We start from the raw sequence: 144,179 nt of genomic DNA on the forward strand, positions 1-144,179 counted from the left end.
ATGTGTGTGTATGTAATTAGTTATAGTGCATTTTAATCTTTTATAATGGGTTTCCTTTAGTTGAGCTTAATCCCAGCCACATGTTCAGATGTTTAAACATCAGATCAGTTACGCAGGCACATTCATTAAAGTGGATTTCTTTGAAGTGAGACACAAAAAATTAAAATTAAAGCATATTCAGAAAATGAATGGACAAAGTTGTGAATATATACAGATAGAGTAGTAAAGTGCAAGACTAAAAAAAAAAAAATCCCATTTACTGACTTACTGGCAATTCCAATTTTACCTTTTTGGTTCAAGATTTTCCACCCAACACAGTTCAAAATATCCTAACATTATTACTTTTTTTAGCTGAAGCCAGCACGATGCATCTCATTAGCACTTAAAGACATTATTTTTTCTGATAGAATGTTTAAAATCTTTGAAAAGAAATGCTTTAAGCCTTCACCTTTCCAAATGTAAAAGGCAAGCGCATTTGTGTGTTTCTAAAAGGTAGCAGTTTTAAGGTCTGGGACTGTGACAGGGAGTGAACTAAAGTACGAGTGCATTTGTGTGTAATTAAAACAAGTGATTATTTTATGCTGGGATTATCCTGGAGGTCCAGCTGGTCCGTGGAGGATTTGAACACCCTCGCCCTGGGCTGGAGAAAGGGCAAACTCCCAGGGGACGCAGCCAAATTGGCTCCATAACCAAGAGCCGAAAGCACGAATGCAGACTGTTAAAAAACCAACAAAAACTGCCTTGTTGTTGAATATGAAGCACTTGTTTTGATGTTTGAGAAGAGATAAAAACTTAGACAAGGCCAAGAAAATCTTGTCTTTGCTGCTAAACTTCTAACTGTACAGCTATATAGTTCTGCTTCTACTTCAACTTTAAGATTTTGATATTTAACACAGAGGAACCACAAAATAAATGTAATAAACCATGAAGTCCTTACCTCAATAACCCCAAGAAATCAAAATAAGAGTTTTAGTCTATTGTTTGCTTAGCCATATTACCAACCAACTTCTAAAAGCTGACAAAATAAACTTTTTGCAGATTTCAATTTCAACCCTTCTTATCGGTCAAAATGCACAAAAAATGTAGGATTTTTCTTGTTTTCTGGACTGTATAAAAATGTAAATAATTTAAATGCTCTCTAAAATTGGAATTCCTGGTATGAACTATAAATCATAGTTGTAAACTTTTGACATTTTAAAACACAGGATATGCCCTTCAATATGTCATGCCACAACCCGTTTCAATATAGGAAGTGTCACAGGCAGGAAAAATGCATTCGTCAAACAATTATATGCTAATTATGTAATTCATAGCATTCAATTGATTTCCAATTTGTATGATCCACAGCAGAAGAGCAAGAGTATCTTTGTAACATGACAAAATTAGATCACAACTGTGTTATTGTCATCTATCCATCAGTCCATCTCTTAAAGGCTTAATATTTTTTTGTAAAATGTGCCCATGAGAATTTTTTATTGTTTTTTTTTTTTTTTATGTTTCATCAATGCCCATAAAATTAAATACAACATTTTGTGAAAAGGAGAACTTTGTTTCATAAAAAAGGACTAGAATATCTTGTTAAACACAGTAATTGATATACCTGTACCTGTGTGTTGATGATACATCTGCACTTTTCTTCCCATTCACTTATATACATTATATTGGTAAACATTATTAGTTTAAAATGTCATAAATTAATTTCAATCTGAAATCATATATTGTTATATTATTATTATTATATAATTAGCGTATACACTCTAAAAAAAAAATGCTTGGTTGTTTCAAGCCATGTTTGACTCAAATATTGACAAACTGTTGGGTTTGTCCATATTTGACCCAGAGATGGGTTTAAACAACCCAGCATTTTTTTTTTGTGTGTGTAAAATTAAAATATGTATTCTATCAGCAAATCAGTCATACTATTCTGACATGCATAGCATGCATGTTTTAGGACACTCTAGTATTTCCATGTGCCAAATATTGACAATTCTGCAGTAAAAATGCCCTTGAATAAAACATAAGAGCTGAAGGTAATTTTAGCTAATTCAGATTTTGCAGTATAAATAGTTATATATCCATTTTAATTCAGTTTAAGTCAACATGAAATTCATATTACTGTTGTGAGCTGAGTGACACATGATATTTAACCCAAAACAATTTTGGGTGATACTACTATAGGTGTTTTATCCATTGGGAATTGATTGAATCATTAAAAGTGGGCGTGGCATATCAAGATGGAGCAAAGCAGTTGAAGAGAAGGGATTGAAAAATACATAACATCATCCTGAAAAGGAAAGTTGATACATTTTGAAGAAAGATTACATAGACAGGTTCATTCTTTGGAATAACGTGCGCCAAATGTGCACAATAAACAATGACTTAAATAGTCAATTTTGATTTCATATTGATTTTAAACCCTTTTTAAACAGTTTCCTGCCTGTGTTTAACAAGAAAAACAAATTCCTCAAGCACTGATAAAACTGTAGTCATTCAAACTGCTTTTAGGGGCCTTTTCCTTGAACCAGTTACTCTAAATCAGTCACTCTCCTCAAGTGTAAAAAAAAAAAGTGATAACATTACTCACTTAATCCTGAGCAACGGTAAACTCTGCTTAGATTCTGTAATCCTGGGAAAAACTATATGTGGCCTGTTAAGCTTTATAGGAAACAATCAAAATAACATCTGTGCAGTATATTACAGTTGCGATATGTGCAACACATCTGAGCTGAAGTACAGTACATTCTCTACCTGAAAGGTTAGCGTGTACATCCTCACTTTGATATATCCATATATGTTTGTCTGTTTACCATGATGCCATGTCATAATTTGACAAAACAACATAGGTTATCCAGGTTGTTGAAATTCTTACAGATTAAAAAAGTGAAATCTTATCTCTCATTAGACACATCCAAACAAAGTAAAAAAGCAAGCAAAGATGGTCTACTAAAGAAAGGTCTCTTCATACGTCTCTGATTTATGAGGCTCACTGGATCTGGAGTCCGATATTAACATCTTGAAATGGTCACTAGGATCCCTTGTTGCAGCCTCATAGGATGGCGGAGAGGAAGCCAAGTACTGCGTCCCCACCGGTGGCCCCCCCTCGGGACCGTAGTGCTCTTTAATCATAGATGCTATGAGTCCTTCACGCTCTGGAGCGCCGTCCTCTTCTGGCCATGGTGTGTCTTGGTTTATGTGCCTGTACAAGTAAGAAGCCTGCTTCATTTGCCGTCTAATTAGGTGCCCTCTATAGGCACGCTGGATCAGGGTCGCCGAAATCTCCTCCTGTTTGCGCCGGAGCGTGGTGGTGATGGGCTCATGGGATAACTTGGATGGGTTCGCCATCATGAACTTCTCCTCCATTTGTTGCTTCAAAGCATCCATTTCCCCAGTCTCCCCGAGGACCCGCTTGGTAAAGGCGAACAGGATGTCCAGGCAGTGGATCCTGTCGCCGCTGACCATTGGAAGATCCATATGGACAAGCTTGATTTTGTTGGGTTTGGCGATTCTCAGAGGTTCCGAAAGGCTGTCGGCGAAACTGGAGAGTTTGGAGTATTCGATGAAGTGCGTGGCCTCGACGTCAAACTTCTCCCAAACCTCGTAGAACATCTCAAAGTCGTCCTCGCTCAGAGGTTCTGTGCTCTCCTCAGTGGCCACGCTGAAGTTTTCCAGAATGATGGCGATGTACATGTTGACCACGATTAAGAAGGAGATGATGATGTAGCTGACAAAGAAAGTAATCCCAACTGGGGGGTTGCCGCAGTTGCCCTTAGTATTGGTTCCGGTGTTGACGAAATTCGAGCTGCACTCTTCCGGAGAGTTGTTCAGAATGGGATCCAGTAGGTTATCCCAACCAGCCGATGTGGTGATCTGGAAAAGGCAGATTATGCTGTTCCCGAAGGTTTCAAAGTTGAACATGTCGTCAATCCCACCCTGCTTCTTTATGTAGGCGAAGTTCGCCATGCCAAAAATGGCATAGATGAACATGACCAGGAAGAGCAGGAGGCCGATGTTGAACAACGCTGGCAGCGACATCATTAAGGCAAAAAGTAACGTCCTTATTCCTTTAGCTGCTCGAATTAGTCGGAGAACTCGTCCTATTCTTGCCAACCGGATCACTCGAAACAAAGTTGGGGACACAAAGTATTTTTCTATTATGTCAGCAAGGACAATTCCTGTTTGGAAAGACAAATGAAGAACAGAAATTAAATTATGCAATAGAATCTTTTGAAGAATAGAGAAATGGCACTATGAACATCTCAGATGACATCAACCCCATTGAAAAGACCAGCTGGTGTCTCTGCCAAGTTTCTTAACTAAATTAAACCAGCAAAACCTCCTTGGCTTCACCATAATGGTGACCAGATAGACCAGTACCAAAGCAATAACTAGTAAAAACCAAGTTGGTCTTTTCAGAAGGGAACGTATCTTACATTAGCCACACGCACCACTTACCAGACTGGAAAGTCGTGCACTTACCAACGATGGACAGAATGACAACAACAAAGTCAAAAATGTTCCAACTAATGGTGAAGAAATAACAGCGGAGGGCAAATATCTTGATGAGGCATTCGGTAGTGAAGATGACGATGAAGACCAGGTTGATGTTATTGAGGATCGACTCCATGCGAGCAGATTGTTCATCAGTCTCGACCATCATGGTTATCATGTTGAGGATAATGAGCATCATGATGGTGATGTCAAAGGCTTGCTTGGACACCAGGTCAAAGAAGAATCCTTGTAGAATGTTCTAGATGAAAATGTGTTTATGGTGAGAATTTAGAAAGGGCATTTGTTATTAGATCGATTATCGATAAAAATCATCATCGTACCATTGGTCTTGGAATTGGCTTCTGTGGCTTTTTGGATCCAAGTTTCTTCATCGCGTTGTAGTACTTTTTCTGCTCTTCTGTCATGAATATATCCTGGCCACCTTTAGTACAGAGAACAGGCAGATGATATTATTTTCATGGAACACATGAAATGTAACGAAATGCTTTTGGAAAAGAAGTAAATCTCAAACACCTATCATTCGTTTCTGTTGATTGAAGTTATCAATGATGACGCCGATGAACAAATTCAAGGTAAAGAATGATCCAAAGATGATGAAGATGACAAAGTAGAGGTACATGTAGAGGTTTATCTCTTTGACGGGCTGCTCCTCAACCTGACAAACAAGAAAAACACATATAGTTTTTTAGACAGTCTAATCTCTTAAAATGGTTCTTAAAATGGTGAACCCTCTTTTTTATCAACAAAGCTTTTTCTTGCATTGTGTAATTGAGTTACTATTTGTTTCTCTGGAGGTTAAAAAAATTCTAGGTTAAATTCTAGGTTCTTTAGATGGGCTTCTTGATGCACCTTTTTTCGTAACTAGATTGTAGTTTAAGACTATATATATTAAAGGATTAAGTAAATAGGGTTGTTAACATTTGTTAACATTAGTTGGGACCTTACTGTAAAGTGTAAAGTGTAGCTAAGTTCTTCTTTTGTGTTTTTGCATGCAAGTCATTAATTTTAGTAATGAAAAAACATGCTTACTCCACGGGAATCTACGGCGGCATACATGATTTCCATCCAGCCTTTGAATGTTGCCTGAAAAACAAAATATTAACGTATTTAATCATTCAAATTATTGATTCATTTCAATCAGTTTATTCTAATATATATGTTCTGCTTCTAGGTGAGCACATTTCTTTCAATGTCTGACTGTAGCAAAACTTGACTTTTTAGTCTGAGGTAACTATGCATTTACGTGTTATTTTTCTGTAAAGACAAAGAGTGACTCACCAAGAGTCAGCATGAACGCTATTAAGCTAGGCCGTTTTGGGATGTTGTTGCCATGGTTACAGAAATTATAACCTGTGGTGATTTGAGAGAGTGTTCCTTGAGGTAAATGATAGGTTAAGGCTCAGCGAGGAGTTGCAGGGCCCTGAAGAACTCTGGTTGCTTGGCTACCTTAACAAATATGAGGGATGATTCTACAGCACAATCACCAAAAGTGTTTCTTGGACTTAATTGTTCAGGAAGGTCAGAAATTAGAATTTAAGAATTTGCTGAAATAATGAATGAGAATTTGAATTGGCCACAACAATGGAATGGAATGACAAAAGAGGAATTTATTGAAGTTAAAAGACATTTTGCAGTCAAATTTATAGGTTTAACACAAGTTTTGCGACAAACATAAATAGTCGCATCATTCATTTGGACTAATTATGCCCATTTTGTCTCTGATGTGTAAAATACATTTTTCCTAGACTGAAATATTCTCATGCACTTCAATACCAAAACTATAAATTCTAATTCAATGGTACTATTGACACAAAGCCATCAAAGCTATTTTTAATGGCTTAAAATGAAATTAAAAATAATTTATAATTTAAAACTTTGTTGGATATAATATTTGTTTTGATATTTTATTTTTAAAAATAAATATTGACTTTAAACATAATATTAAATATTATATTATATAAAACTAAACTTACAGCAGCATTCCATTTTTATTCCACTGCCTTAAATTTAATTTTTTGAATTAGAATTTTGCATTCTGTTTGCCAGTTCTATATGATGCTCAAGACACTCACCACCTGCAGAAGCGAGAGGTAGCCAAGTCCCACGTTGTCGAAGTTAACTTTCACTTTGGTCCAGTAGAACTGGGTGTCATTCATGGACTGGCAATCAGTCTTGTTGTTGACCAGGCTTACATTGTGGATGTATCCTGTCCTGTTGACACATTTCCCGAATTTCCCAGCAAAAAGATTGACGCCCATGATGCTAAATATGAGCCAGAAGATCAGGCACACCAGTAGTACGTTCATGATGGATGGGATGGCCCCAATCAGTGCATTCACCACCACCTGAACAACAGGAATCAGGATATAATACCATACAGAAATCAATCATAATGTGACTGCATGTGAGAGACAGCAGTAATAGATCACACAACAAATTTGAACAGAAACTAATCAGAACTTTCTGCTAAATAACAAATTCAGGCATGTTTTGCAGTTCTCAAATGTAATTTAATCATAGTCTTTTAACTACTGAGCCCTGATTCTTGAAAAAAAAAGGCCTAATATTACCAAAGACTTTAGATGTACAAAAACAGTGCACTCGTGTTACTATAGAATGATGCAGGGATGACGTCAAAACCTGAGTTTTTTCTCCAATTTCTGAGATAAGGCCTGTGGTAAACATAACTTGCGGGTCCGAGTTTTCCGCTGCTTATTGCGCTTAAACAGTCAAATACACACAAAATGATGTCAAAATGCTGGTCTTGGTGAATATTCATGTAAACACAATCAGTTATGTTTTAAGTAAACAGCTGAGAAAGAAAACGCATGTGTAACAGTATAATGGATCTGCACGTCAGGTCATAAAGTGACAGTAGCCTAATATTCCTGCTGCCAAATTATGAAAGAATATTAAAAATATCTATATGGCAGTTTTTCCCCATGGTATCAATGTCAAAATTGAGGCCAGTGAAAATGCTAAGTGGCTAGTGAGCAAAAAGTTAATGTCAAGCCTTGCACACACCCATATCAAAAACGTGAATTTCAAAGCTGTTATTTTTATTTTAAAACACGTATGTTTCTAATAAGTAACTGGATGAGAATGTTTAGGGTGTGAGTGTGTGCAGTTTACACTGTAAAACAAAACATTCAAGTATTGTCAAGTTATGTTTACCACAGACTTTATTTTACTCACTTCACATCGTGGCCACATTACCACCTCGGGTGTGCATTATTTTGGAATAATTCAATGGCTCGTTCTCAATTATTCTGATTTTTGATTTTTTTTTTCTTTTCAAAATGTATTTTTCTGTTGCTGTTTGGATGTAGTAAAACACCCACAGATGTAGCAGAAAACATCTGGATCATGTTTGCATTTCCTTGTGTCACTGCCAAAATTCTAAACTTGAAATCAGGATTGGGCATAAAATAATGTCAAATATGTGAAAATCGGCTGAGAATTGAACAAATAATTCTAACCTGGCTCGGAGCAAGATAGGAATCATGTGTTTGTGGCAGTTTTTAGAGATAATACAAGGCTTCTTCACCTCACAAATGGTTGTCGAAAGCAAAGATGCTATGAAATGCACATTTCATGAGAAAGTGTGATGAGGCACTATTTTTTGGAATCAGCACCCTTATAGTTAGTAAGAAACAAATATCGGATTTCATTCAGCAAACATGATGCAGGGCGGTGTAATCTGACTGAATTCCTTGAAAGCTTGACATGCTTTATCAGTTTTATAACATATAGAGTTGAAGCAAAGAAAGCATCTTACCCGCATTCCTTCGAATCTAGACAGGGCCCTCAGGGGCCTCAGAGCTCTGAGAGTCCTTAAAGATTTAATGGCCCCAAAGTCCGAGTAGCCAAGAGAGTTAGCAACCAAGCTAATCAAAGACACCTGCAATAGGAGAAATCATACAGAATTTTTTTAATAATGGACTTAATATTAATACGAATTTTAAAAATTAATATTAGTAAAAAAAACCTCTCTGAATGGCTTTTTATATTAAATAGACAATCTAAAATATGGAATAAAAGATGGAAATTTGACTATGTATTATATCAATAAAAAAAATAAATAAATAGCAGCTGGTAATGCTGTTTCAAAACAGCATAAAATAACCAGCATGAAATAAGAAAGAAAAAAAAGGTTGATACATGTTTTGACCTAAGAAATATTTATACATTTTTGGGACATTCTATAGGAACACATTTGTTGGGGCATATAAATCAGATCGGTTTTACAAATCAATTTAAAATCGCAATAGGTTCCACTCTATTCTACAGTCAAAGTCGACAGACAGTGTAGAACAGAATGGTCTTCTGCTGTAATGGCAGGTAATGGTAGGATTTTGTTTGATGGGCTGATGAGGTGAAATGAAGACAAAACAAGTATGCACATATGTACATCAATGTATATACCCACATACTCAATTATATATGCATAATCAATATGCATATATATAAAATAGAGTGAGGTTTTATAAAGAATTTGGGTTTTTCTTTTGAATCATTTCTTTTGATCAAAATTTTCTTTTGCTTTCTTAATAATGTGATTTTCATCAGGCCAAACAATATTCTGAATTCCCAATTAGGATATTGTTTCATAGTAATGGCTTATTCAATTTAAAAGTCCCAAGAATCATCAGTTCTTTATAAAAAACTATTTCTATAGTTTTCCTTATCACTGCAATATATCTAAAGAAGATATTTCTGTGCAATTCAGCTCTAAAACAAAACTTCAGAAGACAAAGAATGAATACAAGTACAAAATTACAGAAATAAAACTAAAAAAAAAAAAAAAAGTCATAACTTTACGATACAGATTTTAGATCAAATTTACACGTCTCACTGTAATGTACATGTACGTTTACAATCGTTGATTTTATCGACAGTCCTAAATGTAACCGATCTTCTCCAGATAATTCTTTGATATAATGTTATGATATAAATACCAAGGTCCTGTAAAGATACTTATCAAACATCTCAAACTGGACAACATGTTAAATTATAGGTCAAAATTAATCCATTCAAATTGCTGAAAGAGAGACAGTGGCATTTATATCTGGATGAGAAGAAAACTGCTGCTGAGATACAGATGTGAGCCTCTGCTCACCTCTGACCTTTGAACTATGAACTTACCCTATCATTAAAGGTGTGTGTAGAGATCTGTGTGGGTCAGATGAGCATCAGGTGAGACACACTCACACAATCTGCTTATGTTTAGTTGAGCTAATCCAGATGCTTTCAGTCAGTGCATTCATGTATTTTGTGCGAGAAATGTATTTCCATAACATCTTAATTTTGACATACAATCAGCCATAAGATGTTTGAAAATGCCAGTAACACAAAACCATAAAAAACACAAAACCAAAACTTACAAAGAAAAGTTCAAAACTTTCAAAAAACTACGTCTCTGTCATTTTATGTAATTTTTTACATCTATTTTAATGCAACAAGTTATTGCATTTCTTGCCAAATGTAAACTGCCTACAGTAAGAATAATGAACTATATTATTTGTGGAAGAATTCTTTATTCCAGATGTTAATAATCAAACTATTTATTGAACATATGTGTTTTTATCAGATTGCTGTTGTAGACATTTTATAAAAGCAATAAACCACGGGAGGTTGTGCATTTTTCCATGATTAAAGGTTTTTTTCGCCCAAAAATGACAATTATCCCATGATTTACTCAACCATCTTAGATGTATATGACTTTCTTCTTCCAGCCAAACACAATCAGAGTTAGATTACAAATATCCTGGCTCTTCCATGCTTTATAAAGGGAGTGTTTGGAGGAGTTTCTGAAGTCCAAAAAAGTTTATCCATCGATCATAAAACGTCTCCACATGGCTCCAGAGGGTTATTAAAGGCCTTCTGAAGCAAATCAATGCGTTTGTGTAAGACAGATATTCTTATTTAAAACTTTATAAAGTAAAATAACAAGCTTCCGGCGCAAAAGCAACGATAAACTTTTTTGGACTTCAAAAACGAATCCTCCAATCACTCCCCTTATAAAGCTTAGACGAGCCAGGATATTTGTAATATAACTCTGATTGTGTTTGGCTGAAAGAAGAAAGTCATATACACCTAGGATGGCTTGAGTAAATCATGGGATAATTTTCATTTTTGAGTGAACTAACCCTTTAAGGACAATACACTTAGCATTATTTGTGGTAAAATCACTTTAAAAAAAAAAAAAAAAAAAAAAAACAGCCTTCACTGTAACAAATTCTTTATTTTACAGTTTTCTAGTTTTACATTCATGGCCCTTTATATTAACAAAATATATTGTTACAGTCAATATTATACTAAAAAATAAAGGTTCCAAAAGGGGGTTTTCACAGTTCTGCCATAGAAGAACCATTTTTGGTTCCCCAAAGAACCTTTCAGTGAACAGTTCTTGAAAAAGAACCATTTTTTTTCTTAGTTTGTAGAACATTGTAACAATCTAAAGAACCTTTTTTCACCATAATGAAACGTTTGTGGAATGGAAAGGTTCCATGGATGTTAAAGGTTATTGGTACCGTCACTGCCAATAAAGAACCTTTATTTTTAAGAATGTGTTATACTAAATATACATCTCAGTGACATCTTGGCCTAAATTACATGAATTTAATTAAGTCTACCAGATTGAAATGCACCCTGTTTCAGTATTAGAGAAGATTCTTCTACTCACATCCACAATCAGGAAGTCCAGCCAGCACCAGTAATTGGTGAAGTATTTCTTAAAGCCGTACGCAATCCACTTCAGAAACATCTCCAGCACGAAGATGTAGCTGAAGATCTTGTCAGCATATTCCAACACCACCTTCACCACCTTCCGCTGTTCTATGTAAATGTCTTCAAATGCCTGTCGGAAGAAGAATATCATAACACGATAAGAACAGGAAAGTTGATTCTGATGAATTTAGCTACACATTTAATCATAATATGGACATTTTTAAAGGTACACTATGTAACTTTTGGATCTCTAGCAGTTAATAAACAAAACCGCATGCGTCTTGTATAAGAACATTGTAGCCAGAGCTACTTCTCTCTGTTTATGTACGTACATACTCCGCAGCAGTTGTCATCCCGCCCTGTCAAAATAGTCATTATAAACACTTATTATAGCCTGTTGTGTTTCAGGATAAGACAAAAACATGGTTTGGAAGATGGATTCATGATGTACTCACTCATTATATACATTTTGAACAAAAAAAGTTACATAGTGTGCCTTTAACGCAGAAATGACTTCTTTTGCTATGATGTAAACAAATGGTTAAAGTTCACCGATCAGCTTGGTTCCTCACCAGAGCTCCACTACTGAGGAGGATCATGAAGATGATGAAGGTCTCGAACCAGCTATGCTCTACAATCTGATAGCATGTCTTCCTCAACCTCCACCACATCTGTCCCAAACCTCTCGTTGTGTTTATATTACAACACTTAGAGCGCTGCATACAGACTGGAGAGACACAGAGAGATAACTTTGATCAGGTCCATGGTCACAGAAGAACCAATATTATCAGTCTTGTTTCATGTTTCATTTGCTTACACTCAGGGAAACAATCTTCTGGATCCATGACATCATCTGCCATCTCAGAATATTCCTCCTCGTCTTCCCCAGGCTTCCTCAGGTCCACGGTACTTCCTTCAGAGAGGCTGATGACTTCCTGTTGAATAAGGTAGAATTTTTTTCAGCCATTACATTACAGTCTCTTCTGCTCACCAAGGCTGCATTTATTCGATCAAAATACAGTAAAAACAGTCATTCTGTGAAATATATTGTAAAATGTAATTTATTCCTGTGATCAAAGCTGAATTTTCTGCATCATTACTCCAGTCTTCAGTGTCACATGATCCCATTTGTTTTTTGTTTAGTTTTTTTCTCCTACTTCTACAAATTTTGTCCAAATGCTTTGTTTCGACTAAGTGCTCGGTTTGAAGTCAACACTAACTAGTGGTCAAAAGAAGTCATGCAACTTGCAACAGTACCCATGATACCATCCCGGTCAGCCATTCTGAATTGAACAGGAAATGGTCTTAGCCAAAATTATCTCCAGATGATCTTCTTTACAAGATACACAAAACTGGCAGAATACATTTTTGATATTTAGACACAGTTTCTGAAGTAATGCATTAACAAAACCGACAATGAAATCAAAACAGGAAGTTAGGCTGTACCTTTATTTTTTTATTTTTAAATATTTCAGTGTTTATTTTAAATTATTTATCCGTGTGCATAATTATAAAAATTCACGTGCCCTTGTAATCTTAAGTCAAAATACCTTCCCCTCCCTTTTCTAGCAACATCTCTTCTCTGATGATGTGTTTACTACCGCGAGGGCGGGGCAACATGTCACTCACATCAGATCGACCAATAGCAAACCTCAACCATCCAATCAATTCCGCATGGACAAAATCAAGTCCCCGTTTTACTCCACAACAATGAAGAAAAGACTACCACAATTTTTAATGCTGACTTTAAAACACAATTTGGTCATTAGCATTATGGTCTGAGTTTTCCTGAGAAGATCAGATGATCTTAAAACCATGGTGGACCTACTAATTGGATTTATTACTGTATGTCTGTGTGCTTGAACGGGCAGAGTAACTTATGACCCATCTCAGTTTTGCAATGCTACATCATATTCCCTCTGTAGTCTGTTCATTCTTCGTCTAATGCTTAATCCAATGCAGATTCTACAATTTAGTTGCATCTCCTCACATATACTGGTATTATATCTGTTAATTAAGTGTATCTTTGCACATATAATCCAGATAATCAACACTGATTGAAAAAAACCTCTGGGTTTGGCATGGAAAACAAAGACAGCTAATAGAACGCATGCATCCCAAGATACATATGGCGCGATACTAGCATATGCATCTAATCCACGAGTGCACAAGTCAAGGTCAGTGACCTCCAGTATAATCTGAGATGGCGAGAGAGAGCTGTTTTAAATCTGCCTGAATACATATTCTTTCTCCTTGTTTCTTTCTCTATGTAGGAAGTGGGCCTTCTTGATACAATTTTGATGAGATTTTCCGTGCATGTAATGGCAACATATTTAAAATGATTTACGGAGATTACTGGTCCAAAGGTGCCAGCGCAATCCAATAGTGCTGCTTATGTAATCCCACATTACGAGGCAAGCAGTATGTGTATGTGTGTGTGAGAGAGGCTGGATTACTCTTAATTTTGTGCCCCTAAAATGTCAAAAAAATTTGGTAGAAGTTTGCAACTGAACTGAACTAACCCTAACCCATGTCAGAAAGTTCATCCTGGGATGCTTTTTAAATTGTATTGAAAAGGTTTCCATGTTACGATGCACACTTTTTGGCTGCTCCAACTGAAAAACATGGGGAACAAACGAGAGGTTCTGACAAAATGTTAATTGCTGCAGTCTATTTAAAACTTGAATGAATGATTCAATGACTTATAAATAATTTACTTGTTTCTTTACTGGATGAATCAGCATTTTTTTTGAACAAATCTCTTGAATGAATGATTCAATGACAAAAACATTTTTTAACAGTTAATAACGATGTAATCGCTACATTTGTTATCGCTACATGTTACTTTCTAAAGGTATCGAGATTTATACATTTAAAAAGAAATTATGAACTTTTTGTTTTGTGAAGAAATTCATATAAGCAAAATGTATGCTAAAGCACAGAACAAAATTAATTTCAAGCTATTCAAACATTATACATTCAGTCAAGAGAGTCTAAAATTGTCTGGTAGTATCCATAAAGGATTTCCTAGATCTCTACGTTTTGATAAAAATTAAATTTAGAATAATTCTGGCTCTATCTGACTGGATGAGCCACATTTAAGCTTGTTGAGGAGCTAAGCAAACGTATGATTTTATCCATGGAACAATTTACTTATTGCATAGACTTAGAGAAATGCAGACAAAGAGAAATGCATAGCTATATGTGTGTTTAGCCACTCAGAACAGTATTGCAAACAAAAAGCACCCACAACATGGTTTCCTTCAGAAAAATATGCTGTATTTTATCACATGGCTTATTGCCATTTTTAAAATTCATAATGTACTTACAGTGCCTCTATTATGCTTTTTTTTTATGGGTCTTGATTTTGTTTTGGAGTCTCCTACAATAGGTTTACATGCATTTAAGGTCAAAAACACGTGATTTTCTCATAATATACAGTACATTGCAGCATCACCTCTTTTCTCAAAGTGTCTAAAATGGCTCGATCAAGGATCCGGTATTTGTAAACCCCTCCTTTCTGAGAGCCTACTCTGCTCTGATTGGCCAGATGGCCCAGTCTGTTGTGATTGGTCTACCGCTTGCAGCGCAGCGTCTTCTCAAACATGTTGACAACACAAACCAAACTCTTCCAGTCTCGGCTACAACTACGGTGTTTGAGGGTCAAAGTAGACTTTGTTTGAACTCTGTTCATTCTTTTGTGAGACAATAACTCCATTTATCATGCACTTTGACTTTTGAAACTTTGCAGATCAATACAGCAAATAGCTACATTAAATAACAACATAATTCTCTGCCAGTTCCTAACATGAAGCTGTCATCTGGAATATAACACTGTTGTATGGACTACTTTTTTCCACCATTTCCTATCCACATTCCCTGTGCTCCTCTTAGCAGCCTGTTTCTCTTATATAACAAATACTGTATGGCGTGTCTGGTGGGTTCACCTTGTCTGCTTTGCAGCTTATCAGCTTATAAATCTGGATGGCCACCACACGTATATGTCCACTGACTCTCTTCCTCATACATGTCACATCATATCATCTCTCTGACCTCTGACACCACTCGCTCGTTTGAGCTCTCTCACAATAGGGATAAACAAATGAACTATTACATGCAGTGTATGAAGGATTTAAGGTTATATATCTAACTGGTCTGGGTGCCTTTTTATGCATTAGAAATTTAACAATGGTTAGATGGCATTATATGAATGTATGAAATAACTTGCTTTTCCATTGTTAGATACAAATTTGTGATACCAGTTCAAATATTTTGGTTTAATTTCTCGAACGTTTAGAAGTATATAAGCTACTAATTAGGCATCATAATCAAAAGAAAGAATATTATTCTGGTTTTAAATTTCAGTTCTATTTCACAGAACTAAAACATAAATTATTCTGGTTTCTTAAAGACATTTTATATTTTGATGAAGATATTTTGAAGAATAGTTTCTGGTCCCTATTGACACCATGTTATTTCTTTTCCATACTATGGAAGTCAGCCCATCAACTTTTTAGTTACCCACATTCTTCAAAATATCTTCTTTTGTGTTCAACAGAAGAAATTCATACAGGTTTTGAAGAACTTGAGGGTAAATTATGACAGAATTTTTATCTTTGGGTGAACTATGTCTTTAATAATTTAATACTAGGAAGCACAAATTAGTTTATCCTAACTATAATAAACAACAAAGACTTTTGTCAAGTTTCTTTTATTTAATTATTATACTAATTTATTATGAAGAAAATGTATATGGTCTTTAAGTTGGATCCAGGGTTATTATAGATAACTAAAACTAAATAATCATGATAATAATTTTGTTACTTGAAATAAAATCAACATTAATTAAATAAAGGCAACATGTTTAATTGTTTAATTTAGTTTAGTTTCATGTATGAAAATAACTAAAACTTAAATAGATAATAATAAAAACTATATGAATATTTAAAAATGTACAAAATCAAACAAAATTAATAAAACTTAAATTAAAACAAAAACAGAAATGAGAAAATAAAAAATTCAAAATAATAATTAAAATGGTATCTCAATGATAGAAAAATATAGCAGATCAGAGAGTGAATTAGCCAACTGATTCAGATCAATAACTCATGAGTTTGAGACTAATTTGTGAGTGTTTTGACCAATGCATTAAAAAGAACCGTCTCATAAGAGTCACTTGCTCGTGAATCGAACTACACAACCTCAAGAACCTAATGAACCAAATTCCCAACACTAATACTAATAAATCACCTCTCATAACCTCTCACCGGTTTCTGCTCTTCATCCACTGATGACACCGTGTCTTCTTCATCCTCCTCCTCAGGAAATTCCACATCCGATTCTCCTGGTGCGATGGGCACACAGATGGTGAGGTTGGGATTGGTCATGTAACTTTCCTGTCCTTCTGGAATAATGTACTTCTCTTCATACCGCCCTAAACTTCCCAAACCGCCATTGCAGTCAGCATGGTTCTCTTTCAGGGGCGCCTGCACCTCCTTGGCCTTCCGTCTGTGCCATGCCAGGTTCCCGTTGAAGAGGTCTTTGATGGTGTTCAGCAGCCAAGTGAAACCGAAATGGATTCGAGCGATGGCTATCTGAAGGTTGTTCATTTCTCCGTCGTCATCTGGCGCTGCCAGATTGTCAGAGCTGAAGGAGCTCAACAACAGGGCTAGAAACAGATTCAACACCTAGAGAGAAACCAAGAATAAAAAATTATATAAATTCTGAAACGTGAACTACATTCAGGAATGTTTTGGGATGGACATTAGCTCATTGCATATCATAAAGCCAAATGAGATTTTGAACCCAACACTATTTCAGAGTGGGATAAGTATATTTTCTGATGTTACGGCTGTTCACAGTGGTAGTCCTTGTGTGCCAAGCCCTTGTTCTATTGCAGAAATGTCAACCACTTACAAAAATGTCCCATGTTCATAACAGGCTTCTTTTTTTTCCCTGCAGCCTGGTCTGTAAGAGCCACTTTGTGGGTTGTCATGGAAACCTGAATAGTTGCACTCTGACCTTTAATCACACAGCAAAGATAATCCCAAACTGACTTTTGTCAAGTGAGAAGGAGATGAACAGATCTCCCTGGATTGTGTTACAGAGGGTTTGAGCCGGTTTGAACCTCCAAAAGGAAGTCAAGTGATAACAGATTCAAGCTTTATAGAAGTGGTCAATGTGAACTATTGTTATTTAGAAAATAGGAGCATGGAATTCTTATTTTATGTTTCACAGAAAAATTAACAGTTTAAGGTTTTGGATATGCATGTCAAAACTACAAATTTTCATAACTGACTAGTCTGGTGTAGTCTGCAAAGATTTGTAAAAGTGCTTTTAAACATTCTAAGCTTCGATTCTTCAACATTTTATCAACAAAGAAATATTTAAGTCCTCCGAAAAACACGCCGCAATGTATTCATAGTTTGTTACTGATAAAATCCTTGTAAGTGCACACTAATAAGGACGATAAAGACCACCATCTTTAGTGACCGTCTTTAAAAAAAAAAAAAAAAAAAAAAAACTCACTCCCATCCGGGTCATGGCACCAAATGTCACAATTTTGGACCTATAATGTTATCTTAGTGACTTCTACTTAAAAGTAGACCTTCACTGAGAGGTCAGCCACACCACTTGAGATGTGAGGCACTTTTTTGTCCTTTTCTGTCCAGTATTTCAGAAAGGGCAAAGTGCCCCACAACTTTACATGTCCATGCTGTCTACCTTTTTACCCAGAAAAGCATTGTGAATGAATTACCAGTGACAAACAGCTGCTTCTCTAGCTGTTTATTACAACAGTACACAAGTTGCCAATTTTGAGCTGGAAAATCCAGAAGAGGAAAACAGTGCATACTTAAGTATGCTTAAGCACAAGTCTGTGGACCTTTTGAATGCGTTTCCAAGCAACACACAACAGGGGACTTCTGGGTAAAATATTAAAAGCTAAAATTTGCTGAATTTCTTTTTCAGTCAAGGTACACTGGGTTATTTCAGGAAAACATGACTTTGAGGTACAGAAGTACAGTACGTTCAATTGGTCGTATTGTTGTATACCTTGGTGTCAATCATATAGCTGACAAAATTATTGAAAACATCTTTCCAAAAAGTATTTTATAATGCACAGACAACTGTACAAAATATGTACTGCCAATTAAACCAACTGTATCTATACGTCAATGACTTGTTTCCATTTGCATCACCTTAGCACCTACCCTGAGGTTTCCTTTATGTTTAAACACAGTTGGAGAACTGTAAATATGATGGTGACATGTAAACCAGGATTCCCACACATTTTCACCAATGAAGTTTCATGTTTATGATTACTGGCTAACTATTTTAAAAGTGATTTTATAGAGATTGAAAGTAATTGAATTTGTCACATTAGTAATTTCATTCTTTGAAACATCATCAGTGTATCATGTCTTCTTTTAGGCCAGTCATCATGTTAAAACAGGAAAACTTAGGAAGGAAAGCTTAGTGGCGTCTTATTTTCTGGGAAATAAACTCATTTCTTGGAGGTATTTTCTGGTCACGACTGGATCAAGAACATCTGGGAGAATTAAGTAATATTTCTCTAATGCCATCTTATATATCCCCACAATCAAATTGTTAGAGTTTTATCTTCAAAATATAGATTTCAATGCAAAGAATAATGAACCAGACCTCCCAGAAAATCAAGTTGAAAATTCAATACTCAAAAAGAATGCAAACTGAGCTCTGGAAATTTACAGCAATTTAGTGTTTTAAGATGCAAAACTTTGTATGTGATCTGTGTTTCTTATAGTTTTTTTTTTTTTTTTTTAGAAAGTCTAACATTAGTGTCAATAAACGATTGTGACGTCTACACGTTTGAGTCAGTAGTTCAGTAGACATCATGACCCCATCATAGAGTCATTTTAAATAATAATAATCTGACCTCGATAGAGGAAATCCTGTGTTCAAACATCAGCGCTTCTGTCTCCTATTACTGACCAGCTACATGTCTGAATTAGCCAATGCATACATCCATTTTCTTAAGTTTGTCTTTTAAAGGAATAATTTACCCAAACATTTTGCATGCTTTTTTTTTTTCAACAAATGTGGGTGGTAATTCTGCCAACCTTCAAAAAATACCATAAAATATCCTAAACATTGTCCTTGTAGCTTGCCAGCATAAAATATGCATTCACTTTCTTATTAGCTTGGACATTCTGCCTAACATCTCCTTTTCTGTTTTAGAGAAGACAAGTGGGCGTGTAAATGATTTTATTTTTGGGGGGAATTACCCCTTTATTTTCCTTGTTATTCAATGACTATTTAAACAAGCAGTATTTAGATGCCTCTATTATGCTATTTTAAAGGTTCCGAATTTTGTCTTGGTGTCTCCTACAATAGATTTACATGCATCCAAGGTCAAAACACACTTTAATTTTCTCATAATATACACTGCAGCATCACTTCTTTTCTCACAGTGTCTGAAACGATTCAATCAAGGATTCGGTCTCTCTAAACCCCTCCTTTTTGAGAGTCTACTCTGCTTGTGATTGGTCTACTGCTTACAGCACATGTCAGAATAGAAGCAGCCATTACCATATCTGAATTTCAGCTCAGGAGCTTCTTCAGCACTAGGTTGTATCGGTTTTACTGTATCAATTCGAGATACAGATCCTTTTGAAGTGCAGCAGTGGATTTGCTTTGCAGCCCAGAAAACAGCATCTTCTCGACATGTCGACAACACGAGCCAAACTCTTCCAGGCCTCAGCTACAGCTACGGTTCAGAGTAGACTTTGTTCAAGGGAAGCCAATGAAGATCACAGGCTGGTATTATGCAAATTTGTTACAAACCTATATAAGTTTGTTGAGGAAGTAAGGCTGGAATTCCCCATGACTCGTTTCAGGCAGTTCAGAAACAGTTCTTTCTTTTGGGAGAAAATAACTCTTTGAATTCTTTCAATCTTTGAAACTTTGCAGACCTTTTACGTTCACAAACAGCTATACAACACACTACATGAAAGATAATATCCAAAAAAAGCATAATAGGGGCACTTTTAAAGTCTTTAAAGATCTTCCATTTATTAGGAACATGGATAATCCCATTCTGATCAATCACATCTTCGTACAGTAATCCAGACTAATAAATTATTCTTATTACGTGCAAAAAAAAAGACTGCTGAAGGATGTTGTACTGCAGAATGTTGTGATTGACCAATCAGAATTAAGTATTCCACAGCATCTCATTATCATAACCTGAGCAGAACACAGTTCTCGTACTCACCACCAGGTTTCCAATGACCATGACCAGCATGAAGACCAGAATGCAAAGAGGCTGTCCGGCCACCTCCATACAGTCCCACATGGTCTCGATCCATTCCCCACACAAGACCCGGAACACGATGAGGAACGAGTGGAAGAAGTCCTTCATGTGCCAGCGAGGAAGAGTGCAGTCGTAGCTGATCTTACACACGCAGTCCTGATAGTTCTTTCCAAACAGCTGCATGCCCACCACAGCGAAGATGAAGACGATGATGGCCAAGACCAGCGTCAGGTTCCCCAAAGCGCCCACGGAGTTACCGATGATCTTTATCAGCGTGTTGAGGGTGGGCCACGATTTTGCTAGTTTAAAAACTCTCAGCTGAGGACAAAATACAGAACATATATCAATATTGTTAACTTGATTTTGTAAATTCTTTCTGGTCTTATTGTGATCGGTCATGTTATTCCAGACCAAAAAAACACCTTTTATTATTGGCTGTCATCGCTAAACTCTTGTATTTTTCATAACATTGAGCCACACAGAAACTTTAGACCATCAAGTTCTGATGGATTCAGATTACAGTTGTGAATGGCATTCATGTTGAATTAAATTGCACAATGTCTCTCAAATTAATAAATTAATAATCATGATGCAAACAATCAGATTTTATAAGCCAGTCAAAGACATTTTCTCATGTAAATTCACCAACCCGAATATTTTATTTGAGCTAAAGCATTACCTATATTCAGTTTGCAATTTGACTGATGTTGACCTAAAAGAAAGTATAGCCCACTTTTTGAGATGTCAACTCTAACATATTTAATCTCACTAATGGATAAAGGATTACGGCTCTGCCAAATATGCACATGTGGGTGAAGCCATGCAGAAAGATAGTCGAATTTTTAACCTACACACACAGCGCTGCTTAACAACAGTTTTATTATCACAATATAAAGGGATGTTAAAAGCTCTGTGCAGCTTTAATCTGATAATGAATTGCAAGACGCTTGAGTTGAAGGGGGTCATTCAAGTACAGATGGAGTCTGCGTGCCACCTTTGTCACGCGTACTGTGTTTTTCATCACATAAATACAGATGTGTTGACATTTAAAACTTTAAAGGCTATCTGTGCTAATGGATTCAGTCAAATACACTAATGTCTACTAATTACAGACTACAGATACAAAAACTGATGGCAGTTTTAAGAGCAAAGTATCAAGATCATTGACTGTGACATTATGCCCATTTTTGGATTTGGGATAATACAAATATGAATTAAATCTATGTTTTTTTTTTGTTTTGTTTTTGTTTGTTTTTTCAAAGCTTTCACATCTAAATGATACTAATATTTAAAGCAATGTATTGAATATTCATGATATTCACACTAATTTTGCTGGCAATATAAAATTAAGTAACACTGAATATTTTGATGATTTTAATGCGCTTTTTAGATGGCCATTACGTTGGGGTTTTTTTATGACATTAAAGTAGTTTCATGATCCTTCCATGTCTTGAGACCCATAAGTATGAGAGAAATGTTCAGAAATGTTTAACAGTGTTTCTGATTTAAACTTTAGCAAAACTTTTATTTGTGTGAATCAATTGAAAAAGTCTGCTTGTAACATGTATGTTCTGTTTTGGTTTAGTTTCATTGTGTTTTAGTTCTAGTTTAGTTCTGTTCCTGTTTGTCTTTGTTCCCTTTGCTTGTTTGTCTTCATGGTTTCGGATTGAGTCACGCACGTTTCTGGTTACGTTAATTATCCCTGTGTGTATCTAAGCCTCCAGTTCTTTCTGTTCATTGTTCGGTGTCTTCTGAGTTTTACGGTTTTGCTAATTTCTCCAGAGAATTCTTGTTTTGGATTATTGGATTAAAGACTGTTTTTGTCATATTCTCCTGTCGTGCACTTCACTGCAGCAACATCTGACACTGCTTGAGTTAATGCATAAGTTTTTTGATTTTCAACCAGCTTTGTATCATTACAATATCTGTAGCAGATATCAGATGAACAGATATCCTTGATTATTTGTCAGCTGGATTACACAAAACACATCAGTTTGCATCATCTGGTGGACTTTTGACAGCTCCAAGGCTTTACAGATTGAACGCAATTTTTGTATTGCCACGCACGGGCAGTCAAATTGATAGAAGGGTGGCAACAAAATAAAACGTGCATTAAAGGTATTTAATTTTTTGGCAAAAGGGAATGCCACAGCCATTTTCTCTAGTCATGTAGCACCATTTGTTTTTTCTAACAGTTCTACTGCATAGATAGCCAAGTTTTATTAAAAGCCCATCTTGCCAGCGGTGAATTCCTCTTTTAACTGATTCAAACTTCTGATTCAATGATTCACTCAAAAATATTCACATACAGTGGGTACGGAAAGTATTCAGACCCCCTTAAATTTTTCACTCTTTGTTATATTGCAGCCATTTGCTAAAATCATTTAAGTTCATTTTTTTCCCTCATTAATGTACACACAGCATCCCATATTGACATAAAAACACAGAATTGTTGACATTTTTGCAGATTTATTAAAAAAGAAAAACTGAAATATCACATGGTCCTAAGTATTCAGACCCTTTGCTGTGACACTCATATATTTAACTCAGGTGCTGTCCATTTCTTCTGATCATCCTTGAGATGGTTCAACACCTTCATTTGAGTCTAGCTGTGTTTGATTATACTGATTGGACTTGATTAGGAAAGCCACACACCTGTCTATACAAGACCTTACAGCTCACAGTGCATGTCAGAGCAAATGAGAATCATGAGGTCAAAGGAACTGCCTGAAGAGCTCAGAGACAGAATTGTGGCAAGGCACAGATCTGGCCATGGTTACAAAAAAAATTCTGCTGCACTTAAGGTTCCTAAGAGCACAGTGGCCTCCATAATCCTTAAATGGAAGACATTTGGGATGACCAGAACCCTTCCTAGAGCTGGCCGTCTGGCCAAACTGAGCTATCGGGGGAGAAGAGCCTTGGTGAGAGAGGTAAAGAAGAACCCAAAGATCACTGTGGCTGAGCTCCAGAGATGCAGTCGAGAGATGGGAGAAAGTTGTAGAAAGTCACCCATCACTGCAGCCCTCCACCAGTCGGGGCTTTATGGCAGAGTGGCCCGACGGAAGCCTCTCCTCAGTGTAAGACACATGAAAGCCCACATGGAGTTTGTTAAAAAACACCTGAAGGACTCCAAGATGGTGAGAAATAAGATTCTCTGGTCTGATGAGACCAAGATTTAACTTTTTGGACTTTATTCTAAGCGGTATGTGTGGAGAAAACCAGGCACTGCTCATCACTTGTCCAATACAGTCCCAACAGTGAAGCGTGGTGGTGGCAGCATCATGCTGTGGGGGTGTTTTTCAGCTGCAGGGACAGGACGACTGGTTACAATGGAGGGAAAGATGAATGCGGCCAAGTACAGGGATATCCTGGACGAAAACCTTCTCCAGAGTGCTCAGGACCTCAGACTGGGCTGAAGGTTTACCTTCCAACAAGACAATGACCCTAAGAACACAGCTAAAATAATGAAGGATTGGCTTCACAACAACTCCGTGACTGTTCTTGAATGGCCCAGCCAGAGCCCTGACTTAAACCCAACTGAGCATCTCTGGAGAGACCTAAAAATGGCTGTCCACCAACGTTTACCATCCAACCTGACAGAACTGGAGAGGATCTGCAAGGAGGAATGGCAGAGGATCCCCAAATCCAGGTGTGAAAAACTTGTTGCATCTTTCCCAAAAAGACTGTATTAGATCAAAAGGGTGCTTCTACTAAATACAGAGAAAAGGGTCTGAATACTTAGGACCATGTGATATTTCAGTTTCCCTTTCGTGGGAACTATCGACGCTACGTCGGATGACGTGATGGGAACCCTCTGTATTTTTGTGTTCGTGAAGCACCTCTGTATCCAACCAATGAAAAGACGCGACGTCAGAGGCGGGTGACGTCACGGATCAGGAAGCTATAAAGCACACCTGAACACAAAGCACGCCAGCTTCTGTTGTCTTCAGCAAGCGTTCTCTGTATCTTGTCTGTCTTATTTATTGTTGTCTGTCTGATATATATATATACATATTCACACAGTGATCTCTTCGTCCGAGGACAAGAGTTTCAAAGCACAAAAATAAGACAAAAAGCATTATGGCGGAAAAGCAGCAACAGTTTAAAAAGTGTACTCCTCCTTGTCCACGCTACATAGTGACAGGAGATTCACACGACATGTGTGTGAAATGCCTGGGGGTTGAGCATGCACAGGCGGCTCTCGAGGGAGCCGTCTGTGTACACTGCGATCAGCTCACCCTCAGAGTGCTGCGATCTCGCCGGGCGCTCTTTGAGGAGGGCGCCGAGGCGAGTGTTCCCCGCGGGTCTGGTCCCGCTGTTGCCGAGGCACAGCGAAGGCTGCACTCGTGGGGTTCACAGATGGATCTAGCAGAGGGGGAAGAGACGGGCACTGCCCTATCGCTTCCCTTACCTGCTAGACCCAGTGTCTCTTCTTTGGTGGCGGAAGCACGCGTAGCGGTTTCTTCCCCCCGAAGAGAGGCACCGATGCTTAACATATCTTCCTCCGAGGAGGTTGATGTGGAGAGCGTCGATGAGGAACCGCCATCCTCATCCCCTGCTTATGAGGAGCTATTAGAGGTAGTGACCAGGGCAGTAGAAAAGTTAAAAATCGACTGGCCCGCGGAAAAAGCTGAAAATAAACCAAAAAGTAAGCTTGATGAAAGGTTTCTTCCCGCGCGGTCACTACCTCAGCGCCGGGGTCTGCCGTTTTTCCCGACCTCCACACCGAGGTGTCGAGGTCGTGGAAGAGGCCAGTACAATACAGACTGTACAGCCCGCAGACGTCACTATATAGCAATATAGTTGGGCTGAAACGTCACGGCTATGGGGCGATGCCTCGGGTCGAGGAGACGCTCGCGAGCCATCTCTCACCCGAGCCCACATCGTCCCTTAAGACCCCGACGCTGCCCACCAAGCCCCTAAAGACAACTTCCAGCTTGGTGGGCAAGGCTTATTCGGCGGCAGGTCAGGCGGCGGCATGCCTTCATACCATGTCTATCTTACAGGCATACCAAGCCGACCTGCTGGGGGAAATTGATGACACTGGGGAAGCGTCCTTTGAGGCTATTCACGAGCTCAGAAAGGCAACAGATTTAGCTCTCCGGGCCACCAAGGAGACGGCCAAATCCATCGGCCGCTCTATGGCAGCCCTGGTGGCCACGGAGAGGCATCTCTGGCTCAACCTCTCAGACATCAAGGAGAGAGATAAAAATGTTCTCATGGACGCGCCGCTGTCTCCTGATGGCCTGTTCGGCGACGCAGTGTCAACTGTCGTCGACAGGTTTCAGGAGACACGAAAGCAGACAGCGGCATTTTCTAAAATTATTCCCCGCCGCTCTCATCCCCCCGAGGCTGCTGGGCGGGAGCAGCCTCGGCCGACAGCCAGCTCCTCAGCACACAGGGTGCAACAAAGAGCCAGTGTCGCCTCCCGCGCTCCCCCACAAAGATTTGGGGGGCCGGGGCGGGTGGCACAGGCGAAGCCTTCCGGAGGTAGGACGGATCTGAGGACCGTCATTATCTCCCGGAAGGCTTCAAAGAAGAGGTCCTGACCTTTATAGTGCAGGATCTCTCGAGGGCAGCCCCTCCGGGGGGATTCGGATATCGGGTCCCTCCCGGTGCCCTCAGGGGACCGTCCTGTCAACCCTGCCACCCAGCGTGCGTCAGGGCACAGCGGTCTCCGCCGATCCTCCGAGGAGGGTTGGCCAGCACGTGATTCGCCTGTCTGCCGGTGCGCCGCGTCAGATGGACGAGCCAAGTGCTCAAAAACACCAGAGACCAGTCTCGAGAGACTGGTTCCCTTAGTAGAATATTTGGAAGAGTGGAAAAATCTCCCGAATGTTTCGAAGTGGGTGCTGCTCATGGTAGAACAGGGCTACAGAATTCAGTTCGGTTCACGACCGCCCAAGTTCAATGGGGTGCTTCCTACGGTGGTAACCCCAGAGCAGTCTCTGGTGATGGAGCAAGAAGTAACGACGCTTTTGCAAAAAGGGGCTATAGAAAGGGTTTCCCCTCCCAGCAAAATGTCGGGCTTTTACAGCCGCTACTTCATTGTTCCGAAGAAGGATGGAGGGTTGCGTCCGATCATAGATTTACGTGTGTTAAATCGATCAGTAAGGAAGTTGAAGTTCAAAATGCTTACACTCAGACAGATCATCCCTCAGATCAGGTCCGAGGACTGGTTTGTAGCGATAGATCTGAAAGACGCATACTTTCATGTATCCATCCATCCTTCACACAGGAAGTTCCTCAGGTTTGCTTTCGGGGGCGAAGCTTACCAATACAGGGTTCTTCCGTTCGGCCTATCCCTCTCACCCCGCACGTTCACGAAGTGCGTGGATGCAGCGCTGGCTCCGCTGAGACTCCAGGGCATCCGCGTGCTGAACTATATCGACGATTGGTTGATACTAGCTCAAACAGAACAATTGGCAGTTCAACATCGAGATGTTGTTCTGTCGCACATGAAAAGGCTTGGGCTGAGGCTCAACGCCAAAAAGAGTGTGCTGGTCCCAAGTCAGGTTGCAAACTATTTAGGTGTAATCTGGGATTCCACCACGATGCAGGCGCAGTTGTCCCCTGCTCGTGTGAGTTCCATTCTCGGGGCCGTGAAAGGGGTGAAATTAGGCCAGTCACTCACTGTAAAACAGTGTCAGAGACTGTTGGGTCTGATGGCAGCTGCGTCCAACGTCATTACTTTTGGCCTCCTGCACATGAGACCCTTACAGTGGTGGCTCAGGACCAAGGGGTTTTCCCCGAGGGGAAATCCTTTTCGCATGATCAAAGTCACGCGGCGATGCCTTCGTGCTCTGGTCATGTGGAAGAAGCCTTGGTTCCTAACCCAGGGACCCGTGCTGGGGACTTCTGGTCGTCGTGTAATGCTTACGACAGATGCTTCCCTCACGGGCTGGGGGGCGATCATGAGTGGTCGCTCGGCTCAGGGTCTTTGGGAGGACCATCAGCTCTCCTGGCACATAAATCGGCTGGAGATGATGGCGGTGCTTCTTGCACTGAAACACTTCCTCCCCGACCTGAGAGACCATCATGTGCTGGTCCGAACGGACAACACTACGGTGGTCTCGTATATCAACCATCAGGGGGGTTTGCGGTCTCGCCCATTATCAAAGTTGGCCAGTCGCATCCTCCTCTGGTCCCAGGGAAAGCTCCTCTCGCTGAGAGCAGCCTACATCCCCGGGCGGTTGAATGTGGGAGCGGACGCCCTGTCGAGGCAGGGCGCGAGATCGGGGGAATGGAAACTCCACACCAAGGTGGTGGAGTTAATATGGAAAACTTTCGGTCGAGCTCAAGTCGATCTTTTTGCCACAGAGGAGTCAGCTCAGTGTCCTCTGTGGTACTCACTTCAACACCCAGCACCTCTAGGGCTGGATGCCATGCTACAGACGTGGCCGAGGCTACGTCTGTATGCATTTCCCCCAGTCTCAATGCTCCCGGGAGTTCTGGAAAAGGTTCGCCAGGAGAAGGTCGACCTAATATTGGTGGCCCCTTACTGGCCGACCAGAATATGGTTTTCGGACATAATGTCTCTTCTGCACGGCTCTCCCTTAGAGCTTCCCCTCAGGCAGGATCTCCTGTCTCAAGTGGGCGGCACGATTCTCCATCCCCGCCCAGAAATGTGGAAACTGTGGGCCTGGCCCCTGAGGGGGCAAGGCTCATAGGATCTGGTCTCCCAACTGAGGTTGTGGAGACCATCCTTCATTCCAGAGCTCCCTCCACGAGGAAGTTGTACTTATACAAATGGAAATTGTTCTCTGTGTGGTGTGAACAACATAATTTGGACCCGGTCCATTCTTCAGTCTCAGACGTGCTTCGGTTCCTTCAGGAAAAGTTCTCGGAAGGTTTAACCCCTTCCACGCTGAAAGTATATGTGGCCGCTATTTCGGCTCATCATATTCCTGTAGGGGGCTCCTCGCTGGGTCGAGACCCTCTAGTAGTACGCTTCCTCCGTGGTGCACTCAGGTTGAGGCCTGTGGTGCGCACAAAGACCCCGACCTGGGACCTCACTATTGTGCTCCAAGGGCTGGCTGAGGCTCCCTTCGAGCCAATAGAGGAGGTGTCAGACAAATTCCTGACACTTAAAACTATCTTTCTCTTGGCCGTCTCTTCTTTGAAGAGAATTGGTGATTTACAAGCGCTGTCAATAGCTCCATCTTGTCTTGAGTTTGCGCCTGGTATGGTGAAAGCCTTTTTGCATACCAGGCCGGGCTATGTTCCAAAGGTTCCGACGAGGGTCCCAGGCCCCATTGTACTTGAGGCTTTCTGCCCGCCTCCTTTTGCAAACTTGGATCAGGAAAGGAAGAATCTGCTTTGCCCTGTAAGAGCATTAGATGCGTATGTCCACAGAGCTGCCCTGTGGAGAAAAACAGAACAATTGTTTGTGTGTTATGGGTCCCCTAAGAAGGGGGGCCCAGCATCTAAACAGCGGATGAGCAAGTGGGTGGTCGAGGCCATCTCACTTGCATATGAGACGGTGGGGCGCCCGTGTCCTTTGATGGTGCGGGCTCACTCCACGAGAGGTATGGCCGCGTCCAGAGCTCTTCTATCTGGTGTCTCTATGGACGACATTTGTGGTGCGGCTGGATGGTCATCCCAGCACACCTTTATCAGATTTTACAATCTTCACCTTAATATCACTCCGGGGGCCAGGGTGCTACAAGATAGCAGCCAGACACTTGGAGAGACGGCGTAGTTGGGATTGCGTTCCCATCACGTCATCCGACGTAGCGTCGATAGTTCCCACGAAAGGGAACGTCTCGGGTTACGAGTGTAACCCTTGTTCCCTGAGTAAGGGAACGAGACGCTACGTCACGTGGCCGTATCTCCTGCATACCTGGTGCGCTTGCTTCAGACAACCTACAGAAGCTGGCGTGCTTTGTGTTCAGGTGTGCTTTATAGCTTCCTGATCCGTGACGTCACCCGCCTCTGACGTCGCGTCTTTTCATTGGTTGGATACAGAGGTGCTTCACGAACACAAAAATACAGAGGGTTCCCATCACGTCATCCGACGTAGCGTCTCGTTCCCTTACTCAGGGAACAAGGGTTACACTCGTAACCCGAGACGTTTCGTTTTTTAATAAATCTGCAAAAATGTCAACAATTCTGTTTTTCTGTCAATATGGGGTGCTGTGTGAACATTAATGAGGAAAAAAAATGAACTTAAATGATTTTAGCAAATGGCTGCAATATAACAAAGAGTGAAACATTTAAGGGGGTCTGAATACTCTCCGTACCCACTGTAAGTCACCTTATGGCATTCTCATATATTGACCATGTGTGACAATCTTCACTGTTGTCCAGTCTAGAGAATTTACTATTTCTATTTCCAAGCAGAGTCGAAACTTACCAGTCTGAACGAACGGAGGACAGACAGACCCTCCACGTTGGAAAGGCCCAACTCCATCAGACTCAAACAAACGATAATTCCATCAAAGATGTTCCAGCCTTGCTGAAAGTAATAGTATGGATCCAGAGCAAAGATCTTCAGCATCATCTCTGCTGTGAAGATTCCAGTGAACACCTGGTAAGCAAGAATAAAACTTTACATTGAAATATAAGTAGATATATGCACATAACTACAATGGAAACACGTTTATCAAATAAATCCCTCGATGTGCAACAAAAAACTCACATGACTTTGCCTCAACAGTGGATGTGATTGGATAATTGGACTAACCAGTGGGCCAGTTTCATTGCACAGCATCTCAAAAGTTTGTTTGGTCACTCTGAAATAACTGAGCCAAAGTCTGTCATCAAAATGATTTGGTTTAATTTCCTCCCAGAAGCATCTCACATGATTGAGTTAGCAAACATCAGGCATCTGAACGCAAGACAACATGACAGCGTTTATTGCGTTTCGTCTGCACGCTCTGAGACACAAGTCATTTACGATGTAGGAAAAAAGAGCCAGAGTGGCTCTCTATTGTGGCAACTTCCATTTTTATTACAGATACTTTGCACCAATTTCCTAGGAAGTGACAATTTTGTTCGCCACATGGGATGGAAATGCTGCTTTATTCACAAATGTTTTATTCTGATATTTTAAATTTGCAGCTTTTGAATGAAACATAGCAAATGATAATAATCATAAATGTTTCTTGAGCAGCAAATCAGCATATTAGAATTATTTCTGAAGGATCATGTGACACTGAAGACGGCTGAAAATACAGCTTTGCCACCAGGAATAAATTACATTTTAAAATATATTAAAATAGAAGACAGTTATTTTGAATTGTAATATTATTTCACAGTATTACAGCTTTAACTGTATTTTTGACCAAATAAACGCAGCCTCGGTGAGAATAAGAGACATCATAAAAAAATCATAATTATTCCAAAAAATTCCAAAGAAGCAAAGAAACAGGGCTGGCTAAGATGCTCAAAAAAAAAACACGTTTTTGAGAGCGCCACTGTTACTGTAATTGTCCTCACCAGGTTTCCAACACTCAGCATGCTGTTGAATTCATCCGTCATGGGATAGTGCTCTAGTGCCATGAACAATGTGTTGAGAACAATGCAAATGGTAATTGCAAGGTCCAGAAAGGGGTCCATCACCATGACTTTAAGTCCTTCCTTCACTCTCATCCAGGCTGGAGAACATGTCCATATCAGGTACTTCTTTGCAAATTCATACCAGCATGGAGGACATTTCTGACGGGCCTCTTCAAGTTCTAAGAGAGGAGATGGAAAACAGTAAAGTTTTAATAAAAAGAATTTTAAGGATCTGCTTTTAATAGATAAATTGTTTTTCCTTGACAGCAGTGAGATTAAACGGAAAGCAATCCGAAAGATATTTGCTTCTTCCTATTTGTCTCATAAGAAAAAGAGTTTCAGAAGAGAGTCTCAGACTGTGCTCATATTTGTCATGGTACCAAAGTCTGCAATCAAAGTTAGAGATCTCAATGTGAACTCAAATATTTCTCATCAAATTCTTCTGAGATCCAGTGATCTACTGATCTCCGCTGATATCCACATTAATACTCTTACATCTACTTCTATTCTTCTACAGCATGTCTACAATTCTCTCATTTGTGTCTGTTTTTATTGTTATTTTTTTAATAATTTTAGTCCGTCACACCCTCCATGGCGTCACTGAAGAAGCTGACAGAGCTCAGTCCTCTCTTCCTGTGAGGAGGCGGGACTTCCTCCTGCATGTCGACAGTCAGCTTGGCAGCTGCAAAGGTCTGTTCATTCTGACACTCTGGCTCCTGTCAATCAAAATGAACATAAAAAAAATAAGCAGCATAAACGGTATGTACTAATACTAGCCTATATAACAAATCTCTATTTTTTTTGAAAAATGTAAACAATATCATCACCCAGCAATATATTAAAAGTTGGATATATTGTACATAGTACTTTACCTGGATACATACAATACACTCATATAAAACAGATAATACTATAAAGTAAATCTCGTCTGCGTGATTGTTTATATCGTTGCAAAATGTAAGCTGTATTATTGCACAGCTCTATATTTCCATTGATGTATGGGTTGTTAGGATTTGGCCGAGATACAACTATTTGAAAATCTGGAAAATCAAAAAACAAATTGAATTTACCTCGGCATAGTTGAATAACAAGAGTTCAGTACATGGAAAAGACATACAGTGAGTTTCAAACTCCATTGCTTCCTCCTTCTTATATAAATCTCAGTTGTTTAAAAGACCTCCGAAGAACAGACGAATCTCAACATAACACCGACTGTTACGTAACAGTCGGGATCATTAATATGTACGCCCCCAATATTTGCATATGCCAGCCCATGTTCAAGGCATTAGACAAGGGCAGCCAGTATTAATGTCTGGATCTGTGCACAGCTGAATCATCAGACTAGATAAGCAAGCAAGAACAATTGCGAAAAATGGCAGATGGAGCAATAATAACTGACATGATCCATGATATCATGATATTTTTAGTGATATTTGTAAACTGTCTTTCTAAATGTTTCGTTAACATGTTGCTAATGTACTGTTAAATGTGTTTCAAGTGACCATAGTTTCTTACTGTATTCACGGAGACAAGACTGTCGTTATTTTCATTTTTTAAACACTTGCAGTCTGTATAATTCATAAACACAACTTCATTCTTTATAAATCTCTCCAACAGTGTGTAATGTTAGCTTTAGCCACGGAGCACTATCAAACTCATACAGAATCAAATGTAAACATCCAAATAAATACCATACTTACGCGATTAGACATGTTGCATGACGAACACTTTGTAAAGAACAGTTTTGAGGGTTATATTCGCTGTGTGAACTTTGTTTATGCTGTTAAAGGCAAGCGCGAGCTCCGTGGGAGGGGAGCACGAGAATTTAAAGGGGCTGCAGCCTGAATCAGCGCATATTTAATGATGCCCCAAAATAGGCAGTTACAAAAATAATTAAAAAAAAATCTATGCTGCACAGACACATTCAGGGGACGCCTTAGACTTATATTACATCTTTTGAAAACACGTTCTACGGCACCTTTAAAGAAAAATCAATAATTTTGACCCATACAATGTATTGTTGGCTATTGCTACACATATACCCGTGCAACTTATGACTGCTTTTGTGATCCAGGGTCACATATTATATATAGCCTGCCCTGATTTTTTTATTTTTTGTTGCAAAATGTAACTATATTATCAGCAGTTATTGCCCAATTTTATCCATATACATACAGTACACTGACATAAAAAGAAGCAAATCTGAGCAGCTTGATTGCTTTTTCTAGTTGAAAATAATCTCTTTGATCCATTTCAATCGAGTTTTCTCCCGCTTTATAGTACTGAAACTGCACTTGTAAAGGTAGTGAATGATCTACTACTTCCTGGTGTTCTCTGTCTATACTTCAGCTACTTGACCTCAGCTCTACCTTTGATACTGTCTCCAATGATTTCCTTACTTCTTGCCTCTTGGATGTGGGTATTTCTAGTGCTGCTCTTTCTTGGTTTTCTTCCTATCTCTCTGACAGACAGTTCTACATATCAGTACAGGATTTTCGATCACCTACTGTCCCCCTGAAGCAAGGTGTCCCCCAGGGATCCATTCTCGGCCCATTATTATTCATAATTTACATACTACCTCTGGGTCGTCATGGTTTTAATTATCACTTCTACACTGATTACATCCAAATATACACTATCTAAATAATTTTTTTTATGTAAAACTGGTGTACTGTAGATAAGTCCATACCGTGCCCTCCTTGACCCTCTCCATACTGAACGCTGGAAAAGAGGTCGGGGTGTGCAGGCCAATGCTGGTGATGCCGTTATGTTCCAAAGAAAGGTTTAGTCTGCCGTTACGTGTGAGGGTGGGCGTGAACACCTGCGATGAGTGACTCCTGATGCTGCCCGTACGACGCTTGTTCCACGGTGTTGCCATGGAGCCCGCTCGGCTCCGCCCATCATCATGAATGCTGTGTTCATCGTCTGCAAATTCAGCCTCTGAATTGTTGCGCGGCCGGAAGGTAAAGATACTGACTTGGCTTCCACGGCGAGTGCTCAGAGGATGGGAGGAGAGAGTGGCTAGGAGAGGGTGAGCTGGCTGGAGGACAGGAGATTGAAAAAGAGAGGGCAGATGATAAGAAAGACAAGACATTCATATGACAAAAGTGATTTTTTACATTTTATGTGGAAAATGTGGTATTTTTATATTTAAATTTTAGTTAGGTTAATTAAAAGTGCTATTTCTTTTTGTCTAAATTTTTTTTAAATGAACTGGCAGTCAAAAGTTTGGAATAATTAAGTTTGTTAATGTTATTGAAAGAAGTCTCTTCTGCATTTATTTGCTCAAAAATACAGTAAAAAGTGTAATATAGTGAAATATTATTACAATTTAAAATAACTGTTTTCTATTTGAATATATATTCAAATGTAATTTATTTCAATGATCAAAGCTGAATTTTCAGCATCGTTACTCCAGTCTTCACTGTTTTATTTAATTTTGGCTTTAATGGTGTCATTTTTTTAAAAAGTAACACTTTACAATACAGTGTCATTTCTTAATATTAGCTAATGCATTAGTTAACATGAACTAAGATTAATAAATGCTGTTTTTTAATCAGGAAAAATGGCTTTCCTGAAAGCCAAATATAAATAAAACAGTTCTGAAATAGTTTGGAAATACTTACTTTCTCATCAAACGGGTCACATTTTGGCGAAATGTTGTCCTCTGTCTCCTCTGACAGCATTCTGTGAGATCTCAGTCTACTTCGACATTTCACAGAGTCTTTTCGAGAGAAGGTTGATGGAGATAAATCCACTGCCAGGGCCATCTCAGCCTCTTTTCTACGCTGTTTTGCTAATGCCTAACACCAAGGACAACAGAAAAATCAGATGTGCTTGAACTGAATTTGCAAATGAAATGAAATGTATTGAGTATAACAACTGTTTATACTCCTAATATACAGGGTTCTTGCAGTGCAAAGCAACACATTTTAGGTAGGTGCTGGGAAAGGTACATCATTTGACTAATTTTAAACTGTATTCAAAATCAACATAAAATGATGTTCACAATCCATTTAACTTGATTTTATCCACTGATAAATGGCAGCCAAACAGGAAAGGCAAATATTTGTTATTATTATTTTTATTATTATCTGAAAATGATCTGAAGGATTATATGGAAGCTTGTTTCCGCCACTGAATAAAAAATAAAAAGGTCATTGCGACTTTGTATCTTACAATTCTGACTTTTTTCTAACAATTGTGAGTTTACATCTTGCAAATCTGACTTTTTCACTTTTTCCTATAAACTTGCAATTGCGAGTTATGAAGTCAGAATCGCATTATATAGTCACAATTGCGAGTTATAAAGTCAGAATTACATTATATAGTCACAATTACATTATATAGTCACAATTGCGAGATATGAAGTCACAATTGCATTATAGTCACAATTGCGAGTTATAAAGTCAGAATTGCATTATATAGTCACAATTGCGAGTTATAAAGTCAGAATTGCATTATATAGTCACAATTGCGAGTTATAAAGTCAGAATTGCATTACAGTCACAATTGCTAGCTATAAAGTCAGAATTGCATTATATAGTCACAATTGCGAGTTATAAAGTCAGAATTGCATTATATAGTCACAATTGCGAGTTATAAAGTCAGAATTGCATTATATAGTCACAATTGCGAGTTATAAAGTCAGAATCGCATTATATAGTCACAATTGCGAGTTATAAAGTCAGAATTGCATTATATAGTCACAATTGCGAGTTATAAAGTCAGAATTGCATTATATAGTCACAATTGCGAGTTATAGACAGAATTGCATTATAGTCACAATTGCGAGCTATAAAGTCAGAATCGCATTATATAGTCACAATTGCGAGTTATAAAGTCAGAATCGCATTATATAGTCACAATTGCGAGTTATAAAGTCAGAATTGCATTATATAGTCACAATTGCGAGTTATAGTCAGAATTGCATTATAGTCACAATTGCGAGCTATAAAGTCAGAATCGCATTATATAGTCACAATTGCGAGTTATAAAGTCAGAATTGCATTATATAGTCACAATTGCGAGTTATAGACAGAATTGCATTATAGTCACAATTGCGAGTTATAAAGTCAGAATCGCATTATATAGTCACAATTGCGAGTTATAAAGTCAGAATTGCATTATATAGTCACAATTGCGAGTTATGAAGTCAGAATTGCATTATAGTCACAATTGCGAGTTATAAAGTCAGAATTGCATTATAGTCACAATTGCGAGTTAGAAAGTCAGAATTGCATTATATAGTCACAACTGCGAGTTATAAAGTCAGAATTGCATTATATAGTCACAATTGCGAGTAATAAAGTCAGAATTGCATTATAGTCACAATTGCGCGTTATAAAGTCAGAATTGCATTATATAGTAACAATTGCGAGTTATAAAGTCAGAATCGCATTATATAGTCACAATTGCAAGTTATAAAGTCAGAATTGCATTATATAGTCACAATTGCGAGTTATAAAGTCAGAATTGCATTATATAGTCACAATTGCGAGTTATAAAGTCAGAATTGCATTACAGTCACAATTGCTAGCTATAAAGTCAGAATTGCATTATATAGTCACAATTGCGAGTTATAAAGTCAGAATTGCATTATAGTCACAATTGCGAGCTATAAAGTCAGAATTGCATTATATAGTCACAATTGTGAGTTATAAAGTCAGAATTGCATTATATAGTCACAGTTGCGAGTTATGAAGTCAGAATTGCATTATAGTCACAATTGTGAGTTATAAAGTCAGAATTGCATTATAGTCACAATTGCGAGTTATAAAGTCAGAATCGCATTATTTAGTCACAATTGCGAGTTATAAAGTCAGAATCGCATTATATAGTCACAATTGCGAGTTATAAAGTCAGAATTGCATTATATAGTCACAATTGCGAGTTATAAAGTCAGAATTGCATTATAGTCACAATTGCGAGCTATAAAGTCAGAATCGCATTATATAGTCACAATTGCGAGTTATAAAGTCAGAATCGCATTATATAGTCACAATTGCGAGTTATAAAGTCAGAATTGCATTATATAGTCACAATTGCGAGTTATAAAGTCAGAATTGCATTATATAGTTACAATTGCGAGTTATAGACAGAATTGCATTATAGTCACAATTGCGAGCTATAAAGTCAGAATCGCATTATATAGTCACAATTGCGAGTTATAAAGTCAGAATCGCATTATATCGTCACAATTGCGAGTTATAAAGTCAGAATTGCATTATATAGTCACAATTGCGAGTTATAGTCAGAATTGCATTATAGTCACAATTGCGAGCTATAAAGTCAGAATCGCATTATATGTCACAATTGCGAGTTATAAAGTCAGAATTGCATTATATAGTCACAATTGCGAGTTATAGACAGAATTGCATTATAGTCACAATTGCGAGTTATAAAGTCAGAATCGCATTATAGTCACAATTGCGAGTTATAAAGTCAGAATTGCATTATATAGTCACAATTGCGAGTTATGAAGTCAGAATTGCATTATAGTCACAATTGCGAGTTATAAAGTCAGAATTGCATTATAGTCACAATTGCGAGTTAGAAAGTCAGAATTGCATTATATAGTCACAACTGCGAGTTATAAAGTCAGAATTGCATTATATAGTCACAATTGCGAGTAATAAAGTCAGAATTGCATTATAGTCACAATTGCGCGTTATAAAGTCAGAATTGCATTATATAGTAACAATTGCGAGTTATAAAGTCAGAATCGCATTATATAGTCACAATTGCGAGTTATAAAGTCAGAATTGCATTATATAGTCACAATTGCGAGTTATAAAGTCAGAATTGCATTATATAGTCACAATTGCGAGTTATAGACAGAATTGCATTATAGTCACAATTGCGAGCTATAAAGTCAGAATCGCATTACATAGTCACAATTGCGAGTTATAAAGTCAGAATCGCATTATATCGTCACAATTGCGAGTTATAAAGTCAGAATTGCATTATATAGTCACAATTGCGAGTTATAGACAGAATTGCATTATAGTCACAATTGCGAGCTATAAAGTCAGAATCGCATTATATAGTCACAATTGCGAGTTATAAAGTCAGAATCGCATTATATAGTCACAATTGCGAGTTATAGACAGAATTGCATTATAGTCACAATTGCGAGTTATAAAGTCAGAATCGCATTATATAGTCACAATTGCGAGTTATAAAGTCAGAATTGCATTATATAGTCACAATTGCGAGTTATAAAGTCAGAATTGCATTATAGTCACAATTGCGAGTTATAAAGTTAGAATTGCATTATAGTCACAATTGCGAGTTAGAAAGTCAGAATTGCATTATATAGTCACAACTGCGAGTTATAAAGTCAGAATTGCATTATATAGTCACAATTGCGAGTAATAAAGTCAGAATTGCATTATAGTCACAATTGCGAGTTATAGTCAGAATCGCATTATATAGTCACAATTGCGAGTTATAAAGTCAGAATCGCATTATATCGTCACAATTGCGAGTAATAAAGTCAGAATTGCATTATATAGTCACAATTGCGAGTTATAGACAGAATTGCATTATAGTCACAATTGCGAGTTATAAAGTCAGAATCGCATTATATAGTCACAATTGCGAGTTATAAAGTCAGAATTGCATTATATAGTCACAATTGCGAGTTATGAAGTCAGAATTGCATTATAGTCACAATTGCGAGTTATAAAGTCAGAATTGCATTATAGTCACAATTGCGAGTTAGAAAGTCAGAATTGCATTATATAGTCACAACTGCGAGTTATAAAGTCAGAATTGCATTAGTCACAATTGCGAGTAATAAAGTCAGAATTGCATTATAGTCACAATTGCGCGTTATAAAGTCAGAATTGCATTATATAGTCACAATTGCGAGTTATAAAGTCAGAATTGCATTATAGTCACAATTGCGAGTTATAAAGTCAGAATTGAATTATATAGTCACAGTTGTGAGATATGAAGTCAGAATTGCACTATATAGTCACAATTGCGAGTTATGAAGTCAGAATTGCATTATAGTCACAATTGCGAGTTATAAAGTCAGAATCGCGTGATATAGGTCACAATTGCGAGTTATAAAGTCAGAATCGCATTATATAGTCACAATTGCGAGTTATAAAGTCAGAATCGCATTATATAGTCACAATTGCGAGTTATAAAGTCAGAATCGCATTATATAGTCACAACTGCGAGTTATGAAGTCAGAATCGCATTATATAGTCACAACTGCGAGTTATGAAGTCAGAATCGCATTATATAGTCACAATTGCGAGTTATGAAGTCAGAATCGCATTATATAGTCACAATTGCGAGTTATAAAGTCAGAATTGCATTATATAGTCACAATTGCGAGTTATAGACAGAATTGCATTATAGTCACAATTGCGAGTTATAGACAGAATTGCGAGATATAAACTCACAATTGTAAGTTATAAAGTCAGAATTTCTCAGATAATTAAGTTTATATCTTACCATTCTGACTTTATATCATGCAATTGTGAGTTATAGTCAGAATTCATTGTGAGTTATAAAGTCAGAATTGTGAGATACAATATAGATATTATACATTATGTAGATATTTACCTCAGAATTGGACTTTGTAACTCACAATTGCGAGTTTATATCTCACAATTTTGAGAAATAAATGTCAGAATTGGGAGTTTATATAACACGCAATTGCGACTTTATATCACGTAATTCTGACTTTATAACTGGCAATTGTGAATTATATCTCGCAATTCTGAGAAAAAAAGTCAGAACTGTGAGACAAAAACAGCAATTCTTTTTTTTTTTTTTTTTTTTTTTTAATTCCATGGCGTAAACAAGCTTCCATAGGATTATATTGAACTTATAGCTTTACATGAGAGTGGCAATTGTCTGGTACTTGTCTGGTCCTTATTTTAACCAAAAAAACTTACCAACATTTAAGATGCCCAACCCCAGTTTAAATGAAATTGATCTAACCTGTTTGGCTTCACAAAAAGTTAAGAAGTTCAGGTAATGATTCTTGTTTATTTCAGTCTGTTAATGTATAAGAATAGTTGTCGAATTACACTCTGTTCCTTGCGTAGCTGTTCCATCGCCAGCTGAAACTCTCTTTCTTTTGCCCAGGCTTCTGCGATGGTCGCCTGGTTTTGCTCCTCGTATGCCATGGCCACAACAGCCAGGATCAAGTTCACCAGGTAAAATGAACCCAGAAATATCACCAGCACGAAGAAAATCATGTAGGTCTTCCCTGCTGACCGCAGAGTCTGCCACAGAGACGGAGAAGAGAGGTTTGCAAAAATAATTAGTCTCTGTGACAAAAGGTTATTATTTCTTCAATGTCAGGGCTTGTACCTGATGGTAGAGGTTTTCCCAGTAGTCTTGTGTCATTAGTCTGAAGAGAGCCAGGAATGCCCAGCCAAAGGTGTCAAAGCTCGTATAGCCGTAGTTTGGGTTCCGACCTGTTTTTAAACAGTCAAACCCATCAGGGCACTTCCTGTGTATGGAAGAAACATGAAGATATTTAACAGCAGGAATGATAGTGTGAGACATAGGGGAGCGTATATCAGAAGAAGAAAGGTTCTATATAGAACCTTAAAGGGTTCTGAAACCTTTTGGCATAAAGGTTCTTTACAATTGAAACAAGAACCCTAGAGTTCCATTTAGAACCCCACTGAACAGTTTTTCTAAGAATGTAGAATAGGAACTTGGAGGAATGTGATGAAAGCATGTTTAGGTCTCACTTCAACCCCAAAATTTAATGGAAATATATTATATATATATTGCTTCCAAAAAATGAATCCTATATTTATTAAATATGAAAATAAGTGCAATGATTTTTTTTTACTTGAAATTACATAGTTTAAAGGCAGTACAACAAATACTACCATGATGTATAAATATAAGTATAATTTAATTAATATGCACTACCATTCAAAAGTTTGGGATCAGTAAGATTTTATGCTTTTGAAAGAAGTCTCTTTTTCTGACCAAGGCTGCATTTATTTGATCAAAAATACAGTAAAAACAGAAATATTGTGAAATATTATTATAGTTTTCCATATAAATATGTTTTAAATTCAAAGCTGAATTTTCAGCATCATTACTCCAGTCTTCAGTGTCACATGATCCTTCAAAAATCATTCTTATATGATGATTTACTGATTATTATTAATGTTGAAACCATTTTTTTTTCAGGATTCTTATGAATAGAAATTAATTTATTAGAAATAGAAATAACATTACTGTTATTTGTCGTCAATTTAATGTGTCCTTGATGCAAAAAAGTATCAGTTTCTTTAATCCCAAACTTTTGAATTGTTAGTACTTGTCAAATATAAAGGAACTCATCTCAGTTCCTGTAAGGCAGCACAGCAGTCACATATGTTGAGGCCCAAAAAAAGATTATAAGTAAACAGATGGGTATCGAGTTGCAGTTAATTTTTTTCCCCCGACCTCGGTCCTTCCTCTCTTTCTCTCCGTTACCATGGTGACATTAAGTTTGAGTGACAGGCCAAGCAGAGGACAGACGCCTGTCAATCTGACAGAGGGATCATTTAGTAATGGAACTGCCAACAGCTGGACAGCAGAGCCGCAAAACGAGGCCATCTGTAAATCTCTCGCCCAAAGGCAGAAAGAGAGAGGGAGATTGTGCAAACATGATCTCTCTGACAATGTGTTCAAACACACACAGGTTTATATAATACAGTGCAGTACAAAACCACGCTCAGAGACTGTAACGATACAACCTGTGTCATAGACAAGAGGAGAGATCTCACAATACAGGGTTATCTCATGATAGGGTGACCAGATTTCTCATGGTGGAATACGGGACGAGTAACTTGACATTATCCAGCAATAATAATTTTCATGTGTTCATTTCATTTCATTACATAATAATGGCAGTATATACATGTCAAAGTCAGACATGCCCCTTTGCCAGCTGTGATGCCTGGTTACTGGTTTAAACTTGGCCCAGGTTTGTAAAAGATTTTTGGGTCAGCACACCTTAATAGCTTCAACAATTGATTGCCAATTAAGTTTAGAATACAATGAAATAATTAGAACCCAGTTTAGGTCAGATAGCTGCTAATGCTGGATATTTTGATGAATCAAAAATTTAAGTTTTTTTCTATGTATAAACTGTTTATGTAATAAAATCTGTTTTTATAATTTGTGTTGTCCCTTACCAGTGCAAAATTATCACAAATTAAAAAGGATTCATGCAAATATTGTCCAAAACCCCACTTTTCTAGGGCGTTTCCAAACTTTTGGAAGGCAGTGTAGATATAAATATTTGTTATATATTGTTATATAAAAAGAAATTTACAAACAAGTTACAAACAATACAACAAATACGACAGAGATTAAACTTGTTTTTTTACATTTGAATATACTGACAAATATTTAATTAGGCTACTGTCCCTTTAAGACCGAATCCATGGATGTAATATAGGCTACTGACACATTTCCTGTTTTTACCCACCTGTTTACGTCCACTTAACCGACTGTATTTACGTGAGATACTCCACACGATGGACATTTTGAAAAACTTTGTGTGCATTTGACCATTCAGGCGCGAGGAGAACTGATCGCGCGAAAGAGAGAGAGAGTGCGTGAGAGAGAGGCTTCTGGTCTGTGTTATTCAGCGTGATTCCGCCTATCCCGCCTTCACTAATCGATAACGAATTGTGATTGAATGGTAACTTTGTTCTATGACGAATTGATTAGGCTGTTCTTGTGTGACAGAACTCCATCACACAGTTGAAAGATGAAATACGGGACAAAACATTATTTTTTTCTTAATAAGTCGGGACACTAAAAATAGAGCTGAAATACGGGACTGTCCCGGGAAAAACGGGACGTCTGGTCACCCTATCTCATGATTATCCTAAAATATTCGAAAAGGAGAATAAAAATTAAAGAATTGTTGATCATTTTATATGTATGCGTCTTTATGCACTACCGCTCAAAAGTTTGTGGTCAGTAAGATTTTTAATGTTTTAAAAAGAATACTCACCAAGACTGCATTTATTTAATCAAAAATACAGTAAAAACGCCTACGCGTGACCTTTCCAGCGTGATTACGTAATGCGTGGCACATCGCAGAGTAGTGCAAGATGAGCATTTGTGGTTAAAAATTATATACATTTTTTTTATTTATTTTTTTTTAGAAAATGACCAATCGTGGTACTCTTTCCCCTTCTCTTGATATGCCCAAATATAAGTCTGACTTCGTAGCCTTTGTCACACTGCTGGCAAGGCGTTTAATTTTATTAAACTGGAAATCGCCTAAACCTCCTACTCATTCTTTATGGATTAAATATATTTTCTATTTTATTAAACTAGAAAAAATCAGACACACAATGAAGGGATCCTCTGATAATTTCTATTGAATTTGGGGACCTTTCCTAGGATATTTAGGAAAATGAAAGGCCCTCATTCACCTGACTATACATCTCCTCTGCTAGTAATTATTTTCCTCCCCCAGTATATAGACTGGTACCCTACTTCATGGATATGTCGGCTGTGCTTAGTATGTTTAGCACCTTTTTGGACCTGTGATTTTATTTTGTAAAGAATTATTTTTATTATTATTATTTTATTCATTTATTTATATTTTTGGATGACCAAGCTTTTTTGGTTTTTTTTTTTTTTTTTTTTTTTTTTTTTTTTCCCACTATTTGCTGGTCTTACTATCATGTTGTTATTATTATTATTACTATTGTTGACTTTTTTTTCTAATATTAATTTTATTATTTTGTAATTTTTTGTGTGGATCCTTTTATTAACGAAAGATATATATGGAGTTTATATAACTATATGTATATGTTTTGTGATTGTATGTTATATTTTGTTAATATGGCAAATTTTAATAAAGTGAGGGAAAAAAAGAAAAGAAAAGAATAAAAAAGAAAATGACCAATCGTTTAATACCCTTATTCCTCATCTGGGATTGTGTAGAGCCCTTTGAAGCTGCACTGAAACTGACATTTGGACCTAAAACTGCACCTAAAAGTCCAATATATTGAGAAAAATCCTACTACTTTTTGGGGCTTGAACGTTTCAGTTGCAGCTGTCAATGGAGGGACAGAAAGCTCTCAGATTTCATCAAAAAGATTTGCTTTCCAAAGATGGATGAAGATCTTACGGGTTTGGGGTGACATGAGGGTAAGTAATTAATGACAGAATTTTGGGTGCACTAACCCTTTAAAAGTGTTGTTATGGAGTGAGGGAAACTAAAATACATGTTTATAGTGTTTATAATGTTTGTTTGCATTTTGTTGTATTACTGTTATTTTACATTATTTCAGAATATAATAATAAACAATGCAATTTTGACCTTGTTAGATTCACAGTCAGGTGTGACTTATTTTCTGTAAAATACGGTATATAGTGTCATTTTGATTAGATTCTTATTTTGCAAATGAAGTTAGGGGCCTTGACAGTTAAAGCCTATCTTATCAAGAAGCTTGCTATTCCCAGCTGACTGCTTTGGTATTTGCAAGAAGTGTTCATCACTGTATGTATAAGCAGTGCATGTTACTTTAAAAAAGTAATTAGTTATAGTTACTAGTTACTTCTCACAAATAGTAACGGAGTTAGTAACTGAGTTACATCATTATAAAAGTAACTAATTACCAGGGAAAGTAACTATTGCATTACTTTAAAAAAAAAATTAAATATGAAAATATAACTTGAATGCCCCCATTATTAAGTCTATTAAGTCTATTATTATTAAGTCTAAGAATAAATAATTCTTGATCCAACTCGTGACTCATGATCCGCTCTTGCTTATGAAATTTCTCTGTACTGTCATTAAAGAAAATGTAGTTTCATATATATGTTTAAATAGTCCTATGTTATGTTTTAAATTCATTTACTTGATTATGAAAAGTGAACAGCAGTCAGACATGATTTTGACCACTTCATTAAGTTTTGTTTTATAGAACGCCTCTCTTTAAAGTGAATTTCGTTTTGTAAAAATTGTATATTAATTTTAATCAATGTTTCATCAACCAATTGCCTGGATTTAATAAAAAAGAAGCAAATATAGCAGGCAATACAATCATGGACACGCGGCCGCGATCACTGGTGCGTGAAGTAGAGCGCGACTTATAGGCTAAATGAACCGAAACTCAGCGACTGCTTGCCTCGCAGACATGAGAAATATATATATATATATATATATATATATATATATATATATATATATATATATATATATATAGAAAGCTTGAAATATCTACTTTAGAACTAAATAATTAAAAACGAAAAGAGTCTACTCTGATTAATCATTTTCTCTCTAGGCGCGTCTAGTATATGCGGAGGTGATGAAAGTCAGCAATGTCAACTTCATCTTTGCAGCCGACACTGATTCAGAAAACATTACATTTTTAACAATTAAAATGTCTCCTTGCTGTTTTTGTCATATTCATAATCATTACTTTTGCCGGCAAGCTTTATGCGTGTGCTTGAGTGCATAGCCTATATTACATAAACGCTCATTATTGGTTTTATTCCATTTCTCTCCAGTATTTAAGAAATTAAATGAATATAAATGTGATTAGTCAACTAATGGCTTAAATTAACAACTACTAGTCGACTAGAAAAACTTATTTCACATATTTTCAATCCAGCATGTCACGTTTATTACAGTAGAGGACCTTCGAACCAGAAAGACACAGCTTACATTTGACTAAAAGGTTTTTGTCTTTATGCTCAACTAAAGTGAAATATAGAGCATATTTCCACTCTGAGAAACTCGTCTTGCTCTCGCCTTGACTCGCCATGACTGCCGCACATGCTTGAATAAACGGAAACACGCCCACAGTGCGTCTTTGTGTTTACAGTGGTTGGCATCCACCAATCCTAAAATGCGTCGCTGCTGTAAACAGTTTAGGCTGTAGGCTACACTTCAGCCAAAATGAATTAATTTAAAAAAGTAATGTACAACGCACCATATGTTAATGGTAACAGAGTTAATTTATTTAAAAATGCGTTACAGTATTAGTTACTGTCAAAAGTAACTGCGTTACAGTAATGCGTTACTGCCCAACAGTGTTTATAAGTCGCTTTGGGTAGAAAGCATGTGCAGAGAACTAACTTTAAATTTATCAGTGGCATTGTGAAGGATTTTCTTAACAAGACTTGTAAATAGCAGCAGGGCCATTTTATGCATGCTATCACTCTACTACAGAAAAAAACAGAATGACAACAAACACTATTTAACATTATATAAATAAGCTGCCTTAATATCGCTGTAAGTAAGTAATTAATTAATTGATCTGATCTAATGTGAACATCATTTAGGGTTTTTTCTATCAGTATCTTATTACATGTCATTCTCTCTCCCCTGTTACAGTACTTTCTATACAGAGAGAGAGAGAGAGACAGAGAGAGAGAAGAGCAGTGTAATCCCCAATGTTCTGTTGTCATAAAAACAGCCATTAACAAACCTACAAAAGGGCTTAGGATGGATCAGATGTGAATGTAGATGGGAAATCCTCTCTGAGATGTGTGCTGTGAGTCCAGCAGAGCGGTTATGTGTGTTAAAGTGTTAAATCTCAATTAATTACAAAACCCTATGCTACACTCATAAAAATAAAGTTTTTTATTTGCATTGATGGTTCCATGAAGAACCTTTAACATCCACGGAACCTTTCCATTCCACAAAAGGTTCTTTATTGTGGAAAAACGTTCACACTAAGACTGAAAGGTTCTTTGTGGAAACAAAAATGTTTCTTCTACATGTTACTGCTGCGAAAACTCCCTTTTGTAATCTTTTTTATTTTAATACTAAAGAAAGAAAGCTTGAATTTTTTTGCATGTTCTCTGCAAGTTATTCAATAGGTTAATAATTCAAAACCATTTAATTTGGCCAGTAAATTAGTTAATTGTTGCTCAAGTTAAAATGCAAATAAACTGCATCTCCACTGTGGAACTGAAAGGTTTTTTCTCTTGAATATCTGTATTTTATGACTGGTCATTGTGGACATGTTGTCACTTGCACAAATTAATGTATTAAATTATTTTTTTTACAAATGTATATCTAGATAAACAGAGTTGTTTATTTCTATGTGTAGTTATATTGGGTAGCATTTCTCAAAAGCTTCCAGAAATTAGAGCCAGAACTACAGTATCCATTTATATACTGTAAAAAAAAAAAAAAAAAAAAAAAAAAATATATATATATATATATATATATATATATATATATATATATATATATATATATATATATATATATATATATATATATATCAAATGAAACAAAGATTGTTGGAGTACAAGTTTGTTTGTTTTTTTACAAGAAAATACTATTGCAGTCTTTCTACTTCAAAATTTTGTTTAATTGAATATGATACTTGCCATTTCTTTGTAATTAATGGTGAAATTTATTAGCAATTTCTGAGTGAAAAAATGTTTCTATGCTCATTTTTTTGTGTGTGGTGGGCATTTTTGTTTCTATACCTCTCAATCTTTAATAATCTTTGCCCTAACAGTGCAGAATTGCACATTAACACAGTTGGGTATTTAGCACAATGAAATCCTTGAACGAGCCCCGGCACCACAAACATCATCCCATGGCTCCGGTCTAAACAGTGTTACTGGGATTTGCAGGATTATGTCCCTGCACACTGCAGAGACAGGGATGGTTAGTGAGACCCACAATGAAGGACTTTCACTCTTAATTCAGCGGATTATTGCCGTGAGATTGTTTATGCACAATCAAAAATCCCCACTGAGTGTTCGTGGATTGTATATGATAAAGTGTTTCCGTTAAAGTGGAATTCTTTTAATGAAGTAATTATAATTATTTGGCTTACGTAAATGAATAAATTAATTTGCTCTCTTAAAGCCTTTGCTGTAATTAAACACTAAAGTGTTTAAAGACTTTAAATAGGCCATTTTATGCCCTTTTAAAGTCTTGATTTTTTTTTTTTTTTTGGGCTCTACTAGAATATGTTTTCATGATGAACATGTAAAAAAGCATAATAGGACTTTTTAAAGAGAATAACCAATGAAATTAGGTCAATGCAAGGCATCAATGCTGATGATCTGAGATGTTTAGGAAAGTGCATCATAATCTCTTGCCTCTTTCCCATAGAAGATTCACTGCAGATATATTAGCTCAGAGGTTAGTTAAGATAAGTGGTGGACTGGTTACCTTTTAGGTCTCACATGAGGATTGGTTTGAGCACTATATGAGAGGGCTAAACCAGTGGGGTTAGATAGAGATAGAGATAGATAGAGGTTAGAGAGTTAGACTTGTGGGTTCGAGTCTAAGTACCAGCAGGAAATGTATGTGGGGGAGTGAATGAACAGCGCTCTCTTCCACTATCATTACCCACAACTGAGGTGCCCTTGAGCGAGGCACCTAACCCCCAATCGCTTTAATATGGCATTATAGCTGTATAGCAACATTTTCTATTTTATTTACCCAAAAATGAAAATTCTGTCATCATTTACTCACCCTTATGTTGTTCCAAACCTGTATGAATTTCTTTCTTCTGCTGAACACAAAAGAAGATATACTGAAGTATGTTGGTAACCAGACAGTTGATGGTAGCCATTGACTTCCATAGTAATTTTTTTTTTTCCTACTATGGAAGTCATTGGGTGCCGTCAACTGTTTGGTTACCAACATACTTCAAAATATCTAGAAAGTGACTCATACAGGTTTGGAACAACATGACAGAATTTAAATTTTTAGGTGAATTATCCCTTTAAGAGCAATGATTTTTGTATGTTCATATACTTTCTCTTTTATTAGAGACAATTAGTAATCACCCTGGTTTGGGAAACCTGAAAACCATTATGATTTTGCAGTTCTATTTTTTGCAAATTTTACTTAACATTACAGTATATAGGGCTTTAAAGCATACCTTCCTATTGATTGCTCATTTAGTCATATCATGAGAGATTGAGGTTAATACAGACCTCCGATTATATGCCACATGGCACTATGCTGACCGCTGTCTCCTCACACGCAGAGACGGCGCTGTGTATTCTCAGATAAACCATCATCCCTTTTTAGGATTTATGAAAATTATTGCTGCACTACGAGTGTTTCATTTTACAGTAATGATAATAGGCTGGATGAGTTCATCTGATACTGAATGATTATCTACATAAGGCCGAGCTGAAGCATGCCACATCTGAAGATAGATCTCGTAGTCGTAACCCTGTACAGAAATTCTTGAAGGGGTCCTTGATTATGATTTTTACTTTTTTAACTTTAGTTAGTGTGTAATGTTGCTGTTTGAGCATAAACAACATCTGCAAAGTTATGACGCTCAAAGTTCAATGCAAAGGGAGATATTTTCTTTTACAGAAATCGCTTTTTAAGGACTACAACAAACGGCTGGTAGGGACTACAATGAGCTTCCTCCGAGGTTGACATCACTGACCCTAACATTTACATAAACCCTGTCCCCAAGAACACGCAACAAAGGGAGTGAGGCCATGTTGGGCTGCTTTAGAGAAGAGGAAGAGTTGTTGTAGTCGAGTGTTGTTGTCATGCCGTCATTTTACGCCGGACTGATTCACAAACGAGGGTCAATTCAACACTGGATTTGAACAAAGGATCTGTGGGGTATTTTGAGCTGAAACTTCACAGACACATTCTCCAGAGACTTATATTACATCTTGTAGAAGGGACATTATTAGATTATTAATTCTAAATTAGAAGGTCTCAGGTATCTAATGTAAGAAGTGTCAGATAACTTACCCAGCATCACTTGTGTATCCACATATTAAGGCATCCTTGGATCCTTCAATTTTGTAGAAATTGTCTGAGGGAACAAGAGTGAGAAAAATTCAGTGACTTTTGCAAGACGTGTCAGACTGAGAATCACTGTGAATGGCTATTCAGTTTGATTACAGAGTTCATCAGTATGTTAAACATCTCTAGTGAATCCAGTAAGCTTAACAGAATCTAATACTGACTGACAAAAGTTATCATGGTGAGTTTCATTGATTTGTTTTCAGCACTGATCACTGAACCTTGTTCAACATTTAAATATTAACATGTAGGGGTTTGAATCTTTGGGCTGACAGCAAATCGATTTGATTCACGATTCATTGGTTTTCAGTTCAATTCAAGAGTACAGTACAGTTTACATTTTGCAATGATATAAAAAATAATGCAGTAAACTTGAGCTCAACTTTATGCAAATAAGTAGTGATGCGCTGAATACAAATGGTAGCACAGAAAGCACAGCTTTAGGTAAGAAATAATTTTTAATCAATGCACTAAAAAAACAAATGAATCATGACACCCCTAACATTTACAATATGAAGCACTATAACCGTTATATAAATAAGTTGAACCTTCATTAGTTAAGAAGTCCTTGACGGAGAGCCATGTCTTATTGTTACAAACGAAGCTCCCATTGCCGGGGTAGGTGGAGTTAATGCAGTGGGCGGGGCTACGGACACACTTCTGTCGTAGGATGCCCATAAAGAGCTGTAGACCAATCAGAGCGAAGACACTGAGACAGAAAACAGTGAGGATCATCACATCCGCTAGCTTTTTAACCGACTGGATGAGAGCACCGACAATGGTCTTTAAACCTACAGAAGAAAGAAAAAAACAATATTAGGTTAATATTAAATTCAAATATATGCAATATATTACACATTTTTACTTATTACTGAAGCTAGTGTCTGTATAAAAGCAAAGCAGATACTGAACATGTCCCTCACCTGGGATCACTGATATTGTTTTTAGAGCACGCAGAACTCTGAACGTCCGTAATGCTGATACGTTGCCGAGGTCCACAAACTCTGTCACATACCTGGAAAGAAAAAGACTGCAGTCATTCTCTGATTGAGCCCCTCTTCAAAAGCGTGCATTGATTTATATTCCGTCAAAGATAATCATTTTGACTCGTGCCTCAAAAAACAAAATTCAGGTTTACAGTAATGCACTTGCAATGGATGCCATTCAGGAGGGTGTAAATATAATATGTGCAGATTTTATTTTTATTCAAGTGCTTATATCAACTCTTCTTTATAAAAATGGGTCTTAATTGAGTTAAAGTCACCCTGTATTCAGAAATTTTATCCCTTAAAGCTCATCTTTGATCACCAAAATGACATATTTAAAAAAAAAATTCCTGTGAATTTATTTATCATGCCTTAAAATAGCTTTAATGTAACTTGCTTCATTTAATACGCGTATCTATGAATATGCTAATTAGCCCCGCCTCCACTCACTCGCACGAGCTCAGAGATCCACTCGGTCAACTACTGAGGTAAATGCTGCACAATGGTATTGCTTTTTTACAACGTCCCTCACATAACGGTAATTAATATAATTAGCCTTTTGCTTGACTATGTTATCAAACAGCTAATAATGTGTTGCTAATGTTACACAAACCATGTTCCCGTTCACCATGTCAGAGTCAGACAGCTGTCTTCTAACAATCAGTATCCAAACACTTTGATCAGTGGAGAAAGGCATATAGTTCATCATAACATCGTAATATACATCATACACCCGCTATATTGCTAAATCTACCTGATTTTTCATATCAACCGAAAAAATATACCGGGATAACCTGGCTTTTCTTGAGACTCCCCTGCTTCAAGTGGTCATGGTTAATGATATGCTAATACACTCTAAAAAATGCTGGGTTAAAAACAACCCAAGTTGGGTTGAAAATGGACAAACCCAGCGATTGGGTTGTTTTAACCCAGCAGTTGGGTTAAATGTTTGCCCAACCTGCTGGGTAGTTTTACTTAACTTAACTATTGTTTAAAAATTACAGTATTGCTTACTTAAAATGAACCCAAAATATCTTGAAAATTAACATTTATTAATATGTTTAATAAATGAACATTTTAATTTCATTTTAGATTCATTTAGTCATTTTCAAACAATAGTTGGGTTAAATAAAACTACCCAGCAGGTTGGGCAAACATTTAACCCAACTGCTGGGTTTGTCCATTTTCAACCCAACTTGGGTTGTTTTTAACCCAGCATTTTTTAGTGTACCCGCCAGCACGTTGACATGATTGGTTACTAGTTAGTTTGTGATGTCACAGACACCAGTGATTTCAAACCGTGGGTCTTTAGATCACTGCAGTTTTAAAGAGAAAATACTCAGCAATGGTGTTAATTATGAATTTGCACATGGTTTGTCTTAAAGCATATTAAAAACACCACATAGACATAAACAACATTAAAAACTTGATTTTTACCACAGAGGGACTTTAATAAAGTTTCTCATTTGCCTTTTTACCTATAGGACTACTTGTCTAGGTCAGGTTTTGTAACAACCTTGGAAAAACAGTCCCTTCCTGATATCCTTATGCATATCATGTGTAAGTTACAGTAAACTTGTATTATAAGTGCTTTATTGTACATGTGATTTTTGTTTGAATGATTTAATGTGGTGTCACAGATGCTGTACATACAGTTTAACATTAAAATCTTATATGCTGACTCCATTTCACCACGGTATTTCTCTAGTTAAGAGTTTTGCCACCAGTGGACATGACATCTGAAATCAGCTCTGTCCCCTCGTGACTTAACACAGAGACACCGCAATAATCTAATCAGCTGGGCTTTATGGGCTTTGACCATTTTGCTAAATTAATAACAAGCAGAGCGGATATTTTGGTGTCACACACTAGCAGCAGATTGTTCCCACTGTGTGCGCTTTCAGACGAATAATTAGTCATTTAACATCATCAGAAGACAACATAATGCACAAGGATGGCAATATCAGAAATATTTGACCTTGTGGATTCATTGTTTGGTCCCCGTGAGAAAAAGAGCTCATAAATCCTAATAAATTATGTTTTTTGAAAATGTAAGTATGTAGAAAGTTTTCTGTGATGGCTAAGTTTAGGGTTAGCTCATTAAAAAAAAACATTATGCCTATGGAATGTCCTCATAATGATAGGAATATGATAATAATAATAATAAATATTTATTATTCATTAATAGGTTAACACTTTACAATAAGGTTCATTAGTTAGCATTAGTTAACATGAACTAATAATGAACTGCACTTATACAGCATTTATTAATCTTTGTTAATGTTAATTTCAACATTTACTAATACATTATTAAAATCTTGTTAACATTAGTTAATGCACTGTGAACTAACATGAACAAACAATGAACAACTGTATTTTCATTAACTAACATTAAGATTAGTATAGATACAGTAACAAATGTATTGCTCATGTTAGTTAATACATTAACTAATGTTTAACTAATGAACCTTATTGTAAAGTGTTACCATTCATTTTGTCATACATGTTTTTTGTTTAGTTATTTATTTTTGTAGTAAGTCATAAGGGCACGAGTGGGTCACAAATGTCCAGGTGTCTTGAGAAAGAGTGCATCTGACATTTATCTGACGCTACAAAAGTATGCAAAGCATGAGTAGAAAACAGCTTGGAAGGACAAACTAGAGCGGTCTGTTAATGAGGGGAAATGTTCATCCTGCAGTAGTCTGTCTCTCTCTTTCAGTTAATCCACTCCTCTGATTTGGTTGAGCTGTAATGCTGAATATTTAGGTCACCTGACAAATCTCTTTCTGGATACCTGCGTCCCTTAATTTACATCTTTCTTGATTCCTCCCTCTTTCTGTTCCGTCCAACTCCAGTCTCTTGTCTCCTTGGTTTTGGTGTTCAGCACCAAGGACAGCTCCACAAATTGTTATATTTCCTGGGAATATGATATGCTTATCTACTTTAAGAACAGACAGTTATTTTGTTTGTAAACCCTTGTTCACATTTTCATTCAAATATGTTTAAAAGGCATACATACAAAAAGGGTTACAATTTATTTTAAGGTACTCAAGTAACGAGTAACTTTAATAAACATGTACTTACTATAGAGTGACTGTTAGGGTTTGGTTTAGGGTTAGTTACTTGTAATTATGCATCATTTACTGTTACTACTATATTAACGTGTAACTACGTCACCATAAAAAAGTTCCACTGAGATTTCAGAGGTCTGTCAGAGGGCAAACATTTCAGTTTGTCTGTTTCTCTCTTTTTACATTTGTTATATTAACCACTTAACCACCCCACACCCTTAAACATACCTGGCATTGTAAATTATGAATATTATTGGCCCTTTGGTGCTTTTTTTTTGCCTCTTGTAAGGCACTTTGGATGCATAAATGTACATGCAAAGGAGCAGCATGAACATTAAGCTAAACTTCTCCATTTCTATTCCAGAGAAGAAAGAAAGTCATACAAGTTTGGAATGACACAAGGGTGAGTAAATTATGATTTCTGAACCACAGCTTTCAGAATAGACATTTCTTTTAGTCTTTATCCATTAATAAAAATGAAATGTCACACTCACGCCATGACGATGACACTGAAATCCAGCCAGTTCCATGGGTCTCGGAGGAAGGTGAAGGGCTCTATGCAGAACCCTCTGGCTAAGATCTTAATCAGAGACTCGAATGTGTAAATGCCAGTGAATGTATACCTGAAAGAATACAAGAGAAGCATGAACTATTTACAGTGAGCTGTGTTACCAGTCACTACTAACTTTTAAAGGGGACCTATTAAGTCTTGATTATGTTTTTGAGCTCTACTAGAACAGGTTTTCATGCTTGAATGTTCAAAAAACGTCTCGGGTTACAGATGTAACCCTGGTTCCCTGAGTAGGGAACGAGACGCTGCGTGACAACGCATTGGGAACCTTCTGCGTGATGTCGTCACTGAAGCACTCATGTATCTAACCAATCGCGTAGCGAGACGTCAGAGACGGGTGACGTCACGGACCAGGAAACTATAAAGCACACCCGGATGCAGAGCACGGTAGCTTCTGGATAAGTCTGAAGCAAGCACTCACAAGTGTGCAGGGGTACGGCAAGAGACGCAGCGTCTCGTTCCCTACTCAGGGAACCAGGGTTACATCTGTAACCCGAGACGTTCCCTTTCGTGGGAACTATCGACGCTGCGTGACAACGCATTGGGAACGCAATCCCAACTGAGCCGTAGCTCAAACACTTGTCAAAGTTATCTTGACAACCCGGAGGACCCCAGAGTGGAGCCGATATTAAAGTTATAATACTTAATAAATGTGTGCTGGTATGACCATCCAGCTGCATCACATATATCACCCATGGAAACTCCTGACATCAAAGCTTTTGATGCCGCCATACCCCTAGTTGAATGGGCGCGAACATTCAAAGGAGAAGGCTGTCCGGCCGCTTCATAGGCAAGTGAGATGGCCTCGACCACCCACTTGCTCATTCTCTGCTTCGATGCTGGGCCGCCTTTTTTAGGGGACCCATAACAGACAAACAATTGATCTGACTTACGCCACAGGGCAGCTCTGTGGACATAAGCATCCAAAGCCCTTACTGGGCACAGCAGATTAAATTTTTCCTGATCCGCAGATACAAATGGAGGAGGATAGAAGGCCTGAAGCACAATGGGGCCTGGGACATTGGTAGGGACCTTTGGGACATAACCCGGTCTAGGATACAGGAATGCTTTCACCATTCCTGGAGCAAATTCAAGAAAAGAAGGAGCAACAGAAAGTGCTTGTAAGTCCCCTATCCGCTTCAGAGAAGTGATAGCCAATAAAAGAATCATTTAAGAGTGAGGAACCTCTCAGGAACCTCCTCTAGTGGTTCAAAGGGAGCCTCAGCTAACCCCTGTAAGACCACGGCCAAGTCCCAGGCCGGAACCCTTGTGCGCACTGGAGGCCTCAACCTCAATGTGCCACGGAGGAAGCATGTGACAAGGGGGTCTCGCCCTACCGAGATATTCCCCTCAAGAGGAGCATTTTATGCTGAAATTGCTGCAATGTAAACCTTCAAGGTTGAGTGAGATAGGCCCTCAGAGAATTTTTCCTGGAGGAATTTTAGCCCACAGCTAATAGAAGAAAGGACAGGGTCCGTATTATTGTTTCTACACCAGGTAGAAAACAAATTCCATTTGTAGGCATGCAACTTCCTCGTGGCGGCAGCATGGGTCCCTGGGACAGGAATCAAGGCTTTTTCCACATGACCCGAGCACGAAGGCATCGCTGCGTGACTTCGATCATGCGAAAAGGGTTTCCCCTCAGGGAAAACCCCTTGGTCCTGTGCCACCACTGTAAGGGTCTCATGTGCAGAAGGCCAATAGTAATCACGTTGGACGCAGCTGCCATCAGACCCAACAGTCTCTGAAACTGTTTTACAATGAGAGTGGTTCGAAGGGAGCCTCAGCTAACCCTTGTAATACCACAGACAGGTCCCAGGCTGGCCTCAACCTCAGTGTGCCACAGAAGGAAGCGAGTAACGAGGGGGTCTCGACCCACCGAGAAGCCACCCTCAAGAGAAGCATGAAAGGCTGAGATAGCCGCAACGTAAACCTTCAAGGTTGAAGGCGATAGGCCCTCCGATAATTTTTCTTGGAGAAATCTTAGCACAAAGCTGATAGGAGGGTGGACAGAGTCCATATTATTCTGTCTGCACCAAGCAGAAAATAAATTCCGTTTATAGGAATAAAGCTTCCTCGTGGCGGGAGCTCTGGAGTTAAGGATGGTCTCCACAACCTCAGTTGGAAGACCAGCATCTATGAGCCTGGCCCCCTCAGAGGCTAGGCCCATAGCTTCCACAGTTCTGGGCGGGGATGTATTATCGAGCCGCCCGCTTGCGACAGGAGGTCCTGTCTAAGGGAAAGCTCCATTGGGGAGCCGTCTAGTAAGGACACTAGGTCCGAGAACCATATTCTGGTTGGCCAGAAGGGGGCTACCAGTATTAGGCTGACCCCTTCCCGGCGTACTTTCTCCAGAACTCCCGGGAGCAAGGTGATCGGGGGAAATGCATACAGACGTAGCCTCGGCCACGTCTGTACCATGGTATCCAGACCCAGAGGTGCTGGATGTGTTCGGGAGTACCAGAGTGGTCACTGGGTTGACTCTCCCAAAGCAAATAGGTCGACTTCCGCTCGACCGAAATTTTTCCATAGGAGATCCACCACTTCTGGGTGGAGTCTCCACTCCCCGGGCCTCGGCCCCTGCCTCGACAGGGCGTCTGCTCCCTTTATACCCCAGGATGAAAGCTGGCTTCAGAGAGAGCAGCTTCCCTAGGGACCATAGGAGGATCCGACGAGCCAAGTAGTAAAGTTGGCAAGACCGCAGACCCCCCTGATGGTTTATATATAAGACCACTGCCGTGTTGTCCGTGCGGACCAACACGTGATGGCCTCTCTGGTCTGGGAGAAAGTGTTTTAATGCTAGAAACACCACCATCATCTCCAACCGATTTATGTGCTGGCCTGGTATGCAGAAAGGCTTTCACCATACCAGGTGCAAACTGCTGACAGCGCTTGTAAATCACCAATTCTCTTCAAAGAAGAGACGGCCAGGAGAAAGATAGTTTTAAGTGTCAAGAACTTGTCTGACACCTTCCAGGACCTCCCATAGACCCTGAGCTGAGCGACCACTCATGATCGCCCCCCAGCCCGTGAGGGAGGCATCTGTCGTAAGCATTACACGACGACCAGAAGTCCCCAGCACGGGTACCTGGGACAGGAACCAGGGATCTTTCCACATGGCCAGAGCACGAAGGCATTGCCGCGCGACTTTTGATCATGCGAAAGGGATTTCCCCTCGGAGAAAATCCCCTGGTCCTGAGCCACCACTGTAAGAGTCATATGTGCAGAAGGCCAAAAAGGTATGACGTTGGACGCAGCTGCCATAAGACCCAACAGTTTCTGGAACTGTTTTACAGTGAGTGACTGGCCTAACTTCACCCCTTTCACGGCTGCGAGAATGGAACTCACACGAGCAGGAAACAAATGTGCCTGCATCATGGAGTCCCAAACTACACCTAGATAAGTGGTAGTCTGAGCCGGAACTAGCACACTCTTTTTTTTTTTTTTTTTTGGCATTGAGCCTCAGCCCGAGCCTTTTCATGTGGTACAGAGCAGCATCTCGATGCTGAACTGCTAGTTGCTCTGATTGAGCTAGAATCACTTTCTATGTAATTCAGTACGCGGATGCCCTGGAGTCTCAGTGGAGCCAGCACTGCATCCATGCACTTCGTGAATGTGCGGGGTGATAATAACAGGCCGAAAGGAAGAACCCTGTATTGGTAAGCTTTGCCCCCGAAAGCAAACCTGAGGAACTTCCTATGGGAAGGATGGATGGACACCTGAAAGTATGCCTCTCTCAGGTCTATCGCCACAAACCAGTCCTTGGACCTGATCTGTGGGATAATCTGTTTAAGTGTAAGCATCTTGAATTTGAGCTTTCGTATTGAGTGATTTAACACATGTAAATCTATGATAGGACACATCCTTCTTTGGAACAATGAAGTAGTGGCTGTAGAAGCCTGACAGCTTGCTGGGAGGAGGAACCCTTTCTATAGCTCCATTTCGCAAGAGTGTCATAACCTCTTGTTCCATAACCAGAGACTGCTTGGGGGTCACCACTATGGGAAAGACCCCATTGAATCTGGGCGGGCGAGACCCTGTAACCCTCTGATGAGCAGCATCTATTTTGATATATTCGGTAGAAGTTTCCATTCTACCATAAAATCTACTAAGGGAACCAGTCTCTCGAGACTGACCTCTGGTGTTTTTGAGCACTCGATTCAACGTTCTGGAGCGGCGCACCGGCAGAAAACAGACGAATCAAGTCATAACCGGCTCTCCTCGGAGAGTCGGTGGAGACCGTTGTGCCCTGACGCACACTGGGTGGCAGGGTTAGCATAACGGCCCCCTGAGGGCGCCAAAGGGGGACGGGTGTCAGATATTCTAACACAGGACCCCCTCCGGAGGGGGCTGCCCTCATGGATCCTGGCCCACAGATGTCAGGACCTCTTTGAAGCCTTCTTGGTGGTAATAACAGTCCGCAGATCTGTCCTACTTCACAAGGACTTCAGCTGTGTAACCTGTCCCGGTCCCCAAGCTTTCTGCGGGGGAGCAAGGGTGGTGACACCCTTTTCCTTTAAATTCCTCAGAATTTAATGTATTCAATATTTCATTTAATCCTTAAATTAAATGCAGCCCAAAACAGTCAAAAATGACAGGCTGAATATATTAGAATACAAAGAGAATTATAGCTCGTAATAGTTTGCAAGGTATTATAGGGAAAGAGAGAAAGGGAAACTCCCGTCTACTCAGTTCCCTCCAGATATATATATTATGTATAAACATTATATACAATATATACTACGTGCACGCAATCTATGCGCAGCCTTGGCAAACGCAAGATCCGAGCGAGCCATATATTTTTTGTTGCACACTTAATCTACGCGCTGCCTCGGCAAACGTGAGATCTAAGCCTCGTGTTAGACTTTTATTCCCTCGAGAATAAAGCCAACAGGAGTGGAGATAAAAACTCCCGCTAGTTCATTTCTTTTACACTCCGGGACATTTTTATGAATGAACCGTCAGCTGCTTTGTTTTTGAACTGACGTGCATGCTCCACTCCCTAACACGATGTGTGTGAGGTGGCGAGTCCTCAGATCGATATCACAATATCCACCTCCTCAGAGCTGGCATGTGAAATACCGGTGCCTCAACCCGGGGAAGAAACCGCAGAGCGTGCTTCCACCTGGGAGACGGCACTGAACCTGGCAGGTAAGGGCAGAGAAAGGGCAACGCCCGTCTCTAACCCCTCTGTCAGATCCATTTGTGAACCCCACGAATGGCTTCTTTTCCGCGATCCGCGGGGAACACTGGAACACAGTATTCAGAGAGCGAGTTTCTTTTTTTTTTTTTTTTATAGTGCACACAGACGGCTCCCTCGAGAGCTGCCCAGGCTTACTCAACTCCCATTCAACTGCTGTTTCTCGCCATAATACGTGTCTTTTTTATATATATATATATATATATATATATATATATATATATATATATATATATATATATATATATATATATATGGATTGGTGTGAGATACTGTTGTCCTCAGACAAAGATATCGTGACTTGTTTATATGAAATAAGACAAACAACACCAAATAAGACACACGATAACATAGAGTGCTTGCTGAAGACACAGAAGCTACCGTGCTCTGCATCCGGGTGTGCTTTATAGTTTCCTGGTCCGTGACGTCACCCGTCTCTGACGTCTCGCTACGCGATTGGTTAGATACATGAGTGCTTCAGTGACGACATCACGCAGAAGGTTCCCAATGCGTTGTCACGCAGCGTCGATAGTTCCCACGAAAGGGAACATTTTTTTCCTCATATTCTCCATTGTTGCAGCTCCTCTCTTCCTAGTCTGTCAGTAACGCTCTGTTTAGTTCCTGTCTCTATGAAGCCCCTCCTTCTGAAAAGCACAATGTGCTCTGATTGGTCGCCTGGACCAGTGTGTTTTTGGTCAAGCATTTTGAGCGTGTTAGAGAAATATCACGCCTCTTACCATAAACAAGAGTTTCAACACACTGCTAACTAACTCAACCAGGCCCCGCCATATTGTGAAGTGTTTATTTCTAGAAGAAACTCAAGACTACAATGGAGGCATTTCAGGGAGTTTATAAACAGTGACACTGATATAGAGAATAACTCTCGCTATACTTTGCAACTTTGAAGAACTTCACGCTCAAACAGCGACATTACACACTAAAGAAAGTTGAACATGTAAAAAAGCATAATAGGACCCCTTTAAACATATATACATAGGCTAACATTCACACAGTGGTTATTTTGATGCAAGTGGTGAATTGTTAACATGCTGCATGCTCTGATTCAGTCTCTTAAAAATGTATTCCATGCATGCATATGATGTTTTATTGGAGCTGGGTCAGACTCGTCGTGGCTTTGTATTAGAGTATCAAGAGACATAATCAGTGAATATGGAAACTCCAGTCATCTGTTAAAATCTAGGCCAGGGCTTAGACACCGGAAACCTGCACTACGCAGCTTTAGCTTAAATTTAACTATTTCATCTTCAAAAAATAACAGGAAGTGACATCATGGAAATGTGGCATTCCTGGTGCTGCAGGCAGAATGGCGACAGCAGGCTTATGATGATGCAACTCTTACCAATGTGGTTATCAGGACCCTAGCAAAGCATTAAATTAAGACGAAAACTCTTTTTAGCATTTCAATACACATTCTGAAGCACACATGCAGGGTTTCTGAGGGTCTTAAAAAGACTTAATTCAACCATACACAAATGAAGTCCTTAAAAAGTTCTTAAATCAAAGCAGAAAGTCTCAAATTCATAAAGTTATGGCATTAAATGTTGCATGCATTGCAAAAAAATTATGTCTTCCTCAGTATTTTTGTCCTGTTTTCCAATACAAATATCTAAAAAGCTTTGCTACGTTTACTTAAATTAAGTCTTGAAAAATGTAACAAAATTAAGTGACTATAAGCTTAAAACAAGGACAAATATCTGTCAATGAATTATGAAAACTTCACTTCACTTTTTGAGCCCATTGGCAGATATTTGTTCTTGTTTTAAGCATAAACACTTCATTTTGATCAATTTCACAGAAAACAAGACTTCACATTTTATTTATTTTGTATCTCCAGAATATGCATTTTTGATTTAAAGGTGCCCTAGAATCAAAAATTGGGAGCGCGCGATTTAAAGGGGCCGCAGCCTGAATTGGTGCATAGTTAATGATGCCCCTAAAATAGGCAGTTAAAAAAAATTATTAAAAAAATCTATGGGGTATTTTGAGCTGAAACTTCACAGACACATTCAGGGGACACCTTAGACTTATATTACATCTTGTAAAAACTGATTCTAGGGCACCTTTAAGAATCTTTAGACAACTGCACTGAAAACAAGAAAAAAATACTGAGGAAGAACATCACTTTTTTTGCAGTGAGACCAGAAGATACAGTAAATGTTATGTCCAGTGGTTGGAAGCAGAGTGATTCAAGCTACTTATTTATTTTTTCTTTGTAAAATAATTAAAAAAGTAATGGAAATCTGTTGGAAGTTGTATTTTCAAACTCTAAAGTGTTGCTAATACAATTCATTGTGTTTCTCCCTAGACATTTACATTTAGAGAACATACTGATATATTTTGTTCCCTTCAATATATTCCTTACATTTTCTTTACTTGGGCTTAAAGAGGTCTTGAAAAAGTCTTAAATGTACCTTCATAAAACCTGCAGAAACCCTGTAATGGATGCTAACATTATATTCTGCGCATTAAAGTCAACACAAAATGAATGTACATTGATTTCTCATTTAAATATCCTGTTTTACTCAGAAATGCATCATTTTAGGAGTAAAATGGGTTGTGACCTTAAAATGCAAATAAATTAAATATGCAGCTGTCAGTAGAGTTTAAAATGGTGAACAAATCTCTCTACTAGAGATAACCAAAATGATACAGTTGTGATGGCAGTAGTAAAATACAAAATGTTCACTGTAGTTTTAAATATATATACTTAAACATTTAAAAACAGGTCAATAGAGTAAAGGTGTTGCTTACTCTAGGTATTTGGTCCACAGCGGAGGATCCGACATTGCCATGAAGCAGCAGTTTGTCAAAATTGTGCACATGATGAACAAGCTAAACAAAGTGAACAAGTTAAGGAAATGAGCAGCAGTTCAGGATTGTGCACTATTCAATACCATTAAAATTAAATTCCTAAAATTGAATTAAGGTAGCAAACAGGATGCAGAACAGTAATTTGAACTTGGATATAATATAATATAATATAATATAATATAATATAATATAATATAATATAATATAATATAATATAATATAATATAATATAATATAATATAATATAATATAATAAATATAATATAATATAATATAATATAATATAATATAATATAATATAATATAATATATTTTTTATTTTAAAAAATAATTTCTGTTGTTCAACTATGCTGAATTTCCTTACAATTCAGTGAATTTTGTCCAACCCTGCAGAAGTTTCTTCTGATCTCAGAGTTGAACTTTCCACATGTATGTCAACATGCACTGGAAAATGTCTGATGCCATTTATTCTCATACTTTCAGATTGGCTGTGCCTGTGACAACAGTTACGGATAACCCTAAAACATCTCCAAATGAAAGGGGTCATGACATGAGAAATCCAATTTGCCTTGATCTATTGACATATAAGAGGTCTTTGTACCATTAAAACATCCTGCAATTTCATAGCTTAAAATGTCCTCCTCATTATAAACAAAGCATGTATTTAATCAAGCTCCAAAAATGTCTCGTTTGGATATTGTGGGATCTGTGACTGGGTAAAGAATGGGTAAATTCTGTGATCCTGACACTCAGTATGCAGTAAACATTTTGTCACTAGTAAGTCAAATGTACAAATGTCAGTTTTATATATTATATTTCCTGACGCCGATTACGTTCCCCTCCGGTGGGCGTAGTTCTCAGAGTAATATGACACGTTGTGCTCTGTCTCAATTGCCTGTATCTACTTTTGTGTCCTTAAACGCTCTTTTTTTGGGTCGACAGCTTATAAATACTTAGCTCTGGGTTCTTAGTTCTGTCGCACCATAGGCCCCGCCCACTGGCATTCAGTCATTTAACGAGTGACAATTTTGCCAACACCGGATGAGTGTCATGTCAGAAGCAAATTATTATAATCACTGATGCTGTCTACACTGAAGTTTACAGATGCGTGTTCAGCTTCTGACATACTTGAGTCTGTCAACAACAGGACAAATAGAGTGAACGAACGTTTGCTTTGATGCGTCCAGTTTAAACAGCTCACTAGCTAATTTCTGTAGAGACTTTGCTAATCTAAGGTGTACAGTACATCGTGTCTTTAAACAAGTTGCTATCCTGTAATATTCATGGTGTCATTTATGTTTATCCTAATTGAAAATATGGAAGGATTTGACCATAGTGATTGGCAAGCAGCTGTTCATTCACTCTCTTTTCTATTTATTTGAGGTTTTAACAGAGCCTGAACATGGACACAGTGTGGGGATTTTCAGAGCCTGTGGCATTTGAGGATAAAACAAGATATCGCTGGCCCTGTCTGAACTGCTTATAAAAAACATCCAGTCAGAGGAGACGCTGCATCGAAACACGTTTGGCACAGTATAGTGTTAAACTATATGTGGGTCATACTGCAAATGCTCTAAAGTATTGCTATTATCTAGAACATTTAGCATTGATGCCCTAATAATAGTAACATAGTATAATTTACATTATCATATTATCATCATTTTTTTGTAAATTTCTTAGAGCATGAAAATATAGAAAATGGGCTGGGATAGAATAAAGCCACTTTTCCACAGTCAGGCCTAACGGTAAGGAATGGTTACGGTTATATTTACACTTGAGCTTGGTTCTGTTGTCTGTCACCTGACTGCCAGTTATCAGCACCACAATGGAAAATGGCTGGACAGGATCGGCACCGAATGGAACGGTTAAGTAACGTTGAAAAGCAGCTTTATTATTCTATTTTTTAAATAATAATAACAATTTTAAAAAGACTTATTGAAAAGTATAGCCTATAACACGACTGATAATGTTGTCAAATTCAGATTAAATATTTTTAGTGTCAGTAATGTTATGGTAAAAATAATTATTTTAACATTTTTTTATTTATATATAATTTTTGTCAGTACAAACAGGTTAAAGTTGATAAAGAGGATGTTTTGTTTGATACATTTTTGCAATAATACTTGAAACTGTCTTTACTAACTGATAAAAGACTATTAGGTGCTGTGAAAGGAATAATATTAATAGACATCATCTGTGCATGAGGTAGGGCCTTAAAAACATCAGCCAATCATTTACGCGATCACTGCCGTGACGTTCCTTGTGAGAGACGTGGCTGCGCGCTCCAGTAACTTTCCACACTCCACAGGCGCCGCATGCAATGTTTTTGTCAGGAGACAGGAGTAACAACTTCAGATTATGAGTTACCTGCGGTGAGTCCGACATAATGAATCCACTAACACGACACAGCGAATGCTGGTGGTAAACACTCGTGTTCTAATACTCGTGCAAGAGTTTTGGGAGGCGTTCCTTCTTCTGTTCTTACGCATGCGCTCATTTCAAAAACTCACTAACAGTCTTTGGATTCTAAGTCGACGAAAAGATCCTCTCTATCACCTTTAATTCAGATAAATTCAGAGTAATTAAATATATTTACAAAACAGTATTTTAGTGTCAGTAATGTTATGGTAAAAATTTTTATTATTTTATAATATTTTTATTTTTATATATTTTTTGTCAATACAAACAGGTTAATTCAGACAAATTCAGATCAATTAAATATTTTTACAAAACAGCATTTTTAGTGTCAGTAATGTGGTAAAAATAATTATTTTATTTTTTTTATTTATATGTTTGTCAATATAAACAGGTTAATTCAGACAAATTCAGATTAATTAAATATTTTTACAAAACAGCATTTTTAGTGTCAGTAATGTGGTAAAAATAATTATTTTATTTTTTTTATTTATATGTTTGTCAATATAAACAGGTTAATTCAGACAAATTCAGATTAATTAAATTCAAAATTCAGATTTATTAAATATTTTTACAAAATAGTATTTCAGTGTCAGTAATGTTAAGGCAAAAAATTTATTATTTTATAATATTTTTATTTATATATATTTTTTGTCAATACAAACAGGTTAATTCAGACAAATTCAGATTAATTAAATATTTTTACAAAACAGTATTTTTAGTGTCAGTAATGTGGTAAAAATAATTATTTTATATATTTTATTTATATATTTTTGTCAATATAAACAGGTTAATTCAAACAAATTCAGATTTATTAAATATTTTTACAAAACTAGTACAAAAAAAGTATTTTAGTGTCAGGAAAGTTTTGGCAAAAATAATTATTTTATATATTTTTATTTATATATTTTTTGTCAATACAAACAGGTTAATTCAGATTACTTAAATTCAAATTCAGATTAATTAAATATTTTTTACAAAAAAATATTTAACAGTATTTTTTAGTATCAGTTATGTTATGGTAAAAATAATAATTTGATTGTTTTTAGAAACAGGTTAGTGGTAAACTACAAATTTAAAAAACAAAAACAAAAAAAAACAACTTTATTTATTGTGACCTCCTTTGAAATTAGGTAAAATGTCAATATATTAATTAATTAGTGAAGTATTAGCAATTTTTGTATTAATATCATTGGGGGTTTTTTTTCAATAATTAGGCATAAATTATGAGTTTAAAAAAAGACATACAGTACAGTAGAAGTTGAATGTAGAATGTAAAATATGTGTATTCTGTTAAAGCATGATGGCAGTAACCTGGAGTGACATTGTGATACAGTATATGTCCCTTTCTCTGTTAAACAGTCATTTTAATTGTTTCAACACAGAAACGGCTGACACAGGACTGGACACCTGCATGCATCATGACCGCGGACGCTCAAAACATCTGTGCCTGCAACGAGCTGTAGAGCGCAGCTGTCAAATCAATGCCAAAATCACTGCGCTCTTATTTCATTTGGGGAATTAGAAGAGGAATATCAGCGGATTTGGTTGGCGATGCCAGGGAAGAACATTACAGAGCTGTTTCAGAAATGAGACCAAATCCAATAGAACTCTGATGGTAAATATTTCAGATTCGCCTCACAGCATGAGCAGCTGGATATCATTTTGCTGTTGGTCCAGATTTTTGGCTTTTGATGCCTTTTGATAATATTAGTTTGATCCTCATTAGTTTCAGAGGCCTTATTTGAAAAACCAAACCACTTTAAATTCTGTTTCTACATTTTCTGATAATGTAAGTGGTGTTTGCCCCGTTCCCCCGATTTTTTTAGCATGTTTTTTAGCATTTACTGGCCTGGGTCAAAATAGTCAACCTTTAGTTTCTCAGTTCTCATACATACATTTTTGAATGGTGCTTTTGGAAAGCAGATTTATATGGTTATAAAATGCCTCACAAATAAAAAAGAAATCAGTGCAGCTGTGTTTCTAGAGAAGCTTGTGGTCTTAAGGTCTGATATCTGTGCAAGTTATTAGATACAAATCAGAAGCACGGCTGTAAACAGACCAAATCTGTGTAATTCTACAAGCAAGTAAACATGCACACATAGAGAAACGTTCTTCTAAGAGGCAGTGGAAGGATATGAATGGACTAAAATTCGTATGGAGATTCTTCTAATGCAGTGAAACGGACTGAATATGTAGAGTGCAGATGTGGCACTGAAGCGGAAGATGGCTTTTCCCTTGTTTAGTACTATAAAGGTCTGTAAAAAGAGAAAAAAGATAAGAAACAGTTAGTCTGAACACATGAAGTGAAAAAAAGCTTGGTGTCAGTATGATTTTTTTTTTTTTTGAAATATTAATACTTTTATTCAGCAAGGAAACATTGATTAAATTGATCAAAAGTCACAGTAAAAACATTATAATGTTAGAAAAAATATATATATATATTTCAAATATATACTGCTTTTTTTTACCTTTCTATTCATCAAAAAAAAAAAAAAAATTAAGCAACTGTTTTTAACATTGATAATCAGAAATGTTTCTTGTGCATCAAATCAGCATATTAAAATGATTTCTGAAGGATCATGTGACACTGAAGACTGGAGGAATGAGGCTGGGGAAAAAATGGCATTTCAAAATATATATTTTTGACCAAAAAATTGTACGTTTTTTTTTTACTTCATCAGAATGGTACGAAACTTGGTAAAAGTTTTGACACTTGCTATGTGGAAAAAAAAAACATGGAAATTATTTGAAAAGGTTAAACGGTCCTGAAAAAAAAAATAGTCACACTTGTATTATTCATGGTCAAAAATAAGCACATTGGAAACAAATTTCATCTAGTGGAAACTTTTGTTACTGCGCCCAAACAAAATCTTACTGAAAGCTCATTTTTTGAGATATCAACCTCAAATTTGGAACACAACTTGTTTGGATGTATGGGTTTAATTTTCTCGCAGTTTTAGAGTAAAATTTGTTTTGGAAAAAATATATTTCATAAATATACACTACAGTGCAAAAGTCTTTGGCATGTCAGTATTTTCACCTCCCAAAACAGGGTTTTAAAATGATAGTTCACACAAAAATGAAAATTATACCATGATTTACTCACCCTCAAGCCATCCTAGGTGTATATGACTATCTATATATATATATAGATAGTCACATATGTGTTTGTATATAGACAAACACAATCCGAGATATAATATAATATAAAAAATATTTTAAAAATCCTTAGTCCTCCGAGGTTTATAATGGTTGTGAATGATAGGCCAAATTCTGAAGACAGAAAAAATGCGTCCATCCATAAAAAAAATGAATCCAAACGACTCAGGGGGTTAATAAAGGCCTTTTGAAGCGAAGGGGTGCGTTTTTGTAAGAAAAATATCCATATTTAAAAATATTTCAAATTACGAGCTTCCGGCGGACGACCGTACGCATACTGCGCACATCATATTTCGCCAAAAGCTAGTTGTTTGAATATATAATATGGATATTTTTCTTTAAAAACGCATCCCTTCACTTCAAAAGGCTTTTATTAAAGGTACAATATGTAAAATTTTTGCAGTAAAATATCCAAAAACCACTAGGCTAGTGTTATATATTTTGTCCAGCTGATTACTAACAATATCTCTAATGTTTTCAACTACTTGTAAATCATGAGAAAATTCCCATTCTAAACAGTGACACGGGGCAGTGCAGTCGCCTGTCAATGACGTCAGTTCCCTTTGTTACCGCCTTTACTATGACAGCAGTGCCATGGACAAATGCGGAAGTAGAGTCTAGCGTCCAGCAAACCACTAGCTTGCTTCAAGCAGTTCCTTATTTACTTCTTGCACGGTTTATGGTGGATTGTGTTACTTATTTGTGGAACATAATTACTGTTTACCATCTGCCGCTGGTTCTGTCGACAAGGACAGCTCCCGTAAACTCATGACCGGAAAAGCGGAAGCGGCGCCGGCGACTGTGTCATAATAAAAGTCCCGCTGCTCGTGAGGCGCGTGTTGATCAATCGCTCCAGCTCCTCGTTCAGCTCCCGCAACACTCGGTCCTGCTCTGCTTCATACTACAGTAACGTTAATAATCGCATCCACGAACATGAGTTCTTCCAGACTCCAATCCCTATTCTTTTGCACCGTCCGTTGAGATGGAGACCACATGTCCCAAGTTTCCGCTCTAAAACTTGGCGTATCAAACTACGCCTTTGTTTTGAATAGGCTTCTAGCGACCTCTAGCGGGAAAAAAATATCACAAATTGTACCTTTAACCCACTGGAGTCATATGGATTCATTTTTCATGGAACCATTCACAACCATTATAAACCTTGAAAACTAAGGAATTTTTTAAATATATCATGGACTCTGTTCGTCTGAAAGAAGATGGGATGGCTTGAGGGTGAGTAAATCATGGAATAAATTTCATTTTTGTGTGAACTATCCCTTTAAGCCAGTTATTTATATCTTTTGCTGTAGTGAAATATCAGTTCACATTTCCAAACATTCATTTTTGCCATTAATTGCAATTATCCGATGATCCTGACAACAGCCGGTGCTCCACACAGAGATCTGATCTCACCATCATCGAGTCTGTCTGTGATTACTTGAAGAGACAGATGAAACTGAGACAAACTAAATCCAGGAGAACTGTGGCCGTGTCTCCAAGACACTTAAAGAAACCGACCTGCAAAGATACAGTACTGTGAAGAGTTTTAGGCACTTGTGTAAAAATGCTGTAAAGTGAGAATGCTTTTAAAAATACTGTTATAAATAGATTTTATTTATCAATTAACTTCTATTAACTAAATCAAATCAATATTTGGTGTGACCACCCTTTGCATTTAAAACTGCTTTTGTCCAGGTACACTTGGGCATCATTTGTAGCTTTGCAGGTCCTTTTCTTCAAGCATTTTGGAGATGTTGCTGCAGTTCTTCTGGATTTAGTTTGTCTCAGTTTTTCTGTTTCTTCATGTAATCACAGATGGATTTGATGATGGTGAGATCAGATCTCAGTGTGGAGCACCGGATGTTGTCAGACTCCTTGTGCATTCAAAAATCTCACTGGATTATTAAAATTAATGGCAAAATTAAATGTGAACTGATATTTCCTACTGACACACTACAGCAAAATATATAAATAACTGGCGTAAAACCCTTTGTGTGTGTGTGTTGGGGGGGGGGGGGGTGATACTGACATGCTGAAGACTTTTGCATAGTATTGTATATTTCAAATGTAAAATTCAATCATTTTTGTTTTGTTTTGTTTTTTACTTCAGGAATAATCTGCCAAGTGTCATCTTTAAAAAGAGACCAAACTTCTGTCTGTGCTCCAAAACATTCAAGATTTATAACAGTTTAATTGGAAATTTCATTTTCAGGTCTATGCTCAAAAAGTGGATTGGATTATAACTACTGAATTATTATAATTTAGTTCCATAAAATTCCCCTAAAATACAAAATATTAAATAAAAAAACATTATGGAACTAAAATATAGTACATTCATTTCATTGCAATTAAAAAAAAATGGTCACCATTTGAGGAGCACCAGTGGGTGGAAATGTAATAATGTTTCACAATATCACTATTTATAAACAACTGAAAAGACAATTGATAAAAAAAATAAAAAAAAGATATATAAATTAAATGTTCAGTTATGAACAAAATTTCATCAATCATACAGATATATCACAATATATCAGTGACCAAATTGGCATCTGCATCAGAGCTGCAATATTAAAAGTAAATAATCACATGGCTCTCTGTAATACTTGATTCTGATTGGTCAGTCACAGTCTTCTGCTGTTTTTTATGTTCATATGTTATATGCCATTATGATTAACTGTATAATTGGTTGTTAGTGAAAACTATTGAATGAACGTCTAAAATTAAAATGAGCCACTGAATCAAATCAACTAGCCTTTTCTTTGAGAATGGAAATGTCAGAGGAACTTTTCAGAGGTTACTCTAGGCAGAATTGATGGAGTTCTCAATCAGGTGTCAGTTGTTTCTCCTAAATAAATAATGAGTCAGTAGTTATCATATTGTAATAATAGAGTGCTATAAATAAATGTGGACAGCAGCTTGATCATTTGATTGCAGAATATATCTTGGCAAATCTGAGACATTGTCTCTTCTGAAACTTTAAAACAGACAAAAGTTAGATTACTGGATTCTGTTTCTCAGGAGATGTAGTTAATAATCTCCAGAAGAAACCAGAGCAGAACCAAGAGGGTGATTTCAAGGTAGATGATTCAGAAAAACAGATAATGTTTTCCCACAGCTTTTAAGAATGCACAAGTACGTCACTCGTTGCTGTGCAAGACAAAATCATTACATGCACTTATATAAATACATCTGTTTATTCATGGACTGCGGCAATTTTCAACTCAAAATGAACTTCACATCCATTAGGCCTCATTTTCAGCACTTACTCCTTTTTTAAGATGCACTAAAACATCTGAAGGCCACTCATATCCTCAGACTAACTCACCCTCTGATTTTTGAAGTAGAAAGGGTCGATGTCCTCCAGCGGAACTCCGACCAGTCCTGCGGGGATGTCGCCAAAGATACGAGGCAGCACCTTCCCGGCCTCCAGGTCAGCACGTGGTTTGGGCTCCTCCGTGTACCCGGGGTCCGCCTTGTAATCCTTCGTGTTCTTCGTCCGCTCTTCGCTGATCCTCTGCTCGATGGCCGCCAGAGACTCTCGAGTGTACGGTCGCAAGCCATCAGGACCCGCTGGTAAGAGCATGGTCGCCATCTTTTCATCCTGATCGTCCTGTACTAGAAGTTACTCAAAGCTAGATGGAGTCGGCCATGAGACAGAGAGAAAAATATAGTTAGAAAGTCACTCTGAAGCTATTAAAATGCTTGTTGTTTTGCAATTTACAGCACAATGACTGTGGGTTGAGTCCCTCTGGAGTCACCTGCAGTACTCCAGGGCATGATGGTGATCCCTCAGGTCATGGGATGTACTTACCAGGGATTAGACCTGTAACATCTAAAATCACAGTTCATACACTCTTGAACATAAAGGTTTCAAAGGGGGGTGCCATAGAACGACCATTTTTGATTTCCTACAGAGCACTCCAGTGAACGGTTCTTAAAAGAACCATTTTTATTCTTAGTGTGAAGAACATTTTAATAATGAAAAGAACCTTTTTTCCACTGTGAAGAATCTTTTGTGGAATGGATGTTCTTCATGATTCGACACAAAAGATTCATAATGCTTCGATGCTTCCTGAAGCAGTGTTTTGAAATTGAAATATATTTGAAATATAGTGCCATCACTATATAAGTCGTTTTTTGGGGGTTTTTTTGTGCACCAAAATATTCTCGGCGCTTTATGATATTAATATTGAACCACTGTACTCACATGAACTGATTTAAATATGTTTTTGTACCTTTATGGATCTTGAGAGAGAAAATGTCATTGCTCCCTATGGAGGCCTCACTGAGCCATTGGATTTCAACAAAAATATCTTAATTAGCATTCTGAAGATTAACAAATGTCTTACGGGTGTAGAACGACATGAGGGTGAGTAATTATTGACAGAATTTTCATTTTTGGGTGAACTAACTCTTTAACACTTTCAGATGCCCAGAAAACTGAAATTTCAATGGTTCACCACTGGGGGGTGTGACTTTGGCAGTTTCTTAACCACTGATTCGAAACAAAAGATTCGTAAAGCTTTGAAGCATCATGAAGCAGTGTTTTGAAATCGCCCATTACTAGATATTGTTGAATAAAGTTGTTATTTAGTTTTTTTTGGCGCACAAAAAGTATTCTTGTTGCTTCATAACATTAAGGTTGAACCACTGTAGTCACATGAACTGTTTTAAATATGTCTTTAGTAGATTTCTGAGCATCTGAAAGTGTAAATTGTGTTCTGAAGATGAACAAAGGTCTTACGGGTGTAGAACGACATGAGGGTGAGTAATTAATGACAGAATTTTCATTTTTGGGTGAACTAACCCTTTAAGTCATGAAAAGGCGCCAGCAGGTCTCTAGTAGAGTAGCAGTTGTCCATCAGTACCACTAAAGGACCTGCACAGAACACTAACGCACATACACAGATACTTGGGTTGACGCTGGTAAAGACTCCAACTATAAACAAGAAAGTTTTTTTTTAAAAACACGGATAAGTTGTACTTTTCTCTAAGTGAGCGGTACAGATAATATTCACCATTATTCTCTAGTTTTTAAAGTTGAAGTCATTCAAATAATTTAATATTTAGAAAGATAAATGTTGATTTATAACTTGATTATTAATCACTCAAAAGATATATAGCAGCAGTGGATTCCAGAATCCAACCCTTTAGAGTATAAACGGATCTATGAATATGATGCCTCCACTCACTCGCACAAGCTCAGAGATCCACTCGGTCAACTTACTGAGGTGAACACTACACAATGGTAACACTTTTTACAACGTCGGACACATAATGGTAATTCAAATTATTAGCCTTTTGCTTGACTAGGTTATCAGACAGCTAATAATGTGTTGCTAATGTTACACAAACCATGTTCACATTCACGAGTCAGACAGCTGCCTTCTAACAATCAGTATCCATACAAATGCTTTGAACAACTCTGAACGTCAGTGGAGAAAGGCATAGTTCATCATAACATCCTAATAAACATCATACACCCATTATATTGCTAAATTTACCCAATTTTTTATATCAACAGAAAAATATACCAGGATAACCTGTCTTCTCTTGAGACTCCCCTGCTCATATTTAATGATATCCTAAAGCCCGCCAGCACGTTGACGTGATTGGTTACAAGGTAGTTTGTAACGTAACAAACAGCGATTTCAAACTGCATTTTTTAACTGTAGATCAACTGCAGTTTTAAAGAGAAAATACTCAGCAATGGTTTTGACTTATGAATTTGCACATGGTTTGTCTTAAAGCATATTAAAAACACCACATAGACATAAACAACATTAAAAACTTGATTTTCACCACAGAGGGACTTTAAGAGTGTTAACCTCCAGACTATCGAACCACCAGTCTGGGATTACGCAGCCCCGCACATGACATGAAGGAAAAAACAAATATATTGTGGCCGCAAATTAAGAAATTGTTCTCTCGTTGGCTATGAGTTACTAATTTTTTTTTCCTAGTGTTATTAAATCATGGGCACAATATAATCATTTGTTCCATCGATTTAGTAAATCGTGGCTACGTTGTACAACTTTTTCCCTCATTTTGACTTAAAGGTGCAATGTGTTAAACTTTGGAAGGATCTATTGACAGAAATGCAATATAATATACATAACTATGTTTTCAGTGGTACATAAAGACCTTACATAATGAACCATTATGTTTTTATTACCTTAGAATGAGCCATTTCTATCTCATACACCACGGGTCCCCCCTCCATGTCAAGTCACCATTATGCGCCGGTATGTTTCTACAGCAGCCCTAAATGGACAAACACCCTACAGAGCACATTTAGTCACTATGTTGTTGTTCTTCTAAATCGATCGTGTTTTTAGAGGCAGCTTGCATCGTCACTATGTTGAATATGCACAAAGTAGTAGTAGTAGTTGTCTGGTTTATTATTTAGAAGCAGAGACCATTCTTTGTTATAAGTAAGAAGAAAACTCATTGCTTCACACAAGCTACTCTATGCTTTCTCAGATGACGACATGTCCGCCATACGAGGGGTGTTTGCAGTTCGCAATCTCACCACTAGATGCAGCTAAAATTTACACACTGCACCTTTAAGTAAGACGCAGCCATGATTTAGTTAAACAAGGGAACGAATTATCATTTGCACGATTTAGTAAAACAAGGGAACGAATGATAATATTGTTTGCACAATTAAGTCAAACGAGGGAACAAATTATTATATTTTGCGACTCGATTAGCTGTCTCAGGCGAGTTTAAATAGGGTTGAAGCTAAGGATAAGATTACATGACAACAATGTACTAAAAAACTGTACTGTAGTCTTTTTACTACAGACGACAACATTGTCAAAATAATCCCCGTTCACATGGATCAGCGACAACGAATAAAAACGCTGTATTCTGCTGCCAGGCCAGTAGTTGGCAATGTCACTTTATAAAGACTGAGCACGTAATATGCATGTGCATGACATCACCATTTTCACAAATTTGCGTTTTTTTAGTTTATAGGAGACTACAGTATAGTTTTAAAAACAAGCAAAACGCATAAAACGTTTTCCATTTTTAGTTGAAAACGGTGTCATGTAAACGGCCTCTAAACTCTGCAGGCCCTTCAGGAACTGATGGTGTGTTCAAATCATGTTGGAAAGATTGTCTTTATGAGTTAAACACACATGAAAGCCAACACAAAGTTGAAAATATGAGTGGGAAGATTGGGATTTTCTTTAAGCACCGATCTTTACGAGTTGGGGGCGTGTCAGTGCAAAACGTGTTGGAATACAACAATACTTATAAGTATTTAGTAGTGACATTGTCAGGTTTATAAGCTAACTGCCTGCACAAAATACAGATAGCGTTGTAATATAACAATATAACATGTAATGATAAAGTTTACAGCTTCATAAATTAACAAAATAAAAAAGCAAAACACACCGGATGCACATTCTTTGTTCATTTTCAGCGAGTAATGTTTAAAAGCTTTGCTGTAATTTTGGGTAGTCAATTAAGAGAAGGTACACCACCATCTTGCTCTGACGAAAATGATTTGAACTTCCCACTCTCAGAAAAAAAGGTACAAAATCTGTCACTGGACCATGCAGTTCCCATTTGAAAAGGTACTAGTAGCCTATGTACCATTTAGGTACTAATTTGTACACTTTAGATAATGTTATGTTCCTTTAAGGTATTAATATGCACCTTTCAGGAGTAAATGAGGTTTAAAAGCGTACCTTTTGAAAAAGCACCACCTCAATGAAAGCTTTTGTGCCTTTTTTTTCTGCTAATACACCTGTGTGAGCTTGAGAACCGACGTCATGCACTAAAAATCACCAAAACACCAGCTGATTCAAATAGATTGTGCAAACATAATGAAGAAAAGTAAAGAGAATGACCTGCAGCACTGATCTTATATTTTATTATATATTGCAGAATTTTTTTGTCGGTGGAACCCCTTTGACCTAAAATATTTCTCTGTGGGTTCTTTTCCATTGAATTTGTAATTCTCATTCTCGTCCTCCTCCACCATTATGATTCTCATTGTATTATTACTGTAATCTGTAATACAGTAATTCAAATGATCCTGTCTGAACACAGTATACCCTACTGTTCAAAAGTTTGGGGTTGGTAAGATTTTTTTATGCTTTTTTAAAAAGTCTCTGATGCTCACAGAGGCTGCATTTGTTGTGTAAGGTTGTGAAATATTATTACAATTTAACAGAACTGTTTTCTATTTGAATATATTTCCAAATGTAATTTGAATATGATCTGGACATGTTCTTGACAGGTTTTACGATTTTTCCAAGTAGTTCATCATGGTGACTTTGCATGAACGTTACAAAAACAAATTCCAGTAGTTGTGGACTCTGAAATCTTAAGTGATTACCAATACCAATTCTTGAATATTCTTTAAATAGTGTTTAGAAATTTTTGATGTTCCTTTTAAATAAATGAGGATTAATTCAGTCCGGTTATACTGTATGTTGTATAAGGAATCATCCACTAAGTCCACCATAAAGAAAAGCTTATCCAGCCTTGACCTTCTAAACTTCCTGCTTCATCTCTCATCCTGAATGGAACATCAGAATAAATTGATGTCAGGCAGGACATATATTAAAACTGACGACTAACAGGACTAACTCGCTTTTATTAATAGCCTGTGCTTTTATTGCAGTTTAACGCTGCAGCTGGAGTGACGTGTTTCTGAAGATTAGTGCGTGGAGAAGGAAGTTCCAGTTCCTCTCTTGGCAGACATGTTTTCAATTCTTTACTAGAGCCAGAAAGTGTTATCTAACCCACAGTCTCAAAGTGGCTTAAGCGGCTTGATCTGACCCACAATTCTCAGTAAATTACTCAGCTGTTACAGTAGTTTAGACACATATAAATGTGGGATGTCACTTCTGTTATGCTTCTACTTTAAGAAAACCAGCAAAAACATACACCAACACAAGTCTCCAAGCTGGTCAGGTGCTGCTAGTCTAGTATAGCAAAACTAACTGGAGAAGGATAGTTCACCCAAAAATGAAAACTCTGTCATCATTTACTCACCCTCAAGTCGTTCCAAACCCATAAGACTTTTGTTCATCTTCGGAACACAAATGAGAGATTTCTGTCCTTCCATTGATAGTCTACGCAACTACCACTTCGACTCTTCAAAAAGTCCATAAAAAGATTGTAAAAGGAATCCATATGTATTGAGCGGTTTAGTTAAAATCTTCCGAAGAGACTTGATCGCTTTATATGATGAACAGATTGAATATAGGCTTTTATTCACACATAAACATTAATCAACTCACACATCAGTTGAGGTAACTCAAGCATGTTCGCTAGATGTGCAAAAACCAAATGAGGTTCATTCTTGTGTTACGCAGCACCTTTAAACTTCTGCAAGAACCAATGAGGTTCATTCTCGTGTTAATTCTGGAACACACCAAGCCGACGGTCGGCCGTTGGGCAGTTTGTGTTCCGGACCTTAGCTCAAGTTGGTCCTCATCTGCTTTTTTTCAGCCGATTCGACATGTTGAATCGCCATCGGGGCTCATCGGTCAGTCGGCCCATCTGATCATTCTGATTTACTGTTCAGCTAATGCCACCTGCTGGTACGGAAAGGCATTTCTTCTTACGCAGGCGCAGAATGGACATGCTACTTGGCCGTCGGCTGTCGAGTGTCGGTTTGGTGTGTCAGGGCAAATTTGGACCCAGACGCTGCCGACGTGAGCCAACCCCGAAGTCTGCTTTTGTCGCCACTAGTTCATCTGTGTCGGCTTGGTTTGTTAAGCAGCACGTTTAAAGGTGCCCTAGAATTAAAAATTGAATTTATCTAGGCATAGTTAAATAACAAGAGTTCAGTACATGGAAAAGACATATGCTGAGTCTCAAACTCCATTGTTTCCTCCTTCTTATATAAATCTCATTTGTTTAAAAGACCTCCGAAGAACAGGCGAATCTCAACATAACACAGACTGTTACGTAACAGATTGCTTTATATGATGAACAGATTGAATTGAGGCTTTTATTGTCATATAAACACTGATTAGCGAACATAAACAAAAGCTCAACCAAACCTGCTTGATGTGCACGAACAAATCTCATTGGTTCTTGCGGAAGCTCTAGCGTGCTGTGTAACACGAGAATGAACCGTCGTTATTTTCATTTTTAAACACTTGCTGTCTGTATAATTCATAAACACAACTTCATTCTTTATAAATCTCTCCAACAGTGTAGCATTAGCCGTTAGCCACAGAGCACTATCAAACTCATTCAGAATCAAATGTAAACATCCAAATAAATACTTTACTCACATAATTCGAAGCATGCATGCAGCATGCATGACGAACATCTTGTAAAGATCCATTTGAGGGTTATATTAGCTGTGTGAACTTTGCACAAGCACAAAGCTCCGTGGGCGGAGAGCACAAGAATTTAAAGGGTCTGCAGCATGAATCGGCGCATTTCTAATTATGCCTCAAAATAGGCAGTTAAAAAAATTAATTAAAAAAAATTATGGGGTATTTTGAGCTGAAACTTCACAGACACATTCAGGGGACACCTTAGACTTATATTACATCTTGTAAAAAATCCTTCGATGGCACCTTTAAACTTCCGCAAGAACCAATGAGGTTCATTCTAATGTTACACAGCAAATTTAAACTTCCGCAAGAAAGGAAGAACCAATGAGGTTCATTCTCGTGTTACACAGCATGCTTGAGATTCCGCAAGAACCAATGAGATTTGTTCCTGCACGTCAAGCAGGTTCAGCTGAGCTTTTGTTTATGTTCGCTAATCAATGTTTATATGTGAATAAAAGCCTCAATTCAATCTGTTCATCATATAAAGCAATCTTGTCTCTTCTGAAAATTTGGACTAAACCCTTCAATTCATGTGGATTAGTTTTACGATCTCTTAATGAACTTTTAGTGGCGTGGACTGTTAATGGAGGGACAGAAATCTCTCCAATTTTATTCAAATTTAGAAGCCATTTGAGGGCACCAACATGCTGGTTTTAAAATGAACTGAAGTGGTTGATATCAACCCTCACTATACAAATGGCGACAAAATACTGCACAACCACAGCAGTGACTTGATGACTTTACTCTCAGAAGACAAAAATCTGATTTCTGCATCACAAATGCCACCAAACATAATTGCAAAGTTTACAAATTGGTGTTTACAAAATGAAATTATTAGACATTTCTCCTTATATAGAACCTTTTCGGCATACAGGGTTCTATAAAATTTGAGTTGAGAACCCAAGGGTTCACTTTAGAACCCCACTGAACCTTTATTTCTAAGAGTGTATTAGAGGATCATAATACTTGTCTCAGTTCTCATTTAAAATAACAGGTCTGTCCCCATATACAGTATTTCTGAATTTTTCAGACCAGACTTACAGCCATAACAAAGACCATTCAGAACATAAAAAGAGTCATTTAAATTACAAATCTGGCATATCATATCCTGATCTTTGATCAAACTGATGAGTGTTGAAATTAATGTCTGGAAATGCCTGTATTCATAGACCATAATTCAGCTCATAATGCAAAATCAGAGGGATTTCTGAGTGTGTGTCATAGTGTTTTTTGTGATGTTAATCTAAATTACTGTCACATTCTCTCAAACATAATGTAATCAAAGTCAGGATTTTGTTAATCATCTAGCTTTCACAAACACAGTTATATTCTGTTTTCTATTCGCACTACACACTTGTGCTTTCTCCTGGTTCTTCATCTTTTTGTATCCGTACTCTTGATTGTATTAACTTTTTCAGCAGGTTCTTTTACTTTTAATAAACTTGTGGATTTAGAGACTCAAATCATGCAGCATGACTGATTTAGGCAGTCCTCATCAAAATTCAATTTAGTAGACCAAATTCTCTTTTTAATATGTATCTTAAATTTTAATCTTACATTCCATGGTTTGCATCATGCCACTATTTTTGGCCATATGGTCATACTAATATTCAATACAACAGCTAGCTTGTGTAATATTGTAATATTTCATCCAAGAGACAAAAGACAACTGACAGTTTTTAATCAAGTTCACACAGGAATTGCTTATTCTTTCAGACAATGTGGAACCAATTCAAGCATTTTGAAGCGCAAATATTTCCTCAGAGCAAACAGAGATTGTATTACATATTTAGTCACTTTTACTGAGAATTAAGGCATCGTGATCATTACAAACATCCAACCATCCATTCATATTCTATATCCACTATATCATTTTTTAAGGTAGGCCTATTCATAATGTAATGCATTAAATCTTTTCACAAATAAAATATATTAGTGATTGATCTATCGGTCATGCTGATGAATCAATATTTGGCCATTTTAAGATTATCAACAATTTTTGTATTCTTTTGTGTGTGTGTGTGTGTGTGTGTGTGTGCGTGTGTGTGTGTGTGTGTGTGTGTGTGTGTGTGTGTGTGTGTGTGTGTGTGTGTGTGTGTGTGTGTGTGTGTGTGTGTGTGTGTGTGTGTGTGTGTGTGTGAAGTGAGTACAGTTAAATTTTTGTTTATATTGTTAAGCAATTTTATCTACCTCTCAGTTGCTTATTTAATTATATAATGCAAATTATTTGCATTTTATTGGCCAGATTGTACCGTGCTTGAAACTAATTAGGCGTTATATAACACTAACTTATGAAACAAGTTGTTGGCTATGTGATTTAATGTATTACAATATAGTGTTTAAATATTATAATGCATTATAACAAGAATATTTGATGCATTATATTATTATGAATGCATTTTAATGCATTAGGAAAACGGCATAATTTATGATGTTTTTCATGATGTCTGTGTTATTTTAGTATACTATATTTTGAATTTGTTTATATTTTCCATTTTATTTTATTTTTTTATATTAGTTAAAGTTTTAGTAATGTATGTTGCTGTATGTTTTTGTCATTTATATTAGTTTTATATTATTATTTGTATAGTTTTTATTAATTTTTGTTTTAGTTTTAGTTATTTTTGTACATCATTTTAAACTAAAATGCCCGGGCAACTAGCTGAAATAAAATAATGATTTTTTTTCCCCAAGTAACAAAAGAATATGATTTTAGATTTAGTTGATAACACTTACTGTAAGTAAAGAGTTTAAAAATTTCTTATAATTTATAGTAGAGAAAATCACAGTGTTCAAACATCCACTATAGCACACACACACACCTGCTGTTGAGGGTTATTATAGCGATCACTTTTGAAAAAGGACAATATCTTAACTGCAATATCTAAAAAAAAAAAAAAAAAAAAACATTTTAACTGGGATTTCAGAAAGAAATAACAGTCCTTTCCTCCAGAACTAAAATTCCTGAAAATTACAACAACACATGAGTCATACATTCACTGTTTCCCACTGCTCTGACTGGCCTGTTAAAACCAACAGATCCATTAAGGATCATTAAATGGGAGGTGTCCTGTATAGTGGTCACCCATAATGCATTATATCTGTGTCCTCCCTGCAGGCCATCTGAACTCCAGTGAATGAGACACAAGTGAGGACAGAGAGCCAGAGGGGGTTCAAACACTCAACACAGAGAAATACATCCTCCTGGACTTTTTCATTAGTGCATGTGACAGATGCTTTTGTGCAAAGTGCATTCAAAGTACAGGGACTAAATCTGCAACCATGGCATCATTAACATGAGTGTATGAGTTACAAATGTGAAAATGTCACCGTAAGGTCAGCAAACAACCTTTCTTGGGTTGAATTCACTCTTTTGAAACATTTACACTTTCTAATCTGAGTCCACAAGTGAAAGCGCTTCAGTTTTGCACTATATCAGCATTGCAGTTCTGTACAGTCACATGATCAATGAGACTTTGATTAGTGATAGTGCACGTCATTTGTTCAATATGTATGATTTTTCTTTAAACTTTTCTTTGTTTTTCTAAATCCTTATATGCTTCAACTTATTTCCCAGTTGGAAAAAAAGGGAAATCCATTATTTTCAATGTGGTCTCAGACTTTTTGGACCTCTCTGTTAAAAGATGGGAATCTCAACACTGATCTGACGAACCTGCAGTATAGCCTACAGTGGAAAAACTACTTTTTAATGTCCAAAGACCCACAGAGTATATCAACCCAAGAACTCTATAGAAAAGAAAAAGGTTCGCTGCAGAACCTTGTAGAATTTTTACTTGACCTGTTTATTCATATCGGGGTGAATTCAGGGTGATTGGGACACTTTTTGCCATTGAGATGACTTGGAAAAAGTGTCCCAATCAACCTGAATTCACCCTAGTTCAACCTGAAACTCGAAAAATCCAAAGATTACAAAATGTAATACAGCTATTTCATCAACTTTTATCGTTTTAAATGTAAATAAAATATATATCTTACATGTAAACTCCGGTAATTGCAGCACTGCGTCCATGCATTTCCATTCATTGCGCTGATGTAAATCCAAAATCCCAAACTGATCCATGATGGGAATAACCCCAATCCCAGATAAAAGTATTCCGTCAAGGACTCTGCAAGATTTTTCAGAATGTCTCTATTGTTGTAGGTAAATAGCTGTTCGTTGAAATCTGGATTCCACACAAATGGATTACTCTTAAATCCCACGCAACGCTCATTTTACGTGTTTTACGCGCTCCACATTTAAAGTTTATCTATATTTTCCTAGCATTCACTTTAAAAGAACTCTGTATCCAACCGTCGTCCGTGCTTCCCATCGAAGATCTGACTGCATTTTTAGCCCATTTATGAATTTCTCCGGCTTGTTTGGCGCACAGAAGCAGTTTGCGCCTCTTTCAGTGCGCGAGAACTGCTGCCAAACAGCCTGCGCGCGCGCTTGAGCTGCGCTGCAGGATTACGCACATCATATCCAAACATTTGCGCGCGCCGAATAAGTTACAAAGCAAGCAAATATGACTCTTTTATTGCAAGTATTGATTGTATTGACGGGTACATAATGCTGAGGTCATTTTTGGCACAGCTGGTTTGTCCTTATTTAGACATACAGTGTGTTTTGACGTCAGGATTTGTGTCTTCAGTGACTTTTTCATTACTTTTTCTTAAGGCTCAACTATTTGCTCTATGTAGGAACACTTTTGGTTTGCTTTCTACTATTACATGAATATCGAAGCTGCACTTTAATATGGAATTTATGCACTTAAATTCTTCGAAGGAACATGAAAAACTCTTTACCGTTTAATGTATTTATTATCCAGCTTCTCCCTCTAGTGGCCTCAGTCAAGTCTTTGTCTTTCAGAATCAGAAAGAGCTTTATTTGAAATGTAAATAAAGTTACTCACCTTAGCATCTTCCTGTTTATAACAACTTTTCGCATACTATACATATTCATATTACTATGATTGTATGTTAGGCTTGATGATATTCCTCTGTAATTCTTCTTGCCTTGGCGCCTGTAATACCGGTGCTCTGCCGGTGGTGGCAGCACTGCAGCGCGCGAGTAACGGATATACACACACCGAGTGACGTCGAAGAAGCGTCCAGCTCGCTTGGTGTAGTAACAAACATTTGAGCATTAATTTGTCTTTTTTATTTTACATTTTAGTCAATTAAAGAGAGCAATGTCGGAAAGAAAGGTTTTGAATGTAAGTACCTCCTTCTTTCATTTTATCTTATTGTTGTGCTTCGTCTTACGGTGGATTTGAGATTAAGATATTTTAAGATTAACAGCATGCTAATGAAGTAGCAACGCAGTGTATATTTTTATTATATTGAAGTCATTCTATTCTGTTTAATGTTTTCTATGCATTTAAAGTACATACATGTTGTAATAATCTTGAAGACATTTACTAAGATGAACCTCGAAAAAGTTTTTGTTTACAAAGTTCCGCTACTGTGGTAAACTGTCACCTTTACAGCATCTCTTCTCGTTTTTCCTCAGAAATACTATCCTCCGGATTTTGATCCGTCTAAAATCCCTAAACTCAAACTGCCCAAAGACCGTCAGTATGTGGTCCGGTTGATGGCACCATTTAATATGAGGTGAGACCAGTTTTATTTCTTGTTTTTATCATTTTTGCTCATATAATACATGGTTTGAGATTATTACAGGTTTATCAATCAAGAACATATTGCAGGTTTCATATATAGATATTAATAATAAACAATAACATTAAACTATTTCATTCAGTATACAACTTCTTAATTAAGGATAAAATTACATAAAAGAAAAATATATATCACTGTAAAAATAAGGTACAAGCTAAATATGCTGAATATAAAACTATTTTATGGCAACGGGTTTGTGAGGAACACATCAGTAGTTTGTTTTATTAGAGATTATATCATCTTTCAGATAATAATGCTTGGTGTTTTGCAGGTGTAAAACATGTGGAGAATACATTTACAAAGGGAAGAAGTTCAATGCTCGTAAGGAGACCGTTCAGAACGAACTATACATGGGGCTCCCGATTTTTAGATTCTACATTAAATGCACCAGATGTTTGGCTGAGATCACCTTCAAGGTACTCGAGTGCACACTCCCGTCATTCTACAACACTTCAGGAGTTTTTCTTGTGTGTTTGTTCAGTTGCACTTCATCTAATTGATGTGTTTCACAGACAGATCCAGAGAACACAGACTACGCCATGGAACATGGTGCAACACGCAATTTTCAGGCTGAGAAACTTCTGGAAGAGGAGGAGAAAAAGATTGTACAGGAGCGAGAAGAAGAGGAGCTCAATAACCCCATGAAGGTCTGTTAGAAAGTTGAAACTCTTTTATTATATTAGAGGTTTTAATGGGGGTTTATTGTTTTATTCTGTGCTGTTCGTAATAATTTGTACTTTTATTTCCACTTTCCAGCAATGCATTTTTGTGTTTTTTCCTATTGTTTTCCACATATGGTGTTGTACATAAAAGCCTTTATTCTGTCTTTGTAAGCAAACCATCAAAAATCCGTACAAACTTTAAAGGTAATCTCCCTGAATGCTGTCACAGGTCCTGGAGAACCGCACACGGGACTCAAAAATGGAGATGGAGGTGCTGGAGAACCTGCAGGAGCTGAAGGATCTGAACCAGAGGCAGGCGCAGGTGGACTTTGAGGGCATGCTGGATCAGTATAAAGAGATGGAGAAGAGACAGAGGGAGAGAGAGCAGGAGGAAGATGAACGAGAGACCAAGTATGAAAAGAGAAAGGCTTGGACTTTTTTGCTTCTTAGACTCAAAGGGATAGTTGACCCAAAAAAGAAAATTCTGTCATAATTTACTCCCCCTCAAGTTGTTCCAAACCTGTATGAATTTCTCTCTTCTGCTGAACACAAAATAAAATATTTTGAAGAATATGACTTGTGGTCAATCAACTGTTTGTTTACCCATATTCTTCAAAATATCTTCCTTTGTGTTCAGTAGAAGAAAGAAATGTATACAGGTTTGGAAAAACTTGAGGGAGAGTAAATGATCACAGAATTTAAATTTTTGGGTGAACTATCCCTTTAATGGTGGAATATTTGAACTTTTAAAAATGAATTTGTCACACTACATGTCAAGTGCACAAAAAATTTAAATTGCAATTGCAATTTGTATCAGAAAAATTAAAATTAGATTTCCCCTGAAATCAGGCAGCCCTGTATTACAGCATCTAAAATATAGTTTATGTACAAAATGTAGATATTCCTGTGCATTTTAACCTGAAATATTAATGTTTGAAAGTGTGTTATATGGTTTACCATATACATTTCTGTGTGTGACAATAATAGCTCCTCTATGAGGTCATGTACATTCGCTGTGTACGTTTTTTTTTCCCAAAGCATATAATGTCAAGATTAATAAGCATGAATTATATAATATCTAAATATTCGGTGGTTTAGACTTCTCTTTTCTCTTGCTCCTCGTAGAGAGATGTTGGAGAGAGCTCTGGTTAAACGACTGAGGGACTCGGACTCTGAGGAAGAGACGGAAAATGCAAAAGACGAAGGCAGGAAACACACGGCTGATAAACCCACAGACATCCTTACCACAGACGGGAATGCAGGATCACAGGTCGAGATTTATTTAAAAATTTTATTTTATTATTTGCAACATTTTCTTTTGGTCACTTTTATACATTAGGATCTGAAAAAAATGTCTCTGTGGAATCCTCAACTGTGATTGGTCAGTTGTGACATGCTGTGATCAATTATTATTGTTTAATAATATTTATTAAATATTTGTTATTTGATCAAAGAAAAATTATTTGATTGAAAATTCAGTAAAAACTGCAATATTGTTAAATATTATTACAATTTAAAATAAATGGTTGTTGTTGTTGTACTATATGTAATTTTGTTGTATTGTATTAAAATGTAATTTATTTCTGTGATCAAAGCTGAATTTTCAGCATCATTACTGCAGTCTTCAGTGTCACATGATCCTTCAGAAATCATTCTAATATGCTGATTTGCTCAAACATTTCTTATAATCTTATTATGTTTAAACCATGACATTTATTTGAAATAGATGTATTTGGTAACATTATAAATGTTTTTATTTTTCTTTGATCAATTTTATGTGTCCTTGCTGAATAAAAGTATTCACTTCTTTTAAGAATAATTCTTACTTACCCCAGACTTTTAAACGGTAGTGTATTTTGTTTCCAAAAAAATATTAAGCATCAAAAACAACATTGATCATATTAAGAAATGTTTCTTGAGCATCAAATCAGCATATTAGAATGATTTCTGAAGGATCATGTGACACTGAAGACTGGAGTAATGATGCTGAAAATTCAGCTTTGATCACAGGAATAAATTACTTTTCAAAATACATTCCAATAGAAAACAGTTCTTTTAAATTGTTGTAATATTTAGCAAAATTACTGTTTCTACTGCATTTATGATCAAATACATGTAGCCTTGGTGAGCAATTCTTTCAAAAACATAAAAAAAAATGTAATTATTCCAAACTTCTGACCATAGTGTGACTGTTTGATGTTTCTCATATCACTCCACATTTATTCTTCTCACGTAATTTCATCTTAAATCAATATTTAATATCCATTTATTTATTTATTTAACCTTGTACTGAGCAGGAGAATGCACTGTCAGCCAGGCTTTATTGCAAAATAACCCCTGACAGATTTTTCTTTTACTATAAATTATACTTTACATGTTGCATATTGATGATCTGTGGCACAAAAGTAATTTTATCCCACATCATTTGTCTTGACGTATTTCTGTTGTCTTTCTATTTTAACATTTCATATGCTTCTCTCTTTAATTTGTGCTGTTTCCCTCCTGAACTCCACAGGGATCATCGTCTGTGGGCATAAAGAAGCAGAAAGTGGAGAGCTGGGAGAGGAGTGTCGGAGGTCTGGGCGGGAAGGGAGCTCTGGGGTCTCTGGTGGTGAGGAAGAAACCTGCCCACGCTTCACCACTGCAGGCTCCTGATACACAAGCAGGTTCATGATCTATTACAACTAGTAAATCTGTCATTTCTCAAAAGCGTCAGGGAAAGTCCGGCCGGAACAAGTGTGTGGGGGTGTAAGCAGCGATTAATAACACATTGCGATTATGAAAGAAATAATGCATTCGTTCAGTCATTTAAACTATCACAATAGCACATTTTGGGGTCAGAAACTTTTTAATGTTTTTAAAAGAAGCCTCTTATGCTCACCAAGGCTGCATTTGTTTTGTCAAAAATACAGAAAAACTTAAATTTTATTACTGTTTATAAGAGCCATTTTCTATTTGAATAGATTTTTAAATGTAATTTATTCCTGTGAATAAATCTGAATTTTTAGTCCAGTCTTCAGTTTCACATGAACCTAATATGCTGATTTGCTGCTCAAGAAACATTTCTGATTATTATCAATGTTGGAAACGGTTCACAGAAACCACGATACATTATTTTCAGGATTCATTGATAAATAGAAAGTTCAAAACAACAGCATTTATTTTAAATAGTTTTTTTTGTTGTTGTTAATGCATCCTTGTTTAATAAAAGTATTAATCTTTGACCCAAACTTTTGAACAGTAGTGTATATATTAATAATAATAATATTTAATACACCAAAATAGCTAATTATTTTCTTGACTTATTTTATTAATATTTATTTATAAATTATTAAAAAATAAATATAATCAAAAATTGCAACTCTACATCAGTGGATGTATGTCAGGATTTGGGGAGTTTTTGTATTTATTTATTTGTATTTTATTTTCTGGAATCGAGGAATGGTACAGAGTGCTTTATTTTTTTATAAAGTTGTGGTGACAAAATTCACCATTTTAAAAAATGAGGGGGACAACCTGATGTTGTATTTATGCATCAAACTAATTCCGCACACTTTAGGGTTTTGCCATCTGTTAACCTGCATTTTCTCTATCTTTCCTGATCATTCAGGGTCAGGTGCTGCCAAACCAGAGTCCTCCACAGCATCAGCTAGTGCTTCCAATGGACAACCAATCTCATCTCAGAACGGTTCATCTCTCAGCCTCTTGGGGGCGTACACTGACAGCGACGACAGCAACTCTGACTAGGCTGAGAAAATATAGTCCAGTGTTTTGTGCAGACTGAAATTTAATGTTTATTTTCAAACCAGCAAAAATGACAACCTCTCTTTTCACAGAAAACTTTAAGTTTCCTTACCTCGGACTCTTCAAAAATATAATCGAGAGATTTTTATTTTTCAGCAATCTTTTTAGCTGAAGAAGCACTGTCTATGAGAAGCTGTTTCCACTGCCTGGAATTCATTTGGCATTAGATGTGCACCATCCCAATGTCTCTAATGTACTCTATAATGTGTTTCTAATGTATTATGCACTCTATAATGTAGTATTTGTTTCCCCATGTCAGTTCAGTCAATACAAGGAAATGCATTTGAGGGTAACAGTGGAGATAAGTGAATATAAATCTAATTTAGACAGATCATCTCTAGTCCCATATCATAAAAGACCCTTTCATCTTCCCAAAACATCGAACAAATAAAATGTTCCTTGTGTTTCGTTTCCAATCATAGACTATTGTTTTCCATTTGTTGTTTTATTTTCAAATATTTTGTAAAATGAATATTATTATTATATACATTCATCTGTTAATATTATTGAATGGACATGAGCTAACATGAACTAACATCACTTGTATTTTTAATTAACTAACAGATGTACAAAGATTAATAAATACTTTAACAAATGTACTTCTCATTGTTACTAACATATGGGACCTTATTGTTAAGTGTTATCTAATTATTTATCAGATTTTTTTGACATTCTGAATTTAAATCACTAATGGCATCAACCTATTTTGGTTTTTAAGTTAACATTTGCTAATGTGATGTTAATGCAGTCATGCAGCCATTATTCACCATCTCTCATATTGATCCACCAAAGTGCTGGTGACCTTTTAACCTTACGATTTGACCTCTGTTTGCTGATGGAGAAGGTGTCAATGAGGGGTTGGCGTGTATTGAATCTGATCGTTTCTTTTTGTATGGTTAACTAGAAACCCCTACCTGTTTATATGCATTTTATCGCACTTAAATCTCTTTATTCCACCTAAAATAATGTACTTTCATAATAATTCGGCTTTGCAGACATGCAGAATTTATCAGAATGCGTGCCTAAGCACGAGGCACCATGTGAAATGAAATGCCTCAGCAAGAACAAAGACAATGCAACTCTCCAGTGGGCTTCAAGTCGAGCTTATGTGTTGTTCAGCAGCTGAAGCTGCAACCACCAATGCAATCCGATGCAACTCATCCATCCATCCGCACGTGCACACGATCGTCACTTTTTGAGATTTTCCTCACACCTTCTTTATATATTCCCTTCCGTCCGTTTATCATTAAGAGGTGAGTATTTTGCAATTGTTTTGGAGGTTTGTTGGTTTCGGAACTGTTATTATGAGTTAAAAACTGCCGTTTTAGATAAACAATTTGCACACGCTCCTCAGTGAATATCCATCGGGATCGCGCGCTGCATAGTTAGCCAACAAGCAAGCCGGCTAACAAAATGCAGGTTAAATTTCTTAGTTTTTACTTTTGTGTTTCAAATGAATGCAGTGTTCCACTTCTATGTTCAATATACAGTTGTATTCGTGTATATAATCACATTTGTCGACAAAGAAAGTGAACATAATGTGGGTTGGAGGAGTTGAGATGTTAGCCAGCATGCTAACATTAGTTTTAATCTATAATGACAGTTTTTATCTATTTCAGTCCAAAATACGTCAAGATCTTCTTGTTATGTTATGGGAACAGTAAGAAAGTGGGTGTGTACAGTTGGTGCATGTTTTTGTTTGGACAGGATTCTTTGACAAGATTCAGTTGTGTGAGTGTGAAACTTTCTCTTTGAGTAATATTGAATTATTTGTTGTCATTTGTAAGAAATCATCACCGTTATGCTAAATCTATCACCCAATTGCAAGCGTATAACGCTTATCACCTGATCTAACGTTACAGTAATATGATAATATGTGTATTTTTAAAGGAGCAGCTCACCCAAAATTAAAATTATGTAACTCTTTATTCACGCTGATGTGTTGTCCCAAATCCGTATTGTTTTCTCTCTTCCACGGAACACAAAAGCAGCTGTTAAGCTGAATGTGAGGGACTGAAGACCTCAGTCACCATTCACTTTCGTTGCATCGTTTTTCATCCAAAGAATGTGAACTGGGACGACGACTTTCGAGTTTAAAAAGACATTAAGCATCATCAAAGTAACTCATATATGACTCGTTTGTTGTATTGTAAATTAAATGAGAGCTTTCTGTGAGAAAACAAACCCAAATTTAAGTCTTTATTGACTACAATCTCGCTTGACCCTACATGGTCACCATTCACTTTCATTGTATGAAAAAGCTGCCTTGTCATTCTGCTAACTGATTACTTTTGTGTCACAAGGAAGAATGAAAGTCATACAGATTTGGAACAATATGCAGTTAAGTTAATTATGATTTGTGTTTTGATTTATCCCTTTAAAGGTATAGTTCACCCAAAAATTAAAAGTCTTTCATTAATTACTCACCCTCATGTTGTTCCAAACCTGTAAGAATAAAATCTGAGCGATTTCTGTCCCTCCGTTGACAGCTACACAACTATCACTTTGATGCTTAGTTCATAAAAAGATCATAAAACGAATCCATATGAATTGAGCGGACTAGATGTTTGCTTGACGTGCGAGAACCAATGAGGTTCATTCTCGTGTTACGCAGCAGGCTTGAGCCTCAGCAAGAACCAATGAGGTTCATTCTCGTGTTACGCAGCACGTTTGAGCTTCAACAAGAACCAATGAGGTTCATTCTTGAGTTACGCAGCACGTTTGAGCTTCAGCAAGAGCCAATGAGGTTCATTCTCGAGTTACACAGCACATTTAAACTTCCGTAAGAACCAATGAGGTTCATTCTCGTGTTACGCAGCACATTTAAACTTCCGTAAGAACCAATGAGGTTCATTCCGTGTTACGCAGCACGTTTGAGCTTCAGCAAGAGCCAATGAGGTTCATTCTCGAGTTACACAGCACATTTAAACTTCCGTAAGAACCAATGAGGTTCATTCCGTGTTACGCAGCACATTTAAACTTCCGTAAGAACCAATGAGGTTCATTCCCGTGTTACGCAGCACGTTTGAGCTTCAGCAAGAACCAATGAGGTTCATTCCGTGTTACGCAGCACATTTAAACTTCCGTAAGAACCAATGAGGTTCATTCCGTGTTACGCAGCACGTTTGAGCTTCAGCAAGAGCCAATGAGGTTCATTCTCGAGTTAAACAGCACATTTAAACTTCCGTAAGAACCAATGAGGTTCATTCTCGTGTTACGCAGCACATTTAAACTTCCGTAAGAACCAATGAGGTTCATTCCGTGTTACGCAGCACGTTTGAGCTTCAGCAAGAGCCAATGAGGTTCATTCTCGAGTTACGCAGCACATTTAAACTTCCGTAAGAACCAATGAGGTTCATTCCGTGTTACGCAGCACGTTTGAGCTTCAGCAAGAACCAATGAGGTTCATTCTCGTGTTACGCAGCACGTTTGAGCTTCAGCAAGTACCAATGAGGTTCATTCTCGTGTTACGCAGCACGTTTGAGCCTCAGCAAGAACCAATGAGGTTCATTCTCGTGTTACGCAGCACGTTTGAGCCTCAGCAAGAACCAATGAGGTTCATTCTCGTGTTACGCAGCACGTTTGAGCTTCAGCAAGAACCAATGAGGTTCATTCTCGTGTTACGCAGCACATTTAAACTTCCGTAAGGACCAATGAGGTTCATTCCGTGTTACGCAGCACGTTTGAGCTTCAGCAAGAGCCAATGAGGTTCATTCCGTGTTACGCAGCACATTTAAACTTCCGTAAGAACCAATGAGGTTCATTCTCGTGTTACGAAGCACATTTAAACTTCCGTAAGAACCAATGAGGTTCATTCCGTGTTACGCAGCACGTTTGAGCTTCAGCAAGAGCCAATGAGGTTCATTCTCGTGTTACGCAGCACGTTTGAGCCTCAGCAAGAACCAATGAGGTTCATTCTCGTGTTACGCAGCACGTTTGAGCCTCAGCAAGAACCAATGAGGTTCATTCTCGTGTTACGCAGCACGTTTGAGCTTCAGCAAGAACCAATGAGGTTCATTCTCGTGTTACGCAGCACATTTAAACTTCCGTAAGAACCAATGAGGTTCATTCCGTGTTACGCAGCACGTTTGAGCTTCAGCAAGAGCCAATGAGGTTCATTCCGTGTTACGCAGCACATTTAAACTTCCGTAAGAACCAATGAGGTTCATTCTCGTGTTACGAAGCACATTTAATCTTCCGTAAGAACCAATGAGGTTCATTCCGTGTTACGCAGCACGTTTGAGCTTCAGCAAGAGCCAATGAGGTTCATTCTCGTGTTACGCAGCACGTTTGAGCTTCAGCAAGAGCCAATGAGGTTCATTCTCGTGTTACGCAGCACGTTTGAGCTTCAGCAAGAACCAATGAGGTTCATTCTCGTGTTACGCAGCACATTTAAACTTCCGTAAGAACCAATGAGGTTCATTCTCGTGTTACGCAGCACGTTTGAGCTTCAGCAAGAGCCAATGAGGTTCATTCTCGAGTTACACAGCACATTTAAACTTCCGTAAGAACCAATGAGGTTCATTCTCGTGTTACGCAGCACATTTAAACTTCCGTAAGAACCAATGAGGTTCATTCCGTGTTACGCAGCACGTTTGAGCTTCAGCAAGAACCAATGAGGTTCATTCTCGTGTTACGCAGCACGTTTGAGCTTCAGCAAGTACCAATGAGGTTCATTCTCGTGTTACGCAGCACGTTTGAGCTTCAGCAAGAACCAATGAGGTTCATTCTCGTGTTACGCAGCACATTTAAACTTCCATAAGAACCAATGAGGTTCATTCTCGTGTTACGCAGCACGTTTGAGCTTCAGCAAGAGCCAATGAGGTTCATTCTCGAGTTACACAGCACATTTAAACTTCCGTAAGAACCAATGAGGTTCATTCTCGTGTTACGCAGCACATTTAAACTTCCGTAAGAACCAATGAGGTTCATTCCGTGTTACGCAGCACGTTTGAGCTTCAGCAAGAACCAATGAGGTTCATTCTCGTGTTACGCAGCACATTTAAACTTCCGTAAGAACCAATGAGGTTCATTCCGTGTTACGCAGCACGTTTGAGCTTCAAAAAGAACCAATGAGGTTCATTCTCGTGTTACGCAGCACATTTGAGCTTCAGCAAGTACCAATGAGGTTCATTCTCGTGTTACGCAGCACGTTTGAGCTTCAGCAAGAGCCAATGAGGTTCATTCTCGAGTTACACAGCACATTTAAACTTCCGTAAGAACCAATGAGGTTCATTCTCGTGTTACGCAGCACATTTAAACTTCCGTAAGAACCAATGAGGTTCATTCCGTGTTACGCAGCACGTTTGAGCTTCAGCAAGAACCAATGAGGTTCATTCTCGTGTTACGCAGCACATTTAAACTTCTGTAAGAACCAATGAGGTTCATTCTCGTGTTACGCAGCACATTTAAACTTCTGTAAGAACCAATGAGGTTCATTCTCGTGTTACGCAGCACGTTTGAGCCTCAGCAAGAACCAATGAGGTTCATTCTCGTGTTACGCAGCACGTTTGAGCCTCAGCAAGAACCAATGAGGTTCAGTCTCGTGTTACGCAGCACGTTTGAGCTTCAGCAAGAACCAATGAGGTTAATTCTCGTGTTACGCAGCACATTTAATCTTCCGTAAAAACCAATGAGGTTCATTCCGTGTTACGCAGCACATTTAAACTTCTGTAAGAACCAATGAGGTTCATTCTCGTGTTACACAGCACATTTAAACTTCCGTAAAAACCAATGAGGTTCATTCCGTGTTACGCAGCACATTTAAACTTCCGTAAGAACCAATGAGGTTCATTCTCGTGTTACGCAGCACATTTAAACTTCCGTAAGAACCAATGAGGTTCATTCCGTGTTACGCAGCACGTTTGAGCTTCAGCAAGAACCAATGAGGTTCATTCTCGTGTTACGCAGCACATTTAAACTTCTGTAAGAACCAATGAGGTTCATTCTCGTGTTACGCAGCACATTTAAACTTCTGTAAGAACCAATGAGGTTCATTCTCGTGTTACGCAGCATGTTTGAGCTTCAGCAAGAACCAATGAGGTTCATTCTCGTGTTATGCAGCACATTTAAACTTCAGTAAAAACTGTTCATCATATAAAGCAATCGTGTCTCTTGAGAAAATTTGGACTAAACCGCTCGATTCATATGGATTAGTTTTACAATCTCTTTATGAACTTTTTGAAGCTTCAAAGTGTCAGGTGCGTAGACTGTCAATGGAGGGACAGAGAGCTTTCAGATTTCATTTAAAATATCTTCATTTGTGTTCCAAAGATGAATGAAAGTCTTACGGGTTTTGAACGGCATGTGGGAGAGTAATTAATGACAGAATTTTCATTTTTGGATGAACTATCCCTTTAATATCTTTTCCACTGGGGTAGGTCTAGGGGTGGAGGCTTAAAATACTCCACATCTGTCTTTCTTTATGTTTCTTGCTCTTTTTTTTTTATATATATACATGTCATGACTGTGCTTTTGCTTTCCAGATCAATTTATTGCAAGCAAATAGAAGTTGGATGTTCTAAAGAATCGATGCATTGGGGAAACTGAGGTGAGCTATTGCACAATATCAAATGTGCTGTTTATTGACACTCTGAAAGTAATAAGTAACTTATTGGTTAGGTGTTTCCAGATTTATGGATGGTGTTCCATGGAAGAACTAGGATAAAGGGATTTTTAGAGGTATAACAAGCTCATTTTAAATATATTTGGATCTGTTTCCTTCTTGCGTTGGTCGTAGACCCATGGCAAAGTGGTTTAGAGATCACCTGAGTTTTGGCACCAGGAAAGGCCCGCCACAGCCACCGAAACCGGACTACACCGAAAGCGAGATCCTACGGGCCTACAGGGCTCAGAAAGAGCTGGACTTTGAGGACCCCTACGAGCCTTCAGAGAACCGGTTGGTGAACGGCTCAGGGTCTTTGGAAGTCTTTCCCGCTTTTGGCACGGTGCTTTCCAACGGCGTGGAGGTGAAGATTGTGTCTCCCAAACACAGGCTGATAAAAGTGGAATCTCAGGAATTCGGGCGTAGCAAAATACCGCTGAACATTGTGACATTTGAGGAACCGCAGGCCCCTGTAAGTCCTTGTTTTCTTAACATATAGAGAGCTTAAATGGGTCTTACCGGACTGTTGTCAGAAAGAATGGTGTGTTTTAAAAGGTTTTCTGGGTTAGTATATGGAAAATTAATGGGATTAATAAAAAACCACTTGCAGTTTCTTCAGAAAGTGTAAAATTGTAGTTTAGTAGTTTGCTTTGGTCTTAATAGATAATTGTGATTTTAAGCGCTTCATCCTTTAAAATATCATTATAAAGGCGAGTGAACATTTCTTTGTTTATTTGAAAGTGTTTTATTGGTGTTTTATATGGTCAGTTCTCTTGGTATAAAGATCCTCCATTCAACTCCTTTCATCATGAATAGATCAATATATCACAGAACAGGCAGTAGGGATTGTTTTTCTAGGATTACATTGATGTGTGATTCTTTCAGAGTAGATTTGTTTGGTGCCCGTGTGAATGAGTTTTGCGGATGTTATAACAAACCAACCAAACGCACAATTCTCTCATGTTTCCAGAGCTTGGCCGGGTGACAATTGTCTTTTGTCAGAGATGAAGGGTCGGAGAATAGGGAATCAATTTCATTAACCCAAATACATTTAATCCCAATGCCTGTGGGGTTATATAGACTATCACACACCACCCTTCCTTCTCACTTTTAAAGGTCACTCCAAATCTGTATGATTTGTTTCATTTGTCTTGTTTTTCTTTAGTGATTTTTTTTTTTTTTTTTAAAGCAAAATGCTCTTTTCTGTGCAATGCAAGCATAATGTGATCGGTGACTGTCGATCTTTAGAAAGGACAAGTCACAAGTCCGTTTGACTTGTGCTCTGTATTCCAGTTCTTTGGAAGTCATACAATTTTATTTTAGTTATGTAAGTTTAGTTTAGTTATTTATAAAGTATTATAGGTAAGGAATAATTGACGATGGGCCATTGAATTATTAGGAAAAAATGCACACCCAAGGTGGTAATGCTATTCTATCGAATTCAATGAGATTTAACGTGTTTAAAACATTTTTTGTCACATACAGCAAACATCTCCTCACTATCCGCAAGCTGCCTGTCCCCTGAACACACTGTAAAAAAACGCGGTCTCTGTAGTCGCCACAAGCTCCAAAAACCACAACAAAAACAAACTGGTGCAGCCTGGACCACGACCACAGTGGCCCCAGCTAATAACCGACAAGCAGCGTCAATACGCAAGCTACTTACATTTTAAATGCACATTTATGACTGGTTCAGGAAGCACGGAGGGGAGGGGCAGGAGGAGGAGGGAGGGAGGGTCTAGCTAGCCTCTGTCTTGTTTGACAACACTTTGAACGTCAACAGAAAGTTACTCCACCCAGAATCGCTTAGAGCACCTTTAAGAGACAACAGGGAGAATAGGATGTTTAGTGCATAACTGTCAATTTCAGACTCTTCCTCACATATATGACTTCAGATGACTTGGAATGACTTGGAATATATAAAACAATTCGAATGGACTGCCTTTATGGCAGCTTGTCCTTAAAACACTCTTCGGTGTAGGAATAATTTCTTATGCATCTCCCAAGCCTCTGTTGCTAATTCCAAAACATCATTTTAGAGCCAGTAACCTGAGGCTTCAGCAATGGATAGCAGACTAATGCAGTTATTCGAGAGAGAGAGAAAGAGTCTGTGCTTCTCTCAACAGTGTTTGGCAGCAGCGTCTCTACTAATAGCGAAACTAAGTTATCTGCTTCTAGAACAGCACCGTTATTACCTCGCTAATGAGAAATGTCATGTAGCTTTATAATGTAGTATAAAGTAGTATAATGTTTATTAATTTAAATTCATTTTAAAATTGCTTTTGTTGTTGTATATTTTCAGGTTTTGTTTTAATTTTGTCATTTAAATCTGTCATTTTTATTAGTTTTTTTTTATTATTATCATTTGTTTAACTTTAACTTTAATTTTTATTTTCATTTCATTTTCATTTTTCTCATTCCCTCCGGCATTGCTCTCAAACTCACATTCAGGCATGTGCACATCAAAGATATTTCTCTGAAGATATGCTGTTCGAGGTTGGACGGCAACAAAATCAAACATCATTGGCTGTCGTATCACTAATTGTGGCACAATATGTTTGATTCTATTGCATTCAATGAGATTTAGGAGACAACAGGGATAGTATGATGTTTAGTGCATAACTGTCAATTTCAGACTCTTCCTCACATATATGACTTTAGATTACTTGGAATATAGAAAACATGTCGAATGGACTGCCTTTATGGCAACTTTTGGAGTTTGTCCCCATCCACTTTCATTGAATGGAAAACATCCTTTTAGCCAATCTTATTTTGTTAATATGAATTAGGTAATGAGTTTGTGAATTACTGTTTGCAAATATGAATGTGAATTAGCTTACGCATTTGTGAATTATATTTTATGAATGCATAAGTTTTGAGATTATTCAGAATACTTTTGCTGCATGAAGTAAGGCTGACCGATGAAGGTCAAAACACATTTTCTTGATATGATCTAATTATATGATCTAAAATACTTTGAAAGGTTGTGGATGACCGTGTTATTTTAATATCATTGATATACTATTACAGCTTTTAATATTTTGAATTGAACATTTTGGAATGAGTTTTTGTAATTTTTTTTTTTTTTATTATATATATATAGTTTCTATTATTTTTATTTAAATTTTCATTATTTTAGTAGATCAAATTAAAGTAAATGAAAATGGGAAATGTTGCTTTGGGAACTAACTGAAATAAAATAAGTTTAAAGGGGACCTATAATTCCCCTTCACAAGATGTAATATAAGTCTCTGGTGTCTCCAGAATGTGTCTGTGAAGTTTCAGCTCAAAATACCCCACGGATCATTTATTATCATTTATGAGCTTCTGCTCCCGGCCCCCTTTCCAGTAGCTCACGCTTCAAATACTCAACAACAACAAAGCTGGAGAATCTTACGCAGCCAAAATGAGGATTGTCAGTAACGGTGTTCAGCCTTACATTGTTCAAACCGGAGTCGACACTGATGGAGAGACTCAGGAAGAAGTTACAGCTTTTAGAATGAAACTGGACGTTTCTGAATGGTTAGTTGATAAATGTATGTAGTTGTTGTGGAGTTGATTCAACTCATCGACTAGCATGTGCCGTCATGTTTATCTTTTGTGCAAATCCAGCGTTGAATTGACCCTAGTTTGTGAATCAGTCCGGCGTAAAATGACGGCATTACAACAACACTCTACTACAACAACTCTTCCTCTTCTTTAAAGCAGACCAACATGGCCTCACCCCCTTTGTTACGTGTTCTCGGGGGCGGGGTTTATGTGAATTTTAGGGTCAGTGATGTCAATAACCTGGGAAGAAGCTCGTTGTAGTCCCTACCAGCAGGCCCGTCGCCAAGGGGGGGCATTAGGGGGCAGTGCCCCCCCAGATGACACAACGTGCCCCCCTAATCGTATATACATCCAGCAAACTTCCGATTGAGAGCAAAAACCTTATCTGTGGATCTGTCCAATTCCATATCGAAATGTCTTCAGCAGCATTTAGCTCATAGGAAAACTATCTCTACAACGGTAACTTTAAATAACACATTATCTTCAGAAATATGAAATAGAAATTAGGCGTGTAAGTGTGTGTAAGGCCGTTGGACTTGAGACTACTTTCTCACTCAAACCACTGCCTACCTGCTGCTGCTTCTCATTGCTTTTAGAGGGAAAAACTGCACATAATTCTGGTCTAGGATCAGTTAATATTAGCATATTGGCGAAACATATTTGGCAAACGATCCAGTGCGTATCTGTTTGCACTCTGACGAACGACAATGCTTTACAACGTGTTCTTGCAGCGTTGAGCGCTGTAGCTAATCACGAAAAAATCTGTTGATTTCTGGAACGAATTATAATGAGGGAATATTTGCCAGCGTCTACATCTCAAAATCCACTCACCGCTCAAAACGAGATTGTGTTCAGTGCTAACTTAAACACCTCTGACTGGTCATTGCGTTCCAGAAATCAGCAGATTTTGGTTAACAAACAATTATGTAAATTGTTATGTAATTATGCAGTCAGTTTAATTTATTGTTACAGAACTTCTTGAGATCGCAATAAAATGAGCGAGATTTTTTTATTAATTATAGGGAGCGCCTTTTGCGCACTCTCTGCCAAATCCTGCGTGCGTAATCTGTTAAAATTAACAGTGGTTTGTGAACGTAAACACTTTATGAACAAATAATAATTTATCAGCAGTGTTTATGTTGGGATATGTAGGTTGTGCTGTGACAAGTAAGTTAAAGCTATTTCTAGGAAATCTATTTTAATATGTTTTTAAATGAGAATCGCATCTCCTTACCCTGGAGTTGGTTTACCCTCCGCCTATGAAAAAAATCATATATAACACATTATTACATAAAACGGAACTTGAAACATATTTAGGCCGTATTTAATAATGACTATCACTCGGAGACCTGCCGCCTTCAACTATTTTAATGGTGAGTGCACTCAAAAGTCTTAGTTACACTTAAATATGCTACAGATGTAGGCTAGCCTATTTATTGCTATTTTGGTATCGTTTTTATTATTGTGTTGTTCGAGGAATTGAAAAGCTTTTGTGCCTCGTGTTTGCAAAGTATTGCCATAATGCAAAGGGGTTTCGTTTTTGGTGTTTAATCTAATTAGGATCGATTATCTTGTGTTTTTGTGGTAATATAGAACTTTATTTCATTATAGAAGTCTATTTAATTAATAATAAATACGGGACATTATCATTTTGGCGAACGTCTGTTTCTCAGATTATAAAAATGTGTGCCCCCCTATGGAAACCGAATGCCCCCCCATTCTATGTGTTCTGGCGACGGCCCTGCCTACCAGCCATTTGTTGTAGTCCTTAAACGGCAATTTCTGTAAAAGAAAATATCTCCCTTTGCATTGAACTTTGAGCGTTGTAACGTTTATGCTCACACACAGCAACATTACACATTAACTAAAGTTAAAAAAGTGAAATCATAATCAATGACCCCTTTTAGTTTAGCTAACTATAATAACCCTGGTGGATGTTTGATTAATATAGCTTCATGAGCATTTACACAGGAGGTGGCAGGATCGCATACTGTGTAAAAACTGCGGTTGTCCTCATTTCTGATTCTCGGTCACTCAGACATCACTGTTTTCCCCAGGTGGTTCCCTCAGCTCCTGTGGTCGGGGAGACCGATTACTCAGACCCGTTTGACGCTCGACCAGACCCGCGACCCAGGCCCGGCTGGGAGCAGAACGCTGTAGAAGCCTGCAGCAGTTACATGGAGCCGTTTGAGGCCCAGCGATTCATAAGCGGTACAGTATTTCCCCACTGTATCTCTCATAATAGAAGAGATGCGAAAAAAGCTTTTATTCAGCCATTGTTATTCCAGTCTGTTTCATTTGTGGTCTGCTCTGCGGTATGTGGTCTGTTTGCATGTTCTTCAAAGCTTGACAACTCCATTCCTCATTCACTTTAATAATACACAACGCCATATTGTGTCATCTGGTGCAAATGAATGTGTTTGGTGGTGTTCAGAGCTCCAGCACAGCACAGATCAGGGGAGGAGCAGCCCGCAGCTCTACGACAGCCCGTATGAGGAGAGGGTTCGGTCCCGGACGGCCCCCGCGGAGGACGAGAGAGAGAGCCGTCTGCCCCAGGATGACGAGAGGCCCGCAGATGAGTACGACCAGCCCTGGGAGTGGAAGAAAGAGAACATCTCGAAAGCCTTCGCCGGTAAGATGCAGAAATGGGCTCCGTTCCACAATAGTACATTTTCATACTTTTGGAAATGTGGCTTTCTGCACTACGAGCAGGGTTCAAAATGATCAGATGACTTCAAATGTGAGTATATGATACTGTTACTCTCCAGTCAATCACTAACTTTTCAGACATTTTTCTGCCAAAATAAATCCTCTGTGGTTTAGCATTTGAAAGCAAATAAATTGAGATGGACATAAATATTAGTATTTAAAATGTACTGTTGTTCTATAAAATAAAATTATTATTATTATTATTATTATTATTAAATATTGTTGATTTACTCAATATTTTTCCAATAGTAATATATTTCTTTATTGATTTGTGTACTATAAAAATAAATATTAGTCTTGATTATAAAGATAATTATCATTGTTATTGTTATTATTAATAAATACTCTTATTGCCTTGATTCATGCAATATATTTGTGCAATATATATTTCTTAATTTATTTTTGTTTAAAACAATAATAATAGTAATGATTATAATGATAGTAAAATATTAAATAAATATTATTAATAATAATAATAATAAATACTCAATTTATTATTGCATTTATCTGATAGTATTTTTGCATTAGTAATATATTTCTTTATTGATTTGTGTAGCTTAAAATTAAATGATAATAATGATTATTATCATAATAGAATAACAATAATAAAATATTAAATAAACGTATTATTATTATTAAAGGGTTAGTTCACCCAAAAATGAATATAATGTCATTTATTACTCACCCTCATGCCGTTCCACACCTGTAAGACCTTTGTTAATCTTAGGAACACAAATTAAGATATTTTTTATGAAATCCGATGGCTCAGTGAGGCCTCCATAGCCAGCAATGTCATTTCTTCTCTCACGATCCATTAATGTACTAAAAACATATTTAAATCAGTTCATGTGAGTACAGTAGTTCAATATTAATATTTTTCCCTCCTAGGACTTTTTTCCCAGTGCTAGCAAGCTGGGTTTTTCTCCTAGGGGGTTTTTTCCACCCCTGGGAGTCAGCCGACTTTGGCTTAATGTAGCACCATCTTGTATATGTTACATATTACCACGCTTGGTTGTACAGCTTATTTTTAACCACTTCCCTTTTTCTGTGCTTCTAATATGTAAAGCTGCTTTGAACAATTACCAATTGTAAAAGCGCTATATAAATAAATTTGACTTGACTTGACTTGATAAAGCGAAAATTTTTGGTGCACCAAAAAAACAAAATAACGACTTATTTAGTGATGGCCGATTTCAAAACACTGCTTCAGGAAGTTTCGTAGCGTTATGAATCAGCGTGTCGAATCAGCGGTTCAGAGCACCAAAGTCACGAGATTGATACACGATCCGAATCATGATTCGTCACAGAAGATTCATAATGCTACGTTGCCATCGGATTTCAACAAAAATATCTTAATTTGCATTCTGAAGATGAAAGAAGGTCTTATGGGTGTGGAACAGCATGAGGGTGAGTAATTAATGACAGAATTTAAATTTTTGGGTGAACTAACCCCTTAATAATAATAAATACTCAATTTATTAATCCATTTATTTGCTTGATAGTATTTTTGCAATAGTAATATATTTCTTTATTGATTTTGTGTAGTTTAAAAATAATGATTATAATCATAATAATAATAATAAAATATTAAATAAACAAATACCATTAGTAATATTAAAAATAATAATAATAAATAAAAATATATTTATTATTGCATTGATTTACCTGAAAGTAAATCTTTATTGATTTGTGTGGCTTTGTGTACATACTTGAATAATGATAATACATATTATTAAATATGATCTAATGTAAACTACACATAAACTATTAAATAACTAAATAAAAAATATTATTATTTTTTTACCCAAATCCTTCAGGCCTAAGTAGTAGTTATAGTAGTAGCTGCATGTTTTTAATGAAATAATATATATTTTTGACCAGTAAAGTCACTGGCAGATTTGTTTTGAACGCTGACTACCGCTTGACGCATCAACAGATTAATCAGTAAGCACAGATTACAGTCTGTCTTTTATCTTGCACGCAAGAAAGAAAGATTTGTATGATCTTTTTATGAGGAGAGGGATGTGTGGTGCACATGATGGAGACAGCAAGAGAGGACTAGAGCAGTCATGCAGAAAGATCAGTGCCACCGCGTGACCTCTGCTCTGCGTCACGTCAACACACACACACACTCACTCAGATCATCTCCCTATGTGACTGAAATGTCATACACTGTCATTTCACCACTTCTGATCTTCTGGTTGCTCATGGATTGCTCACGCTCTGTCACACAAACATGGCAGGAGCTTCTCAAAACAGCTGCTCCTCCACTGCTGCTCTACAATCACTCTCACAGCAGGAACATCTCTACTGACAAAGAGAAAATAGTGTTGTTTACAGTATGGTTTACAAGATTTTAACATATATACTGTATAACTTCATGCATTTAATACTTATAAATACAACTCTGTAATGATGCTGAAAATTCAGCTTTGCATCACAGGAATAAATTACATTTTAAAATATATTCAAATAGAAAATGCTTATTTTAAATTGCAATTATATTTCACAATATTAATGTTTTACTGTATTTTTACTGTACAGACCCCAAACCTGAACTGTAGTGTGTTTATGATGGTTGTTTATTAGTGAAGTTTGAAGCGGGAGACTGGGATCAGTGTACGCTGCCCCGTGACGAGCCACTGAGGAAGGCAGGAGCGTCCAGAATCAGCCCTCCGTCCAGCGGAGCAACCAGCCTGCGCAAGCCCAGCAACCCCCACAGCATCCTGGGTGAGAGGGTGGACCCCACGCTGCCCCTGGAGAAACAGGTGTATGTATTCACACAAGAAAAATCACAGCTGTGCTGCTCTATGGATTTAATAGAGGAAACAAAATCAACAATCTGTCCATCCATCCATCTGTCTTTCTATCATCTATCCACACATCCGTCCATCTTTCTATGTATCATCTATCTATCTATCCGTCTGTCCATCTTTCTATGTGTGTGTGTATATATATATATATATATATATATATATATATATATATATATATATATATATATATATATATATATATATAAAATATACATATGCATATTCTAATTTGGTCAAATAAATTGTATTTAATCTCTGCATTTTCGAATAACAGAAGTTATGAGTATCATGAAATTTTACAGGTATTTGTATCATCTGCCGAAAAAATTGTTGTCATGAAAACCCTAGCAGTGACCCATCTGTGTTTTAGGTGGTACCATGGTGCATTGACACGCTCAGAAGCTGAATCTCTGCTCACGCTCTGTAAGGAGTGCAGTTACCTGGTGAGGAAAAGCCAGACCATCCGAAACGACTATTCGCTGTCTCTCAGGTACAGTCTTAGACACAAACTCGCTGCTAGAAACCAATAAACTGATTCATTAATAAATATTTTCAGTTAAAGTTTAGTCATTTCTTCTCAAGTACACAGTGCACACTTCTGCAAATCTAGTCATTTCAGAGCTGCTTGGATTTATTCAATAACTGAGTAGAAAATGAGTGGTGAAATGAGTGCTTTTCGGTTTCTCTCTATTAGTGTGCTATAAATGTCCACTAAACAGTCAGCTACTCTTTTGTTTGTCTGTTGTGATTGTTTTCAGAGGTATAATAACTGAAGTACTTGTCCCACTTTTGCTTTTGTTTCATGAAACAGTTGGAGTCATTTGACTCTATAAATAGCACAGTTTTTTTCCCTGATAAACTAGGTTCATGTTTCTGTTTCTGTGTTTTTACCGAATGTTTATGTGGTTATTACTGCCAGAGTCTTTAGTGTTTCTGTATACACAAAACAAAAAGTATTCAGACCCCATTCAATTTTTCACTCTTTGTTATATTGCAGCCATTTGCTAAAATCATTTAAGTTCATTTTTTGTTCCTCATTAATGTACACACAGCACTCCATATTGACAGAAAAACACAGAATTGTTGACATTTTTGCAGATTTATTAAAAAAGAAAAACTGAAATATCACATGGTCCTAAGTATTCAGACCCTTTGCTCAGTATTTAGTAGAAGCACCCTTTGATCTAATACAGCCATGAGTCTTTTTGGGAAAGATGCAAGTTTTTCACACCTGGATTTGGGGATCCTCTGCCATTCCTCCTTGCAGATCCTCTCCAGTTCTGTCAGGTTGGATGGTAAACGTTGGTGGACAGACATTTTTAGGTCTCTCCAGAGATGCTCAGTTGGGTTTAAGTCAGGGCTCTGGCTGGGCCATTCAAGAACAGTCACAGAGTTGTTGTGAAGCCACTCCTTCATTATTTTAGCTGTGTGCTCAGGGTCATTGTCTTGTTGGAAGGTAAACCTTCGGCCCAGTCTGAAGTCCTGAGCACTCTAGAGAAGGTTTTCGTCCAGGATATCCCTGTACTTGGCCGCATTCATATTTCCCTCGATTGCAACCAGTCGTCCTGTCCCTGCAGCTGAAAAACACCCCCACAGCATGATGCTGCCACCACCACGCTTCACTGTTGGGACTGTATTGGACAGGTGATGAGCAGTGCCTGGTTTTCTCCACACATACCGCTTAGAATTAAGGCCAAAAAGTTCTATCTTGGTCTCATCAGACCAGAGAATCTTATTTCTCACCATCTTGGAGTCCTTCAGGTGTTTTTTAGCAAACTCCATGTGGGCTTTCATGTGTCTTGCACTGAGGAGAGGCTTCTGTCGGGCCACTCTGCCATAAAGCCCCGACTGGTGGAGGACTGCAGTGATGTTGACTTTCTACAACTTTCTCCCATCTCCCGACTGCATCTCTGGAGCTCAGCCACAGTGATCTTTGGGTTCTTCTTTACCTCTCTCGCCAAGGCTCTTCTCCCCCGATAGCTCAGTTTGTCCGGACGGCCAGCTCTAGGAAGGGTTCTGGTCATCCCAAACGTCTTCCATTTAAGGATTATGGAGGCCACTGTGCTCTTAGGAACCTTAAGTTCAGCAGAATTTTTTTTGTAACCTTGGCCAGATCTGTGCCTTGCTACAATTCTGTCTCTGAGCTCTTCAGGCAGTTCCTTTGACCTCATGATTCTCATTTGCTCTGACATGCACTGTGAGCTGTAAGGTCTTATATAGACAGGTGTGTGGCTTTCCTAATCAAGTCCAATCAGTGTAATCAAACACAGCTGGACTCAAATGAAGGTGTTGAACCATCTCAAGGATGATCAGAAGAAATGGACAGCACCTGAGTTAAATATATGAGTGTCACAGCAAAGGGTCTGAATACTTAGGACCATGTGATATTTCAGTTTTTCTTTTTTAATAAATCTGCAAAAATGTCAACAATTCTGTTTTTCTGTCAATATGGAGTGCTGTGTGCACATTAATGAGGAAAAAAATGAACTTCAATGATTTTAGCAAATGGCTGCAATATAACAAAGAGTAAAAAATTTAAGGGGGTCTGAATACTTTCCGTACCCACTGTGTGTGTGTGTGTATGTATGTATGTATGTATGTATATATATATAACATGTATATTGACAATGTAATCCCAAAGGCATACAGAGAGATCTAGAAACCAGAATATCTGAGGCTGGTATTGATAGAACTTGGGCCAGTAAGCAACCACCTAGCACCCATTCTGAACACCCTAGCAACCACATAGCAATCCCCTAGCCGCAATCTGTTTTTTTTCCCCATCATGCTTTGTTCTTCTGTTACTACCTTGATATTTTACTGCTGGAGGGCAGTTACATCTAGTTATTCTAGTTGAATGTGCAATTTATTCAGGTTTGAGGTGTTTTGTGTGGGTCTGAATGCGTTTAGCATGCTATTAATAATGTAGTGCCTAAGCATGGCTGCTTTTTGTTTTTAAGTAATAGGCGTCAGTAGAATGACCAAACTCTTACATCATGGTATGCATCTTTTAATTAATTAATTTAAGTATTTTAAATGGTATAGATCACAATATGTTTTTTTTTTCTGAAAATTAAAAAAAATAATATATTCATGTTGTAAGGCCCATTTTTTTGAATGACCAGGTAAATTAAATTCTATACAAATGAAAAGTGCTTCATCTCATGTAATTATTTTTCCCTTTTATTTTTCTGTTTTATTAGTGCAGCAAGTTGCAACTGTAGACTTTGAACAGTTTTATCTTTTTTTGTGTAGTTATATCTCCACATTTCTTTACTAATTTTAGTTCAGTGTTATTTTATTATTATTTATATACTAAATATAGTTGAAGTTTAGTTCTATAGCTCGGGACTGAAATAACTAAAGGCTGACTCACCAATTTTTAGCCATGTCTCAGGCACAACCAACAAATTAGATAGGTATATTGGGGCAGCTCCATGAAGACATTTAAAAGCTAATAAGAGGATCTTGAATTCAATTCTGAATGATACAGGCAGCCGGCGAAGGGCTCGGAGTGTTGTAGTAATGTGATTTCTAGTTTTAAAATGAGTTAGCATTCGTGCAGCTGCAATCTGAACTCTTTGCAAATGTAATGGAGCTCTTTGGTAGCCCAGCAAAAATGCTATTGCAGTAGTCAAGTCTATATGTAACAAAAGCATGAACAAGTTTCTCATTGTCAAAATGGGGGAGAATATCACATACACATGTTTCTGAGGTGATAATATGCTGTTTTAGTAACATTGCTAATATGTTTTTTAAAAGTGAGGTCACTGTCAACATGATTCTTGGCCTGATTTCTGGCTTCTATTCTAGAGTCAATATGTGGAGGAATAGATGTTCTCCACACGTCATTACTGACCAATAGTGTGGAAATTGAATTGTGGGCATCTGGTTGTGTATCATATGCGTACTGGTGAAATTAAATATTGTAGTGGTTAATTACACCAGCTAAAGGAAGCATGTATAGGTTAAATAATAGAGGACCCGAAATTGAGCCTTGAGGAACACCACAAGAAATGATGTAATGCTTGGAACTGTAGGTACTAAGTGTAACAGTATTCTCTGTTGCTCAAGTAGGATCTGAACCAATCTAAGACAGGGCCTGATAGACTGACCCATGTCGAGCAGAATCTCTTGATCAACGGTGTGAATAATAATTCGCTTTTTATTTTTATTTTTTCAGTTTTCATCCTAATTGTGTCATTTTATGTTTTTGATGTGTGTGTGTGTGTGTGTGTGTGTGTGTGTGTGTGTGTGTGTGTGTGTGTGTGTGTGTGTGTGTGTGTGTGTGTGTGTGTGTGTGTGTGTGTGTGTGTGTGTGTGTGTGTGTGTGTGTGTGTGTGTATTTCTATTTACTTTATTTTTATATCAGATTAGTTTGAATACTTTTGCTACTACTTAATCTTATTTTTATTTCAGTTATTTGCCAAGGCAACATTTTTTTTTTTTTTTTTAAACATTCTTCTAATATTTATATAGGATTTTATTTCAGCTTTATTTCATCTAACTAAAGTGATTTTCAATAGTTTTAGTTCACAACAACAACACTATTTCACAGGGTTCCTACGTAGTTTGAAAAAGTATGGAATTTGAGTAATTTCCAGATCTGGATAAGTATGGAAAAATCATTGCGTTTCCGGATTATGAACCCTATTTAGTTTTCTAAAATATAAAATTAAGAATTTCTAAAAACAAATTTATCATACAAGCAAAGTGTTTTCATGCCAAAAGTTTAGTGATTGTTGAACACAATTGAATACATTTAAGGTGCACATTTTAATTATGCAAAGCGAGTCTCTTTGCGTGCGCCACTCAAACCAGCAAGAGATAAAGGAGCAAACAAATCATCTAAATCAGACCATACTTTGCTGTTTGGTGATCTTAAAACATCAAACCACAATTACTGTATCAAAGCGATGTGTAAGGGGTGAATATATGCAGGTTATAGGTGTTTTAGGTTTCTTTTCATCATGTAAGCACATGTTATCACCAATGAAACCAATGATTTATGTTCAATATGGTCTGAACATTCTTCAGAGAGAGAAATGTGGGTCTGGAAAAGTATGGAATTTTGAAATGGAAAATGTGTCGGAACCCCGATTTCACTTGTACGTACCGTTCAGCAGTCTTGCCTACTGCCAGCATAGCGCAATCTCTTACCAGCTGACACATTTCTACCATTGCAGGGATGCCATACAATGTAATATGGAAACTCAATCCCCCCCTCCGTCTCTCTGTCTTCGTCTCTCTGCAGGAGCTGTCACGGGTTCATGCACATGAAGTTCTCGCAGTCTCGTGATGGGAAGTTCATCCTGGGAGAGAACAGTCCTCCGTTTGACTCCATCCCCGAAGTCATTCATTACTACACCACAAACAAACTGCCCATCCGCGGAGCCGAACACCTGTCTCTGCTCTTCCCGGTGCTGGTGCAGACGCTCTGAGGCCACACACGCTCAACACGCGCTCACACACGCTCAGGGCTTAACTCGGACGGCTACTTTAGCGCTTCGTTTTCAACCGCATACTGAAGGCTCGAGCAGATCTTTGCGAGTTTGATTTGTGTTTGGAGTGCGCGTTCAACCCTGGTGTGAATGAAAACACAGTGCGCCTGTAATGACACTGTTTTGATGTGTGAAGAATATTCTCACTGGACTCTAATGTGTCTTTGCATCACTGTGGGAACTGCAATATTATTCTTTTTCTGCTCCAAACTCCTCAAATGATAGATTTAAGATTTGAGGATAAAATGTTAACCGACCAAAGTATTTATAAAGATTTACAATACTAAAAAAAAGCAATGATGTACAGTACAAATCTCATCCTCTGTAGATTTTCTTGTTTTCAAAAGTTAAATAATTCACCCAAAATGACAATTCTGTCATCATTTATTCATCCTCATGTCGTTCCAAACCTGTATGACTGTATAGCACAAAAGGAGATATTTTGAATGCTGTTTAAGCTGCTCTTTTCCGTGCAACAAATTTAAATGTTGACCATGGCTAAGCTCTAAAAAGTACGAAATCATCATAAATGTAGTCAATATGACTTGTGCACAATATTTCAAGTCTTTTAAAGCCATAAAAATGCTTTGTGTGAGGAAAATAATAAATTTTTAGTTATTCATAAATGTTTTGTCACAACTCTCAATTGTTTCTCTGCATATTTAAAGGATTAGTTCAAATTTCCTGATAATTTACTCACCCCCATGTCATCCAAGATGTTAATGTCATGACATGGGGGTGAGTAAATTATCAGGAAATTTGAATTCTGAAGTGAACTAATCCTTTAATCTAGGGCAGACGAAATACAAAAATGGAAACTTTAATTTTGAACTGTGTATGTCAATTTTGACTTTTTATCAGAAGTCATAATTATGAGAAGTTTAAAGTGTGACAAAAATGTTGACATGAGGGTGAGTGAATAATGAGTGACTATAGCTGAAAATGAGTGCTTCTCTTTAGGAACAGGAACAGGAAACCTGTCTTTAACTTGCTTTTGTCAGTAACTAGAAGCGACGAATCTTGGTTTAATGGTAAGGAAGTGAGGGTACGACACTGGAATGTTCTGAATGTGACTTTCACTTGTCCGGATGGCCATCTGCACAGAGATTTGTTCTGCTCCCAGCATCCCAGGCGGCAGAGGATGATGAAAACAGGAAGTGATGTCCTCAGACCATCTATTGCTGCACTTCTATTCGCTTCAGTGCTGCGGGTTTGTAGTATGACAGGAAGCAGTCTTTGCTGTGGCATTTCACTTCACTTAAGGCTGCTGTCACAACGCTACCCATCATGATACCGTTCAGTGCCGTCCGGTCGTTTCAGACTTCTTAGCAATATTTAAAGCTTCATGAGATACCTTACATGAACCTTGACCATGCCCCCCAAAATCATAAGCTGTCATTTTCCTTTGAAGAAACACAATATCCTGCTCTATAGTGAATGTTATGATAAACAGCTTTCATATTTTGATCTGGTTTGGTTTGGATTGGTTTACTTGCATGTGACACACACTACTTCATTTAGACTTCTACACGGGGTTTCTATTGCTGTAGAGATCCACACTGTAACTATTGTTTTATGATGACTGTAATTTAGTGAGTTTTTTTTTTTTTTTTTTTTTTTTCTATTTGCTGTTTTCCAGCTTTTCATTTCTTTGGAATAAAATAGTTGTTTTCTAAAAAAAAAAAAAAGTGTGTTGTATTATTATCCCAATGTGCTGCTGTACAGTTAGATCCAGACTGGATGTGACATTACTGGGCTGAAGGGTGAAGCAGAAGGCAGCGAAAGGCTTCTGCCTTATAAAGCCTTCATGCAACACTGTAAAAAATAGGTCAGACCTCCTCCATGTGACCGAGCTTATACACATTCTAATGCTTCTGGGTGTGTGTGTGTGTTTTATGAGACTCTGACTAAACACAGCTGATATATGCTGTCAAGATAAAATCCCATCTGAAATATTTCTCATATCGCACTGTCTGCAGATGAGAATCAGCTGTGTGACTTTTTAAAGCGCCATCTTTCAGTTTTCCCTTAATCAGCATCTCTAGACTAACAATTAGTGTTGTTTGCTTCAAAACTCTGTGCCATATGCAGACGCTTGGCCAGTGTGTTGTAAGCACGAGATCCCATTGTGTAAAGCCTATACTTGATACTGTATGTGTTCTTGTGTTACTGTGGCTGTAAGGCAAGGCAATTTTATTTGTATAGCACATTTCATACACAATGGTAATTCAAAGTGATTTACATAAAGAAGAAGAATAAAAATAGAACATAAGGAATAGATATAACAGTAAAAACAGAGATTTTTGCTATCTGGATGTAAAACATCTCCTGTGCTTAAAGCGGTGATGGTAACCTTCACATGTCTGTGCATGTAAACCATGTTTTATTTATTGCTTTTTGTTTTAATTTGCTTAAATACAGAAATTTCTGTATTTAAGCAAATAAAACTAAGTAAGAACAAAGTGGATAACGCTGGCAAAGTATCAGTAATAAGTGATGGGGAATAAAAGCGATTTCTGGCACATAAGAACGAAAAATAGTGCTTTGTTATAATTGTCATAAAAATTCAAAATTATAAAAGCTAAGTTATTATGAGAAGTCAGAATTATGACAAGAAGTTGAAACTTTAAAATTCATAATTATGGCAAAATCAAAACTGACGTAATATTTGACATAGCAAAAGTCTAAATAATTGGTCAAAATTGGCCCTAAAGTAATGTTAAAATTATGAGATATTAAATCAGAATTGATAAAAATCAATTGACAATCAAAATGAGTCATAACTGACAAGTCAAAACTGACAGAAAAATGTAATGAGATTGAATCATAATTATGAAGTCAATTCTTTGTCAGTGACTTTGCATAATTATGACTTAAAATGTCAAAACTGTAAGATACTGTCATAAATGTAACATTTTGTCATATATGATCTACCAAACCATTTTTTTCAATTAAGAGATGTCGAAATTATGACAAGAATTCAAAAATGAGATAAAAAGCTGTAATTATGACAAAAAACAAAACCAAGACAGTAATAATTATGGCACAGGTTGAAATTATGAGATAAATCAATAATTGACAATGACAAAAATGCAAAATTCTGAGGTACTAATTCGTAATTATGAAATCTGAAATTGACAAAGTTGTAAATCAAAATTATGAGTCAGAATTAACATACTAAAAAGTTTAAATTATGAGATGAAGTCATAATTATGAAGTACATTTTTTGTCAGTGACTTTGCATAATTATGACTTTGTATCTCATAGTTTTGACTTTGTCATAAATAAAACAGTCATAATTATGACATAAATCTAAGACAGTAATAATTATGACATTAGTGTGGAAGTCAAAATTAATGGTCAAAATTGATATACTAGTAATAAGATACAATTCAAATCCTAAATCATAAATCAGATAATAAATTATGACAAAAATGCTAAATACCAAGTCATCGAAAATTGACAAAATTGTATTTGGGACCAAAATTATGTCAAAATTGACACTAATAAAGTTTAAATTATGAGAAGAAGTCATAATTATGAAGTCATTTTTTGTCAATGACTTTGTATAATTATGACTTAGTTTTGACTTTTTGTCATAAATATAACATTTTATCATAAATATGATCTACCAAAGCATTTTTTTCTTAATTATGAGATAAGTCGAAATTATGGCAAAAAGGTCAGGCTTAATTATGACAAAAATCAAAATTAAGATAGTAAGAATTATGGCATAAATTGAAATTATGAGATACTAAATCATAATTAAGATAAAAATCGATTGACAATTATGAGGTCATGATTATGAAAAGTCAAAATTGACCAAAAAATTGTAATTGTCAAAATCGATATACTAATAAAAAATATCATAATTATAAAGTCAATTTCTTATCAATTACATCATAGTTGACAATTTATGTCATTATGACTTTGTATCTCATTGTGACTTTTTATGCTATAGAAATAACATATCTATGTCATAATTATGCTGTTATGTCATAATTATGATTTACCAAATCTTTTTTTCTCACCAAAGCCTTCCCCCAGCCCCCCCCCCCCCCCCCCCCCCCCACAAAATATGGCAACATGCAGGTGTCATACTTCCAGACAGACTCGCTGTCATTGACTTTGTCATGGGCCGTCTCTCAGTTTCTCTCAGTTCTTCTTGCGTCTTTGCCCTGAGCATCTCTGGACCATATAAACATTCTGACACGTTGTCCTGAGGAAACGAGTGCCAACATTGTCCCGAGTGAGTCACACTGTAAATAAGCCACCGTCCTGCATCCTTGCATTGTGTTATTGTCGGTATGTTGAGAATGTCTTGGTGCATTACTGTCATGTTGAGCTTATGAGTGAGTGTCAAGATGAAATACATTCATTATGTTTATTATACAGGTATAACTATAGTAATAATACTGATAAAAGTGTTTACGTTTGAGTAGTTGACATGATACACTATATCTAATCTATTTTAAACAGAATTTTGCTATTTATTGTTATTAATTATCATTATAATAATAATTATAAACTAGTGAAGGCAAAAAAGTGAGTAAAATAGTGAAAAATAAATGACATGAGGACACACTGGGATATACATTTTCCTACAAACATTCATATAACTTGTTACAATTCAACCACTCAACTATGTGGAAGAGAAATTTGGGGTTGACATTGAGTATTTTTAATGTTTGTAATATTTGCTTTCTGATTAATATTAATATGGGCTGTAACTGTTCATTTGTGTGCTGTGTGTGTGTGTAGGTGTACTGTTCGCTGAAGCAGGAACATTTCATCAGTGTCGGGTCAAAGAAAATTCCTGAACAACCACCAGGAAACCACCATGGCAACAGTTGATCCTGGACTCCAGCCTCCCTTCGATCTGATCCAACAAGACCTTCACGTTTCAGAAAGCAGAAAAGGGCAAATGAAGGGTGTGGAAAAGTTAACTTCCTGCAGAATTACTAACATATACATGGATAACCGTTATACTTTTTTTTTTTTTTTTTCAGGATTTTTTGATGAATAGAAAGTTCAAAAGAACAGCATTTATTTGAAATAGAAATCTTTTGTAACATTATAAATGTCTTTACTATCACTTTTGATCAATTTAATGCATCCTTCGTGAATAAAATATCTTTTTTTCTTTTTTTAATCTTACCCCAAACATTTAAATGGAAGTGCATCACTGTTTTGACAAAAATATTAAGCTGCAAAAACACTTGATAATAATCATAAATGTTTCTTGATCATCAAATCAGCATATTAGAATGATTTCTGAAGGATCATGTGATACTGAAGACTGGAGTAATGATGCTGAAAATTCAGCTTTGAATCACAGGAATAAATTACATTTTAAAATATATTCAAATAGAAAACAGCTATTTTAAATTAAAATAATATTTCACAATATAACTATATTTTTTTTTATCAAATAAATGCAGCCTTGAGTAGAAGAGACTTCCTTCAAAAACTTTTAAAAAACATTTGGCTGGTAGTGTAAGTACTGCAATGCATTATTACTGTTGTTTGTTAGACAAGTATTATTATTGCTCAAAATGATGTTGCTCTAAACCCAAACTACTAAACTTGTCCTGCGATGTTTGTTCTACAGAGGATCTTTTATAAACAATCACACTCAAGATTGCATCATGATGGTGACTTTTGTTCAGGTACACATCTTCATTTTCTGTATGCATAATGATCAAGTGTTTGAATTTGATAATGCCATACCCTAGGTTTTTGTGAAATGCCGCCACTTGATAAGAGAAGAAGTTTTATGCCTGAACCAAGATAATAAATCACATGTTGCAGTATTTTCTTAAAGGTGCCCTAGAACTAGTTTTAACAAGATGTAATATAAGCCTAAGGTGTCCCCTGAATGTGTCTGTGAAGTTTCGGCTCAAAATACCCCATAGATTTTTTTAAATTCATTTTTTAACTGCCTATTTTGAGCCATAATTATATATACACTGATTCACTGCGCGGCCCCTTTAAATCTCGCGCTCCCCGCCCCCGAGCTCTCGAGTGCCTTAACCAGCATAAACAAAGTTCACACAGCTAATATAACCCTCAAAATGGATCTTTACAAAGTGTTTGTCATTCATGCTGCATGCATGCATCGATTTCTGTGAGTATAGTATTTATTTGGATGTTTACATTTGATTCTGAATGAGTTTGATAGTGCTCTGTGGCTAAAGCTAACATTACACACTGTTGGAGAGATTTATAAAGAATGAAGTTGTGTTTATGAATTATACAGACTGCAAGTGTTTAATAATGAAAATAGCGTCGGCTCTTGTCTTCATGAATACAGTAAGAAACGATGGTAACTTTAACCACATTTAACAGTACATTAGCAACATGCTAACGAAACATTTAGAAAGACAATTTACAAATATCACTAAAAATATCATGTTATCATGGATCAGTTATTATCACTCCATCTGCCATTTTTCACTATTGTCCTTGCTTGCTTACCTAGTCTGATGATTCAGCTGTGCACAGATCCAGACATTAATACTGGCTGCCCTTGTGTAATGCCTTGAACATGGGCTGGCATATGCAAATATTGGGGTCATACATATTAATGATCCCGACTGTTACGTAACAGTCGGTGTTATGTTGAGATTCGCCTGTTCTTCTGAGGTCTTTTAAACAAATGAGATTTATATAAGAATGAGGAAACAATGGAGTTTGAGACTCACTGTATGTCATTTCCATGTAATGAACTCTTGTTATTCATCTATGTCGAGGTAAATTCAATTTTTCATTCGATGGCACCTTTAAAAAAAAAAGCAATATTTCACCCTGGTATTGAATTTTTGAGCAAGACACCTACTGTGGTAAATATTTAGCATGTGTGTACATGTACAGTGATTTCTGCTCATCTGTCATACTTCTGCATGTTGAAACACTGATGTTCAGAGTTTTGCCCTGCATTGACAGTGCAGCCCTGTTCTCAAGAGCCGTTTTGTAACAATCTCCTTTATTCTTCAAAGATCTTCAAGCTTCACATGGGTTTAACCAGCTTAATGACTTATGTCTAGCAAATTATATTCATGTCCTCATTAAGATGTGACATTTTTATAATGACTAGTATGATTCAGCAAAGAAAGGAATTAGTGTTCTTATGTCCTGTTGGGATTGATTTTGCAATAATGGCTGGCTGATTGTACATAATCCAGTTTATTACATGGATGAATAAATAATAGACATAGCACTGTTATTTTTCTGCTTTTGAGTCTATGGCAGTCCATAGAACCGTATGTTAAAAATTTGGCATACTGATAGAGAGTTTGAACAATAACCACAGCAATTTTGGAGTCTCTAACTCAGTCCCTCTAGTGCCACCAACTGCCCAAATTTTCACTTTGTACTAATAAGAATAATTGGGACATATTTTTCCCAGTCATTTCGGTGGAAAAAAATCCTCCCAATGTACCTGAATTCACCTATATTTTCACTTATATTTTACTTATAGGTAAATTGGGACATGTTTTGCCACAAATTAAGATATTTTTGATGAAATCCGAGGGTATTAGCAATGACACTGCACCTTTTGAGTTCCAGAAAGTTACTAAAGATATTGTTAAAACCTGCAACGTGACTGCAGTGGTTCAACCTCACACGTGTGCGTCGTGCTGTTCACGTGACCAGAGTCGGCCAATACTGAGCCGCCATTCAACATAAACACTGAAGCTCTACAACGAAAATAGCATAGCAGTATGACAGGGGACAGACGAATTTGTTGAATAAATTCACTATTTTTGTTTAGTTTCTGAGCACATAAAGTATTCTTGTCACTTCATATTATTAAGGTTGAACCACTGCAGTCATGTTGCAGGTTTTAACAATGTCACCTTTCTGGACCTCAAAAGGTGTGATGTGTGTATCAGATACCCTAGGATTTCATCAAAAATATCTTAATTTGTGTTCTGAAGATGAATGAAGGTCTTACGGGTGTGGAACGACATGATGGTGAGTACTTAAGGACAGAAATTTTATTTTATTTTTGTAAACTAACCCTTCAAATATAGTTGAAACACAATATTATGAAACTGCATGAAGATGTACTTAAGTGGACTCTTAAATTCAACTAAATTCATTATGTATTTAAACAATAATACATTTTCATTTAATTGTAAATAACATGCAATTAGGTGTCTGAAAACATTACATTCAGCTCTCTTTCAGAGTATGCTAAAGTGTACTTCTTTTTCTCAAGGGAAGAGACCATGAGACAGAGATGTGAAGTTAGCACAGTGATCATTTACCAGTTTAGAGCTCATTTGTACACTGCATTTGACCAATCAGAGTGTGAAATAAATCTTCAGTTGAGTTGGCAGGAGGTGCAGTGAGATCATGTGACCTGAATGAAATGCCAACAGCTGCTGATGGGCTTCTTTCCTGATGCATTTGTTTTCTCTAATCTCCAGCATTGTCCTCATGGTTCACCCTCTCCTGAGCTCAGTTAGCAGTCTATCATTTGACTTTGGTGATCATTATGCAAGCTTCGCTCTGGCTCCCATCTGCTGCTGCGCTGGCTGGAGTCTCTCACAGACTGACACGGTGTTTCACACTTTATTTATATGCTGCTTTTTCATGCAAATCAAATGAATAGATTTTATTAGTATTTTAGTTCAATATCTTGTAGGCTGTGGTAGTGGGGGCTGTGTTTTGCAACCCTAAAGCGAGTCCAATTGCATAAATGTCTCTTTTTGCTCTAGCTGTGGTTGTTTCACCTCAAAAATTTGTCCAAATTGAAACTGCAATATAATCATATTTGTGTAGTATCTGTTATGAACACAATAAAACCACACTAGCATAAATTCAGCCAGGGATGACAATATTAATAAGGTTGATTTTAACTGATGGGTTGGATTGTCTTTCCAGGACAAGGTATGTATGTATATCTCGTCAGATGACTTTTTTATACATTTTTTGTCAACTGTGCATATTTTGTGAACAATGCTCTCTCTCTCTCTCTCTCTCTCTCTCTCTGTGTGTGTGTGTGTGTGTGTGTGTGTGTGTGTGTGTGTGTGTGTGTGTGTGTGTGTGTGTGTGTGTGTGTGTGTGATAAAGAGAGAATCTATTCTTATATGTGTCTTTTAAAACGTCCTTCCTGCACTTTTAAAGATAAAGTTATTTCTATTGGCATTCATGGTTCCATAAAGAACCTTTAACATCCATGGAACCACTGAAGATTCTTTATAGTGCAAAAAAGTTCTTTAGATAGTTACAAGAACCGTTCACATTATTGGGGAACCAAAAATGGTGTTTCTATGCTGGCATTGTTGCAGAAACTCCCTTTTGGAACCTTTTTTTTTTTTTTTTTTTTTTTTTAGGTGTAGTAATAACATCACTTAAAAAAACGCATTTAAATGAAGATCCGGGTCAAACAGAGCGCCCTCACGTCACCTGTTGCTATGGTGACGTAACGCGCCGCTGGGCAGCTGACGCTCGGACAGGTGAGTTGTGAAAGCTTCTGTTTATCTAATAAAACGACATTCAAGTAACAAAAAAAGTGATTTAGATATGAAAGAATTTCGTTTTGTTTCTGTCGTTATTTTTACAGTCGAATTTAAATGTGAATAAACCAACATTCACTCTTATTTGTAGCTGTTTTTCTTCAGTTAACCTATATGTCTATTATGCAGATACATTTGGAAAGTTTTTATATGTTTATACAGGTTAAAGCACACGTTTCTGTTCCAGAGTTTGGCTACTAACTACTGGAAGCTGTTGTGTTTATAGAGCAGTGATGCGCTTCATCATGGCCACGCGCACAGACCGCCTCGCGCAGCCCAAACCAGACCTGCTTAGATTCCCAGACAGGTACGACACTCTGCGGTACACCAGCGCATTTCTTTATATAGATGAACAGGGTGTGGTATGTTCTATAAATGACCGGATATTTATATAGAACACCGCGGTGCCAAGTCTTCCAATGATATAAATTACTTAAAGGGATAGTACACCAAAAACTGAAAACTGAAATCATAATCAACCACCCCTTTAAGGCAAGACTTTTTTTTACAGTGTGAAAGTTTACTGTACTGTGTATATTGAAAATATTTTCAGTAAAGATGTTCATTTAAAAAGGTAATTAAAATTGTCTCCACAGAACTGACTCCTCGCTTGGAGCAGCTCACCCGGAGCAAACAATCAAGCCGTTTCTATGAGGAGAGCAGGTGACTGATGTTATTGCCATTAAAACTATTTAATATAAAGTTACAGTTCTTAAGTCATCATTTACTCACCCTCTCGTTATTCTGAGTAGCTAAACCTGTATGAATTTATTTTCTTCCGCTGAACACAAAAGAAGATATTTTGAAGAATGTCATTAACCAAACAGTTGATGGACCCCATAGACTTTCATAGAATGGGGGGGGGGGGGGGGTGTTACAGTGTTACAGTGTTACAACTGACCCCATGTTACAACACTCCACCTTATATATATATAGCCTATATATATATATTGATAAATAATGAGTAATAATTCAGAAAATGTAAAAGAAAATCTTACTCTGCTTTGAAATGTCACTTGAAAATATGATCTACAAGGACTTAAATATGTGGCAACATCCTCTACAGAGGACAAAATTGAATTCCTCTGTCCCAGGAGAATTAAGACTGGCATTCTCTCATATGGTCAAAACCTCTGTGTTGTTTGACCTAGTTTTTTTAAATGAACTGGCATAGTTGCCCACAAGGGGGCTCTTGGCCTCATTCAAACAGCAGCAGATATCTTGGGCTTCCTTTTGTGAATTATTCATGCTTTCACATTAACTTGTCTGAGGTTGTAACATTGCTGTGACACTGACCCCAACAATAGTTTTGGAAATGTGCACTCTTAAAAATAAAGGTTTCAAAGAGGGGTTTGCAGTGAACCTGTCAGTGAACAGTTCATAAAAGAACCTTTTTTTTTTCCATTTTATTAATCCAAAGAACTTTTTTCAATTATAAAGAACCCTTTTGTGCATTGAAAAGGTTTAATGGATGTTAAAGGTTCTTCATGGAACCATCACTGCAAATGCTTTGGGTTTTTTGGGGGATTTTTTTTAAGAGTGTATGATGCAATACAGCAGCTAAATGTGTTAACTTTGTGTTTTGCTGCAAAAATGATTTTGTCTTCTTTTAATACTAATATAGGCGCTCAGTATACTGGCTTGATGAACTCCCAACCAGGACAAAGAACACCTCCACAACTGCCTTTGGTATGAGAATCACTTCATTTGATGAATGCCTTTATGCATTGTGAAAATGTTAAAATTAGGGCTGTAAATTGATTAAAATTTTTAATCTAATTAATTACACATTCTGTGATTAATCAATCTAAATTAATTGCATACATAATTTTTGCTGTGAAAGTATTAAATATTCAAATGAATCAATGCAGGGTTTTTCCTGGGTCAGAAAATGGTCTTTGGTGGTGACAGACATGGTCATCCACACAAACACTAAAAAGTGCCCTACCCACGTGATCTGCGAGCCCGATACTGACAATAAAGTACCCGTCACTCTCATTGTAATTCTTTCTTGCCCTCTTTGCAAAAAAAAAAAAAAGTGATTTTATAGCTTTGTAAGAGAAGATGCTTTTTTACTAAACCTGAAAAGTAATAAAAACTAGCATTTAGAAGTTATATTAACTAATAATATAATTTTCTACCATATACAATTGAATGCACCTAGCTAACAACAACTTGCTTTGTTCTGGTTTCACCTCACTCCAGTCTATACTAACTGATTTTATAGGTAGGCCTAATTTACTACACATTGTCATTTAAATAACCTGAAAATATTGTGGATTATTAAGGCTAATTTTACTAACCACTCTTGCTAAATGGGGTAAGCATACTTATGTTCTCATTTCAGAGTTGTTCGAGTAAATGATTCATTATAGACCATGTGGACAGATCAGTTGTTGTCATGATTCATTAAAATGAATCTGTTCAAATGAGTCATTAGGTCGCGAATTGGACATTAGCGGACGTTGACGCGTTGCGTGCCAATCGCAGCTGTTATTAGGACATCGCAAAAGATTTGTCAACACAGAAAACACTTCACCACTGGATAGGATTTTCTTTTTGTTTACTGAAAGTGTGGTTTATGTCAGCTGCAGGGCGCCTGTCAGAGAAGATGAGGTGACGTTCTTTTGAGCACTATTCACACCCAACGGTTATTCAGGAAAAACATTCTCCGAATGCGCCTCGTGAAACATGGATTCGGTCTTATGAACTTTTAGCATTGTGTCAGTTGATTTAGATTATTATGTGCGAGGTAGAGAGAGTGCAAAGACGGTGCTTACTTTGAAGACAGAGAGAGCTCGCGCGCACGTGAAAGGAGCTCCTTCATTTTACAGTCGAATGGTGGGTAGAATGTCTCCAGGTTCAATACAGAATTGATTAATCTGCGATTCTGCGTTATTTTTTTTAACGCGTTATTTTTTCTCAGATTAATTCATCAAAATTAATGCGTTATTTTGACAGCCCTAGTTAAAATACAATCTTTGCTTCCATCCAATTAACTTCAAAGTGTTTGAAACATTGTAATGAACTTAAGGTTGCAAGTCTGTCACCCTCTTTTGCTTTTAAAAGATGTAATATAAGTATCAGTTTCAGCTCAAAATAACCCACAGATCATTTATTATAGTTTGTCAAATTTGCCCCTATTTGGGTGTGAGCAAAAACACTCTTTTGTGTGTGTCCCTTAAATGCAAATGAGCTGCTACTCCCGTCTGCTTTCCAGTAGAGGGCAGAGCTTTAACAGCTCACCAACAACAAAGTTGGAGAATCTCACGCAGCCAAAATGAGGATTGTCAGTAACGGTGTTCAGCCTTACATTGTTCAAATCGGAGTCGACATGACAACAACACTCTACTACAACAACTCTTCCTCTTCTCTAAAGCAGCCCAACATGGCCTCACCCCCCTTGTTGTGTGTTCTCAGGGGCGGGGTTTATGTAAATTGTAGGGTTTGTGACGTCACCAACCCGGGAAGAAGCTCATTATAGTCCCTACCAGCCGTTTGTTGTAGTCCTTAAACAGAGAATTCTGTAAAAGAAAATATCTCCCTTTGCATTGAGCTTTGAGCGTCGTAACTTTTCAGATGTTGTTTGTGCTCAAACAGCAACATTACACACTAACTAAAGTTAAAAAAAGTGAAATCATAATCAACCACCCCTTTAAGGCAAGACTTTTTTTTACAGTGTGAAAGTTTACTGTACTGTGTATATTGAAAATATTTTCAGTAAAGATGTTCATTTAAAAAGGTAATTAAAATTGTCTCCACAGAACTGACTCCTCGCTTGGAGCAGCTCACCCGGAGCAAACAATCAAGCCGTTTCTATGAGGAGAGCAGGTGACTGATGTTATTGCCATTAAAACTATTTAATATAAAGTTACAGTTCTTAAAGTTTAGTCACCCACACAGGTCTGTATAAATGCATTTTTAACTTAAATCCATTTGCTTAACAAGTCAATTAGACTCTCCTGTTTTACAGTATATTTTATAGAGTAACACATGTTAAGTTATAGAAATATATGCATGTATAAATATAATTTCCATTCATTCTTGAACAGTTATTTTTTAAATGAATGTATGTATATGGAGTTTTTATAGCCACCTAAACTGTTTTACATGCACTATACACACCTCAGCCTTCATTAATGTGTATATGCAACAGACAATGAGAGTTAATCTCATATTCATTCCATTTTATCTTTGTTAAAATACACACACAGTAATTTTACTTCCACAGTATCCCATGATGCTTATCTCATAACTTCAGTATCCATTTAGAGTTTAATGACGCAGTCACCAGCAGTACATCATCTGACATCTTCATGCAATAACGGCTCTCCTGCTCACTGTCCTCATGGTTCCATTCAAACGCTAAACTCAGTCTCAAAGCTCATCACAGGCCTTTTATTGGCTGTGTTTTCAACTGATGTTGGCATCTGTAATTAGTTAATAAGGAAATATGAGTCCGGCTCTCTCAGGTGTCATCTAGTTGATTTGAAGTAAAGAAAGTAGCTTGAAGATCATGATCACGATTCATGGCAGTACTAGTTTAGACAAATAAAATGTGAACCAGAAAACATACTGCAGACAAACATTTTCACAGGAAATGGAAGGTCATTGTCTTGCATATTGCACGGTGTGCTCTGATATTACATTGCACATTTGGGAATGTAATTTTTTTTTTTTTGCTTTTGCATACAGAGAATTTGCATACTGTGTACCGTGTACTGCAGAAAACGTATTATGGCAGTATGCTATTCTTAACATAGCTCATATGTCTGTTCTTACAGAAGGTCACCGGAGTGGGTGGTAAGTGCAGCAGCGCTAAAAGCATGTCCTTCTCAAAGAGTGTGTTCACTGGCTCTGCCTCGTGTGCCGGTCGATGGATGGGAGCCTGATCGCCCCCTTCTGGCTCCTGTGAGTGAATACACTACATCTTACAATGACAGTCTTTCAGTTTGAGATCAGTCCTGTGCTCCTAAACATATTTTTATTTATTAAACTGTTTGACAAAATGATAGATAGATAGATAGATAGATAGATAGATAGATAGATAGATAGATAGATAGATAGATAGATAGATAGATAGATAAATTGATAGATAGATAGATAGATAGATAGATAGATAGATAGATAGATAGATAGATAGATAGATAGATAGATAGATAGATAGATAGATAGATAGATAGATAGATAGATAGATAGATAGATAGAGTGGGTACGGAAAGTATTCAGACCCCCTTAAATTTTTCACTCTTTGTTATATTGCAGCCATTTGCTAAAATCATTTAAGTTCATTTTTTTCCTCATTAATGTACACACAGCACCCCATATTGACAGAAAAACACAGAATTGTTGACATTTTTGCAGATTTATTAAAAAAGAAAAACTGAAATATCACATGGTCCTAAGTATTCAGACCCTTTGCTGTGACACTCATATATTTAACTCAGGTGCTGTCCATTTCTTCTGATCATCCTTGAGATGGTTCAACACCTTCATTTGAGTCCAGCTGTGTTTGATTATACTGATTGGACTTGATTAGGAAAGCCACACACCTGTCTATATAAGACCTTACAGCTCACAGTGCATGTCAGAGCAAATGAGAATCATGAGGTCAAAGGAACTGCCTGAAGAGCTCGGAGACAGAATTGTGGCAAGGCACAGATCTGGCCAAGGTTACAAAAAAATTTCTGCTGCACTTAAGGTTCCTAAGAGCACAGTGGCCTCCATAATCCATAAATGGAAGACGTTTGGACGACCAGAACCCTTCCTAGAGCTGGCCGTCCGGCCAAACTGAGCTATCGGGGGAGAAGAGCCTTGGTGAGAGAGGTAAAGAAGAACCCAAAGATCACTGTGGCTGAGCTCCAGAGATGCAGTCGGGAGATGGGAGAAAGTTGTAGAAAGTCAACATCACTGCAGTCCTCCACCAGTCGGGGCTTTATGGCAGAATGGCCCGACGGAAGCCTCTCCTCAGTGCAAGACACATGAAAGCCCGCCTGGAGTTTGCCAAGATGGTGAGAAATAAGATTCTCTGGTCTGATGAGACCAAGATTTAACTTTTTGGACTTAATTCTAAGCGGTATGTGAGGAGAAAACCAGGCACTGCTCATCACCTGTCCAATACAGTCCCAACAGTGAAGCATGGTGGTGGCAGCATCATGCTGTGGGGTTGTTTTTCAGCTGCAGGGACAGGACGACTGGTTGCAATCGAGGGAAAGATGAATGCAGCCAAGTACAGGGATATCCTGGACGAAAACCTTCTCTAGAGTGCTCAGGACTTCAGACTGGGCCGAAGGTTTACCTTCCAACAAGACAATGACCCTAAGCACACAGCTAAAATAACGAAGGATTGGCTTCACAACAACTCCATGACTGTTCTTGAATGGCCCAGCCAGAGCCCTGACTTAAACCCAACTGAGCATGTCTGGAGAGACCTAAAAATGGCCGTCCACCAACGTTTACCATCCAACCTGACAGAACTGGAGAGGATCTGCAAGGAGGAATGGCAGAGGATCCCCAAATCCAGGTGTGAAAAACTTGTTGCATCTTTCCCAAAAAGACTCATGGCTGTATTAGATCAAAAGGGTGCTTATACTTAATACTGAGCAAAGGGTCTGAATACTTAGGACCATGTGATATTTCAGTTTTTCTTTTTTAATAAATCTGCAAAAATGTCAACAATTCTGTGTTTTTCTGTCAATATGGGGTGCTGTGTGTACATTAATGAGGAAAAAAATTAACTTAAATGATTTTAGCAAATGGCTGCAATATAACAAAGAGTGAAAAATTTAAGGGGGTCTGAATACTTTCCGTACCCACTATAGATAGATAGATCTATAAGAAGATAGATAGATTTAGAAGAAGATAGATAGATTTAGAAGAAGTATGAAAAAAGTGATTTCCCCTCAATAACTGGTTAATAACCATTATCAGCATTAATATCTGCACCCAAACACTTCCCGTTGTTACGTATGAGTGTTTCTCACCTCTCTGGAGGAAGTTCCACTTCTCTTCAGCTCAGTGTCGTGTGTAGGCTTTTCCACTCAAAGATTACGTCATTGACACCTTGAACACCCAAGACAATGAAAGACCTACCAAAACTGTTTGTTTTTTTTTGTTTTTTTTAACCCCAAACTCAAAATACGATCACAACCCGACCACATACAAAATTCAGATGGGGCAAAGGCTTTTTCTCACTTTAAAATTATGTTCCATTAATTAATGCAAGTAAATGCGTTACCTAATGTTAACTAACAATGAGCAATACATTTGTTACAGTATTTATGAATCTTTGTCAAATTTATCGATAAATGTTAGTTCAGGTCCATTAAAATATTACAGGTACAACTTTTGATTTTAGTAATGTATTAGTAAATGTTGAAATTAACCATTAACTAAGGTTAATAAATGCTTAAGAAGAGTTTTTCGTTTTTAATTCAACTAATAACCAATGTGAACAAATGGAACCTAATAGTAAAGTTTTACCATTTTTTAAAAGAAATGAATGCTTTTATTCAGCATTATGCATTGAAATAACAATAAAGACATTTATAATGTTACAAAATATTCTATTTCAAATAAATGCTGTTCATCAAAGAATAATGGTTAAAGTGTATCACAGTTTTCACAAAACTATTAAATAGCACAACCATTTTCAACATTGATAATATTCATAAATGTTTCTTGAGCAGCAAATCAGCATATTAGAATGATTTCTAAAGGATCATGTGACACTGAAGACTGGAGTAATGATGCTGAAAATTCAGCTTTGATCACAGGAATAAATTACATTTTAAAAAATATTCAAATAGACATAAATAGTTATTTTAAATTGTAATAATATTTACAGTATTACTGCTTTGCTGTATTTTTATCAAATAAAAAGGAGCTTAAAAAGGTTATTAGTAAAATAATTGTAATCATTTGGAGACCTATAGTGAATTGAACGTGGGGAAAAATGAGGAAAAATATTATTTAAATATTAATAATATTTAAATAATTTTTTCCCCATGTTCAATTATGTATTGATTAAAAAATAAAAATTAAATGATCATTTCAAAATAGAAGCATTTTCCCTAGCAAACTCAAAGTATACTATACTATACCATTTGTAGTATATTTTGAAAGTGTGTAGGTGTGTTTGCTTTATCTGCAAATTTTGGTTCGCAGCTGTGGTTAACTAAAGACTTTTATCTATTTTTAAAACTGGTACAATCCCTTCACTGTCTCCCACCCCACCTTCCTGTTTCACTATGAAATATATTGTCGACATAGGAAAAATATTACGTTCTTCAAGCCATTTCCTGGGCTCTGAGATTTAGTGAATGTCTGGATGGTAAATGATATCTGTGATAAGAATGTTATGATTTGTTATGTCCCAATCAGAGGTAGCGTTAACCGAAAATTTTCCGTCATTGACGGAATGTTTTTATCAATGACGGAAAAATCTGAAGGCCGTCCGTCACGGTGACAGATTACACTCAGGGTGATCTACTGTAAATTGTAAGTGTAATTCACACCCCTGTCCAGTTGGTGGCGAGTGCGCTCCAATGTAGCAGCAGAGCACTGGATCCAGAACAAAAAAAACTGGCACGAATCTTTTGCTATGCGTTTGATACTGATAACGCACAGGCGAGTAGGCCTACCCAGAAGCTACAACTCTCTATCACGCCACATTAAAGAGCGCCAAAACGGTATTTATTGCTTGAATTTCTTAATGAAATGGACAGAATTTGAAATCTGAGACTTTTGTTCCATATCAAAAGCAACACAAAGCGTTAAGCCTATTGCGATTTATTGGATGGGAGGCGCACAATGCACTGTTTAATCATCAACTGAAAACAGCATAGCCTACCAAGAGATCGAGTATGGTTTACGAATCGATATTGGTCTCATGAATGCGCAAAACAGCAAGGAGACATTTTAATTGTTTATTAATAAAGTAATGTTATCTGAATCAGTGTCGGCTGCAAAGATGAAGTTGATATTGACTATCATCTATGGATGCGCTAGAGAGAGAATGCACTTCATTCGGTTTAGTCTACATAATCAGAGTAGCCTATTTCTTTTCGTTTTGAATTAATTCGTTTTCGTTAAAGTAGGTATTTAAAGCTTTCTGTAGATATATTTCTCATGTATGTGAGGCAAGCAGCCGCTGAGTTTCGTTTCATTTAGCCTGTAAGACGCGCTCCAGTTCCCGCGACAGTGATCGCGCCCGCGCCCGCGCCTCCATGTCATGATTATATTGTCTGTTATATTTGCTTCTTATTTATTACATCCAGGCAATTGGTTAATGAAACATTGATTAAAATTAAGATACAATTTTTACAACACTTTAAAGAAAGGCTTTCTAGAAAATAAAACTTAATGAAGTGTTTAAAATCATGTCTGACATGTCATGTCTCCGGATATACTGCGCATCTCATGATGCATCATGCTGTTAACTTTTCATAATCAAATAGATGAATTTAAAATATAACATAGGACTATTTAAACATAAATATGAAACTATGTTTTCTTTAATGGCTACCAACACATAGCCTATACAACAGTCACGTTAGAGAAATTTCGCGTGTGAATTACCAGTCATATTAATTATAATAACACATTTAATTGCTTTTATTTTTGTTCAAATGTTATAATAACACATTTAATTGCTTTTATTTGTGAACAAAAATAAAAGCAATTAAATGTGTTATTATAATTAAAATATGAAAATTAAAATGACGGGTAGTAATAGATTATGACGGAATTTTTACGACCCTGTCCGTCAAAATGACGGACAATGTTAAAGTCTAACGCAACCTCTGGTCCCAATACTTGTACTGTACACTGTTTTACTACACTCTCAAAGTATGAACATTCCTACAAAGTCTTGATTTTGTTTTTGGGGTCTACCAGAATAGGCTCTTTTTTCACGAATGCCTTGGGCAGAAATATTGTAATTATTGTTACTTCCCAGAAGAAAACTCAAGACTACAATGGAAGCATTTCAGGAAGTTCAGAAACAGTGAGACTGATATAGAGAATAACTCCCGCTGGAGTGACTTTGCAACTTTGCAGACATTTTTCATGCTCAAACAGCAACATTACACACTAAAAGAAGTTGGAAATGTAAAAAAGCATAATAGGTCCTCTTTAAACTCAAGAAGTTAGATCTCCAGAAGCAGGATCTGGCAGTAGTCAGATCTTCTAATATTCTTCAGTGCTCTCCTGAGTAGGGTTGCACCAGCCGTTCATAAGTTCTCTCTTAAATTGGAGCATAAAAAGTCCACACTGGAGGTAACTACTAGCTAGTTTGTAAGTAACTCTGTACTTTATTTGATTTCACCATTTGTTTTTAAGGCAGAACATATCTAATAGGTCGTAAGCTTTCTGTAAAGTAATGCAGTTGCATAATATGGCGTTTACCCTCAATGATCCAATAGCAACCTTCCAATACGTGAGCAAAAGTTGTTGAAATGCTGTGAATAAATAAATACTGATACAAAAAAACCCCCCGAAAAACATAAGAAATATGGGGAAGCTTGTTTCCGCCAGTAAATAAAAAATAAAAGAGGTAATTACGATTTTTTTATCTCACAATTCGGACTTTTCTCCTCAAGTTATAAAGCCAGAATTGCAACATATTAAGTCAGAATTGCATGATATAGTCAAAGTTGCGTGATATAAAGTTGCAATTCTGACTTTTTTCTCACAATTGTGAGTTTTTATCATGCAATTCTGACTTTTTTTCTCAGAATTTCGAGATAGAAACTCACAATTGTGAATTGTAAAGTCAGAATTGCGTGAAATAAAGTCGCAATTCTGACTTATTTTCTCACAATTGTGAGTTTTTATCACGTAATTCTGACTTTATATCTCAATTCTGACTTTTTTTTTCTCAGAATTGTCCACAATTGCGAGTTATAAAGCCAGAACTGTATGATATAAACTATGACTTTATATTATGCAATTCTCACTTTATCCTCCAGTTTCACAGACAAGGCTTAAGCTAGTTCTAGACTAAAATACATGTTTGAGATGTTTTAACTGAAAGTAACTTAAAATCATATCTTAAAATATCTAAGTGTCATTGTTTTGTCTCAAGATGTACACCAGTCATGTTTTTTTCTAAGGCACGTTCATAAAAGCTACTTAGATGCCCTTATTGAACTAAGGCCTAATCCTGGAGTAGTCTAAGCCCTGTCTGTGAAACCAGGCCTATAACTCGCCATTGTGAGTTTATATCTCCCAATTCTTAAAAGAAAAAAAGTCAGAATTGTGAGATATAAAAATGCAATTGCTTTTTTTTTTTTTTTTTTTTTCATGGCAGTAGCAAGCTTCCAGAATGACATTAGTTGATTATGACTGATTTTATTTGACATGCACCACACGGAGCGATGGGACAGAAGCACGCAACGCCGCGCACTGCTTAGGATGGGTACGTGTTGAAGAGGCACTAACAAAGTAATCTTTTCACATAATGTTCCCTTTCTTAAAATGCAAGCAAGTGTAAATGTCGGCATTATCATATATGTCTAAAGAATTGAAATCTGTCAGGTAAAACAAGAGATTACTGATGCAGTTCAGTCTGCTATTTTATTCCAACCATTACTCCTGATTTGAGGCTTCCGTAAATATTTAGTTATGTTTCAACTAAGTTTAATGGTGCAACGCAAAAATATTTAGTAGTGTGCCCAATATTTAGTGCCCCTTTACGTCAAAATGACGTTAATGACTTTAATGACGCTGGTGCAACTGGCTCCTGGTTTCTTTGAGTTACTGGGCGTGTTGTGCTGTGTTTGAGTTTTAAAGAGTTGCATCACACAGCTGTAAAGCCCTCAAGCACATTCTACAGAGTGTGCTTTTACTGTTTATTGCATAACACATGGCAGATCTGGATTCTTGTTGCTTTGCAGTTGAGTACTGCAGTTAAAACGGCCAAGCCAAGTCCAAGGATACGTCATTTAGCCCAACCAAAGAGAGCGAAGATGGTGTCAACACACTTCAGCGTCGATTCAAGCACCCATGCTTTTGGCATTCCCACCACACCCTCCTCACGAATACTGCAGCTGGCCTGTGAGTCCTTATCATTAAGTTTGGAGAGCTTTGAATAGTAATTTTGTTTATCTCTCTCATTCTTTTTCACTCTCAGCTCCTAAGCAGGTTCATGTGCAGCACGCTTTGGCCAGACCGGTCTCTTGGCCAGTTCCGGATCGTGTTCTGAAGGCTGTAGCCAGTGAGAGAGTGCAGACGCTGGCTCGACCCAAGTCACGTCAGGCCCTGTTTGAGGGGTACGACCCTTACCGGGTCAGTCCTGCCGCACGGGCAGCCACGGCCTCCCCCAGACTGCTGGAGCTGTCTTTACCCTTACCACGCAAATGTAAAAGCCAGTAAACCATCATCCCTCCATTTTTAGTGAGGCTGTTTTTGTACATTTTTATCATTTACATTGCCTGTCAAAGGTTTGGAATAATTAAGAATTTTTTAATGTTTTACAAAGAAGTGCTCACTAAGGCTGCATTTATTTGATCATATTATGAAATATTATTACAATGTAAAACAACTGTTTTCTATTTGAATTTTTAAAATATAATTTATTCCTGTGATGCAAAGCGGAATTTTCAGCATCATTACTCCAGTCTTCAGTGTCACATGATCCTTCAGAAATCATTCTAATATACTGATTATCAATGTTTAAAATAAAGATGTACAGATCAAACGTTAAATCTGAGGTAGACATATATTTCTCTTTGTTGTTTAGTTTCCTTAACTTTATATCGCTGCGCTGTGTTGTAATACTAGGGTTTCCCTCATGCATCATAGGATTCCCCTGCCATCAGGAACACATATAAAACTCTTAACACAGCTTAATGGACTCTTACAGTGATATAAAAGTCCAAACTCGCACCTCATTTGTGATGCACTTTATATTAACTATTTAATATGAACTAACAATGAACTGCACTTCTACAGCAATTAATCTTTGTTAAAGGTGCCCTAGAATTTAAAATTGAATTTATATTGGCATAGTTGAATAACAAGAGTTCAGTACATGGAAATGACATACAGTGAGTCTCAAACTCCATTGTTTCCTCCTTCTTGCGTAAATCTCATTTGTTTAAAAGACCTCCGAAAAACAGGCGAATCTCAACATAACACCGACTGACGTAACAGTCGAGATCATTAATATGTATGACCCCAATGATGTATGATCCCTCATTTGCATATGCCAGCCCATGTTCAAGGCATTACACAAGGGCAGCCAGTATTAATGTCTGGATCTGTGCACAGCTGAATCATCAGACTAGGTAAGCAAGAACAATAGCGAAAAATGGCAGATGGAGCGATAATAACTGACATGATCCATGATATCATGATATTTTTAGTGATATTTGTGAATTAAATGAATTAAATGTTTCGTTAGCATGTTGCTAATGTACTGTTAAATGTGATTAAAGTTACCATCGTTTCTTAGTGTATTCACGGAGACAAGAGCCGTCATTATTTTCATTATTAATCACTTGCAGTCTGTATAATTCATAAACACAACTTCATTCTTTATAAATCTCTCCAACAGTGTATAATGTTAGCTTTAGCCACAGAGCACTATCAAACTCATTCAGATTCAAATGCAAACATCCAAATAAATACCAAACTTATGAAGCATGCATGCAACTTTGTTTATGTTTTATAGTCGAGAGCTGGGGGGGCAGGGAGAGCGAGATTTAAAGGGGCCGCACGCTGAATCGGTGCATAGTTAATGATTCCCCAAAATAGGCAGTTAAAAAAATTAATTAAAATAATCTATGGGGTATTTTGAGCTGAAACTTCGCAGACACATTCAGGGGACACCTTAGACTTATATTACATCTTGTGTAAGAACGTTCTAGGGCACCTTTAATGTTAATTCCAGCATTTACTAATACATTATTAAAATCAAGAGTTGTATTTGTTATTTGTAACACTGTGAACTAACATGAACAATGAACTGCTGTATTTTTAATAAAACAAAGATTTACAAATACAGTAACAAAATGTATTGCTCATGGATAGCTCACGATAGTTAATACATTTATGAACCTTATTGTAAAGTGTTTCCAAATAAACTGTTGAGTAATATGTAAATATTGCTATGTATTAGAGGTAAAAAAATTATAGAAATACTGTTCCGTTTCTCACACGAACCGATTGTTTCATGTCTTAGGATATCAAAGTGCCGTCATGTGCCGCAGGGTTTAATTTGGATTTGTCTATGCATGTTTTTTGACTCTTACAAATTGTGTTCCCATTGACATGCATTATAAGACTGACAGGCTGCAACAGTTGAAGTTAAAAGTCATAATTTGTGTTCTACTGAAGAAACAAAGTCACCTACATCTTAGTTGCTCTGGGGGTAAGCAGATAAACATCATGAAAAAAATTTCATTTTTGGGTGAACTATCCCTTTAAATGTCACTTCATTTAAGGAAAATGCAATGTTTTGTTTCAGTGACATGTTACTGCAGATCTGAAATTGCTCCTGAAGCGTTCAGGCAAACTTTGTAGGTTATAATTATCTTTTTATTGCATTCACTGATAAAGATCACAGAATGAATCATTATCAGTAGGGTTCATCTGTCAGCAGTATTAAAATACAATTTGCACGTGTGGTGTAAATGTTGTGTGTGCAGTTCGACTAAAAACTGCATCGTAAAGTAAAATATTTAATGAAATTCCAATTCAGATGGTATTGAAATCAATCTTAATTCCTAATCCGTTGTTTTTATAGGCCTATGCAATATTGGTTTAACAAATGTTTCGTTTTGATATTAAGCAAACAGCAAATGACTCATTTAAATGTTTTTACTTGAGTTCTGATGTATGTTGTGTTCATGTCATCTTATGTTCTTCCCCATTAAATTCTTCATCACAACCGAACTCACGAGAGACTTATTAATGCTTCCATTTGTTTGTTTTGTGTGATGGAGTGAGTGAGTAAATGACCATTACATGCAGACCCATTATGTTTCCTCAACAAGTGTGTAGTTGATGTCATTTCTATTTCAGGCCTTCTGGAAAGTCTTTATCCTCTTCACATGAAAAACACGTCTTTTTTGAATGCCCACAGCATCGGTCTCAACACCTCAGTGGACATTTTCGGTGGTCTTTGGCTAAGGTGAGTATCTTTATTATATTCCTTTTTCTGTAATGTTACTGCCATTTCTGCAGTATGCATACTGTGTGCATAGTATGCAAATATTCTATGCATAGAATCCCAGGATGACCTGTACTGCCAAAATGTGCCGTATACAACAGAGCACACTGAACTGGGTACTGTGTCCCAGAATGCAATGCACAATACATTTTATTTTGTCCTTCTCATAATTTGAGATTGTATGTTTTAACATAATTGTATTAAAAATGCTACATATTTTTTATTTCCAAGATGATAACTAGACATGATTTTCAGAATTAAGCATGAGGTCATGTGATTTACTATTTACAGTTTTTTACAAATGCTTACACACTAAAATTAAAAATAACACACAGTTACTGAAACTACACTCAAGGAGCAAAACCTCAGCCCAGATCTGCACAACTTCTCAGCCTCACACTTTTTGCAAAACACTACACACATTGTTTTGCACAACACTAAACACACTTCTCTACATTAGACACAGAAATCTAACATAATGTCACTTCTTTGCCATTTCAAGACACTGCTGTCCAAAATACCACACCTAAAACCAATCGATCAAACACAGCCGTCAGGTGTGCAGACACTTACGTGCTTAACTGTAAACTCAACAGTCAAGTACTGCAAGTACTACAAAAGGCAAAAGATGAGTTTATTTGTCTTCAACTAAATGGAAGGCAATGTTGCAGTATGAGGGAGAAACATCATTTTTAATGTCCAATGTGGTGTTAACATCACAATATATGTTGCATTCATGCAGAATGAGGTCCTCCACCTGCATGCCAACTTAGGCTCTTACAACACAGCCCACATATTCACATTTTAGACAGACTGCACAAAATCGTCACAGCAGAAGCCCAAATGGATGCAGAGCAGATGAGATACACTGTCATATGGGACAATGTAAATTTCCACCTATCTGCTCTGGTCCAAAACTGGTTTTCACTCCAATACCTCCCACCATACTGTCCCTTCCTTAAACCCATTGAGGAGGTTTTTTTTGTTGTTTTTTTTTTTTGTTTGTTTTTTTGGCATGGAAGGTTTACAATCTCTAGCCCTATGTCAGGATATCCCTCATTCAAGATATCCCTCATTCATAGAGAAGGCCTGTCACCTAACTGATGCAGGGTCTGTGCAAGAATGGATTCACCTTTCAAGAAGATTCTTCCCTCGCTGTCTTGCGTGAAAGGACATCGCCTGAGATGTGGGTGAAGTGCTATGGCCAGATCCAGCTAGGCCAGACATGATGCTTAGGTGTTTTTTCTATTTTTTTCTTTTGTTTTGTCTCCACAAATGTTTTTGTTCATGTAATATATTGTATTTAGAATATGATTTTCAGTGCAAAATGTAACCTTTGGAAAGGCATTGATGTATTGAATGGTTTTACAATGTGGTGAGAAATTAATATTTTCATCAATGTGCAGTACTGGGGCCGTTTCAATAAGGAGGTTCAACCAACTCTGAGTTAAAACTTGAACTCTGAGATGGGAAACTCTGAGATTTCTGTTTCAGAACAGCTGAATTCAGTTAGTTAGAATAGAGTTAAGCGTGTGCACCACGACTATGAAAAGCCATCATCAATGGAGCTCCGATATTACGATTTACCATGGCAACACATGACAAAAGGACGTCCGGATACTTCTGAGTGTAATGTCATTTTACAATGTAAGTTTAATTCTTATCACTGTTATAATATCAAAGGTGAAAACTGGTAGTGTTATTGTCAAAAAATATTGAACTAATATTCATTTTCAGGGTATCCCACATGCAAAAAAAGGAGAAAAAATAATAATGGATGCAATAATAAGAGTGTAAATGATTTTATCATTATTAAACGCTCGTTAGGCAATTTACTTCCACTTTTAGAACATTTTCTTCATTTTTATTGAAAATAAATGGCTTTCTTATGTGATGGGAAAAGGGAGAATAGCGAGCTCCCCCAGGAAACAAGACTAAATATCTTTTATATTTTTCTTATATGCAAAATCCATCTTGATTTAAGAATTTTTAGATATTTGAAATAGGACAAAAAATATGCAGTATGAAAAGCATTTTTGCAGCGTGAATGAATGTGTGAACTATTTAAACATCACATGCACTTTAAAAAAGGGGAGGAGACCGAAGGAAACTGGATTTACTGAAGAAAACCTGCTCCCGAGCAGAGTAAGTTACTATGGTAACCGGCTCTGAGTAGAAGTTACCTCTCTTTCAGAAACAGGCTTGACTTACCCTGCTTTCTCAGGTTTGACATACCTCAGGGTTACAGTTTTTGCCCGTTGCTTGAACACATTTTACAAAACTTCGCTCATTGTGCCAAAACTCTACACACAAGTAAACATGACACAACACTGGGAAATATACCATTCACATCTCTGTCAAATTGAAACTCTACTATCAAAACCTAAACTCTGCTATCAAAACCTAACATTCCTTTGTCAAAATGACACTCTGATGACAAAATGACACACACTTGCATCATATGAATACACTTTCAGATCAGCAGCAACACACTAGTCTACTTTATAAAGCACTGCAGTCTTTCATTTTCTCTGTTTTTATTCAGTTCATCAGTTAGCATTCTGTGACGCTCAATGCAACACAAAGTTTTTGTTCTGTTTTTTTTTTTTCCCAACAAAGTGACACTTACCATATAGAAACGTACTACTCTATTCGTGATTGCGAATCAATTTCTGTTTGAGCAACTACTTCAGATGTTTCATCGTCGGACTCGGGCTCGAATTGATAAGGTAAAATCAATGCCATCTTTTCTATCCATACATTGTATACAATGTCTTGCAAATTGATAGCTGTCATTCAGTTATAGCGATGGGCGTGTGATGCGCAAAGTTGACCAATTACAAAGCATTGGGCCATCTGACCAATCAGAGCAGTGTAGGCTCACGGAAAGGAGGGGTTTAGAGAAACTGATTCATTTATCTGCTTCTAATCGTTTACAAAACATTGAGAACTGAGGTGAAATTAAATGTATATTATGAGAAAACTAAAGTGTTTTTTTTTTACCTTCCATGCATGTAAATATGTTGTAGGAGACTCCCAAAACAATATTAGGAACTTTAAAAAAGGTATAATAGGGGCACTTTACAGTTTTTTCCAATTGCTAACACACTAAAATGACATGCACAGCACAATTATTTAAACTGACACACAGAGAGAAAACTTCTTCTCAAGTCTCCAAAAATCTAAACACCTTTTCTGTTTTACACACATTTTGCATTTCAAAATAGCACTTTTTAAATTCACTAAATACAGTTCTCTGCATAAGACACAACAATCTGACATAAAGTCACATGTTTGCCATTTCAAAACACTGCCATTCAAAATGACACTACATGAGCTAATTGGCCAATTACATGTGCCACCTGGCCAAACACCTCAGTGGTTAATTGTTAACACTTCAATCAGGATGTAAGCACTATGAAAAGACCACAGGTGAGAACCTTTTTTTTTACAACAACAATGGAAGACATTGCAGAGAGAGGAAGAGGAAGAGGAAGAGGAAGAGGAAGAGGAAGAGGAAGAGGGAGGTTGAGAATAAGAGGGGGAGGAAGAGTGAGAGGTAGGGGTAGAGCAGGTAGAGGAGTTCATGGCCAAAGAAGAAAAAAACTTTCAAATGAAATCAGAGCAACCTTAGTAGATCATGTCATCAACCATGGGTTGACAATGCGTGAGGCTGGACAGACTTGAGCCGTTTTACTGTCGCCTCTGTCATCCGGACCTTTAGACTGGAGAACAGGTATGTAACCAAAATTTCATGTAGTACACATGTAGTATACCCCATGTCATAGTGTATCAGTTGGGTGACACCTGTTTACTTAGTGTATGACATCAGCCATTCATGAACTGTACAAGTTTCCTGTACAATGTACTCTACTGTGGGGGAAAATATTTAGGCTGCATTGTCCAAGCCCTATATATATTTTTATTTTATTTTTTCTAAAGGACTGAGAGACGACACCATGGTGGAGGAAGGGGCCAAATGTTCACCGGGGTACAGGAAGCTGCCATTGTAAACTTGGTTTTGGAAAATAATGAAATCAGATTACGAGAAATTCAAAGCCACATCATCCAAGACAACACCTTATTCAACAACATTCAACGAGTTAGTCTGTCCACATTGGCTCGCATTCTCAAGCGAAACCAAATCAGAATGAAACAACTTTATAAGGTGCCGTTTGAGAGAAACTCTCAAAGAAACAAAGAGTTCAGACGAGCATATGTGGATGTAAGTACTATATTGACTGCAGTACACTACACACAACATTGTTTCCCAGTGTACTGGATAACACCATATTGAGTGATTTTTGTTCTTTGTTTTCAGGGAGTACTGGAAATGGATGCTCATGCAATCCCACATGAGTTCATCTTTATAGATGAGGCTGGGTTCAACCTAGCAAAGACCAGAAGAAGAGGGAGAAACCTCATTGGCCACAGAGCCATTATAGATGTTCCTGGCCAACGTGGTGGGAACATCACAATGTGCGCTGCCATCTCCAATATGCATGGTGTCCTCCACCGTCATGCCAAACTTGGACCATACAACACAGCCCATATTCTCACATTTCTGGACAGACTTCACAACATTCTCATACCACCAGAGCGTATGAATGATGCAGACCATCAAAGAAACCGGTACGTTGTAGTATGGGACAACGTGAGCTTTCATCGTGCAGCCCCAGTCCAAAACTGGTTTGCTGACCACCCAACATTTCTCGTGCAATACCTCCCACCATACTCACCATTTCTGAACCCCATAGAAGAATTATTTTCGGCATGGCGGTGGAAGGTATACGACCGGCAGCCCTTTGTGCGCATGCCTCTTGTGCAGGCCATGGAAGAGGCATGTGATGAGATTGATGTGGGTGCAATTCAGGGATGGATAAGGCACTCAAGGCGCTTCTTCCCTCGATGTCTGGCAAGGGAAGATATTGCCTGTGATGTTGATGAGGCGTTGTGGCCAGACCCGGCTGTGCGGCAAGATGCTGCCTAATTATTTTTCTTGCCTTTTTTTTTTTTTTTTTTTTTTTGTTTTTACTGTAATATATTTTTTTTTTCAGAAATTTTCTTTTTCAGTTTACTTTTTTTGTAAGAATATTTTTGTTCAGTCCCATGTAAATATATCTGCTGTGCTTATGTTGTACTGACTTGTTTACTGTAGTGAAGGAAAAAAAATAAAAATGTTGCAACAGCATGTGTGTGTATCTGCAAATATTTCTGTGCATGTGAAGAATCTGATACATATTTTAGTATTATGGCAAAGCATACTAAAGATGGGGGTGCTTTTCATTATGCCCAACAGTGTGTAGGTGGTTAGGCAAAAATCTGGTAATATGAATGAAGTGTGTGCCATTTCATGCAAAAGTTTGATTTTGATAATGCTCTGTGTAGTTTCGGTTGCAGTGCTTCATTTTGCAGGATATATGAGGTATTTTGCAGTTTGGGTGTGTGGTTTTGTGAATTGTGTTAAGTGTTTTGATAAAACCAGACTAGTTTGAAAAATTGTGTGTTAGCAATTGGAAAAAACTGTAATACAATTTGCAGTATATGTAAAGTAAGCTGTAAAGACTATTCTATTGTAAAAATGACCAGTTTATTTCTTAGTTGAATCAGCTTTGCACGGTGTAATGATACAAGTTGCAAACTTAAAGGTACTGTTGTGTTTGATGAGCAATAATTGTGTTATTTCTCCTGCCTGTTCCACAAACCACAGTTTACTTATGCTAATGTTATATTTGTTTTTTTGCAGATCTCCAAGGGGAGGTGAAACACTCATTTACATGTTATTGAATGAGAATCTGCAGCATACTGTACATGTTTCAATATCCTGTTCTAATGGGACTTTAGGGGAGTTGATAACTGAAATGTGTGCTTCCTCTGAGCAGGTGTGATTATTTACCATCTGTTTATGACAGACCAAGGGTTTGACAATGTTATTTTACATTAGAACATAAATCATTTGAATCTGTCATCTCCATATATACAGTTTATTTCTCTGACTTATTGTAGTTCATGTAACTTTCGCTGTTTTATCATTTCACATAGAAAAAATTAATTGGAAAAACGGTTATAACACAATGCCATGCAGAAAATAAAATGCAAGTCTTTAGAAAAGCATTACTGCATGAATAAATGTTGGGAACTTGCACTGTTCAAATATATCAATATTCTCATTTTTAAGCAAATATATCCTTGTGAAAGTATTCTTTTTTTCTTTTTTTTTACATTTTGTGTTGTAGCTTTATGCTAATTTGCTTTAAATTACTTTTTCCCACATAAATCTACAAACCCCATTCCAAAAAAGTTGGGACACTGTACAAATTGTGGATAAAAACAAAATGCAATGATGTGGAAGTTTCAAATTTCAATATTTTATTCAGAATACAACATAGATGACAAAACATAGATATCAAATGTTTAAACTGAGAAAATGTATTACTTTAAGGGAAAAAAAAAGGTGATTTTAAATTTCATGGCATCAACACATCTCAAAAAAGTTGGGACAAGGCCATGTTTACCACTGTGTGGCATCCCCTCTTCTTTTTATAACCGTCTGCAAACGTCTGGGGACTGAGGAGACACGTTGCTCAAGTTTAGGAACAGGAATGTTGTCCCATTCTTGTCTAATACAGGCTTCTAGTTGCTCAACTGTCTTAGGTCTTCTTTGTCGCATCTTCCTCTTTATGATGCGCCAAATGTTTTCTATGGGTGAAAGATCTGGACGGCAGGCTGGCCATTTCAGTACCCGGATCCTTCCTCTACGCAGCCATGATGTTGTAATTGATGCAGTATGTGGTCTGGCATTGTCATGTTGGAAAATGCAAGGTCTTCCCTGAAAGAGACGACGTCTGGATGGGAGCATATGTTGTTCTAGAACTTGGATATACCTTTCAGCATTGATGGTGCCTTTCCAGATGTGTAAGCTGCCCATGCCACACGCACTCATGCAACCCCATACCATCAGAGATGCAGGCTTCTGAACTGAGCGCTGATAACAACTTGGGTTTTCCTTGTCCTCTTTAGTCCGGATTACATGGTGTCCCAGTTTTCCAAAAAGAACTTCAAATTTTGATTCGTCTGACCACAGAACAGTTTTCCACTTTGCCACAGTCCATTTTAAATGAGCTTTGGCCCAGAGAAAACGCCTGCGCTTCTGGATCATGTTTAGATATGGCTTCTTTTTTGACCTATAGAGTTTTAGCCGGCAGCGGCGAATGGCACGGTGGATTGTGTTCACCGACGATTGTGTTTTCTGGAAGTATTCCTGAGCCCATGTTGTGATTTCCATTACAGTAGCATTCCTGTATGTGATGCAGTGCCATCTAAGGGCCCGAAGATCACAGGCATCCAGTATGGTTTTCCGGCCTTGACCCTTACGCACAGAGATTGTTCCAGATTCTCTGAATCTTTGGATGATATTATGCACTGTAAATGATGATAACTTCAAATTCTTTGCAGTTTTTCTCTGTGAAACTCCTTTCTGATATTGCTCCAGTATTTTTGGCCGCAGCATTGGGGGAATTGGTGATCCTCTGCCCATCTTGACTTCTGAGAGACACTGCCACTCTGAGAGGCTCTTTTTATACCCTATCATGTTGCCAATTGACCTAATAAGTTGCAAATTGGTCCTCCTCTGGTCTTTCCGGCCTCTTATTGCTACCTGTCCCAACTTTTTTGAAATGTGTAGCTCTCATGAAATCCAAAATGAGCCAATATTTGGCATGACATTTCAAAATGTCTCACTTTCAACATTTGATATGTTATCTATATTCTATTGTGAATTAAATATAAGTTTATGAGATTTGTAAATTATTGCATTCCTTTTTTATTCACAATTTGTACAGTGTCCCAACTTTTTTGGAATCGGGTTTGTACACTTCGTACACTATAATGGCAAAGCAAAAAACTGATTTGTGATACGTTTGCAAAAACTGAAATAATTATGTTGCATAAGTATTCATACCCTTTTACACTTTGATTGGAGTTAACCTGTGTTAAATTCATTTGAATGGGTATGATTTGGAAAGGCACACACCTCTCAATAAAAGTCTAACAGCTAAAAAGTTCAGTGCAAAGGGAGATATTTTCTTTTACAGACTACAACAAACAAATGGCTGGTAGGGACTATTACGAGCTTCTTCCTGGATTGGTGACATCACAAACCCCAAAATTTACATAAACTCCGCCCCCGGGAACACACAACAAAGGGGGTGAGGCAATGTTGGTCTGCTTTAGAGAAGAGGAAGAGTTGTTGTAGTAGAGTGTTGTTGACTTGCTGTCATTTTACGACAGACTGCTTCACAAATGATGATTAATTCAACGCTGGATTTGAACAAAAGATGAACATGACAGCACATGCTAGTGGATGAGTTGAATCAACTCCACAGCAACTACATAAATGTATCCACTAACCATTCAGAAACGTCCAGTTTCATTCTCAAAGTTGTAACTTCTTCCTGAGTCTCTCCATCAGTGTCGACTCCGGTTTGAACAATGTAAGGCTGAACACCGTTACTGACAATCCTCATTTTGGCTGCGTGAGATTCTCCAGCTTAGTTGTTGCTGAGCAACTGAAGCATGAGCTGTTAAAACTCCGCCCTCTTTTAGAAAGCAGCTGGGAGCAGCAGCTCATTTGCATTTAAAGGGACACACACAAAAATGGTGTGTTTTTGCTCACACCCAAATGGGGGCAAATTTGACAAGCTATAATAAATGATCTGTGGGGGATTTTGAGCTGAAACTTCACAGACACATTCTGGGGACACCAGAGACTTATATTACATCTTGTGAAAAGGGGCATTATAGGGCCCCTTTAATAGAAGAAGATTGGAACAACTAGTACTTCCTAGAGCTGGTCTCCTTGCCAAACTGAGCAATCGATGTAGAGGGGCCTTGGTTAGAGTGGTGACCAAGAAGCTGATGCTCAGTCTGGTTGAGCTTAATAATCATATACAGTGCTTAGCGTTAATGAGTACACCCCCTTTGAAAAGTAACATTTTAAACAATATCACCCTAATTTGAGTAAAACTGAAAAATGTGTAATCTAAGTTATATTATTAACCATACTTTCATGTTATAAGTTAAACAGATGTTATATTAAACTTAATCTTGTCAACATTTTGGAAATTGTTTACGCGTTCATTGAGATATTGTTTAAATGTTACTTTTCAAAGGGGGTGTACTCATTTACACTGAACACTGTATATGGAGATGAGAAACTTACAGAAGGACAAAAATCACTGCAACACTCCACCGATCTGGGCTTTATGGCAGAGTGGATAGATGTAAGCCTCTCCTTGGTGAGGACACATGATAACTCACTTTGCAAAAAAGCACCTAAATGACTGTCTCAGAATGTGAGAAACAATATTCTCTGCTCCAAGCATCATGTCTGGAGGAAACTAGGCACTGCTCATCACCTGCACAATACCATTTCAAGAGTAAAGTGTGGTGGTAGCAGCATCATGCTGTGGGGTGTTTTCCAGCAGCAGGGACTGGGGGACTCGTCAGGGTAGAAGGAAAGCTCAACACAGCAAAATATTGAATTAAAGGGATAGTTCACCCAAAAATGAAAATTTGAGGTTTATCTGCTTACCCCCAGTGCATCCAAGATGTAGATGACTTTTTTTCTTCAGTCGAACGCAAATTATGATTTTTAACTGCAACCGCTGCCGTCTGTCAGTCAAATAATAGCAGTGATTGGGAACTTGAACAATAAGAGTCGAAAAAACTTCCATAGACAAATCCAAATGAAACCCTGCGGCTCGTGACGACACATTGATGTCCTAAGACACGAAACAATCG

The 144,179-nt window shown here is 37.2% G+C and overlaps 4 protein-coding genes across 6 annotated transcripts; 3 read left to right on the plus strand and 1 right to left on the minus strand.

Moving 5' to 3' along the window:
- Nucleotides 1-2,943: 2,943 nt before the first annotated feature.
- On the minus strand, nucleotides 2,944-71,628 carry scn12aa (sodium channel, voltage gated, type XII, alpha a). Its single transcript, XM_067363237.1, has 27 exons — nucleotides 71,362-71,628; nucleotides 67,017-67,135; nucleotides 62,403-62,492; nucleotides 54,354-54,482; nucleotides 50,726-50,817; nucleotides 50,351-50,593; nucleotides 49,749-49,812; nucleotides 40,370-40,511; nucleotides 40,084-40,281; nucleotides 34,657-34,833; nucleotides 33,720-34,070; nucleotides 31,617-31,746; nucleotides 30,971-31,209; nucleotides 29,886-30,059; nucleotides 20,492-20,848; nucleotides 16,506-16,925; nucleotides 12,056-12,173; nucleotides 11,811-11,965; nucleotides 11,195-11,368; nucleotides 9,655-9,681; nucleotides 8,288-8,410; nucleotides 6,582-6,854; nucleotides 5,539-5,592; nucleotides 5,023-5,164; nucleotides 4,830-4,930; nucleotides 4,477-4,747; nucleotides 2,944-4,172 (listed from the first exon to the last, which is right to left on the minus strand). The coding sequence occupies exons 1-27, from the start codon at nucleotides 71,626-71,628 to the stop codon at nucleotides 2,944-2,946; spliced, it is 5,859 nt and encodes a 1,952-aa protein (XP_067219338.1).
- An 11,805-nt stretch (nucleotides 71,629-83,433) lies between these two features.
- Nucleotides 83,434-89,065, plus strand: yju2 (YJU2 splicing factor homolog). Its single transcript, XM_067363286.1, has 8 exons — nucleotides 83,434-83,568; nucleotides 83,865-83,965; nucleotides 84,303-84,447; nucleotides 84,544-84,678; nucleotides 84,923-85,104; nucleotides 85,819-85,963; nucleotides 87,209-87,359; nucleotides 88,304-89,065. The coding sequence occupies exons 1-8, from the start codon at nucleotides 83,545-83,547 to the stop codon at nucleotides 88,438-88,440; spliced, it is 1,020 nt and encodes a 339-aa protein (XP_067219387.1). The 5' UTR covers nucleotides 83,434-83,544; the 3' UTR covers nucleotides 88,441-89,065.
- A 537-nt stretch (nucleotides 89,066-89,602) lies between these two features.
- On the plus strand, nucleotides 89,603-110,372 carry shda (Src homology 2 domain containing transforming protein D, a). Of its 2 annotated transcripts, XM_067363819.1 has the most exons (8): nucleotides 89,603-89,750; nucleotides 94,983-95,047; nucleotides 95,237-95,573; nucleotides 100,708-100,861; nucleotides 101,085-101,282; nucleotides 103,949-104,129; nucleotides 104,546-104,665; nucleotides 109,430-110,372. In XM_067363819.1, the coding sequence occupies exons 3-8, from the start codon at nucleotides 95,241-95,243 to the stop codon at nucleotides 109,614-109,616; spliced, it is 1,173 nt and encodes a 390-aa protein (XP_067219920.1). In that variant the 5' UTR covers nucleotides 89,603-89,750; nucleotides 94,983-95,047; nucleotides 95,237-95,240; the 3' UTR covers nucleotides 109,617-110,372. The 2 variants fall into 2 exon arrangements, with proteins under 2 accessions (XP_067219920.1, XP_067219919.1); XM_067363818.1 differs by lacking the exons at nucleotides 89,603-89,750; nucleotides 94,983-95,047 and having other exon boundaries at nucleotides 95,126-95,573.
- Nucleotides 110,373-117,547: 7,175 nt separating this feature from the next.
- On the plus strand, nucleotides 117,548-132,858 carry spmap2 (sperm microtubule associated protein 2). Of its 2 annotated transcripts, none has more exons than XM_067363816.1 (9): nucleotides 117,548-117,653; nucleotides 118,112-118,244; nucleotides 119,021-119,143; nucleotides 119,366-119,510; nucleotides 120,828-120,892; nucleotides 122,968-123,034; nucleotides 123,988-124,114; nucleotides 131,101-131,260; nucleotides 131,337-132,858. In XM_067363816.1, the coding sequence occupies exons 4-9, from the start codon at nucleotides 119,437-119,439 to the stop codon at nucleotides 131,576-131,578; spliced, it is 735 nt and encodes a 244-aa protein (XP_067219917.1). In that variant the 5' UTR covers nucleotides 117,548-117,653; nucleotides 118,112-118,244; nucleotides 119,021-119,143; nucleotides 119,366-119,436; the 3' UTR covers nucleotides 131,579-132,858. The 2 variants fall into 2 exon arrangements, with proteins under 2 accessions (XP_067219917.1, XP_067219918.1); XM_067363817.1 differs by having other exon boundaries at nucleotides 119,430-119,510.
- The last annotated feature ends 11,321 nt before the right edge of the window (nucleotides 132,859-144,179 follow it).

This window comes from Chanodichthys erythropterus, chromosome 16 (assembly GCF_024489055.1).
Source record: "Chanodichthys erythropterus isolate Z2021 chromosome 16, ASM2448905v1, whole genome shotgun sequence".
NCBI classification, from domain to species: Eukaryota; Metazoa; Chordata; class Actinopteri; order Cypriniformes; family Xenocyprididae; genus Chanodichthys; species Chanodichthys erythropterus.

What these genes read in the sequence shown, in the direction of transcription:
- scn12aa (XM_067363237.1), bottom strand. Translation starts at nt 71,628, where the DNA reads ATGGCGACCATGCTCTTACCAGCGGGTCCTGATGGCTTGCGACCGTAC. An exon ending in CTGTGGACCAAATACCTAGA is followed by an intron (nt 54,483 to 62,402) that starts GTAAGCAACACC and finishes GTATTCTTTCAG; the next exon opens with GTATACATTCACTGGCATTT. An exon ending in AACAATATCAGTGATCCCAG is followed by an intron (nt 50,594 to 50,725) that starts GTGAGGGACATG and finishes TTTCTTCTGTAG; the next exon opens with GTTTAAAGACCATTGTCGGT.
- yju2 (XM_067363286.1), top strand. Translation starts at nt 83,545, where the DNA reads ATGTCGGAAAGAAAGGTTTTGAAT. An exon ending in AGCTCAATAACCCCATGAAG is followed by an intron (nt 84,679 to 84,922) that starts GTCTGTTAGAAA and finishes ATGCTGTCACAG; the next exon opens with GTCCTGGAGAACCGCACACG. An exon ending in GAAGATGAACGAGAGACCAA is followed by an intron (nt 85,105 to 85,818) that starts GTATGAAAAGAG and finishes TGCTCCTCGTAG; the next exon opens with AGAGATGTTGGAGAGAGCTC.
- shda (XM_067363819.1), top strand. Translation starts at nt 95,241, where the DNA reads ATGGCAAAGTGGTTTAGAGATCACCTGAGTTTTGGCACCAGGAAAGGC. An exon ending in GGCCCAGCGATTCATAAGCG is followed by an intron (nt 100,862 to 101,084) that starts GTACAGTATTTC and finishes GGTGGTGTTCAG; the next exon opens with AGCTCCAGCACAGCACAGAT. An exon ending in CTGCCCCTGGAGAAACAGGT is followed by an intron (nt 104,130 to 104,545) that starts GTATGTATTCAC and finishes TCTGTGTTTTAG; the next exon opens with GTGGTACCATGGTGCATTGA.
- spmap2 (XM_067363816.1), top strand. Translation starts at nt 119,437, where the DNA reads ATGCGCTTCATCATGGCCACGCGCACAGACCGCCTCGCGCAGCCCAAA. An exon ending in CTGCTTAGATTCCCAGACAG is followed by an intron (nt 119,511 to 120,827) that starts GTACGACACTCT and finishes ATACTAATATAG; the next exon opens with GCGCTCAGTATACTGGCTTG. An exon ending in ATCGCCCCCTTCTGGCTCCT is followed by an intron (nt 124,115 to 131,100) that starts GTGAGTGAATAC and finishes GTTGCTTTGCAG; the next exon opens with TTGAGTACTGCAGTTAAAAC.